General features: G+C 33.8%; 7 protein-coding genes, 2 long non-coding RNA genes and 1 pseudogene across 19 annotated transcripts; 5 read left to right on the forward strand and 5 right to left on the reverse strand.

Moving 5' to 3' along the window:
- The first annotated feature begins 5,949 nt into the window (after positions 1 to 5,949).
- LOC118031815 (agamous-like MADS-box protein AGL62) lies at positions 5,950 to 6,999 on the forward strand. Its single transcript, XM_035036312.2, has 2 exons — positions 5,950 to 6,267; positions 6,440 to 6,999. The coding sequence occupies exons 1-2, from the start codon at positions 5,950 to 5,952 to the stop codon at positions 6,854 to 6,856; spliced, it is 735 nt and encodes a 244-aa protein (XP_034892203.1). The 3' UTR covers positions 6,857 to 6,999.
- Positions 7,000 to 20,355: 13,356 nt separating this feature from the next.
- On the forward strand, positions 20,356 to 42,807 carry LOC118031814 (transcription initiation factor TFIID subunit 1). 7 transcript variants are annotated; one of them, XM_035036309.2, is made up of 22 exons: positions 20,356 to 20,470; positions 21,181 to 21,242; positions 21,735 to 21,838; positions 22,506 to 22,568; positions 22,692 to 22,737; positions 25,097 to 25,345; positions 27,143 to 27,261; positions 28,269 to 28,437; positions 28,713 to 29,799; positions 30,682 to 30,884; positions 31,021 to 31,258; positions 32,860 to 33,196; positions 33,724 to 33,933; positions 34,037 to 34,171; positions 34,819 to 35,025; positions 36,424 to 36,630; positions 37,318 to 37,801; positions 38,274 to 38,449; positions 38,575 to 38,697; positions 40,120 to 40,176; positions 40,275 to 41,435; positions 42,152 to 42,807. In XM_035036309.2, the coding sequence occupies exons 2-22, from the start codon at positions 21,200 to 21,202 to the stop codon at positions 42,497 to 42,499; spliced, it is 5,766 nt and encodes a 1,921-aa protein (XP_034892200.1). In that variant the 5' UTR covers positions 20,356 to 20,470; positions 21,181 to 21,199; the 3' UTR covers positions 42,500 to 42,807. The 7 variants fall into 7 exon arrangements, with proteins under 7 accessions (XP_034892200.1, XP_034892201.1, XP_073262057.1 ...); XM_035036310.2 differs by having other exon boundaries at positions 34,079 to 34,171; XM_073405956.1 differs by lacking the exon at positions 20,356 to 20,470 and having other exon boundaries at positions 20,721 to 21,242.
- Positions 42,808 to 45,005: 2,198 nt separating this feature from the next.
- LOC118031787 (uncharacterized) lies at positions 45,006 to 46,223 on the reverse strand. Its single transcript, XM_035036281.1, has one exon. It carries the CDS (start codon positions 46,221 to 46,223, stop codon positions 45,006 to 45,008), a length of 1,218 nt encoding a protein of 405 aa, XP_034892172.1.
- Positions 46,224 to 49,160: 2,937 nt separating this feature from the next.
- LOC118031813 (mitochondrial uncoupling protein 5-like) lies at positions 49,161 to 52,133 on the forward strand (annotated as a pseudogene).
- Positions 52,134 to 59,395: 7,262 nt separating this feature from the next.
- LOC118031812 (transcription factor bHLH143-like) lies at positions 59,396 to 63,469 on the forward strand. The gene is given in 4 exon segments (XM_073405799.1): positions 59,396 to 59,558; positions 60,361 to 60,993; positions 61,470 to 61,778; positions 61,780 to 63,469. Coding segments are annotated over 3 exon segments (1,221 nt in total). The 5' UTR covers positions 59,396 to 59,558; positions 60,361 to 60,870; the 3' UTR covers positions 62,569 to 63,469.
- Positions 63,470 to 70,954: 7,485 nt separating this feature from the next.
- Positions 70,955 to 71,632, forward strand: LOC140954849 (uncharacterized). Its single transcript, XR_012168404.1, has 3 exons — positions 70,955 to 71,032; positions 71,136 to 71,301; positions 71,424 to 71,632. It is a non-coding gene; the product is annotated as an uncharacterized lncRNA (long non-coding RNA).
- Positions 71,633 to 73,296: 1,664 nt separating this feature from the next.
- On the reverse strand, positions 73,297 to 76,539 carry LOC140954848 (uncharacterized). Its single transcript, XR_012168402.1, has 3 exons — positions 76,434 to 76,539; positions 74,200 to 74,546; positions 73,297 to 73,521 (listed from the first exon to the last, which is right to left on the reverse strand). It is a non-coding gene; the product is annotated as an uncharacterized lncRNA (long non-coding RNA).
- Positions 76,540 to 78,510: 1,971 nt separating this feature from the next.
- On the reverse strand, positions 78,511 to 84,301 carry LOC118031811 (root phototropism protein 3). 4 transcript variants are annotated; one of them, XR_004684578.2, is made up of 6 exons: positions 83,716 to 84,290; positions 83,416 to 83,485; positions 81,998 to 83,281; positions 80,806 to 81,360; positions 79,995 to 80,135; positions 78,512 to 79,904 (listed from the first exon to the last, which is right to left on the reverse strand). XR_004684578.2 is itself a non-coding variant. In XM_035036305.2 (5 exons), the coding sequence occupies exons 1-4, from the start codon at positions 83,826 to 83,828 to the stop codon at positions 80,809 to 80,811; spliced, it is 2,019 nt and encodes a 672-aa protein (XP_034892196.1). In that variant the 5' UTR covers positions 83,829 to 84,290; the 3' UTR covers positions 78,511 to 80,135; positions 80,806 to 80,808. The 4 variants fall into 4 exon arrangements, 3 of the variants coding, with proteins under 3 accessions (XP_034892196.1, XP_034892195.1, XP_034892198.1); XM_035036305.2 differs by having other exon boundaries at positions 78,511 to 80,135; XM_035036307.2 differs by lacking the exons at positions 78,512 to 79,904; positions 79,995 to 80,135 and having other exon boundaries at positions 80,840 to 81,116; positions 81,214 to 81,360; positions 83,716 to 84,301.
- Positions 84,302 to 93,024: 8,723 nt separating this feature from the next.
- On the reverse strand, positions 93,025 to 95,864 carry LOC118031810 (uncharacterized). Its single transcript, XM_035036303.2, has 2 exons — positions 94,230 to 95,864; positions 93,025 to 93,607 (listed from the first exon to the last, which is right to left on the reverse strand). The coding sequence occupies exons 1-2, from the start codon at positions 95,304 to 95,306 to the stop codon at positions 93,215 to 93,217; spliced, it is 1,470 nt and encodes a 489-aa protein (XP_034892194.1). The 5' UTR covers positions 95,307 to 95,864; the 3' UTR covers positions 93,025 to 93,214.
- Positions 95,865 to 96,251: 387 nt separating this feature from the next.
- Positions 96,252 to 100,344, reverse strand: LOC118031808 (serine/threonine-protein kinase PEPKR2). Of its 2 annotated transcripts, XM_035036302.2 has the most exons (5): positions 100,186 to 100,344; positions 99,538 to 99,671; positions 98,522 to 99,437; positions 97,942 to 98,238; positions 96,252 to 97,005 (listed from the first exon to the last, which is right to left on the reverse strand). In XM_035036302.2, exons 3-5 carry the CDS (start codon positions 99,261 to 99,263, stop codon positions 96,641 to 96,643), a joined length of 1,404 nt encoding a protein of 467 aa, XP_034892193.1. In that variant the 5' UTR covers positions 99,264 to 99,437; positions 99,538 to 99,671; positions 100,186 to 100,344; the 3' UTR covers positions 96,252 to 96,640. The 2 variants fall into 2 exon arrangements, with proteins under 2 accessions (XP_034892193.1, XP_034892192.1); XM_035036301.2 differs by having other exon boundaries at positions 98,522 to 99,671.
- Between the last annotated feature and the right edge of the window lie 3,992 nt (positions 100,345 to 104,336).

Raw genomic sequence — 104,336 nt, forward strand, 5'->3', positions numbered from 1 at the left:
TTTTTTTTTTTTGACAACTGTATTTAAACTTGGCCTTCTCTTAAGACTTGAGCTACACTCTTATTTCTCATACTCATAGTTTGTGTGCTTGATGCCTAATAATAAAATAAAAATATTTTTTTATCAGCATAAACATAAAACATTAATCTCATGCTCTAACCACTAATAATTTGAGTTAAAAATCATATTTAACTCAGGCTAGAAATAAAATACATGTAACTTGGGAAAGAAGAGCTAGCCTCACAGTTACTTCATGGGCTTGTGGTCCAGAAGTCTCCTGAGGTATTGCTTTAATTACTTTACCAAGTTGATTATTGAAATTATTACCAACATGATTGTATTAGCCACAAACCCAATATTGCACACCCTTTTTTCTTACTTGTATTATTACTTTTAGGCTGTTAATATTATTATTGCTATTATTGAACTTTTTTTTTTTTATCTTTTTTTTTATCTTAAAAGTTGCCTAGAAAGAATTCTCAACAACTTATGCCTTAGCTTGAAAATTATATTTTTATTGTTATGAGGTACAATGTTTTTCATCCATCCTTAAAGTAACAAGCTATTCATTAAAAAAAAAAAAACAGTTTTTTTGTTTTTTGTTTTAATTCTCTAACAAAATCAGTCTAAGAATGTAGTTATTTTTTAATATGATGAAATAAAAATTATTTGAATAAGTTTTATTCCCTTAATTTTCATGTCCTAAATAATATTTTAAAACTCATGGATTTGATGAGAACACTTTTCTCATAAAACATTTGAAAATCAAGCCACTTTTCAACCCAATATCTTTTAAGATCTTCTTTTTTTTGTATCATATTTATATTCAACTGCTTTCCATACTTCTAAAATAATTTTAGTGTTACAAAAGATACATCATGATACAAAGCATTAAATTTTTACCATGACATGGAATATCTTTATTAGTAAAGTTATCTTTACTACCAAAGAAAAATGCATCACTTGAAAAAACAACTCCATTAGTCGGTTTTTTAGCACTTTTTATTTTATTATCATATAAAATCACAACAAAAAAAAAAAAACCTATTTCAGCAAGCTAAAATTTTATTTGTTGTTGCCAACAAATAGATTTTTTTCTATAAAATTTTTCATCTTTGCTATATAATGAATTTATGATGTCCATAGTCACAATCAAGGAAACAAATCAATATTTTTAGAAAAAATAAGGAAAGTAATCCGTGTTTTATCTCCAAGGTTGTTAGGAAATTAAATGGAAATAATTATGAAAACAAATGCAACCAGGATATTCTTTCTTTTTCTATTTTAAACTTAGCAACTAAAAGTAAATATTAAAAATAATTAGAACTAAAAGTAAATATGAGAAAAATAACGATTTAGGAGAATTATGAGATTGTAGTACACAATAACACTATTTTTCTAGAGAAAAACCCTCCCTTTATACAAAGACAATTTTAAATATGATACGTCTCTTCTAAGATAACATAACCCATTAGAATTTTTGGATGCAGCCAAAATTCCTCAAATCTTTTGATCACCTTTTTTGTTGACATGAGTTAATAAAGTGTAAAATGAAAGTGTAGTGAAATTTAAGATGACTATATTTTTAAGGAATGTCTTTAAATATGTGTAGAGATATAAAAGAGACTACGTAAAATGAAAATAGTATTTTTTATTTTTAAGAATTTCTCATGATGAGAATCACGTACTTGTCATTCGTGACAAGTCGTCTGTGTTGTTTTTTAATCACCTTTTTTTTTATTTTTTTTATAATCCTCCAATCACCTCATTCTAGGCTAATACATGACAAGTCGTCTATATTGTTTATTTTTTAAAAAAAAAAAAGTGAATGATGAATCGTTTGCCTCTAACATATATAATAAAAAAAGGTTTGGTGCGGGAGTCAAAATGTTTTTTTATACACCAGGTGTGCAGGTCTATGCGCCTGACCTATTTTGTTTTGTTTTTTATTTTAGTTTTTTTCCTATATTTTACATTTTAATCTATCAAATAGATTTGTTAAAAAAAATAATATAGAAATGTTTTTATTAAATGCCACTGAGTTTTTAAATTTTTTTATGATATCATAACTTTTTTTATTGTATTAGAAAATACTCTTTTTATACCACCCTTGATGATGTTTTTTCCTTTTAGAAAATATTTATTTGTTCACTCAATTTTATTGTGTTTGTTTGATTAAATACCATTTTAATTTTTTGTTTATTTTCAAGAAAGGTTATAGCATTATTTTTTATAACATTAGCGGGCACTTTTTTGCAGCTCTTAATCATTATTTTCCTTTAAAAAAAAATTTATGTTGTGGCTTTTCTATGCATGTCAAGTTTTATTGTCATATGGTTAGATAAGAAAATACAAAAAATAAGTTATTAGACCAATTTTTAACCATCATTTAGTCTGTGAATTTAGTGGGTTAACTTGAGTTGATTAATGTCAATAAAAACATCTTTATCTCAATATATAAAAAGAAAAAGGATAGAATGAAGTTATTATTATTATTTTTTTTTGAAATCAAATAGAGTTTTAACTGAGGCATATTAGGTTAGTTCTCACTTAATTTAATTTGAAATCTAAGTCATTCAAGGGCCCGGGTCAAGGTCGAGAGTCTTCATTTTTGCTCAGTTGGCCAGCTTGGATTTGGTGATATTATCAAAAAGTTACACACAACAACATACTAAAAGTTTATTGTTCTTATATTTTTAATATATCCGCATCAAAATTAGTTGGTTTTATATTAAAGAAGAAGAAGAAGAAATCTTGCAAAGAAAGGTAAGGCGAAAAAGGCAGCGTGTTGTTAAGATAAAAAGAGTTTTGATTGAAGAGATGTCTTTCTTACCCCTATTTTAAACCATCCATTTTTTTTTATTCTAATGTTTTTATTATTTTTATTGAAAGCAGAATATATATATATATATATATATATATATATATATAATTTTAGTTACTACTCTTCTTATAAAAAAGAATAATCACCATGTAATTAAATAAAAAAAAATTAAAAGAATCATCACAACATGAAATCAAATATCATAATTTACATCTATCATCAATAACTATTTTTAATATTTTATGATGCTTTTAATCCCTTATATTTTTATTAAATAAATGTATAAAATTTTTAGCTTGTAAGAAAAAAATTTCTTGAAGCTACATAATATAATGGTAATGACTATACTTTTTTTAATGTTATAATATTTTTATTCAACCTACAACAAAGTGTAGTATGATAGTCTAGTATTTTCTACAATATCTATAATCTATGAGCATCTGAAATTCTTCATAACACACAAAACATAAGGTGGTTGTTGATGATTTCATGTGAAAATCATCCTCTTGCTTTTCCTTTCCATACTGCAAGACACTCTTTTTTTTATATATAATTTTCTCCTTTTTAGTAAGTATTTTTTTTTTTTTGGAGTTTAATGAAATATTTGAGTTGTTGATGTGCCATTATAATACTTTAATTATTTCCTAAAAATAGAAAAATTTCTAATGCATAATTTTTTTTTTTATCATTTCTACTTTTTTTTTTTCTTGTTTTTCTTCATGTATTATTTATCATTAATTGATGTTTTTGCACCAAGACTCTTTTGGCTAAAATGCTCTCTGTTTTTTTTTTTTTTTTCACACTTTCAAGGACAATTTATTTATAATGGTGCAAGTGATTTTCAACTAAAATTATATTAAAATAATATTTATTTATATTTTATTTTGATTTTTATATCAAAATTATTCAAAAACATAAAAAAATTCATTAATTTAATGTTTTTTTAAACGATAAACAATTTAAAAAACTCTGTAAAAATCATATTGTAATGCAAAAATAAATGTTCCTATATCTCTAAATACTTGCCAACATTCTTTTAACAACAAAATTATACTAATATTAAACTTGATTACTGGTAAACAACCAATTAGCAAAAGATGGAGGATTGATAAGAAGAATTCCAATTTTTTTTTTTTGGCCAGCAAATAAAAATATAGACAGTGAGCAACAATCGACATGTGTTACTCTTTTACAATGTAAGTAGATAAGAAGATGAACTAACAAAAACTAAACCAAAATCAGTGTCCTGTTTTCTCATCTACACCAAACCGTTCAAGAGGGATCTCCCCTCTTCATCTCTGTGTATAAAAACTTCAAGAATAGGGCTGGTATGTATCACAGAATCTCATACAATTCTTTGTTTGCAATTGGTTTCTAGTTCATAATCTTGTAGGCCTTGAAATTTTGGCAAGATGACAAGATTCAACTGTTTTATCTTGGCCCTTTTCATTCTTTTGTCGTTGTCGGGTGGCCAAGCAGCTCGTCATCTTCTGCAATCGCCTAATTTGCCTAAACCAACATTGCCACCATTGCCTTCTATTCCTGCACTTCCACAGCCAACATTGCCGAGTTTGCCAACTTCGCAACCTTCAATGCCTAAGCCCACTTTGCCTCCGCTTCCTAGCATGCCAAAAATCCCCAAAGCCACCCTGCCTCCGCTTCCTAGCATGCCAACATTGCCTTCTGTCCCCAAGGTCACCTTGCCTCCACTTTCAAGCATGCCCTCAATCCCCACCATTCCAATCCCAACTGCAATTCCTTCTATTCCATTCCTCTCACCACCACCTGCTACCACAAAGCCTTGAATTTCTTCATTCTGTTCATGGCAGTGAGAACTTGTATGTACCATTAGTGTGGCTTTGGTATGGTATGGGAGCATATATACACTCTTGCAGTTTCCTGCTATCGGATGCCAGAGTTCTTCCTTCGTTGTGTCTTTAGAGTGTTACTGGGTTTGTTTCAGTTCTGTTTGTGTTTCTTTATACTGTATTTTGATGGAGTTTTGTATTTATGATTGCGCTTCGAGATATATGATCATTGTATTATGTTTCTTCAATTTTAGTTTGCCCCCAAAAGCCATATGTGTGTGCTTAATCATGTGATGCAATGAATCTGCATTTCCATAGTTATGGTAAAGAACATACCTTACCTTCAGTACAGCAAACATCAGTCAAACATATAACAGATTTCTTTTTGTGGATTCCCAATCCATGAAATCTAAAACCTTATGACACAACAGATGGATAAGGATGGTTTGTTGAATAGGAAAGCAAGATTATTCTAAACCATCAATAATATGTATGATGCAAGCAGTACATCTAGAATGATTTCATTATAGTCTTTAAAGAAAAATCCCATTCAATCCATTGAAAATTGCCCAGCAGGCTCCTTATTCTCATCTTGGCATATCTAATAAGTTTTCCAATTCTATATGAAACAACAAAAGAAAATGTATTAAAACAGCAAGCTTGAACAGAATGATGTTCATGATATATAGCAATTTCACATGTTGCTTTGAAGTTATATCAGACTTCCGGGTTCTGCTATACTCATGTAAGAAGAAACAAAGTCAATAGCAGCAAGTTTAGAATACAAAATCATAAATGGTGTAACATGTATAGAAATTATTCTTCCTGGCATCCCGTATCTCATATTGGACCATTTTTGTTACATTTCACAACTTGTAGTGATCGTATATCAGTAAGTCTGACTAAGGGATTTAGTCATCCGAGATCTTTCAGTTGCTGGCTAGTGGCTAGCCATTTCACCTACTCATCACTGGATGATAAAAGAGGCAGGCTGTGGAAATATCACAGGGGGTGAATTGGAGAATGGTATAACAATCTAGAGTGGCCCTGCAGATTATGACGCTGAATATGCATACCATATATGTCAGTCCTCGGTGATTCTGAACCCTCCAAAATTAGAAAGCTATTAAGTTCAAGAAAAGCACTGAATGATTACGACAAAGAATGCAGTGTATCTTGACCGCTTTTAGTCTCAACTTCAAGTCCTGAAACCTGTATAAATTGTGAACCATTTCCCCTCCATCCATACTGTTCTCAAGAGAGTTGTTGGTCTCTTCTTTCTTAGTGAGGTGGTTTCAATTCTTTTGTTGATTCACCATGGTCAGAAAGAGTAAGGGTCGCCAAAAGTTGGAGATGGTTAAAATACCAAATGAGAGCAATTTAATGGTAACCTTCTCCAAGCGTAGGTCTGGCCTTTTCAAGAAGGCTAGTGAACTCTGTACTCTTTGTGGTGCTGAAGTCAGCATGATTGTGTTCTCGCCTGGCAAGAAGGTTTTCTCTTTTGGCCACCCTTCTGTTGAAAAGGTCATGGAACGGTATGTCTCAGGAAATATTCCCCAAACTTCTGGTGCTTTTCATCTTATTGAGGCTCATCGCAATGCTAGGGTCCACGAACTCAACATGCAGCTAACTCAGGTACTAATTGGCAAGAATTTTCAAAGTATATTTAGTTTTTCCTCTTGTCCTTTTGTAAGAATTATCTGCAGAAGATACTGTGAGAACCATTTTCTAAAGAAATTTCTCAGGTGCATCAATTTGCTTCCATCAGAAAACCAAAATATTTTCTTACTAATAAATGATTCACCAGGCGGCCAACCAATTGGAAGTGGAGAAGAAAAGAGGGGAAGACCTAGACAGAATGCGGAAAGCAAGTCAGAGTCGGAACTGGTGGGAGAACCCTATTCAGGAACTTAGCTTGGAACAGCTTGAACAATTGAAGGCGTCCTTACTGGATCTCAAGCAGGATGTGACCAGGCACGCCAAACACATTCTGCTTCAAAGTTCAGCTCCTCAGCCTTTTATCGCAGCAAACCCTAGCACTAGTGGGAATCATCTTTTCGATACCAGGAATACTGGATTCATCTCAAACATGGCTGTGCCTCCTTTCAACACCAACATGAGTGGGACCCCTTTCAACACCAACATGAGCGGGACTCCTTTCAATGCAAGCTCAGCAATGCCTCCTTTTGGATACAGTCTTGGATATGGGACTGGTTTCTTCTAGTGCGTTAATAATTCCTTTGAAATAGATTGTCTTAACCATAACACAGTTCATTTATGTTTTGAATCTGTCAATACTTTCAGGTTGGAGTTGAGTATTGTGGATCAAGATATTCAAATGAAATGATAATAAATACCATTTTTATTTGTGAAGGATTGTCCTGATCTCCACACCAATACATACATCATGTCGAGCATGTTAATATTTTATATGCAAGGAAATGATTCAATTCAGGATTTTCAAAGGTTTCATGTTAAGATATTAATGACTTGTTTTCTCTTTTCATTTTGTTTTTGGAGAAAAAATGTCCTGTGACTAGAGGTTCTTGATGCATAAAGCATTCATCTAACTCTATGCATTACAAACCATTGCTACTAAACTATGTTCCTCCACTGCAATTTACTTGCTGATCAACTGGTTTTGTATGGATTCTTTGAGTTCCGACGAATAACGGTAATATACCGAGAAGTTCCCGCGAAAGAGAATGATTTTGTATCATTAATTGATTGTAGTTTATTTGGTAAGTTGATTCAAAATTTAAATTTGACGTCCGCAGTTGTGTCTTTTTCGCGGTCGCGTCTTTTAAAGAAAATCTCCACCATGTGCAACATTGCTTGAAATGGCTTGCAGTTTATGGTAAGTACATTAAGACTATATTTGACTCAGGTTAATGTAAATTACAATTGATCTATGAACAACCTCTTAACGATGCTTGATGAATTGCTGTATGATCTGTTACTATGTTAATCACCATTGCCTGAAACACAAACAACCTCTTATTAACATCCAGAAGATGTTGTGTTGATTATCTTCTTAGTTGCACCTTTAAGTTGTAGTTACAGAGATGATATCTTTTATATTGCAAACTTGGCTAGTGCCCTGCACTTGACCAGCATTAAATAATGTTTGCTGCAAAAACAGGTACAAGATGGTAATTTTATGTTTTTCAAGATGTAGATTGTTCTGTCATCACTTATGCTGTAACAAAACATTACTAGACTTTCCTTTTGTAGTGTGGAGGAATTAATTATGAATTATCAACTCATCAAATATCCCATCTTGCCAAATCATATTCCAATCTTCTAACCATCATCAACACCTGTAAGGAGCCCATGACATCTTTTCGAATAATTGCAGATGAGAAGATGAACTGCCAACAAGAAAACTCAAGGGTTCCAAGTCATGGTTGCTTGCTGAAAACTAACAACTTGACTTGTATAGTTGCGAATTTAGAGCAGAGAAGTCTGCTAGTTTATGAGCCTAGAACTTGACCAAGGATCAACGAAAGAATGACACTTACAACATTTGTTGTTTGGTCCAAGAACTCTAATTAGATAACCAAACAGATGATCCCAAAGAAGCAATAGTCAACTAATATGATATAGAACTAGGTGAGCTAACAAGCAATCTCAAAATTGTCTTTCAGATTTTTCCAACCAACTAGTAGTGCCCAAATCACCATACTGATCCCATGTCCTACTATAAATACTTAGAACAGCCTTAATTTTCCCATACAAGCCTGACAGAACAACTTATTTGAACATTTTCTACTCGTATATTTCTGGAGATCACAAGTATTGATTGTATCTTGAGTATCAGTGATGGCCTCTCGCAAAAGCTTTATCTTAGCTTTCTTCATTGCTCTGGCATTTTCAAGCATGACCGTCAGCCTGGCTGCCCGTCATCTCCTCCAGTTACCAACACTGCCACCGTTGCCTTCCATACCTAACCTGCCACAGCCTACATTGCCCACCTTACCTACAACTCAGCCATCACTACCAAAGCCAACACTACCTCCACTTCCTAGCATCCCTACAATCCCTACCATTCCTACAGTCCCAAAGGTCACTTTCCCTCCTCTTCCAAGCATGCCCTCAATCCCCACAATTCCAACTATGCCCTCTATTCCATTCCTTTCCCCTCCCCCTGCAACTACTAGCCCTTGATTTTCTCAATCTATCCTTCTCTTATAATAGTTTACCCTTTTGGAGTTCCTTTCTTGTGATGCAAGACGTGCAGAAGTATTTCATGTTTGTTTTTGAAGGAATTCTGTCTGTCTTCTCTGACTTGGGAAGTAATGGAGGCTTATAGTTGCCCTCGCATATGTGAGCTTAGTCGTGTTTTTCTTTTCTTCCTTTTGTGTGCTTTATTATTTTCTACTTTCTAGGAATTGGAGTTCCATAGACTTATGTGTGTATTTTAATTCATTATTACTGAATAAAAGGTTGTTTGCATACATTCCATGTTCATTTATGTACTTACCTCAAGCAAATTCTGAAGAAAATGCCATTTCACGTCAGGAATTTTTCGCAATTGAGCCTGTTATGGAAGCTTTATGTATGCATGCACGTTTGTGCTCACGTATATGTTCTCACTTATGGTAAAACAAAAATTCCCAGTTTATAAACAGAACTACATGTTCAAGATTTCAATTTCATCACCTTCATCTCCATCATTTCTAACAACAGAACCTTTATTTCTTCAGAGAAAAAGTCCTACAAAAATGAGTTCTGCTGAAAGCATTCCTGACCCTTCTTTATACCTGTTTTGCAATCCTTAAGCAAGATAAACTTTTCTATCTAAACACAAATCTTTTAGCCTTTTTGGCAACAGAGTTCAGTGCATAATTGCGAAATATACCGAAACACCATCATTAGACAAAGCATCAGAAAAGTAATCTATGAAGCAGAGTTGCACAAGCACGGTTACGAAACAGATTTTGCTTTTGCCTCCATCAGAACAAAGTAACCTGAGTTTCACTGGTTTCAGCATTACAGGAAAACTAGTTTTACCAGATAAGGATATCTGCAAAACCTTTGTAATACCAATTTTTTTATTCTGGCAGCATCCTCTGCTAATTAAGCAAGATAAAACCACATTAAGGCCTCAACCAGCATCATCGAACATAATCAGTTGTAGAAAGGATTTCCTACTCTTAAAATTTCTGACAGATATGGAAAAGAAATCAGCATCAGAATACTTTGTCTGACAATTCAGCCACATCTAAACCTTACCTTGATAAGCTTCCATTGATGCACTACTTCGCGATTCCTGAAACAGTGATTCGAAAAGTCATTATACTAAAGAAGGGCTATCATAGCTAATATAAACCAGGTTGGAGAATCAGAAAGGACTTAGTATAAGGAGAAATCATTAAGGACTTCATTGGTTTTCTTACAATCAAATAATGATCTGGTTTACATGGAACAAACTGAGCACTCTCCAACATAACAGATAGAAAACACATTAACTAATCCCCAAAACAGAATGTAATAGCCCCAAACAGAAGCTTACTACACAAATGTAAAAGAGTTGAGTAGAAGAAAGAAAAGATCAGTTGTGTAGTTTTATTGTTGTATCTGACTTTTGTCGCATATCTGAATCTATCAAACAATTTCGTTACTCATTGGCTGATGGTGTGAAAAACATTACCATTGCTTGTATTTTCTTATTTATGTTCACAAAAAAAAATTTGTCCAAGCCACAGCAGGGCACGGGACTAGTTACTAGCTGAACTTGCTAGCACAAAAGTTATTGACTCAGTTATCATCGGATAATCCTGCATTTATCTCAACGCCGCCGCAGATTCCTACAGTACGACTTCTTTAAGAGATTGCTTAGTGGCCATAAGTTTCAAAATTTATATATTGAACAATGAAATAATCAGTTGCTAATTCTGGAGATATTCATCAGCAATGAACACAGGTTGCTATCCCTTCTGGGCATTTTCCTCAGTGGTGCAAACTGAGTAGGTCATTCTACTTCTAAGATAAGATTTTAATAAAAAAATCCAGTCCGTCAATCAACCGAATGTTGGATTTTTCGTGTTAGAGGAGAGTAGCCATGTCTCCAAGAGCCCTTGCCCGCAATGCAGTACAAGGGTTTCAGGTTGTCCAAGATCACCTGTCCTGACGGGATTGAATGTTGCACACTATTGTAGGTAACCATTTACAGCATATTAATGAGTTGGCATTAGTAGTTGTTGTATCTCAGATTCAGCTATGAACATCAAGAAGCTGTAAGAAACTTGCGTGCAGAATTTTAGTTTTGATCTCAATCTTAGATAACAAAGTAACTCACAAAAGCAGCAGATCATTTCCAAGGCATTTCTGTAGCAGGACTTTTCAAGAAAGCCAATTAATTAGCGAAAGCGTTTCGAAAATGGAGTTTCTAAACATGAAAAATCAAGAATGTTTTGGAAAATGATCGTTAGAGATGAATTATAAAAAGAAATAAACGATGTTTGATGTTTGAGCGACAGCTGCAGTAGCCCAAGAACAGCATCCAAAACACTGTAATGATCTGCAGCCAAAAGCAGTTGTGCCTCTTCTTTTATGGACTTGATGCACAATCATAAATCCAAACAGATTCTAAGAAAATTGTTTAGCACAAATTCTTTCTCAACCTGCAAGTTTGAAGGTTTTTTTTTTTTTTTCCCTGCCATAAACAGGCCTTAATTCTTGTCCACAACAACAACAATTCGACACTATTGATTACAATAAGTGTGGACCTGCACCAGCTCATGAAATCTAACCATCATCAACACCTGTAAGGAGCCCATGACATCTTTTCGAATAATTGCAGATGAGAAGATGAACTGCCAACAAGAAAACTCAAGGGTTCCAAGTCATGGTTGCTTGCTGAAAACTAACAACTTGACTTGTATAGTTGTGAATTTAGAGCAGAGAAGTCTGCTAGTTTATGAGCCTAGAACTTGACCAAGGATCAACGAAAGAATGACACTTGCAACATTTGTTGTTTGGTCCAAGAACTCTAATTAGATAACCAAACAGATTATCCCAAAGAAGCAATAGTCAACTAATATGATATAGAAGTAGGTGAGCTAACAAGCAATCTCAAAATTGTCTTTCAGATTTTTCCAACCAGCTAGTAGTGCCCAAATCACCATACTGATCCCATGTCCTACTATAAATACTTAGAACAGCCTTAATTTTCCCATACAAGCCTGACAGAACAACTTATTTGAACATTTTCTACTCGTATATTTCTGGTGATCACAAGTATTGATTGTATCTTGAGTATCAGTGATGGCCTCTCGCAAAAGCTTTATCTTAGCTTTCTTCATTGCTCTGGCATTTTCAAGCATGACCGTCAACCTGGCTGCCCGTCATCTCCTCCAGTTACCAACACTGCCACCGTTGCCTTCCATACCTAACCTGCCACAGCCTACATTGCCCACCTTACCTACAACTCAGCCATCACTACCAAAGCCAACACTACCTCCACTTCCTAGCATCCCTACAATCCCTACCATTCCTACAGTCCCAATGGTCACTTTCCCTCCTCTTCCAAGCATGCCCTCAATCCCCACAATTCCAACTATGCCCTCTATTCCATTCCTTTCCCCTCCCCCTGCAACTACTAGCCCTTGATTTTCTCAATCTATCCTTCTCTTATAATAGTTTACCCTTTTGCAGTTCCTTTCTTGTGATGCAAGACGTGCAGAAGTATTTCATGTTTGTTTTTGAAGGAATTCTGTCTGTCTTCTCTGACTTGGGAAGTAATGGAAGCTTATAGTTGTATGCAGTTATAGTTGCCCTCGCATATGTGAGCTTAGTCGTGTTTTTCTTTTCTTCCTCTTGTGTGCTTTATTATTTTATACTTTCTAGGAATTGGAGTTCCATAGACTTATGTGTGTATTTTAATTCATTATTACTGAATAAAAGGTTGTTTGCATACATTCCATGTTCATTTATGTACTTACCTCAAGCAAATTCTGAAGAAAATGCCATTTCACGTCAGGAATTTTTCGCGATTGAGCCTGTTATGGAAGCTTTATGTATGCATGCACGTTTGTGCTCACGTATATGTTCTCACTTATGGTAAAACAAAAATTCCCAGTTTATAAACAGAACTACATGTTCAAGATTTCAATTTCATCACCTTCATCTCCATCATTTCTAACAACAGAACCTTTATTTCTTCAGAGAAAAAGTCCTACAAAAATGAGTTCTGCAGAAAGCATTCCTGACCCTCCTTTATACCTGTTTTGCAATCCTTAAGCAAGATAAACTAGATAAACTTTTCTATCTAAACACAAATCTTTTAGCCTTTTTGGCAACAGAGTTCAGTGCATAATTGCGAAATACGCTGAAACACCATCATTAGACAAAGTATCGGAAAAGTAATCTATGAAGCAGAATTGCACAAGCACGGTTACGAAACAGATTTTGCTTTTGCCTCCATCAGAACAAAGTAACCTGAGTTTCACTGGTTTCAGCATTACAGGAAAACTAGTTTTACCAGATAAGGATATCTGCAAAACCTTTGTAATACCAAAAATTTTTTTCTGGCAGCATCCTCTGCTAATTAAGCAAGATAAAACCACATTAAGGCCTCAACCAGCATCATTGAACATAATCAGCTGTAGAAAAGATTTCCTACTCTTAAAATTTCTGACCGATATGGAAACGAAATCAGCATCAGAATTCTTTGTCTGACAATTCAGCAACATCTAAACCTTACCTTGATAAGCTTCCATTGATGCACTACTTCACGATTCCTGAAACAGTGATTCGGAAAGTCATTATGCTAAAGTAGGGCTATCATAGCTAGTATAAACCTGGTTGGAGAATCAGAAAGGACTTAGTATAAGGAGAAATCATTAAGGACTTCATTGGTTTTCTTACAATCAAATAATGATCTGGTTTACATGGAACAAACTGATCACTCTCCAACATAACAGATAGAAAACACATTAACTAATCCCCAAAACAGAATGTAATAGCCCCAAACAGAAGCTAACTACACAAATGTAAAAGAGCTGAGTAGAAGAAAGAAAAGATTAGTTCTGTAGTTTTATTGTTGTATCTGACTTTTGTCGCATATCTGAATCTATCAAACAATTTCGTTACTCATTGGCTGATGGTGTGAAAAACATTACCATTGCTTGTACTTTCTTATTTATGTTCACAAAAAATAATTTGTCCAAGCCGCAGTAGGGCACGGGACTAGTTACTAGCTGAACTTGCTAGCACAAAAGTTATTGACTCAGTTACGCTGCAGATTCCTACAGTACGACTTCTTTAAGAGATTGCTTAGTGGCCATAAGTTTCAAAATTTATATATTGAACAATGAAATAATCAGTTGCTAATTCTGGAGATATTCATCAGCAATGAACACAGGTTGCTATCCCTTCTGGGCATTTTCCTCAGTGGTGCAAACTGAGTAGGTCATTCTACTTCTAAGATAAGATTTTAATAAAAAATCCGTTCCGTCAATCAACCGAATGTGGGATTTTTCGTGTTAGAGGAGAGTAGCCATGGTCTCCAAGAGCCCTTGCCCGCAATGCAGTATAAGGGTTTCAGGTTGTTCAAGATCATAGTTCCTAACAGACGTAGCGTGGTGGTAAAGAGCTTGAGATCTACATAGCAGGTCTCGAGTTCAAGTCAGGGTATGCACTTCTTGTAAGAGCCTGTGACAGTTAAGATTTTACTAACTCACCTGAGCCAACAAAATGCGCTTTCCAGGAGTGGGTATCCTCGAATCCAAAAAAATAAAAATTGCACACTATTGTAGGTAACCCAATGTTTATAGCATATTAATGAGTTGACATAAGTAGTTGCTGTATCTCAGATTCAGCTATGAACATCAAGAAGCAGTAAGAAACTTGCACTCACGAAAGCAGCAGATCATTTCCAAGGCATTTCTGCAGCAGGACTTTTCAAGAAAGCTAATTAATTAGCGAAAGCGTTTTGAAAATGGAGTTTGTAAACATGGAAAATCAAGAATGTTTTGGAAAATGATCGGTAGTGTTAGAGAATAATATAAATCATATCTTGAGACCTCATCTATAAATTATATTTTGGGATCTCATCTAATAACTTAAGCTTTTGAGTTGAGATGGTTTTTTAACATGGTATCAGAGCTTTAATGATCAAGTGGTCACGAGTTCGAATCCCACCATTTCTTTGATAGTTAGAGATGAAATATGAAAAAAAAAAAAAAAAAAACAATGTTTGATGTTCGAGCGATAGCTGCAGTAGCCCAAGAACAGCATGCAAAACACTGTAATGATATGCAACCAAAAGCAGTTGTGCCTCTTTTTTTATGAACTTGATAAACAATCATATATCCAAACATATTCTAAGAAAATTGCTTAGCACAAATTTTTTTTTCTCAACTTGCAAGTTTGAAGGGTTTTTTTTTTTTTTTTTCCTGCCATAAACAGGGCTTAATTTTTGTCCACAACAGCAACAATTCGACACTATTGATTACAATAACTGTGGACCTGCACCAGCTCATGAAATCTAACCACATCTGAAAGAAAATTACTCAATGAATCCAGTTAGTCAAGTCCCCTGCTCATTAAGAACCCTAGTTAACTCCAATTTTGGGCTTGATTTCACTTCCTTTTCTATGTTTAGTTCATGTATATAGTAAGCTTACACCCCCACTCCTCCCCTATATATACAAAAGCAAATTGTCAAAATCAAATAGTTCTCTGCTCCGTCATGGCTTCTGTTCATCACCTATTGATCATAGCTTTCTTCATATCGATTCCACTTTCATGCACTAATGTTGCCTTAGCAACTCGGTATCTTCTTCACAGTGCTAAGAATGTTCCTCCGTTGCCTAGGCCTAAATTGCCTCCTTTGCCACCCAACTTGACTTCCACACCAACAACACCAGTACCAACGCTGCCATCCCCAGCTGAGACATTCGGACCGCCCACTTTATCATTAGTTCCTCCTAGCATCTCTGTGTTAACACCACCAAATCCACCAAAAACACCTACAGTTACAGTAGAACTCCCAACATTGCCACCACCAACCTCCATAACACCACCAAAGGATGAAACGCCGCCGCCTCCAGCCTCCATGCCACCACCAAAGGATGAAACGCCACCATCGACTAGCTCCAAGTCACCTCCTCTGCCTTACCCTATATCGCATAAATGGCCCACCTTACCCAAATTCCCACCGGTCAAGTCCTGGCCTATGCCAAACCCAAAATCATTGCCTACCATACCCAAATTCCCACATCTCAAGTGGCCTTCCTTGCCACCTTTCCATTGGATACCAAAGATCCCAAGTGCAAGTCCTTCAAACCAAATCCATAACTAGACCTTGAGGGTCTGTACCTATCACCATGTTTCCGGTCAGCGCTGGAGGCAGCAGCCACCTGCTGTGATTACTCTATCTAGACTAGCCACGGTCCACATGTACCAATAGAGCCTACCAGTGTATATGGACCATCGATGGACCAAATCAGTCGTGACAATGATATTACTCCATGTTTGTTGTCGACGATTTTAGCATTGTTCTACGTAGTGCTCAGAAATGTAAGGCAAGTCGGTGCTCTTAGTGCTCCTTGTTTGCAGTCGTCGGTCAGACCATGCAATAAAGTGGTTTTTTACTTCGGTATTTTTGGGTCAAACTGAACTGAGTCCTTAAAAAGGTTACAAGAATGTAAGAAGTCAGGATTTTAAAAATGTGTATGCTGTTAATAAAATGAAGGAAAATTTATTATTGAAAAGAAAGAAAATATTTGTAATGATAGAGAGAAAATTTAAATTGAAATATAATAATTTAAATTTCATTAAAATATAATAATTCAAAGAAAGAAAATAAAATAATGTGGTTTCTTTTTTCGAAGAGTAATAATTTAAATTTTATTGAAATATAATAATTTAATAAGAGGTAATGTTAGATATTATGATAGTGGATACTTTTTAAAGTATTTTTTAAATTAAAAATAATATTTTTTAATTTATTTTTGACAACAATATATTAAAATAATATAAAAATGTATAATTATTTTAAAAAAATAAAGCACAGTTTTACAGAAAAAAACAAATATTAACCCAGAGGTTAACTTAGTGATTAGAAAAGTTTACTTGCTTTCCTTTCTTTTGAGGTTTAAATCTTAAAAGCATTATCTTAAAATCATCTTAGATAAAATTTAGTTTCAAATAATTCACATAGTACAAAAATACTCATAATTATTAAATAAAAAATACAATTAATTTTTCAAATAATATAAACCATTAATAATATCTTATTTATTTTTGCATTTCAAAAATACTTTTAAAAAAATTAATTTCTTTTACTTTAAATTAATATATTTTTTAATATTTTCAGATCATTTTGATAAGCTGATATTAAAAATAATTTTAAAAAAATAAAATAATATGCATTTATAAATAAAATATACTTTACAAAATAACATTTAACTATTCTTTACAAACATGTTATAAATATGAAACTAGCTTTGATACCCGCGCGATGCCGCGGGTTATTTTTTTTTTATAAAAAATATTTAAAAAAATAAAAATAAAAAAATCTTGGGTTTTTTTGCAAAGTTATACTCAAGAATATTGGGTTTGGCTGCAACGCCTGATCTAAAAGTAATATTTATAATATTAATAATAAAATTAAACTTGCATGACCCAAGTTTAAGTGAGCCTAGTTGTAACACCAGACTCAAAAATATTGGATGTGAGTCTGGCTATAAGGTCGTGTCATAAAAGTGTGATAATTAAATAGATTAATTAAAAAAACAAAGAAAAAAATCAACATAAAGGAAAAAACTAATGAATAAAAAGAAAAGGAAGTTGAATTAATTGGGTTAACCCTTTAAACCAAGTTATCCCGTAAAACCTGGAATTTGCGTCATGAAAGTTTGATAACTAAATAGAAAAAAAAATAACGGGTTTACCCAGAATTAACCGGGTTAACCCATCAAATCAAGTTAACTCGTCAAGCCCAAGATACGTGTCATGAAAATCTGATAATTAAATAGAAAGAAAATTAACTTTAACAAACTAAACTAAATGAAAAAAATAACTCGTCAAATCAAGTTAACCCATCAAACCTGAGATTTATATCATGAAAATATGATAACTAAATAAAAATAAATTTAACATTAACAAAATAAATCAAACAAAAAAAATTCATTAAAAAAATTTAAAAAGAAAAAACAAAAGAAAAAAACAGTCATATAATATAATACAATATAATGATTATTATAATGAAAAAACATGGGGAAAGCTAAAGCTAAAGCTAAATTCTCAACCAACTCAATATTAAAAAAATAAATTTAACAAAGATAATTTAAAAAATAAACATGTGGGGGAAACACTACAGCCAAACAAAAATCATGCAAGGGAAGCACTGTAGTAATCCATAGTGTTTTTTCTTTTCTTTTTGAAAAAAGCTATAAAGCTAAGTTCTCAACCAGCTTAATATAGAAAAAAATAAATTAAGATCCGTGTAATGAAAGTATGATAACTAAATTAAAAAAAAATTTCACATCAACAAACTAAATTAAACAAAACAAATTCATTAAAAGAAAAAAAATACAAAGAAAAAGAAAAAAAAAAAACCCATGGGCAAAACAAAAAAAAAAGTCAAGTGTTTCACTGTGTGCACAGTGATACATTATACATAAAAAATAGAAGAAACAAAAGCGAGGGAAAAAAAAAAAAACAAAGATGCTACAATGAAAAAAACATTTTAAAAAAAAAAAACAAAAGCAAAAGAAAAAAAAGGAAATACAGACAAAAAAAACCAAAAAAAAAAGCCACAGAAGAAAAAACAAAACAAAAAACTACAAAAAAAAAAAACAGCTTTAGCTACAGTGAAAAAACATGACCCGCGCGATGCCTTAGGTTTTTTTACAAAGTTATATTTAAGAGTCTTAGATTTGACTACAATGCCTAACCCAAACGTAATATTTATAATAACATTAAACTTGAAAGATCCAAGTTTAAGTGGGTTTGACTGCAATACAAAACCCAATAGTCTTGGATATGAGTCTAGCTGCAAAGTTGTGTCATAAAAGTGTAATACTTAAATTGATTAATTAAAAAGAAAAAAAAAACCAACATGAAAAAAAAATCTGAATTAACTGGGTTAACCCGTAAAACCTGAGATTCGTGTTATGAAAGTTTGATAACTAAATAGAAAAAAATTTAATATCAACAAACTAAATAAAAAAAATTAATTAAAAAAAATAAAGGCATCAACATTTTCACCGTGGATTGTACTGTGCAGTCCATAGTGAAAGGCATAAAAAGAAAAAAAAAGCAAAAAATAATAATTAAAGACATCAATCTTTTTACCATGGACTACATACAATATTAAAAGATTAAATCGAAAGAACAAAACTAATGAGGAAAAAGAAAAACAATCTGAATCAACTGGGTTAACCCGTCAAACCTGGGATCCGTGTCATGAAAGTCTAATAATCAAACACAAAAAAATTAATATTAAAAAAACTAAATTAAAAGAATAATTACAAAAAAGAAGAAGAAAAAAAGATAAATAATAATAATAATAATAATAATAATAATAATAATAATAATAATAATAATAATAATAATAAAGGCATCAGCTTTTTCATTGTGGACTGCACTGCGCAGTCCACAGTAAAGAGCTTAAAAAGGAAAAGGAAAAATAAAAAAACAAAACAAAGGCATCCATCACAGGTTATTTTTTTTTCTTGCATAAAAAATATCAAAAAATGCTAAGATCTAAGAGTGTTATGTCTTTCTGTAAAGATATACCCAAAAGCCTTTGGTCTAGCTATAACGCTTGACCCAAAAGTAATATTTATAATAATATTAAACTTACATGACTCAAGTTTAAGTGAGTCTGGTTGTAACACCAAACCCAAGAGCCTTGAATGTAGGTCTAGTTGCAAGGTCGTGTCATAAAAGTGTGATAATTAAATAGATTAATTAAAAAAAAAAAAACAAAGAAAGAAACCTACATGAAGAAAAAGAAAAAAAATCTGAATTAACTGGGTTAACCTTTCAAACCAGGATAACCCGTCAAACCTTAGATTCACGTCTTGAAAGTTTAATAACTAAATAGAAGAAAAAAAATTGACGGATTAACCTGTCAAGCTTGGAATACATGTCATGAAAGTCTGATAATTAAATAGAAAGAAATTTAACATTTACAAACTAAACTGAATGAAAAAATTAATTAAAAAGAAAAAAGCAAAAAAAATAAAATGTTTAATTAACTCGTCAAATCAGGTTAACCCGTTAAACTCGAGATCAATTAACAAACTAAATTAAATATAAAAAAAAATTAAAAGGAAAAAAAAATAAGAAAGAAGCAAAAAAAAACAACCCATAAAGGCATAAAAAACTAAAAAATATACAGAAAAAAAATGAAAACGAAAAATAATATATATTATAATATAATAATATAATTATAATTATAATTATAATAATAATAATTATTATTATTATATATAAGTATAATTAAAAGGCATGGGGAAGCTACAATGCTTTCCCATGCTATTTAGAGTTCTTTAATATATAAAACAGTCCAACAAGTAAAAAAACCCCTTAAATAAATCAAATAAATAATAACAAGTGTATTTAAAGAATTCAAATCTAAAAACTGTTTAAAGATTAAACACTTACTTTTATACGGGCTTAGATTCAACTCCACGAATCCAAAGTCCAGGCCCATATCCAATCTCAAAAACCCGACCCGACCCGACTCCTGCCCAACACTACATTGGTCATTCGTTCTCTGCTTTCTCTCAAGCGCTAAGGCACGAGGAAAGCTAGCTATCCCGGTCGGAGATTATCGTTATCACCTTTGGGATATAAGTCAATCCTTTTAAATTACTAGGTAACATCTCAATCCATTCACTCCTATTTCTTTTCTTTTTTTAACATCACCGTTGCTTCCAAATTCAAACTTTTCTTTCTTTCCTCTTAGAAATTTATGTTTTCTTCGTTTATATATTTTCCAAGCAAGAATTAAAGTACGGTTTGTTTAGTGCTTATTATTTCAACGAATTTATGTTTCCTTTTTAGTATTTTTGGCTTTATTTTTTAATTTAATTTCTCTTCGATTTGTGGTTTTTATTTTCGATTTTTTTTTATTTTTGCTTTATTCAGTATTTTATAGGTCTCTGCTAGGGTTTGATTTTTGGTTACTTACACAAACTTCCTTTTCAATTGGGAATTGAAAATTTAGGAGAATTTTTATTTTTTTTTAATTTATTTCATGGAGAGTTCGAGTGCGGTTTACTGCTCACTGTTTCAACGAACTTAAATTTCTAAATTTGTAGTATTTTTGGATTAAATTTCTTATTTTCTCTTCTTTTTTGTGTTTTTTTTTTTTTCATAAGTTAATCTGTGGTTTCCATTTTCGAATTTCGATGATGTAGTTTTTTTTAGCTCCCTTTTTGAAACTTCTTCTCATTTGTTTCTGTTTTCCACGTGGATTTTTATGAAATGAAGTAAATAAAAAACTGAATTTTAAATAGTTATTCAGCTTTTTTTTCCTTAGTTTAATAGCTGAAAGCTGGAGTTTTTCCATTTTGATGATTATAGGCAAAACTGTCTTTAAATCATGAGTGGAGGTGGCTATGACTCCGGAAGTGCTTCTGACGATGGTAAGTAGGTTATTTGACGCAATAGTATGACGAGATTTGATTGTTTTATGCTCATTGTTATAATAATCATTGGTTGAATTCTGTATATAAATGCGGCTTTTGAAGGCTTTCTGGAGTTGTGTGTCTTCTTTGTTATGGACGGTGAAGGGCATTGTTGTTTTGTACTCGGACACGGTGTTGTAATAGATATAGGTAGAATTATGATGGCCCTGGTGTATTGACTGCTTGTGTAATTAAAGTCTGTAGTCTTTGGTTTTAATGGCTGTCGTTTAAGTTGATTTTGTTCCCGTAGTTAGACAACCTTGTGAAACACAAAACTGTGAAAATCAAATTGGTAAAAAAGGAAGAAGAAAGAAAAGAAAGAATTGGGATGTGTTTCTTATATGTATTCAAAATTAGTTGCTTTTCTTTTTCATCTGTATGTTTTTTTTTTTTTTTTTTATAACTCTTATGTGGTCATCCTATCCTAATGTTTGGATGACTTTTGGACAGATGATGACGAGGAATATGAGGAAGTTGGTGGTAACCGATTTTTGGGTTTTATGTTTGGGAATGTTGATAATTCTGGTGATCTTGATGCTGATTACCTTGATGAGGTGAGCTTATGTCTCTTTTATATTTGATCTTTTATTTCTTGTATTACTTGCTGTAAAAGGTTTCATAAACGTGCACATGTATTGCAAGTGACAGTTGGCATCCCTTTGAAACTGAGATTGTGTGAAAGCAGTACTTTTTATTTGAGACAGGAAAAAAAACAAAAACCATAAGAGGCTTAGGCTGGTGAAATGAAGAAATAACAGTGTCTTAAGAATTCAAAGATGTAAAATAAACTAAACTTCATTGGCAATGGTCATTTGTTGTGGCTTGGTTCTTGGGAGGTGAGATTGAGTGAAAAAGTTTTCAAATCTCAATATGAAAACCTCTGGTAGCCCCAGATTGTTAAGTGGATGAAATTTGATCTTTTCCTAAATTCTTTTTTTTTTCCTTTTTTTTTAATCTGGTAAATGTGTGTTGTTCAGCCATGAGCAGTACAGACAAAGTCAGTTTATGACATCTTAGAAATTTCAAGTCATGTTCAGGCATGCAGTAGCTTTGTTTTGCAGCAACTTCTATGTTCTCATTCCATAATGCAACTGAGTTGTGGGCTTGCTGCGTTTAACATACATTCTTCTTTTGCTTTTAACAAGGAACATCCTTGTTTGTTATTATGGTAGTTTTTCAGTTCGATATTCTCACTTGTGGTGCTAAACTATATAATTTCAGGATGCAAAGGAGCATCTTGCCGCATTAGCTGACAAGTTGGGTTCGTCGCTAACAGAAATTGATGTATGGAAAATTTGTATCATGTGTTATGTTTTTTAGCTTTCCGTTCTCAATTATGCTTGGGCAGATTTCTTCCCTTTTTTTCTTTTGGCTTGACACTATAATCTCATGCTATTCTATTTTCAGTTGTCAGTGAAGTCACACCAAACATCCACTGATGCTGCAGAACAAGGTGATGTTGTCTGCCAGGAAAAACTCTGTCATGCAGTTTTTGATGTTGTGTTAGTATCTTTGGTTCTTTAACTAAACAATCGCTCTCTCTCTCTCTCTCTGTTGTTTTTTATTTGTCTTGACTTGCATTTACTGGTAACACTTTAAGAAGCTCTGTTTGGATTCTTCTACTAATTTGGCATACTGGTTAATGAAACATAAATTGTCATGCCTAAGATGCTTTGCAAGTTATGAACTCTTGTTTTATTTCTATTATTGTATGTCAAGTATGCGGGGAAGCTTTCCAATTTGATCATATGGCTCTCTCTTACGATGACACTTCTGTTTAAAAGATAAAACTTACTTAAAGGAACATAATCAGTAATCTCAAGTTTTGAGGCATGCATAGTCACCAGAGCAATACCTGGATTAACATGAAGAAACAATTGGTTGAATCCCATGAAACCATTTCATAGAAGTAAATTGACTTTGATTCTTGAGAAATAATTTTTTAGGGTATCTTTAGCTTTTTGAATAATAATAATGAGACTTAGAAAATAATGAAAGATTAGGTTGTCATGAATATGCTGAAAGATATTTGTTAAGTGGATGAAAGTATGCCGGAATGCACATGCAACCTCCCAGCAAAGACATCAAGGATCTGAATAATGAAGGAATCCTGTAGAACTCTCAGGAAACACCTTAAAACCACCCAAAGCATGATACCATAGGAATGCAAACAAACTATCTGATCTGACAACATTTGTCCTTGGTGGCAAAGCCCATAATGTTATTTCTTTTTTCCTTTTATTGTTGATTTTTTTTTTTTGGTGGGAGGTGTGGAAAATACATCCTTTTCTGTTGTATATAACTATTATCAATATGAATATATTGGGGAATTGGGGAAACATAGTTCTTCATAAATAATGTTATCCCAATTTCCAAATACATTCAGAATAATAATAGTCACATGCTATTGCGGAAACTAATGCATGTCCAGCTCTTTAAATAAGTTAAATAGAATTTCTTGAACCAACATTTAAATGAAAGAAGAAAAGGAGCATTAACTGAATCTAAGACTATGCTTGATGTTTTTTCAAACGCTGGAAATTATCAGTGGTTGGAGTTGAGACTAAATTTTCAGAATGGGAAGAATTTTTCAAGTAACTCATATCTTTGCTCTTATTCTCAGTGATAATTGATAAAAAATTGGGAGTATCATTAGTTTGTGATTAGGAGAATCTAACAGTCTGGTTTTTTCTGTACATCTAGTAGAAGTCAGTGTGAAGCTAATCAGGTTTGCAAGTCATGTTATGTTAATATTTGGTCTGGCCTAGCCAAATGAAAGGTTCTAGTTAAATATACTTGGTTTTACTAAAAATACTCACTAATGAATTTATTTCTGAAAATGGTCATGTTTTCATTTTCAGGGTTGGATAGGTTGTCTTTTTGGGTGTCTCAAAATATTTTTTTGTCAAGTTCAAGCCATGTCAGAAATTTCCAACCATTCCTCTGGCAACATGTTCTATGCTGCAAGAACAAATTATACACCTTTTGGAATGGACTTGTGAATAAGAGCTCAAACAAACAGTCAAAAGTTTGTTTTAATGATTTTGCTGCCCACTGTTTGAATACACTTTAGGTTGTAAGCTACTATAGTCTGATTTGTTCAACCTAATGTTTGCAAGCATTGGACTTGTTAGATAAGCTGCTTCATTTCTTGTCCTCTTACTAGAATTTGACTTCAAATACTTCTATGTATTAGAGATTAATATAAAACCATACTTGGAGCTTCACTTAACAACTTAAGCTTTTGAGTTGAATTAGTTCTTTTGATATGGTATCAGAACCTTGATGACTAAACGGTTATGAATTTGAATTTCACCACTCTCATTCTGACTAATTAAATTAGCAACATTAAGCACGAGGTATTGATGGATCTGTCCAAGTTTCATACTCAAAAGACTTTCAATTAAGGAGGCGTATTAAAGAGTAATATAAAACCATTCTTGGAACTTCACTTAACAACTGAAGTTGTTAAGCTTTTGGATTAAATTGGTTCTTTGACATTGTGTTCGTCTAGTTGGGGTTAATTTGACTCCTTTTCTTGGTATTGGGACTCTTCTTATGAATACTTCTTGGATTTGAGATTAATGCCTGGATGCATATTTTGATGGTGTCCAATGATATTCTTTCTTGCATATGTACATACGCATGCATCCATAAAATGTTGTGCATTTATGTGTGTGTCAAAATATGTAGATTCCACACCATCATACTCATACATATTGCTGTTTGTGTTTAGGTAACTTGTAGTTTCTCTTGTGGCTTACCCCATTCAACCTTCTGATTATAAGTTTACTTTGTATTTGTGCTGCTAGATTATGATGCAAAGGCTGAAGATGCCGTTGATTACGAAGACTTTGATGAACAATACGAAGGGCCTGAGACTCAAGGTGTCAGTGAGGAGGACTACTTGTTGTCAAAAAAGAATTATATTTTGTCTGAATCCTCATTGCAGCCTCCTACATCCGACAATGAAGATTATGATGAGGATGTGGAAGAGGAACTTGAAAAGGAACCTGTCGTTTCGGATAAAATTCTTGAATTTCAAACTGCCTCTCTATCAGGTTTGCTTTTGGGTGATTCACATTGGTTCATATATATATATATATATATATATATATATATATAAACGTTTGATCTGGAATATATGTAATCATTTTCCATGTAAGATATTGAATGCCGTTGCTCTCATCTCTTAAGGTTTTATTACTCATAGCCTATTCTGTGGTTTTAGTGGTTCAGATACATTCTTTCCTTAACCCCTCTCAAGCTTTTATATTGAAATCTGGTACTATTCTCTTTAATTAAAAGATTGGAATTCTGAATTTTGATGTTTTGGTGTTTCTCATTTTCGCTGCTGGTCAGATCAGAACTTGGTTTCTCTGAAAAATGCTGGCATTTATATTCTCATTTGTGTTTGTTTTCATTCATTTGATCCATTTTTCCTTCGGTTACATTATTTTTAGGTTATGGTGATTCTCTAAAGTTTGTGGGGCTTGTTCTAGTGTTAAACAAATGTTGGATATCTTTTTGCGTTTTTCTCATCAATAATTGTAGCCAAGGGATATTATTCTGATCGATCAGGTTCTATCTGGGATTTTAGGAGAGTGTGCTGTATTTTTGTAGCATGCACATTATGCTTCCTCTGTCAACACTTGGTTTAAGAGGTTTGCTGGTGATGCCACTTCTTGGCCTTTGTTTTTCTTTTTTCTTATTTTTTTCCTGTTTTATATGATTATATCTCTCTTTCAAAGAAGTAGCTGTCTTTTTCTCATGTTGTACATACATTTATATCCATATGTCATCCAAAAAATCTTATATTTTTTGCTCTTTGTTTGGGGTTTGCAAAAACATAGGATGCCATCAGTTCTGTTATGGCAATTTCTTGGCATTAGAATTGACTTTTACCTGACTGGACCCACCTTTTGGATAATATCAATTGTGAGGAATGGACTTTGTTTATGTCAAATACAGCTTGGATTATCTAAGACACCAAGTCACCAATGTGTGACTGTCAGATAAACCGAAATATGTTTTCGGAGCAAATCTTTGGGTATATGATGTGCATTAACTCAGACATGTTGGGCTTGCTGGTCTGGTTCAGTCAACTCCATCTCTGGGCATTAATTTGCCCTACTAGCTGTCTTGGATCAGAATGTTAGGTAGTGCATTTTTGCCTCAACCTAGCAAATCCTCATTTCAAGGGCTCAGATTCAGCAGCTCTAATTCATTAAACATATATATATTTTTATCCCATTTTCCTTTTTGTCTTTATTCGTTCTATAGCCCACAAATGTTTCTTGGTGGATCACACCCATTTTGTTGGAACCTGGAAGAGTTTTTGGTATGACGTACAAATGTAGTATCAGCTGTTTGGGTGGACTTTCTGTGTTAGATTTCAGCAATGTCTGGATTCATTTTGCCCTACATTCAGTTTTGTGCTCTCAGACAGCTGAATGTGTGTTTGCTTGAAGTAATTCAAATTGTAGCATCCACCTAGGAGTTTTTGCAGTACAATTGAACCTGATGATTTCTACCAAGCTTTTCTCCAAATTTGAACTTTCTGAGTAGCTCTATTGTCTCTGAGATTTTGCTTAACTGACACAAGAAAAGGCTATAGAATCAAGGAAATTCTTGGAGATAAGTGATAACTCATCTGACTATGTGACCTCACATATATCCTTTTTTTTTTCTCTTAATAAAATTGTCACAAATATTTTATTTCAATTTGAGGTTATTATCCTTGGCTATGGAATAGTCATTTGTTTTTTACCATGAATATCCCCACTCGCACACACACAAGCTTTTCAATTTTCTAAATTGTGCTAGCAAGATTATTTAGTTTAGAATCTCCTTTTCAGGTCAGCAAGATGTTGGAGTAGTTTCAGGAGTAGGAGTAGAGAAGTCTTCTCAGGATGATGTAGAACTTGGTTCCATGGATTCTGAAAGTTCTGATGCTAAATCAGAAGATATTCATGAGGTCATTTTACCATATTCTTCAATTTTCTGTAGGTGTTACATATTATTGCATTTGCATTCTAAATGCTGTTGGATGATGTTGTCATCAGCAAATGTTTAGTCTCATTTAAGAAACCACTGTATATGGACATGTTTAAAAGATGAGTGCAAGCCTTTGGATTGTAAAAACATTTGTGCATGTTTGATTATGATGTCAATATAGATGAATGCTAGCAAGTTACTCAAACTTCTATCTGGTATTCACTGTGTGCCAATTCTCTGGAAAGGAACAAAGCTCAAAATAAAAATAAAAAATGCTCCAATTCTGTTGAGTGTCAGCTAGGGAAACATTCTAAAAGCCCCCAAAGCATTGCATCACAAGGATGCAAAATCTTGATTGAAACAGTTCCCGTGGTTTGTTTAGATCCGGACATCCTCTTAGTTTGCTTACCCCTTGTTTGCACTATCCCATATATTCTGGTGTTATTAGAATATACCTTGGGAGACTATGTTGTTCCACAACTATCTTCTCGATGGGAAGTGATCCTTGAAAAGTTTTACTGGTTCTTTCCATCTAGAAAAACCAGATAGTTGCCAATTAAGACACGTGTTGTTGAAGTATTGGAACATTTCCTCTTTCCTAAACCCAGAAAGGCAGCTGCCAAGAATTCTGCCTTCCTCATCAAAGAACTCAACATCACCCATGGCACAACTCTAATAGCAAATAATCACATCCCACACTTTTTTGAGGAATGGAGGAAAGAAGATGGTACAGAGACGGAAAACATGTTTATGCTTCAAACCTGGGAGTTAATTTGCTGCTTGCACTTCTGAAATGTTAACCTGATAAATCTTGATTGTCTGTTAATCAAAGACATACAATGTTTTCTGTGTGACATGGTCAATAAAATATGGCAAGGTGTAAGTGTGCAACATCTTTGACCCGAGATTCTGAATAATTCTTTTGCATCCTTTTGCAATAGTTATCTTGTTGTTCTGTGTCTTATTGAGGTCTTTATGCTGAAGCAGGAGGAAGTTGATCATGTCGAGGGGCCTCTAGATGGTAAAGGTCCCAGTCCACTTCCTATTTTGTTTATAGAAGATGGGATGGAGATCTTAAAGTTTTCTGAAATATTTTCTATCCATGAACCTTCGAAGAAAGGAAAAAAAAGAGATCACAGATATTCCATTTTCAAAGGTCTGCTCTCTTGCTTTCTGTATTTTCTTTCAGGCGTGATGTTTCCATCTCATAATCATTTAACTTGCTCTAGCAATGTCACAGTGAATATAACCTGTGCACCACATGTGCAATTTGCATTGTACACTCTTCTTTTCATTTCTTTTTAGTTTCTAGTTTCTTGGGTTTGCTCTTCAATAATGAGGAAGCATTGTCTATTAATTAGGTGCCTGTCATCTTATGGTTTGCTTTTTTCTTGATTTCTGTTTTAACTTTCTTGTTTAACTCATTTTCAGAGAAGTATACATCTATGGATGCTTCTGATATTGTTGAAGAGGATGAAGAGGTGTTTTTAAAGGACTCTGGTCAACTGTTTCCATCACATTTGCTTGTAAATCAACATGACATCTCAATCTTGAGCGAAGATGCTGCAGAATTAGCAAGATTTGGAACTGTTCATGGAGCTATTAAAACGTCTGTTCAAATTGAGGAACAAAGAAAGAACTCTTATCTTAGTGCTGAACCAATGAACAAGGAAGTGGAATGGAAGTCTCCAGTGCATTCAAAATTCTACCCCCTTGATCAGCAAGACTGGCAAGAGAGAATTCTTTGGGACAATTCCCCAGCTATCAGTGACAACTCTGTAGAGAGTTTTGATCTCTCGGGACCTGACACTGGATCTTCATTTATTAGGGAAAGTGAACAAGTGACTAGTCCACAAAATCGTTGTTCGGAGCTCCCAGTGGAGTTAAATGAGAACACCAGTAACTTTCTTTGGAACAGGTCTTCTGTTCTCTTGGAGTCCTTTGGCTCAGAAGACTCTTCAGAACCTGGAAATCTTCCATTCTCAGAAAGCAGATGCCATCCACAACTTCTGAGATTGGAATCTCAGATGGAAGTGGATAGCTCTAGTCATGTTGATGATAGAAGAGAGAATAATAGTGCTGAGCTTCATGAAAGTGATGCTGTAAGGCGTTTCAGCAAGCTCACATTGCAAAATAGAGATTTGATGGAAGGATCTTGGTTAGATAATATAATATGGGAACCAAATGAAACTAACATAAATCCTAAGCTGATTCTTGATCTTCAAGATAAGCAGATGCTCTTCGAAATTTTGGATCACAGGGATAGTAAGCATCTTCAACTTCACGCGGGGGCAATGATCATAACTCGAACCCTAAAGCAAAGGGTTTCTCATGAGCTGCTAGGCCATGGAAATCGATCTGGTTGGCAATTCAACATTGCTAATGACAAATTCTACATGAACAGGAAAATTTCTCAGCAATTGCAATCAAATTCTAATAAACGAACTGCATATGGCATTAAAATACATCACTCTGCGCCTGCGATAAAGCTTCAGACAATGAAATTGAAGTTGAGCAAGTAAGTTTTAGTGGCCTACCATGTAGTAGGTTTTTTTTTTAAGCTATCTCATTTCTGTGGTCTTATTGACAGTTATTCTTCAATTATTGAGAAGGTTAGATGGGGCTGGGTTTCCCCTTTGAAAAGCTATGTTTGATCAATTTAGCATATTTAAAGCTTTTTTCAATTCATAATTTTCAATATTTTAATATAAGATAGCCTATCCAAACTCACAGTGAGGGATAGAATCGCTTAAGAGGGAAAACATCTTATGAGTAGAAGTGATGTACTTCTGTGAGTTAAAGGTATTATTTTTTGCAGGGTAAAAGGAAAAGGGGCCAGAATAATACTAATGGATGACCTTGGATGATAATGTAGTGATTTTTGATGAAGGCAAGAAATCAATCATGAATTTTTTATTTGAGTTACTCGATATGAGTGCCTTGTTACTTACCAAAAAAGGAAAAGGGTGTTGTGATAGCTCGGCATTTGTGCTATTGACTTGGATTTTCTTATTGATCATTTACATATATGAATTTGATATTGATATTTTGATTAGAAGCCATTTGTTTGGTGATTCTTTGCCTGTTTGTTTTCTTTTATTTGAAATATTTATTCTTCTTAAGTTTGCATCTTATGTTACTGGAGCAAGAACCTATAATAGTGCTAGGCACCTCAGGCAAGAGGAAGCCTAATCACCTTAAGGCTCCATGCTCTTTAGTATAATTGATTCTGGTGTTTTTCTTGTTTTCTTTTCAGCAAGCTTTATTGCTTCTAATATATGTCATGTTTTCTTGACTTGAATGTAATTCAAGTCTGGGTTCATGATATATATTTTACCTATCAATTCTATGTCCTGCTTTTTCTATATATTCCTTTTGAATATAATCCACTGTTTTGCAGTAAAGATTTAGCTAATTTTCATCGACCTAAAGCTTTATGGTATCCCCATGACCATGAGGTGGCTGTCAAAGAACGAGGGAAGCTACCTACAGTAGGACCAATGAAAATTATATTAAAGAGCTTAGGGGGCAAAGGAAGTAAGGTACATGTGGATGCTGAGGAAACTGTCTCTTCTGTCAAAGCAAAAGCTTCAAAAAAGCTAGGTTGTAATCACTTTTCTGGTTGCAATATGCCCAATTTATGTTTTAATTTTCTTGTATTGTGAATCCACTTTTACGATGTGTTATTTCTAAATTATTTAAGAAGACTAAGAACTTACTTGAAATATTCTTTTTATAGATTTCAAGCCGTCAGAAACTGTGAAGATATTTTATTTGGGGAAGGAGCTTGAAGACCACATGTCTCTTGCTGCTCAAAATGTTCAGCCAAACTCCTTGCTTCATCTAGTTCGTACAAAAATTCATTTGTGGCCAAGGGCACAAAAGATTCCAGGTGAAAACAAGTCTCTGCGCCCTCCAGGGGCATTTAAGAAGAAATCTGACCTTTCTGTAAAAGATGGTCACATTTTCCTAATGGAGTAAGTGAAAGAAAAATCTTTCTTCTTTACCTGTTTACTTCTTTACAAGATTTGTCTAATCTCCCTTGAAGGCATTTAAAAAGTTGTTTTCATGCTCATAGACAATTTGCTTTTTTACATACATGATACATGCTCAAATTGGCAAGCAGAGACTTGCACGCTCCAGTTAATCCAGTTTTATTCCCTTTGATATTCTTCCCTTCATTTTCTTTCGGTAGCCTTCATATTCTTCCCTACATAATTTTGGAACCAACAGAAGCAATTTTAGATCGAAGGTTTTTATTATTAACTCATAGATATTCCTGAGATGCTTATCTGAAGTAGCTAGTTTGTTTTCATGAATTTCGTTTGAAAATGTGATATAAAATAGACAGCTTCTTATGTGCATCAAACTGTCAGTGCATCATTGTCCTAGTGAAACTGAGGAATTTCGTAATTTGATCATTGATTTGCTACCACCGATCATTTTCATGTGTTGCTGTGTTACATGCTCTCTGTTTTGCTCTACTTTCTCCTTTGTTTACTCCCTCTTGCTATTGCATATCCTTTATTTATCTTATCTTCACTGTTTTTTTTTATATATATTTTTTGTAATTCTAAATTCTCTAGTTTTCTTTGTTCCTTTTTCGTATGTTCATATCTTATTTAAAAACGATCATCATTCTTGCAAAATCTGTATACAAGACATTTTTAAAATCCTTCTTCCAAAACAAATTTTCCACTACTGCCTCAAGTAAATGAGTTCTAAAACATCCTCTGCTCATCCTTTCTCTGATAACATGTTGTGGGCAGCACATAGTAGGGAGGGATGATCTAACAATTTAGTCATTACTTTTGAATTTTAGCCATTAGACTGGATATTGATTAATCACGTCACTAATATCTGGTATAATTGACCTTTATTTATAAAACCTCCATTTTAGTTGATGAAATTTATGGGCCTCAAAAATTTAGGTAGTAGTTTTGATTCTCTCTATGTTGTATGCTTGTTCATCATAATGTGTCCTGCAATTCTTTGACAAACCTCCTATGGTATCAAATTAATAAATAATTGCAAAGCTCTAATCTTATTATCAATACAGACTTCATTAATTTTTTTTCTTTTTTTGTTGAAATCTATATCCCAGTTGTTTTTTACTGGGGCTAGTTGTGGTTTTCTATCAACATGGCAGTCAATCTTAAAAAAGAAACCTGGATAGTTGTTTCAATGTGTTCCATTTAAATTTTTTTAATCATGCTTTTGGTAATTCTACCTTTATGAGAAAGGAATCTTCCAGCATACTTTTATATATATATATATATATATATCTATATTGTTCATTTAGAAAACCAGTTTTACTGTACCTATGTAACCATTTTTATCTGATCTTTCACATATTTAGTTTTTGGGCATGTAGAAATACTTCATTTGTACCTTATTAAAATCTTAATTTCCAAAATGTAATTGCTGAGGCATCAAATAATTCATTTAAACTTCCTCAGTTTTTTGAAAAAAAGGTGCATCCTACACACTTTTTTTTTCTTAATTTTTGAATTTCCTCTTGCCCTCATGCATATGAAGATGGTATTTTGACAGGGGTACATCTGCTCTCTCACTGCAGGTATTGTGAGGAAAGACCTTTGTTGTTAAGCAATGTTGGTATGGGTGCTAATCTCCGTACTTACTATCAGAAGTCAAGCCCAGGTGATCAAGCTGGCATCTCATTGCGTAATGAAAAAAGAAGCTTGGGTAATGTTGTGATACTGGAGCAGACTGATAAATCCCCTTTCCTTGGAGACATCAAAGCTGGCTGCAGTCAGTCATCTCTTGAAACAAACATGTATAAAGCACCCATATTTCCCCACAAGGTGCCACCTACTGACTATTTGTTGGTTCGTTCTGCAAAAGGAAAGCTTTGTTTAAGACGCATTGACAGGGTTGCTGTCATTGGACAACAGGTTTGATTCAGCTTTCTTTTATGCTATTCGAGGTTGCCTTGAATTAGACTCTGTTTAGAATCTCTAGTTTTATTTTCTTCTTGTAGTTTTATTGTGATTGGCAATTCATGCTGCCTTTTTGGAACACCTAAGAGTTATTTCTATCTTCCTTCATGTAATGACTACCTAATATTGCTCCACACCCTAGGCTCTTATCACTAGATCAGGATGTGAATTTTTTTTTTGCTAAAGTGCTCGCTCCATAGTGACAGCCATTATAGGGAAAGTTGTTTGAAGTTGGGAGAGGAAAGGATAGGAGTTGGGACATTTAACTGATAGTGCTTTTATTCATATTACACAATGCGATGTTCAGACTTAGACTGGAAGCTCATATACAATACTCCTCCCCATCTCCTGGGTGCCTTTTCTCCCATCCCACTATTGGAAATTTAAACGCCGTGGTGTTCTAAGATAGAAATGCAAGAATTAATCATTATTTGGTTCAAGGGTGTACAAATGAATTTGGATTATTTGATCTGTCATTGCAGGAGCCCCTGATGGAGGTTTTAGCTCCTGCTTCTAAGAATCTTCAGGCATATTTCATAAATAGGCTATTGCTGTATCTTTATCGTGAGTTCCGAGCTGCTGAAAAGTGTGGCACACTTCCTTGGATACGTGCAGATGAGCTATCTGCTCATTTTCCAAGCATTCCAGAGACCATCTTACGAAAGAAGCTCAAGGAGTGTGCTGTTTTACGGGTATAATTCTTGCTTTATAATTTACTTTAGATTTGGAGTTACTGATAAATAATAAGTGTTCGGATGATTGTTGGTTTTGCACTTTGATCGATGAATCTTTCAGTTTGCCCAATGTATTGCTTTACATGGAATGTTCAACATGCAGAAGGATGCAAATGGACACTTGTTTTGGGCCAAGAAGCGTGATTTCATCATTCCATCTGAAGAGGAATTGAAAAAGATGGTCTTACCAGAGAATGTGAGTTTCAGACTTCATATCTCATTCTCTTTCTAATTTTTATTTTTTTTTCATCTTCTATGATTCTACTATGGCAATAAATTTGGATAGCCGTGGTTTTAGTTTGATTTGAGGTCATTTTGTATTGCATTTTTGCAGTTCTGTAAGCTTGTAATATTGCAAAGATGCTGTAAGCTCTTTTTTGGAAATTGCTAGTCATTTTATTTGCAATTTGATTGTCTGACGAGCAAGTGTCATTGGATGAAAATTCATGCATTCTAAATGCGAATGAGATCACATGACTACATTTAACTTGCATTGTTAGAGTTAAGGAACTGTCAGATTTATAATTAGCACAAGGTAATGATACACTTTGTATTGAAAAATTAGTTCATAATATCACTTGAGAATACATTGTTAATCTAAAATGATCGGTATCTGCTACCTTGTGGATCCATAAACTCTCAGCTTCAGCTAAAGGTGAACCAAATGAATTTGGTGGTTTAATAGAGTTTGCTGTGGAAATAATAATGATCATATAGATTTTCTTGAATCTGGTGCTGCGGTGGTTCCTTAGTACGCTGAAAATTCTTGTAATTAGTTGTCCATGCACTTCTCCCTGTTCTTTTAAATAAATATAGGAGTTATCCCCTTATTTTGGGTGTTAGGTCTGTGCTTATGAAAGCATGCAAGCTGGTCTGTATCGTCTTAAACATTTGGGGATTACGAAGCTAACGCTTCCTGCTAGTGTTTCGACTGCAATGAGTCAGCTCCCTGACGAAGCGATAGCTCTGGCTGCTGCGTCGCATATTGAGAGGGAACTGCAGATAACTCCATGGAGCCTGAGCAGTAATTTTGTTGCTTGTACAAACCAGGTAAAATATTCTTTTTCTGATTTATGAGACTTTCTAGCTATCTCTGATTCTAATGAACTTCAAGTCAGCATTACCTTTGAAAGTGTTGTGGATGCAGCTACCATTTACTGTGTGAATATCTGCCCTCTGTAAGAGCTTATATAATGAAATAGCATTTCCATTGTGAGAGTGTTATTCTTTTTGTTTCCTTCACTGTTCTCAATAAATTGATTCTTTTGGATTTAGATTCTCAGTTCTCGGGGATTGACCTGAACATTCATTGAGAAATTGACTTCGTTGTTTCCTAAATAAAATTTTATATGATCATGTTTGGTTCAGTCAGAGATTGGGAATCTCATTCTGTTCCTTGCTTAATTTTGTTTGGTTTGCTAGTAATAAGGACTGAAATAGTGCAAGATCTGGGTTGTATTTTAAGTGAAATAGTTTACTCGATATCTAGTAGAATTAGGACCCTACTACAAGTACATTTAATTTCATATAAATTGAATGTGAATCCCAATCGGAATTGGAACTAGAATCCTGGCCACATTCTATTCCCAGCACCTGCAGGAACTGAATATAACTTGTATTAGTGTATGGATCTGTCTATCACTCCTGGAGTATGATTGCAAAGTTGAATGCTTGAAGGGTGGGAAACTTGTGTAGGAAAAGAGCTCTAAAGTTGTAATCTAGTAGTACCAACTTCTCGGTTGCTGAGATGAATGCAACAAAAGTGTGTTAGAAGGAAAAGAATTATTGTTATTTTTGGACATAAAATCTCATAGAAATGCAGATGATGGGATAATTTTTGCAGATTCTTCATTTTGTAAAAGGTTGTCAACTCATTGACATATTTTTGTAAGATATTTTTTGATTCTTGTTAAAAGAAAACAAATAAATAAAAGGAAAAAAAAAAAAGAAAAGGAAAATTGGGTACTGATATGTCATCGCAATATGCCTGCCAACTGCCCTGTATTGTTTTTTTCTTCTCTTTTTTCTTGGAGTGATTGTCATTTTGCTTTCTATTTTACTTTGTCCATTATCAGTGGTTTATCCTATCTACTTCCAGTGTTTGTTCTCCGTTAACTTGAGTATCTATCAAACAAAATGGCAGACACTCCTGAATTTTCACCTTTTGTGTTGTGTTATAATGACAATCTAGCAATTTCTGCTGGGATAATGTTGTAATTGATTTTCTCACTTTCTAAAATGATATAGAGGTAATATGGTTAGTGGTTCTCTAATCCATACAGCTCTAGTTATTGTATCTTGCTGTACTTAAGTAGTTTCTTTTGCCTCTCTTTGCTGGTTATTTTCTATTCCATATTCTTGAGATTTTCCAGGGCTATGTAATATTTTACAATTATCCCTTTTTATCTTTTTGAATGTCAAATCTCAATTTTAATTTTTTGTATTCAGGATAGGGCAAACATTGAGCGTCTTGAAATTACTGGTGTTGGTGATCCTTCTGGCCGGGGCTTAGGATTTAGCTATGTTCGTGCTGCTCCAAAGGCACCAATGTCAAATGCAATGATGAAGAAAAAGGCAGGTGCTGGTCGAGGAGGTTCCACTGTTACAGGGACAGATGCAGACCTACGTAGATTGAGCATGGAGGCTGCAAGAGAGGTGTGTTAGTGTTTTTCTTCAGAGGAATTTTCTATTATTGACTCAATAATCGTTATTGGATTGTATCTTGGAGATAAATAGCTTGAAATTACCGTCTAGGAAACTGCATAGAACTTGTTGGTTTTCTGAAACATGTATTATTACATCATGTTGAACTGAAAGAAAGGGAAGCATTGGGGTAGATTTAATCAGATATCTAGCATACATAATCATTATAACATGACATGGAGATTGGGGTAATAAAGATGGTTCTTGCCCTCCTTACACTGAAACCCCATACCTGGGATATCATGTTTCATATTATACCACAAGCATTCTTTTATTTAATTTGGTGATACTACATATTGAATTATCTACTGACATTCAAAGATTAAACAGAATTCGCACATGGTAACAGAAAAACCACACTAAAGCCATTACAAAAAGGAAGGACTGTTACATTTTTAATAAATGCAAGGGCTGAGGCACAAAATTGCTGTGCCTCAATGGGTGCCACTGAAAAATCTAGCGATAGTCCTCTTTTTTATGTCTTAACTAGGGTCATCTCTAATTTTATTGACTCCCAATAAACAACATGACTGGTAAATAACAGCCTTAAAGTAATCTAACGTATCCTTAGAGAGTAAAATTGATTGTGATGAACAAGAAAGATGTAAATGATTGATTCAGTTATTCTCTGGTTTCCAGGTGCTTCTGAAGTTCAATGTACCTGACGAGCAGATTGCAAAACAGACAAGGTGGCATCGTATTGCCATGATACGCAAGCTATCAAGTGAACAAGCTTCATGTGGGGTCAAGGTGGATCCAACAACTATCAGCAAGTATGCACGTGGCCAACGAATGTCCTTTCTTCAGCTACAACAACAGACAAGAGAAAAGTGCCAAGAAATTTGGGATCGCCAAGTTCAATCTCTTTCAGCATTGGATGGTGATGAAATTGAAAGCGATTCTGAAGCAAATAGTGATCTGGATTCCTTTGCCGGAGACCTAGAAAACTTGCTTGATGCAGAGGAATTTGAAGGGGACGAAAGTAATTATGAGTCTAAGCATGACAAAGGAGATTGTGTAAAGGGGATAAAAATGAGAAGACGCCCATCACAAGCTCAGGCAGAAGAAGAATTTGAAGATGAAGCTGCTGAGGCTGCTGAACTATGCAGATTGCTTATGGATGGTATGGTTTATTTGCTTGCTTCATATGGACATATCTGATAAACTATTGCTTGCATGCTTCCGTGGACTTCTAGATGGGTGGAACTTAAATCTTCATGTAAAAATCTCCTGCTACTGGATTATGGCAGTTAAGTGCTGCCACATACTGGGGAGCATGAACCACTTATAAATCGTGGTTATTAAAATCACTTTTACTACCTTAACATACTGAAACATTAGTAACATGGCACCTTTTTTTCTTTTCATCGTGTTTGTGTTTCTTTAATCTTGTAGTTCGGTTGACTTTCATGATAGGTTCTTTTCTACTTCGTTTACATGTGATTTCCTGTCACAATGTTGATTAGTTTTTGCTAATGTGGCATAACCCTTGAACTTAAGGAACTAACTTAGGTGGCACACTTATGGTAGATGGATCATAGATTGCATGTTGTTTATTTATAATTTAGCTATTTTAGTGACTTGCTGTGCTGCAGATGATGAGGCTGAGCAGAAAAAGAAAAGGAAAATAAAAACTGGTTGTGTTAATGCAGTATTGGCACCTAAAAAACCAAGTTTTGTTGACAATGTTCACCGGGGTAAGAAAATGAACAAAACCCAACCCAGTGGATCATATACACCTAAAGAGAACAGCATCAGAGACTCAAAGGAGGTAATACATTCCACCTTATCCATGTTGTTCATTGTTTTGAAACCTGCAGTTTCCTTGGCCAGTTCACTTCCAGTAGATAATTTCTTCCTGCTTGTGAAAGTGTATACTGGTGACTGTGCTGGCAGGTAGAAACACTGTTTATGAAAGGGAAAGCATCTGAGAAGGTGAATACAGTGAAAAAGAATGTCAGCGTCTCTAACACTCCTCCATTGAAAGCAAAAGTAATAATGGCTGATGGACTTAATCACGTGAGCCTCTTCATCTTTTCTTCATTTCATATGGAGCTTTATCATTGTTTTTGGAAATTCTCTTTTAGGAACATTTAACTAAAGATACAGATTCTGATGGATATAATGCATGGGTATATTCGCTTTTGTTTTCAAGGTTTAATGTCTTTCAATTTTATTTTTATGTGTAATTGCACAAAAGAAGTTCCTTTCACACTGAGTATACCTTGTACATATAACAAACTTATACTAAATCTGTCAGGTCTTACTGTACACCTGGATATGTGATTGTGGGAGCATGGAAAAAATAAAAGATATGAAAGAGAAGCATAGGATAATCATTTTTTGTGTTTTGACTAATTAGTATTTTGGCAATGTTCTATTATTGTTATTGATTGAATCGGGGTGGATCCACAATTCATTGGTAAATGAAAATTCAACCTATTTTTACACTCAGAAAAAAAAAAAAAAATAAAAAATAAAAAACAACAGCAACAACAGCAAGAAAAGGCAAGGCAAGGGGATCTCCATCTCTTGGAAGATTGTTTCCAGGATAATCTAATAAATAAATAAGTGCAGTATTTCATTATTCTCTGAACTTTAAAGCATCAAGAAAGTCTACTTTCTTTTCAAGGTAATCTTCTGACCTTACAATGCAGTTATCCGTCTTCTTAAGTTTCAGTCCTTTGCTATGGTCAAGCGTAGATTCTTTATAAATCAATTACCATTCAAGAGTGCATTGCCCTGCTCGGAAGTTACTCAAGCAAAGAATGAAAATAGGACACAATTAGCAACTAGAGGCTTCTTTTTAATTCAAGGAGACAACCAGTAAATGGTGCTATTGTGATGCATTTTGTAACTCACTGAACCCAAATGCATGTTCTTCGTCTTCCCTGACTATAGTGTAGAAAGAATATAAAGAGAACAAGTGTTCCAAACAGTTTACCTAAAATTTGCCTGGCTCATTTATATCTCCTTCCAATGAATATTATTTTTACATTGTCTTGATGCTTTGTTCGTCAACTTCCAATCTTAGGAGTTACTTTTAAATTTAAAAAAGAAATCAAGTTCTCCACATACCCTAAAAAGGTTGCACAGAATTCATTTCTTGGCTTAAGTGTATCATATTGGCTTGTCCTCTGGTTTCCATCGGTGATAACATACAAGAACTCTCATACCAAGTGTTGTGCAGTGATATAGATGCAACCTAAGGTTATTTTAGATTTTATATTTCTATTCTGGACAGCCATCATGCTTTGTAATCATGTTTTGCACTGTTAGTTGTTCAAGCAATGGCTAGTATTTCAATAGCCTGCCATGCTATATTTTATAGCTGCATTTACTTCAGATTTTTAACATGTGAAACATCACACCCATTTTAACTTTGGAAATCTAGCTTTTCCACTTTTTGCCCTGAACATTCTTAATTTGTTTTTAACCCAGATTTTCAAGGAAAAGAAATCAGCAAGAGAGAAATTCGTATGTGGAGCATGTGGACAGGTGTGTAACTTACCAAGCTGTTTTTTTTTTTTTTTTTTTTTTTTTTTATGCTTCGGAAGAATTTATCAGTTGTAGTTGCTTCACCTTTTATTTTTCAGCTAGGACACATGAAGACCAATAAAAACTGCCCTAAGTATGGAAAGGAGCCTGAAACACCGGTAGAAACTACAGATTTGGAAAAGGCTTCCCGAAAATCCACTTCTCAGGATCTCTTGAATGTGTCCCAGCATAAGTTGCAGAAGAAAAGGATGGTCTCCAAAAGTGCAACCAAAGTTGAAGTTTCCGAGGGTGAGAAATCTAGTTTAGCAAAATCTCTTCCAGTGAAGTTCAAGTGTGGTTCCACGGAGAAATTCTCTGATAAACCTGCTGATGGAGCTGCAGATCATTCTGATCAACCTACAACTTCCGATGTCCGACCAGTCAGTTCTGATATTGATACTGGGAGTAGGTCTACTGCTAAGGTTAATAAAATCAAAATTTTTAACAAGGCAAAACCTGAAAACATACAGGTTGAATCACATAAGCCCTCTATTGTGATACGACCTCCAATGGATATAGAGAGAAGCCAAATTGAATCACATAAGCCCTCTATTGTTATACGACCGCCAACATACACAGACAGAAATCATGTTGATCCTCATAAACCCTCCATTGTGATACGTCCGCCAGCTGAGAAAGATAGAGAAAAGAGTCAAAAGAAAATTGTTATCAGACAGTCCAAAGAGATTTTTGATCCGGACAGGGTCAGTCAGGATGGAAGAACTGGTCGTGAGCATCGGAAGACTAAAAAAATTGCTGAACTATCCAGTTTTGAGAAGCATGGTAAAACCATGCATTTTTCCAGAGAGTCAGCTAAGAGAAAAGCTGAGGACAGAAGATGGTGGGAAGAGGAGGAGAAGAGGAGAACTGCTGAGAGACTGAGAGAAGAGAGAGAAAGGAGGATTCATGCAGAAGAAATGAGGTCACTTGAAGAACAGGAAAAATTAGCTGACATTAAAAGATACACTGAAACCATCAGATGGGATTGGGATGAAGAAGAACGCCAAAAAGCTAAGAAGAAGAAGAAGAAGAAGATGAAGATGAAGATGAAGATGAAAAAGCCTGAAATCAGTGATGATTACTTGGATGACTACAGGGGAGCTAGAAATGGCAGAAGAATGCCAGAAAGAGATCGGGGTGCAAAAAGACGACCTGTTGTTGATGTGGGGACATCTGGTGCTGATTATACTCCAGCAACAAAGCGTCGTAGAGTTGGAGAGGTACTAATTAGCTCCAACCTTATTACTTCCATATGTTGTCTGTTATACAGTCATCCATAGCTCCTTTATGCAATGGGTTGGAAGACCTTTATTGGTCAAATTGTCTTTTGTGAAATTGTGCTAGCTTGGCTTTTATTTCCACCTCCACTTTTTTTTTTTAAGTGAAGGGAACGAAAGAAGAAATATCTTTGGTGCAAAGCCCCATAATTTAAAAGTCATAGTTCAGAGCTCTTCATTGCTTTTATTTCTGAAAAGCTTGTCAGCAACCATTTATTATTCTCCTGTTCACTCCTGACTGGTTTTGAGGAGTCTCTTTCAGTGTAATGACTTAGGGGTTGCTCAATTTAGTGGTAACTGAGAATGACTTGAATTTACCTACGTCTCGGCCCTTTCTTTTCACTTTCTTATGTAATGTATTTGATAGTATCGTCTCTGTGGTCATTATTTAGCTTTGCCTCTTAACTTATCCTGAGCAATATTTTTTTATTAACTTGGGAATTATTAACAGCTAAAATAGAATCTTCTTGCCTAAATGGACGTGGAAATCCAGCTCTAGTATCATATCCCTTAAGAAACAGCAAATTGCAGCATCAGTGCATTTGTACCATTAATTAGATATTAAAGAGAGACTATCAATGTACCTGCAAATTTTAGTTTCACTGCTTTTGTATGAAACCTGAACTAAGTTTTATCAATTTTTCTCAACTTCCATACAGGTTGGCTTGGCAAACATCTTGGAAGGTATTGTGGATGCTCTTAAAGATAGGGTGGAAGTGTCCTATCTTTTCTTGAAACCTGTCCCCAAGAAGGAGGCTCCTGATTACTTGGACATCGTAAAACGCCCCATGGATCTTTCAACTATTAGGGACAAGGCGAGGAAGATGGAATACAAGGATCGAAATGAGTTCAGACACGATATGTGGCAGATTGCCTACAATGCCCATGTATACAACGACGGGCGGAACCCTGGTATTCCTCCTCTTGCAGACCAGCTTTTGGAACTTTGTGATTACCTGTTGATGGAGAAACAGGAGAGCTTATCTGAAGCTGAAGCTGGTATTTGAATCAGGGTTCCTAATCTCATTATTTATATATTCATAGCTGAAGCTGAAGCTGAAGCTGAAGCTGATGGAGAAACAAATGCCCCATTGTTTTCTTAATCTCATTATTTTTCCCAAATCCCCAGATGGCAAAAGCAATTTTTAAATCTCTCTCTTTCCTGGGGTTTGGAGGAGGGTTAGTAACAGAGTAAGTTGAGCTTTGGGCAGAAGCCTGCATGGCAATTGTGCCCTTGTAAAATAACGAGTCATATATCTTGTAAATTATATATATATTTTGAAATGCAGGAATCAAAGACTGTTGTGAAACAGAATCTCTCCTTTCCTTTGTCGCAGAAAGAGACGTTTGCACTTTGCAGTCAAGTTCTACTGCGTGGAATTGATAGTTGAATATATATATATATATATATATATATATATTGATTTTTTATATTTTTTAATAAATTCAAAAAAAATATAAACTTAATTTATAAATACTTAGCTTTACATGTTATAGTATATATATTTATATAAATTATTTCTTAACTTTTCAATATTATAATTTTTATTATTATTACTTTTATAACTTATATCCAGATGCATTCTTTTTATATTTTTTAATGTGTTATAACTATATATGGTTAGATTTACATAGATTATTTTTTAATTTTTTAATGTACACTTTATATTTTTTTTTTTTATAGTATACATCCACATGAATTATTTTTTAAATTTTTTTTATGTAAGATAATTATATTACACTTTATTTTTTATTTTATTTTATATAGTTTTCATTATATGGATTGTTTCTTAATTTTTTGATGTGAAATAATTATATATAATATATACTAAACTTTATATATTATTTTATAGTTTGCATTCATATGCATTGTTTGAAAACTTTTTCATGTTGCATATTAAAACCTCATATATATATATATATATATATTCTCAAATTGACATCAAAGCCAGCTCCTTGACCAATAATATACATAGTGCATGCATTTTGTTTGTCCATAGTGCACCTCGAAAAAAAAATGATTATCATCTTTTTTACTCACACATTGCTGATCTTTGAAGTTGGTGTGTTGATATTATTAGTGTATAGTTCTGAGTAATTTTTGTTTGTCATCTTAAAATATTTTAGTTTGTATATTTTAAAAGTTGTACTTTAAAAATAAAATTTTGAAGAAATAACATGTTTTGAGGAGTCACCTGGACTTTAATGTTGTTTGTTTCATTTATAACTCTAATCAATCTAAAATCATGATATTTACGAGTCACGTCAAATTAAAATGCTAGAATCCTTTCCTTCCCCCTTTCTTTCCTTATTTTTCTCTTCATCTTTTGAAACACCTTTTTTTTTCTTCTCATTTCTTTTCTTATTTCTCTCTTCCTCTTATCCTTCCTCAATTTCTCTCTCAATCTCTCCACCATGATTTTTATTGTGCTAATTTGAAAAACAAAATCTAAATTTTAAAATTCAAAAAAAGCATCAAACTTTACCATGAAAGAAGAAACAAGGAAAGCCAAACAAACCACGAGCAAGTTTCTTATAACCTAATTAGGCATGGTGTCCGCGCTTTGTTGCTGGTTTTTTTTTGTTAATTGAGTTAGTTCTTGGAGGGAAATTGCTTAGGAGAAAGAAATTAAGGAGTGATTATCAAACATAAACTTAATAGAATAGCAAGCGAAATGGTAGTTCTACGAAAATGGCTTGATTGTTGTAGGTCCAAAATCTACATGGAAGAGCTAGTTAGACATTCTTAGAATAAACAAAAAGCAAATAGTTATATGTTGAATTAAGGAGCTATGCTTGCAGGGCTTAGTTGGCAATGGTGGCGTAAGTGATGATGTTGTGAAGTAGCAACACATTGAAGAAATGCAAAAAAAGAGATAATAAGTCGTCTTGAGCCCTTGGAAAAAGATGGTGGAGCAGTTTCATAGCATAACCTGGTGTACTTAAATGCAGATGTAAGCAATTAAGTGGAATATAGTAGAGAATTATAAACTGCAATGAGATTGCTTTGAATAAATTAAACTCTAATTTTCCAACCCATTTGTTAAAAAACCATTTCAATCTAATAGTTTAAGCTATTAAATAAAATTTCATGATATAATTTATATTATTTTTTAAATATAATATAGATCCTTAAACAAAGAAGACAGGGCAACTATTAAAGAATAATACAAGGATGAAATGAATTAATAAGAGACTAATATAATGTCATTAACAGAAATTAGCAAAACAGCAGAGCAGATACAATGGTTGTATTAATCATATACTACGAATTGACATCAACAACAGTCAAAGAGAAAGGAGAAAGGAGAATTATCAATTCGTGTCCCTCTCAGCAGCAAAACAGATGCCGTGCTTCTTCATACAACGCATCACCAAGAAATCCCACTGCTTATGTTCTTTATTGAATCTAGTGGATTCATATGAAAGGTTTAACGACTGAAATCATTCAAACATGGCAGAATAATCACAAAACACACAGAGAACTATGAAGGTCTGTCTTCGTCTCCCTTTTCAATCCCACCATTGATGCACAGCAACTCCCTCGTCTCTCAGTCTTCCATACAGTGCTACACATTCCCAATAAGCCCTCCTGCTCTTCTTCCTTTGCCCTTTCTGCCATTGGTTGTTGCACTCTAGAAACAATTCATCCACCAGACCAATTGTCTTCCTCTTCATCATCTCCTCTGCTACTTCTGCTTCTGCTTTCATCACAACGAACTCATCTTCCCTCACATTCTTCATCAACCAATTTGAAACATCTGCGGGTGATGCCACCCTCCCAGGTACTCCCTCGGACAACATGTTTATGCTGTGAAACTCGAAGTCTTGATTTCTAGTTGGATAGTTTTCATTAAACCATAGCATTGCACCATTCTCCTCCTCCTGTGAGCCCGCATCAATGAAAAATCGACGCGAGAAATCTTCTAAAGAATCTCCCAGCAAGTCAGGAAGATATTTGAATCCCCTCAAGTACATTCTAGATTTTTCCCGAGTCTTTCGTGGTGGCTCAAGCAGAATATCTTCCAAGCCTTGCAATGCTTCTTTCTTAGCATCTAATGCTAGCTGCAAAGTCCGCCTCTTTGCCAAAGAACTCACTGTCTGATTCACCAAACTCGTTTTCCTCATTGCCACGATGGTTGAGTCATATCGCCGAAGATACACAACTCTATAATTTGACATCTTTTGGAAAGCATTTGAAGGGTCATTGCTCAATTGAGCAACCAGAATGCCTCCAACTTTCACAATGCGATCTAAAAACTTTGCATCTTTAATGTGCAATGTCAACGCAAAATCAAATGTTGCATTCGGGAACAAGCTTTCTTCCTCCAAATCAGATTCTGATACGAAATCAATACCATTGACATTCAAGAATCTTGAACTATCAACTACAGCCCCGACGCCGGAGAAAACAATGAGAGCTTTATCGCCCTTCTTGATAAGGCCCTCCTTGGCCAAATCTTGCAACAACAAAACGAAGAATTCAAGATCAATTGAAGCAGAGCCAGAGACGTCAAGATAACTTGAATTCAGTTCCCTTAAAATGGACCCCATAAATGGCAATGCAAGAATAATCATAACGAAAAACAACGAGCGAGACACAACACGCATTACTCGGGAATCAGGAAGCTTAATCACCAAAATGATATCTGAATTTAAGCCAATCCCTCCATTGTGCAAATGCTTGATCTCATTTAGATCCTTGGTAGAAAACCCACTGGCTGATTCCATCCCTTTTCACCTTTCCACCTTAGTTTCTCACTCAAAACAATGAATTTAAATCCACAATGGAGTAAAATCTCGAGCTTTCTTCCTAAGTAGCAAAAGCCAACAACTTTGAATAACACAAAGATTGATTCTTTGAAGGAAATGAAACCAGCACAACAAGAAAAGAATGATCATTAGCGAGTACAAAACCTGGAAGCTGTATGGTTTCCACCCACGAGGGCCACACGGTTACTTATAATTCTACACCAAAGGAGCAACAACTCCCTAATTCTCTCAATTTCCATGCTCTCTCTCTCTCTTATTTTCTCTTTCTTTTTCTTTTTTGTCTCACCAAACCCAGATCAGATCAGAACCAACCACTCGCATTTCAGATTTCTAAAACTCACCCAAATGTCGTTCAGAAATCTGAAATGTGAGATTACAAGGAGAGGGAAAGAGAGAGAGGTGTCAAATGTGAACAAGCTTTTGTCCTGTTGTTGGTGTGGCGTTAAGAGTGATGGGGACAAAGGTGGTTGTGGTGGTTTTAGAGGGTTCGGGACGCAGAAATGATAGGCAAATGTGTGATTGATGAGTTGTAGGATTTGATTTTCTTTGCTTCCATTAGTTTTTTTCAGAATGCCGTGTGAGAAAAGTGTCTTCATTGAGGAATCTTGGAATTAGGACTTGAATCTTGCTAGCTTACGTGTGTTTTGATAATTATGAGTAATCATCCATTACTATATTTGTGTATTTGCATGGGTTTTGGACTGTTCATTTTATAGTTTGCAGTTTGCACATCTCATGGTTTGCTCTTTATTTTTTCTCCAACTGATACGTGCTATGGAGACTCCATGGGGGATGTGCTTGCATCGGAATTTAATAAAATTTAAAATTTTTATTTAAAATTTTTTATATGTTTTTTTAAATTATTTTGACATATTAATGTAAAAAATAATTTAATAAAAATAAATAAATATTATTTTAATATATTTTTTGAAAATTACTTTTAAAAACAACTTGGATCTTAATTAATGCGCTGAAGGGCTATTTTGTTTGCTTGTCTTTTATAATTAATAAATTTGGCACGATCTGGTAAGTTGATCCAAAGACTTGTCTAGATTCAGTTTTAATTTAAACTAGTTTTAATATTGACATGGTTAAACTCGAATAACCTAACAGGCTGGCCCATGACCTGGTTAACTTAGCTAAAACCTGATCAAAACTGATAGACCATGTATGAGGTTTGTTTTTCATTGGAGTTCAACAAAATTTAATTTTTTTAATTTAAATTTTTTATATATTTTTGAATTGTTTTGATGTATTAACGTCAAAAATTATTTAAAGAAAAAAAAAAATATTATTTTGATGTATTTTTTAGCGAAAAATACTTTAAAAAATAATCATTACTACACTCTCAAACACCGCCTGGAAAAGACTTTAATTAGAGTGCTAGAGGGTTATTTTGCTTTTTGTCTTTTATAATTATTAAACTCAGCATGACTTGGTAAGTTAATTCTTACCAAAACCCGATCCAAAGACTTATCTAGATTGAGTTTTAATTTAAACATGTTATAAAATTTTTAAAATTGACTTGAGTTAACTCGGTTAAAATTTGTTCAAGGCTTATCTAGATTAAAACTAATAAATTTTTAAAATAAATCTAAAACAAAACCTTTTTGGACACAAAAAAAGATAGACCTAGATTGATTGGGTAACTTGTAAGTTGACTATTGTAAGCTATGAAGGCAACCAAGAGGGGGGATGAGGTGGTTGAAAATCATAGGTAATCCAATCCTCGAGGATGAACGTGAGAGTTTTTACTGCTTGCTTGCTTGATTTCTTTTTGTAACCATACAAACCTTTTGTCCTTGTAGTCTTTTGCAAGATCAACCTTTTCTATGCTTGATCATATAACCCTAGTTTTTCTAGAGAAAGTAACTATTTAATAGCTCTATCTGTTAATTTTTTGTTGGGTTATTTTGACAAACACCTGGTGTGCTTTATATACACCAGTTTCTAGCCATTAGTTCTCTTCCATGAATCTTGCCTTGATGACCTACAATTCTCAATCAGCTTACCAATTCAATCCTTCACAATCTCTGGATAAACTACTAATTTTCCTCATCTCCAATGTTAGCTCCGAGACTTTCCTTTTTAGTTGGTTTTGATCTTATAGTTGTTGGCGTGTGTAATCTTCTTGTTTCCTTTTTCTCCTTATTTTGTTCTTTGTTGTTGATCCAAACCTTGAATATGTCCAGTTTGTTAGCATGCCTTCAGTGGCTTGATTAGGTTGAAAGAAAAACAAATTTCTAGAATTTTTTTTATATCAGTGACATGTCGCGGTCGGGTTACGTTTTTCTTGAAGGTAAAAAAACATGTTCAGAATTTCAGATATTGCTATGTCTTTTTTAATGGAAGAAGATTTTAACCGAAAGGGGTTAATTTGATGTGATTTGGTTAATTGTGCATGTTCAAAAACAACTCCAATAACAACTAAAAATAAATTTCAAGATAATATATTTTTTTTAATATTAAGATAATAATAAATTGGATTGACTTGACCAACCCGGATTAACATATCAAATATATGACTTCAGGTTATGAGACTCAAAATAAATTATAAAACTCAATTTTCAGTTAACATAATGTTGAAGAATAAAACTGAAAAAAAAAATCAACTGAAAAAAAAGCGATCCGAATTAACCTATCAAACTCGCGACTCGGGTTATAAGACCGAAATAACTCATAAAAAAATTAAAATAAATTATGAAGTTCAATTCTCAATCAATCTAGTGTTGAAAGATGAGAAAAAAATAAGTTAAAAAAAACATAAAAAAACTCTTGACTCGCGACTCGGGTTATAAGACCGAAATAACCTCATAAAAAAATTAAAATAAATTATGAAATTCAATTCTCAATCAATTTATTGTTGAAAGATGAGGAAAAAATCAGTTAAAAAAAACATAAAAACAAATAACTCAAGTTAATCTGCTAAACTCATGACTTAGGTCATGAGACTGAAATAATCTCATAAAAAAATAAAAATAACATGATTTAACTCAGATTAACTTGTCAAATTTATAACCCTGATCATAAGACCGAGATAATCCTATAAAAAACATGTGCATGGTGAGGTGAGATAGCGGCGTGAAGCTCTCAAGAAGGACTCCATGTTCCTTCCCTCTCAATAATTGAACTCTTAGTTAATTTGATCATCAGGTTTTGTAAATTCCATATAATTCAACAAGTGACCGCTTGTAAAGTTGAATGGTATTATAACGTTCGAAGCGCCAGTATGCAGAGGCTGCCATTAACAGTCACACCTTTGAACTGGAAAACACACGAACCTAGTCCTTCTACCAGCACTAACCCAAGTCAACATGTGAACGGAGATTGCCGCGCCCAGCTTTCAAGAAGGTCTCTGTGTTCTTTCCCAGCGTCTAGTCTCTGTATAAATATGGATGGATTATGGTCTTAACACTCATCAACACACCATTTTTTATCTCTCCTTCCTCTCTTGTATATTCACTCTGTTCATTTCTCCATCGATCTCGATTGTTAATTCCACTCTTTCTTTGATCAATATCAGCTTTTGAAAGTCCCATTAGAAACTATATCATGGGTTTGAAAGGTTTTGCTGAGGGTGGTATTGCCTCCATCATTGCCGGTGCTTCCACTCACCCTTTGGATTTAATCAAGGTCCGTATGCAACTTCAAGGTGAATCCCACGTCCCAAATCCATCTTCCGTGCAATCCTATCGCCCTGCTTTTGCATTGAGCTCTACGGCCAACATCTCCTTACCGACCACCTTAGAACCCCCTCCTCCACCCCGTCTGGGACCCCTTTATAGCCACTTGTGATTTTTGGGTTGAGAAGAAGCTGCACAATTTGCAAAGAAATCAGAACCAGACATTTTTGGGCATTGTTTAGCGGTATGACCCAGTTGATCACACAACTGACATTTCAGTTTAAACCTCCTATGACCCGAATTGAAATATCCATTTTGGTGAGCCCCATTATGTCCACATGGAGTAGAAGAAGAAACCGGAGGACACCATTTGAACTGTCTAGAATTGGAAGAAAACTGAGGGCTCCAGCGATTGGAATAATTAGCAGTGGGAACAAATGAATTTGCATATTGTTGCTCCAGCCGCCGAAGATAATTCACATGATTGACAAGAAGATCATGAATTTCTTCAAATGTCAGAGACGTTTCACGGGCACGAATAGGTGCTGCAATTTCTCTGAATTCAATACCCAATCCATTGAGTATGTATAGAGTTAGGTCATCGTTTGAAACAAGATGATCGATGACAACGAGCTCATCAGCAATTACTTTAATGCCTTGAAGAAATTCAGTAACTAAACGAGACCCACGAGTGCTCAAGATTAAGTCTTCCTTAAGCTACATCACACGCGTTCTGGATTTGCCGACATACAACCGGGTAAGTGCTGTCCAGGCCTCATTTGATGTTTTTTAGGCAGAGAGAAGGGGGGTAATAGTGGTGGAGGTGGAGGCGAGAATAGCATGTAGAATAAGTTTATCTTGGCGAATCCAGTGGGAATTCGCAGCTTTAGATGCAGTGAGGTTTTGTGCATCAATAGCAGGACATTTGAGTGTACCTGTTACAAAATCAATAAGGTCATAGCTAATGAGCAGGGCTTCAAATTGAGCACGCCACTAAGGAAAGGTAGAGGGAATGAGTTTTTCATTGATGGTTGTGGCAGCATTGATTGTGAAATAGGTGAGAGTGTTGAATCGGTGGAAGGTGCAGTGCAAGTTGCCATTTGCAGGAAGCAGTATAAGGACAGTGAAAGGGATGAATACTCGTTAGAGATTTTTTAGCTCTAATAACATATAGGAACTTTACACTGCAATATTTAAGTAATGCAATACTATATTTCTTATTCATTTGTTGTAATATATACAGTCTAGAACCTTAATTGCAGGATTCAAAATATGTGTAAAGAAAAGATAATTACAATCAGAATTCATAACAATATTTCAAACTAATTCTATGATTATGAAGAGCACAAAATCTGGCACTTATCATGGTAACAACTGCGGTTGACTTGGCAAGGTGTTAATTGCATCAGATTCCTTGATACCCTTTCCATTGGTGTCCGTATCATCCAATCCGAGGGTACTGCCGCTCTTTTTTCTGGTGTCTCCGCTACCATCCTCCGCCAAACCTTATACTCCACCACCCGTATGGGCCTTTATGATGTCCTCAAACATAAATGGATGGATCCAGATACTAATACCATGCCACTTGTACGTAAGATCGTGGCTGGGCTAATCTTCGGTGCTGTTGGTAACCCTCCTGATGTAGCCATGGTCCGCATGCAGGCTGATGGACGTCTCCCAATTGAACAGCGTAGAAACTACAAGAGTGTTGTCGATGCCTTAAGTCAAATGTCAAAAGCAGGAGGGTGTCGCTAGCCTGTGGCGGGGTTCGAGTCTTACAGTCAACCGAGCGATGATTGTGATGGCGTCACAGCTTGCATCATATGATCAAGCCAAGGAGATGATCTTGGAGAAGGGTTTGATGAGTGATGGGATCGGCACCCATGTTTCAGCAATTTTTTGGCTGGTTTTGTGGCTTCCGTTGCTTCAAACCCAATTGATGTGATCAAGACTAGAATTATGAACATGAAGGTTGAGCCCGGGGTTGAACCACCTTACAAGGACGCATTAGATTGTGCAATGAAGACTGTCAAGGCAGAGGGTCCTATGGCCTTGTATAAGGGCTTTATCCCTACAATTTCTAGACAAGGACCTTTTACTGTTGTGCTATTTGTCACATTAGAACAAGTTCGGAAATTACTTAAAGATTTCTAATCAATTATTACGATGAAGAAGATAGCTAAAGATTGATCTAAACTGAAGGAAGGCAGTAGAACAAGCACTCAAGCTTGATTTATTTGTTCAACTTTGATTACATGTTGGTAGCAATATAATTTCCCCCCTTCATTATTTGTTTAAGAGTGTGGTTGAACATTCATGGATGAACAATGGCCACTACAGTTATCCAATAATATTAATTAATTCCTCATGTGGTGATGATCAGTGGTGAAATATACTGCAAAATTACAGAAAGCTAGTCTGATTTCGAGATCATACTCTCAAGTATGAAAATCTTTCCAGATTTTAAAGACAGAAATGTACAACGTCAAATGTTCTTCTTCCTGGTTTGAAAACCTCTCCCCTCTTCCTAAGCCTCCTGAGTCCTGGGCTCTTGGCGGAAAACTTGCTGGACCTTGGCAGGCACAAGCCCTAGCATCCATTGGAGCAAAATCGAGCCTCAACAGCTTTCGAATCGAGGGTGCTAGGGCTTGAAAACCAAGCTCCAAGTTGGGCCATAACAGTAACACATGGAAGTTCATCATAGCTGAGGATGTAAGGAGAGAAATAAATGATAAACCCAGATGGGATCATAATTAGATCTTAGGATCATAATACAGCTCGCCGGAAATGATGTCCCAGCAAGCTCAATCATTCGTTTTCACCCTCCAATGCAGACGTGATATGCCCAGATGCCGTGTGTTCTTGATGGTTTGAGCCTCTCATCAGCCATTTTGGTGGACCAAACTCCCTTCTACAGCAAGTTTTCATTAGCAGCAGGAGCTTGAAAAACTCAACCACCATGGTTTGAACAATGATGCTGCATTATATCTTTGCTGCACGTGAATCAATATGCCAAAGCGCTCATTATTGGTGGGGTGATTCTACAGCCACAATCACATTTCTTTTCTGTTAGTTTTCAAACCAAAACTCAGAATTATCTTGCGGATGTGGCCACTAATCCTATAGTATTAAAAAGTAAATGCAATCTTAAGTAATATTATGTTTTTTTTTTTTTTGGAAGGATTAAGTAATATCATGTTACCATACATTACTTTCAATTCATGAGATGCAAGTGATATTGAAACTGCTTGTAATAAGTTAATTTGAGAAATACAAAGCTAGAAATCTAACTCAAATTAATTTTTTAAATGGAGATGAAAAAAAAAAAATTGATCTAAATTGTTGATTATATCATGTTTTAATAATCCAATTGATATAATCAAATCCAATCAGATAAATATATATATAAAAATAAAACAGTATTATTTTAATACAAATAATTAATCTAATTTAATAACATAAATTTTTATTTAAGTCGAATTTCAAGTAAAGTCTCACAACTTTTACATTTAATACAAAAAATTTAAATGTTTATTTATTAAAAAGTCAGTATTTGTAAACTTTATTATTCTATTTCTTACCATCTTTATATCTAGTCTTGTAATGACGAAACATGATATCATGGAAAGGATCACCCACCAAATAGGAGATCAAAACCTTTAATCATAGAAAATGTTGATTTTTATTTTTAAAAAAAAAAACATCAAAATATTTTTTTATTTTTTTAACATCAATACATTAAAAATATTAAAAAAAAAACAATATAAAAAACACCAATTTAAAACTTTTTCACATCAAACACGGTTTTAAAACCTAGCTAAACATAATTTTAACCCCAAAAAAAAAAAACAAATGGCCTCGAAACCCAGTTGTTGATGATTACTGTCCTCAATAGATGAGGTTGGACAACAATAATTTCTATTGAAAAATCCCCTTCAAACTCCTGCAACTTCTGGCAGCCATGAAATCTGCAGCTCATCTTGCTAGGCCTCTTGACACAGCGCCTGCTGCCTAGCCATGAACCTATTCTCTTCTCAGATGAGCTGATTGCCTCTCACCGACGAGAGTTGAGAAATCCGACCATGCTTGGTCAAGTTACTTTATTTCTCCTCCGCCAATTATCACGGCAGCTAAAGTTTTCAAGGCCTGCGGTGGAAAAAAGGTTTCCTCTCACAGTCGAATGCTAAATTATTCCGTTTGTCGGACACTTAACAATGAAGACTCAAGGTGAAAGGAGGCAGGGTGGGCTGCAAAGCACTAGATTTATGTATAATATAATCTTTATTTTCTTTCAAGATTAACCTTTCTTTTTTTAACTTTTTTTCTATTATCTTTATCAAGGCTTTTTCCTTCAAAAAATCTATATTTTATGTGTGTAGAACTTCTTTATCGTCCACTAGAAAACATCAATATCATACACAGCCCGTGCCCGTTTTATCTCCACTAATCATCACTTTCAAAAGCCACATTTGCCTCTAATTACATCACTAAAGTTACTCGGTTTTGCTTTAATTTTAGGTAAATACATGAATCAAGTGCATTACAACATTGTATTGACTCATTACAACATTTTATATGCACACACGCGTACAATGTTTACTCAAATCAACGATTGCCTGGTTGTAGTGTGGTGAAGATTGCTTTTTAGAGTGTTTTTCACTTGAAAATATATTAAAATAATATTTTTTTTATTTTTAAAAATTTATTTTTGATATCAATATATCAAAATAATCTAAAAAACTAATTTAAAAGTAAAAAAAAATCAAAAAATTTTAAAAATACGACTGAATCGTAAAACCAAAAGTATCTAAAAAGTACTTTTAAAAAGCAAATTTCAACTATTACTTGAGCGATCAATGTTTACTTGAATTAAGGAGTGTATATTTAGAACGTAATAGAGGTTATTTTTCAGAATATTTTTTGCTTGAAAATATATCAAAATAATATATATTTTTTAAAAAATTTATTTTTGATATCAGCACTTCAAAACGATCTAAAAAAATTAATTTAAAACTAAAAATTTTTTTTAAAAATACAATCAAATCATAGTACCAAACTGGATCTTAAAATAAAACTTTTAGAAAGTAAATTGCCAAAAACTCAGGGATGCGTGGGACCATATTTTAATATTAGGGCCTAAAGTTGATACTACTTTTTTTCCCCATGAGGGTGGGGGAACAAGGAAAGGTATGATCAATACTTGAAATATAAACCATTGGGACTGTGTTTGTTTCTTTAGGTCATAAACAAATAGACTCCAAAAAGAGTATAACTTTACAAAATTATATGTTTAAATTGGTTTAATAGCATATTTTATCCGTAAATTATTAGAATTATGGTAAAATAAAATCCAGACTATTACTTTGACTATCAACTAAAATGCTTTATACGATGTCATATAGAGCATTTTTTTACGATAAAAGCTGATAAAAGACTTTAATTTACTCAAGAAATAATAGTTTAAAAACACAATTTATCAAATTAATAATTCATGTTTTATTACAATTCCTTATAAATACACCAGACGAGATATAAGGTTGAAATTGATCCATATATCTTGATAATTTTAAAAAAAATAGACCGATATAGTTTATTTAACTTATATAATAAGGCCTTGTGACAATGTATAGTTTAATTTAAAAGGAGAAAAATGCATATAGAAATTATTATCTTGACAATTTTTACGTGATTAACATGGATTTACGCACTCCTGAAACATGAAAGATTATCAATATGATGAATTCTTTTTATTAATATGTTTGTTTTTATATTTTAAAATTTTTTAAAAAAATTAATTTTTTATTATTTTAAATTAATTTTTTTTTGTTTTCAAATTGTGTTGACGTGTTGATGTAAAAAAAATTAAAAATATTTTTTCGATCTATTTTTAAGTAAAAATCACTTTAAAAAATAATCATTGCTACAACATTAAAGCGAGCTATAAAAAATTATGTGAAAAAAAAGGTGTAATACAAGCAATTGATTTAATTATTATTATAGAATTTAGAGGCAAAATTAAGATGAGTGGAATCCCCTTATATCCTGGCACCATCTGATGAAAAATTTGGAGCATATATGATTGCCTCAAAAAGGGAAGGCCTTATGATGATTTGATTAAATATAAGTTATCCCTATGATTCTTGTTCCCTCCACTCTAAGCAACATTGTACCAAGCCATGGGTTTTACTATCCATAAATTATAAAATAATTCATAGATTATTGATTTTTGTTATTATATAGGCTTTCTTTTTACATGGGTGCTCTCTACTATTAAAAACTAATAATTATTTTTTATATTTTTATGAGATCAATGTGCATGTAGATCTTTTTTACTTTTAGATTATAGTTTTAAAACCCAACTTGATAAATCCGAAGCTGGAATAAGACCAGGTTAAAAAAATAAAAAAAACTCAGTGTGACCTGATTGACCCCATGACCTGGTTTCAATCTGTTATTTTTTTTTTTTTTACTAAAACGATGTTGTTTTGATTAAAAAAAAATTGACTCGACAACCGGGTCAAAACCTAAAATCCGAATCTTAAACCAAACCGGAACTAAAAACTATGCTTTAAAGGTTAATGAGAATTTTAATTATTTTATTAGCCATCAGTAGGGATGATAATTATGAGGAAGGGCACATGTTAATGTCTACATGATTCAAGGTTGTTTATTATCATTATTGGAATAAAAGCAATCATTTCAGCAAGGAAGGCACCAGGGTAAGGCCTGGTGTGGCCCAGCCCAAATTTGGCCTACCTTTCTATTGAAGGGCCCATGATAAAAGTCCATTCCATGCTCTGACTAGGGGCCCATGATTCCTTGGAAAAATAAAAATCTAAGAAACAAAATAACAAGGAGACAATATAATAAAAAAAGTAAAGAGATATTTCCACTTGCAAGAAACTGATCACGGTAGCTTTCCATGAATGCCTATTATTATTGCTGTTTTTGTTGGAAGAGGGCCCTATGCCTAAGAGTGTGCTGCGCGTGGCTTGTAATTGAGTTATGGTAACTCTGTTTTTGTTTTTACGTTTAAAAAAATATTTTTAAATTTTTTTATTTTGAATTAATTTTTTTATGATTCTAAATTGTTTTTGATATTTTTATATTAAAATCAAATTTTAAAAAAAATATATATAATATCGATGCATATATATATATATGTGTGTGTGTGTGTGTGTTTATGTGTATTGATGTATTTACAATTAAAAAATGGTTTGAAAAATAACCACTTTCATATTTTTAAAAACAAACATTATATACTGTTGTTTGATATTGTGGTATTTTTTTTAATTTTTAAGGTATTTTTTATTTAAAAAATTATTAAATTGATATTTTAAGTGTTTTTAATAATTTTAATACACTGATATTAAAAATAAAAAAACATTATTTTTATAAAATTTCAATTAAAAACACTATTAAAAAATATCACAAACAATAATATTGTCCACAAAAGGTATAAAAGAGATGAAATCAATCAATCTCACAAAATATAAAGTTACACCTTGGAATTTTGCCTATTTGTTAAGTCCCATTCTCCACTTCTAAATTTATTTGTAACATCCCATAAATCTACAATTCATGTAATAATTCACAATATAAATTGGTTAATTTTCTTTCAATGTTGAAATGTCATTAATTCAACATAAAATATATATAGTTAGTTAACTATCAAAGAACATAAAGAAATTACATTATCTAAATGAAAAGATTATAGATTACAGATCTAGAAATGAAATGTCATATTTGAAAAAAAGTTTCATGACCGATATATACGATAGGTTAATTCATATAAAAAAAAATTAGTACTCAAAGCAGGATCTAGACTAGAGTTTTAATTAAATTGATTAAATTTTGACTGGATAAAAATTGACCGACTTAGTCAAGTTTTTAATAATTTAATTAACTTAGCCAAAATATTTAGCAAAATATGAATAATCTAATCAGGAGTTTTATCAGTCATGAAAATATTTTTGATGAAGAGTGAAAAAAATAAACTAGCCTTTTATTATACTTTTTAATGACAACACCACATATGAAGTCATGAAAAAACACTATATAAAAATTAGATTTTCATGGCTGGGTTGATGACTTGACTATCCTAAAAATATAAGTCTATTAAGGAACAAAACATTCTCTAATGCTTAAGTTAATATATATAAGAAAAGAAAAAAAAAATCAAGGGCTAAGGTGGGCGTATCCAACTTGACTTTCAGTTGTTTTGCATGGTTTTTATAAAACTTGGGTGGCTTTTCTTATTAGAATTTGCTTTTTAATTGTGTTTATGATGATATTAAAACTAGCTAAAATTACTCTTTGCATGGAAGATTGAATGTATCTATACATTCATGCATTGAAATTTCTTCAAGGAGAAAAGATTGTATAATTGGTTGAAAAATTAGGGTTGTATTGGTTTGGCTTACCATGGTGACTCTTAGTTAATGTGTTATGCTATAATTGTTGTGTCATATATGTTGTCGATGAAAAATATTAATAATGGTTTTTCTATTAAAAAAAAACAAAAAAAGGAATCTTCTTCTCTAGAAACTTGTATGATCGAGTCATGAAAACTCAAAAAAATATATAAAAAAGTGTGTTAATTAAGACTAATTAGATCAAAACAAGACCGGGACAACACTGAGTTTAAGTGGATCTTTGCTGAAAAATTCAATTTGTATAGGTAGAAATGCTGGAAAATCCTAGCCATTTGGAAAAAAGGTTTATTTTAGACAAATCCCATTTATTTTCTTTTCTTATGTTCTTTTTATTATCACCATATATAATTTCCGTAAATGACACGGGATTCAAGTCCAAAATTTGGACCTCCTAGCAATATAAAATGCTCCTATTTAAATTATATAAATCACCCACACAATTCTTTCCCCTAGCTTTATACTTATTTGGCATTTTATGATCAAATATATTTGAGAGTTTAGTTGTGGTTATTTTTTAAAATATTTTTTTTATATCAAAATGCATTAAAATGATATTTTTTCATTTAAAAAAATTTATTTTTGAGATCAAGCGCATTAAAATAATCTAAAATATATAAAAAAAATTAATTTTTAACCAAAAAAATTAAAATGTTTTAGAAACACGGGTATAACTATATTTCCAAACACTCACTATACTTCACTTAAATAATCTCTTAAGACTAAAAATCAATTGCCTTCTAAATTATTTCACATTTATTACATTTATAGAAAAAAGAACATTTTTTCTGTAACTCAATCTATTTTACATGATAAAAATCATTTCAAAAAATTATCTTAAAGAAAAAAAAAAGGTCCAACGAGAGAGAGAGAGAGAGAGAGAGAGGTGGGGGGAGGGGGGGCGCTAGCGTTCCTCCATCAACGGTAAATAAATAACTAATGTTAGGTTAGCTTAACCAAGGACACAGGTCAACTACTATTCTATAAGAGTAAAGGGGCAAAATGGTCATGCAAAGCTCTATAAAATCTTAACATCTCTTAGCACGCTCAATTCTTTAGACATAACCTTCATCTTGTACTTCCACTTTTTACTGTTCCCTCTCTCTCTCTCTCTCTCTCTCTCTCTCTCTCTCTCTGTAATCTTTCAGTGTTTTTAAGATTTCCTTTTGAGTCAACTCAACTCTTTGTGCATTTGGATCTGAGCAAGCAAAGATCCTACCGGTACTATATTTTTCACTGTAAGTGATTCAGCTATAGATTTCTTAATTTTCTCTTTCTGGGTTCTTTTTCTTGCTGTGTTCTTTTTTGCTTGATATGTTTGTTGGATTGCTGTTTAATTTGTCATTTTTTTTCAGCTGTTTTTTTGGTTTTATCTTCATTTTTTCTTGATGGGTCTTTGTTTTTCTGTTTGGTGCTTTTGGTTTATTTTATGTAAAAAATTCCAGATTTTACCACATGGGGTTTGGTTAATTCAGGAGAGAACTTGGATTTGCCTGCTTTCTTGTTGAGATTAATTGATAGCGAGGAGAAAAGAGAGAGTGGTTGAATTTAACTTGCGTCAATATTTATCTGAGTTACGATTTTCTTGGTTGCTTTAGCTTGGTGGGAAGATAGGATGTCGTGATAGATGCCAATTTTAGGATTTTGTTCGCCTGGTATATTGAACATTGAAAGACTTCAATCATGTTCATGTGCATGCCCTTTTGTTTTGTAAAGAAAACCTGGAAGTTCAGTTTCGCCGGCTTGTTTTTGTCATCGTTGTTATCTTTATGGGATCTTAAGTTGGTCGAAAATGGTAGAACAAGAAAGCAGAATATGATGATTAAATCTTGTTTCTTGGTGTTGACGAGGGGAGTTTATGAAGCACAGTTATTTAGCTGTAGTTTCATGGTGACATCAAATTTGATTGCGATTGTTTAAATTTGTATAGAATTTTTACGAGTCAGTTCCACATGTTTTATCATCTTAATGCATTTCTATCGCGATTGTATCATCTACCGTCTAGCTCTCATCTTTTTCTTTTAATTTTATCCTTTGCAGGAAATCTGGCCATATATAAAGAGTAGATATCTGAGTATTACTCACTATTGAACTGAAGGAAAACAATATGCCTTGGTTGAGTCCACCAGTTGACGTGTTCCGCAAAGTCATGCGCTTGAACTTGTATTGCAGGGTTATTCTGTAAATCACTTTTCTAGTGAACTTGAATTTTTAGACTCTTGCCCTGTCATTCTTCACAAAAACTGTTGATGGGATTGAATCAGTTTTTCATTTTTTATTGTGACATTTATAGGATTATCTGAAAAGATAACTAGAAAACAATTTAACTTTCCTCAGTTTCTCTTTCTGTCTGATTCCCGTTCTGTTTTTTTCCAATTCAAGTTTTCTGTCTCTGAAACGTCTCCTGCTCCTTTTGCTGTCATTCCAAGGCCAGCACATCTTAGATCTTTGTAACAAGGTTTCCTTTGTCCTGCTTTGAATTATTAGGTAATTGTTTTGTGTTGTAACCTACATCTGGATAGTTTGAGTTTTAAGTGGTCGAAAGAAGTTATGGTGTGCCAAGCAGCAAGTCAATCAAGATTTCGGGCCCTGAAATACGAGAATGGAATTGCTGGAAAACCAACAATTATAGTTAGAGTTATTGCATGCTATCGACCATTACAGGATTGCCAGGTTAGTACAAAACATTCAATGATTCTTTTAATAGCTAACTGTTTGCGTGATGCAATTAATTGGCACTTCCAGGAAAGTATGCTTGTCAAAGAGTTAACTTCGTATATATTTTGTCTGTAAGAGTCCTTGGATTTATTTTTGCTCAGTGTTTGGGAACGATAATAATTCATTCCTTGTTTCTGTGCTTTTTCCAGGCTGAATACTTCCGTCATTTGCTCAAACCTGTCACGTAGTTTGACTCCGCGTTTTTGTTATATTATCAAGCTGCAATTTGTAGTTTTTCCTTTTCTCTTTCTTATTCCTAAAAGAAGCAGAAATTAATCGCACATTGCAGATCAAAGCGTAACTCTCGGTATGTTTGTGATTTCATACAACTGGGTCTGGAGCTAAAATGGTAACGGATTCTTCTCCAGAGACTAATTTATTTGTCTTTTCTAATTTCACCAGCAGGTAATTCTTTTGGTTGGATGGTTAAGGCTGAAGGTTCCTGGCTTTCTCCACCACATTCTACTCGGAAATTGCCTAATTTCGATTGCATGACCACATCATTGGATCCTGCGCAACTACAATGTTTGCCAGAATGTATGAACCCTGGCACGCGCATGACTTCTGCAAATATGGCAATGCCAGGGCTGGCAGTTTCAAGCACTCCAAATTTCATGACACAACAAGGCAATGAAGCCTACGGGTTGCCTCAGTGTTTACCCTCTAACTTCCAGAATTTTCTTCTCGCTACAAATCCATATGTCAGAGAAAATTTGTCTCTGTTTTCTTATGGGTTTGGTTAGGGAGGGTGTGCGAAATCCAATCCCTGGATGCCAGAGAAGGTTCCTTGTTTTCGATCAGTCTGGTAATGAACAAAGGTTGATCTATAGTTCCTTTGGCCCTCCTGTCCCAAAACCAACTGCAACTGATGCAAAGCCAATTCCGGGTTATTTTGACCACAACGAATATGCTGCAAGAATGGACCAGACAAAGCTGATGAAGTTGCCTGAAGTATCAGACGAGAATCACTTTACTAGTGAAGAGAGTGAGATGCATGAGGACACTGAAGAAATTAATGCCCTGCTATACTCAGATGATGACTACTATGATGAAAATGGTGGTGGCAGTGATGATGATGGTGATGATAGTGACGACGATGAGGTAAGGAGTACTGGCCACTCTCCCATTCTGATTAAAAGTCACGGGACACAAGAACAGGCAGAGAAAATAATAGAGGAGGAAGGTACTAGTTCTGATGGCCCAAACAAACGGCAGAAATTGATGGATGGCGGGTACAAAAAATCATCACTAGTAGACTCTGCTAGTTCAGTAAAAGTGGAAAGATTTCATGGATACGACGATGATATGGAATCGAACTATGCTAAACGGCAAAGCCAAGATGGGGAAATGATTTCCATTTTGAGCAGCAAGCAATTTAGAAAGGACAAGATTCGTGCAACGTTGAAAATTCTGGAGAGCATAATCCCTGGTGCAAAGGATAAAGAACCATTGTTGGTCCTTGATGAAGCTATAGATTACTTGAAGTCTTTGAAGCTCAAGGCCAAAACTGTAGGAGTGAGCTACCTTTAAGTGTTTTTCCTCCTTCCATGTTATCATGTTAGCTAAAAAGTGGAAGGAAGGAAGGAAGGATGAAAGAGGTAGAACCTCAAGAATTCTTGGTTTGAATGATTGATGGGTTTGAAATCACTATATTAGCTTTTCTCATGTGGGGGCTCCTTTTCCTGCTTTTGTTCCCCAACAGCTTGTATATAATGGGCCAATAAAAGGAGAGTAGTGGTGGGATGATATGGCTGTTTTGCTCGCAAAGGTGAAGAAAATTTGCGTTTGTTTGTTGACCGTAAATGATTATCTTTTAGCCTTATTGTGGATTAAAGGTTAACAAAAGTCACAAAGGACTTGAACGCATGGGTTGTTTGTAGAGGTGGGCTGTGCTGTAAATGAAGACTTCCTTTTCTTCAGTGTTGAGAACCCCCATGGATTTAGTGCATGCGCGTTAGGTAATCCGGGTCCCACTATCCACCCTTCTCTTTTTCTTTGATTTCATTGCTCTTGTCTCTGTCTCTTTACCCCCACACAAATCATGCCGGCATCGAACTCCTATTAGAAAGTAGTTCAAAGAAAACTCCTGGTGCGAGAGAAAACTCCTTTTGCTGGGGTCCGCTCTTTGTTCAGATGATCTCAATAAAGGCTTGTTTGTTTTCACTCATTCTACCCTGGCTGGCTCCGGTACCCGCACAGTGTCGAGACATGTGACCATAGCTGTGCTGTGAAGTCAGTCCCTAAGACGGTCTTGTCAGGTTCATCTGCATCAATACTTGAAGAGTGTGGAGGTGTGTTCGTAGCAGTAGTGGAGTGCTTGAGTTGAGTGTGTTTATCTTTGCTGTTGTGGTCTTGTTCCTCTTGTCCTATGTATCAAAGTTTTTTATGTGTCTGTAATGGATAAAGTGAATAAGATTCTGTTGTTGTGTGATCTTGTGAGCTGTGGCTGATGAGTAGTGTGGGGACTGGTGGATCATGAAGCTGATTTCATGGACAAACGTCTATGGCTTCGCACTGCCACTGCAATAACATGCACTTATGATAGCTGCTAAAACTTGTTGAAACGTGACTGGACACCATGTTAAAAGAGAAAAGCTGGTTCACCACTTGCCAGACTCTTGCAAGGAATGGGAAAGAAGAAATGGGAATTTTTTATGCTTTCTATTGTTTTGTCGTTGTTACCTTGCATGATAGCCCGTGTACACGAAAGAAAGATTCTCCATAAAAAAGAAAATCTAAAAAACCGCCATGGATGGTGAATAATTGTATGCAAGTACTAGAATGATAAATCGGAAGGGGCAGTGTCATCACATCATAAGCTATTTCATTACCCTCTTGACCTCCATGTCCTGTGACTCTCTCCCGCCTGCTGCTGCAAATTTGTTTTTATTCCTTCGATGATAGAGCAGAGTGCTCAGATGTATGATATTTCCCCCTCCTTTTTCTCTGCTGTTCTTTCCCGATCGCCTCAGCGCTTTCTAGACCTCCATTTTGGAGGAGATAAGGTCAGTCGGATGATCATGGACCACCTGCGGGTCTTGGACCAGTGAGTAGTTTTTATGACTTTCTTCTTCTTTAACTTTATTGATGGAGTGTGTAAACGATTCCCAGTTCCTTGAAACGATGCTAAATGGGATGAAGAAAGCGTTGCGGACCAAGATATTAGCAGAAACAATAAATAGCGTCTGTAGATATCAGTATGCACGCGGACACCTAAGACTATTTGATTTAATTACACTTCTGTTCTTTGAAGAAAAGATGGGAATGGCTGGCAATTTGGTTTTTTTTTTAAATCATCCTTAAAGTTTTTCTATTATTATTTGATTTAATAAATAAATAAATTCAGTGAATATATCTAGCTAAATTTTTCATATTACAGATTAATTTTGTTTTTTAGTTATTATTAACAATTTTTTTTTTTTGTTTATGTACACAAATATCTATCAAGTTATTTAATTAAATCTCTGCATAAATTTTTTGATTTATATTTAGAACTTTACGTTAAAAAACACGTTGAAAAAACTTCTATATCCAGAAAAAAACGTGTGAATCGTAATGGAGCGCGGATTAGCTAATATAAATACAAACACGTCGAAAGTTCTGGAAGTGTTCACTTTGCCTAACCTCACTCTAATGGAGTTGTCAAGGTGGAGGATCAAGATCTCTCACAGGAAGTTGTCCCTTCCACCAAACATATATATATATATATATATCTTCATGGAGAGGAGAGTGTCGATCTGTCCAGCCTCAACTCACGTACGTAATTGGTTCATGTGGAGTGCTGTATTACTTTTAAGAGCTAGGAAGAAGAACAGCACTATCTTTTGAGAGAAAAAGGAAGAGAACGCCCTCTGTTCTAGCTAGGGCCTCTAGGCACAAGAAGGCTATAGCTTCAAGAATGTGACAGAAGTCCACTCCCGACTCCATCTCTGTTGCAAAAGCTTAGCAGCTGAAAACACCTAATCAGGCCAGATGCATGCTAGCAGAAACAAAACCAGTCAATAATCCCAGCAATCCATTGAACTTGCAGCCACTTCTTGCCTCAAATCATGCGTCATGTAGATGCAGATAGTCCTTCGCGTAGGGTTTGGTCCTTTGCCTACGGCTAGCTATGCATAGCGCATGCTCGATGCTGTCTGCATTGTGTGGTTCAGGTTGTAAAAGACGTGTCACTGTCAAGCGATCAAAGTCCTCTGTGGGATTCATTAGGGCGAAGGACATTCAATTTCTGTTGCCTATACAGTGAGTTCGCTCAGCAATCTAAGCATCCAATTAAGGAGGTAGACGTTAGGGCTCGGGAGGAAGAAGTACTTTTACCATAACTTGAACTTATGGATGATTTCTCACCTTTTGTTTTGGGAAACTAATTCCTCTGTTTAGATAACTCAAATTACATCAAAATGATTCAACTTATAAGTAAAACTTAGTGCTTTATTTCAGATTTATTAAAGAGGGTATGCTTAATGACCTCGAGTCATGATAGAAAATCCTGGTGACAATCAAAAAAACAAGAACCATATTAAAACAAATAAAAAAAGATATTTATATTTTTGAATAGAAGGATGCATTTGAAAAGAAAACTTAATTTCATAAAAGGAATAAAAAGTAAAAATAGAAATTATAAAAATGAGGACTAAATTTAAAAAATAAAATTAAAGAATAAGTTGTAATTTTTTATTGAAGGATCAAATTGAAAACAATTTTAAATTTTAGAAAAGATCCATAACAAAAATTTAGTAATAAAAAAAATAAGGATTAAATTTGAAATGACAATAAAATAAAAAGGAAACTCTGGAATTTTGTAAAACTAGTATAAATTTCGAGAAGAAAAAAGACAAAAGAGAAAAAGAAAAAAGAAAAGGTTGTTAAAAATCACATATAAATGTCACTTCACCACGAAGAGCACTCCAAGACGCATCAATTGTAGGGGATGTTGGATGCTCTATTAGAGCACCGCGACCTTCTTTACTCTCTAACATGTGCAATGCACGCATTATACTTTTAACCTTGTTTGTTAACTTTAGTTCTCTATATTTGTTACACAATCAAATTGGGCACTTAAGCCCTAATTGCTATTTATCAATATAATTTAAATATATTTTGACAAACTGAGTATTAAAACTTTTTTTTGATACTGTAAGATCCTTATATCTAGGCAATAAGAATAAACTATAAAGTTAGTTTGAAAAAAAAAATAACCAAAAATTAAAAAAATATATATATAAATATTTGTTCTGCCCAAGCAAACCAGTCCTAGATGGGATAAAATTAAAGGTGCTAAAAAAGTTTTCAAAGCCTCAAATTTGATCCTCCAAGTCTTAATTGCTCTAAATCAATAAAATATAAATTTTATTTTGCAAATTGAGCATAAAAATAAGCAACGAAATATTTACTCAACACCTCAAGTTCTCTATTCATAGGTATATAAAACAACCCAAGAAGTCGAAACCTAGACTATTGCAATGTTAAAGGAAAAAAAATTGAAGGATCAAAATATAAATTCTAAGAAAAAACAAACAAACACAGTAGATTATTATTGTAATTCATAAAAAATAAAAATTATTTTTTTACTTGAAAATATTAATCATCGCAATCGCAACGAATATTTATTTGAACTACCATAAAATTGTATAAAAATAAGTTTTGATCATAGAGTGGTTTCTTTTATTAGTTTCTTTTAAATGTAATTTTTAGTTAATATCATCTCTTTTATTTTTCTAAAATATCTAGTTTAACTATTTTCTAAAAAAGTAAATTTTTTTAATGGTTTCTATAATTTTATATACCTCCAAGAAATTTTTGTAATCTATTTTTAATTATTTTATTAAATTAGTTTAAAGTAGTTGTATTTTTACTATGAATTTATAAAAATGAAAATTATATGTACTTAATAATCATAATGAATCTCCAAGATAAATAAAGAAAATACATAAAAATAAAAGGTGGATATTAGAGGTACAATATTTGCATTTATATCCATCTTTTACTCCTTATTGAAAAAAAAAAATGTTTTCCCACTTTAGTCTTTAATTAGCTTCCCATGATTTTTTATTTATTTATCATTTAATATATATTTTTTCATTTATTGTATTAACCACATGCATCATCTTTCTATCCCTTGTTTAACATATTATATGATAATGCTTCTTTCATTGATTTTTTAGATTCAAATCTTAAAATCACTCTTTAAAAAAAATATTTAATTTATTTGAATATACTAAAATATATAAAAATGTATGTTCAAGATCTTCTATAGTTTTATTTTTTTTTTATTTCAATTAATGTATGAGTTGTTCAAAAAATATTTTTAATGCCTAACAAACTTAATTTAATTTATAACAGGGCAAAATCAATTGTGGTGGTAGATAGTTATGTATATAATGATAACAATTAACATTCACAAGGTATTTTTTTTCCCATGAAAAGCCATTTGTATAGAACTAAGTTTCCATTAAACTTTCTCCAAAAGATCATTTTCATTTTCCAAATTCTCTTCTTAGTAATAGTAATAAGAAAAAACATATGTTATTGCTCTTTTTACTCATTTTCTTCCCTTGATGTATATAAAAAAAAACTTCAAATAAGATCTAGACTTTTTATAGTTGTATTTATGAGTTGATGTACCTTTAAAATGAGTTTTTTTTTATTGAACAGAGGACTCTTCAATATTTAAATTAGTAAATATAAGAGGGGTAAAATCTATGTGTGGAAAAAAAAAAGTGTGGCAAGAAGAACATTGTTGTACATAAAATATGAGAATAATAAAGTCAAATGAAGTTTGAATAAACCTTTCTTTTTATTTGTTGACATGTGATATTTATAAATACTTGAGGTAACCTAAGCTTACACGTAGTAAAGAGAGAGAAATGATGAGAAATATTTGTTTTCTTATATAGTTGAGTCATTAATTGATTTGGCACGCTTGATATTGATGGATAAATTTGTATTTGAAAGTAAGTCATCATTGAAAAGGATAATCATGTTAGGAAAATGATAGCTATTAATGAAAAAAGTAGCTAGCTTGAGAGAATATAATTCAAGAGAAGTTGTTTACCAATGAAAGGTGGACTCAGTATAGGGGTTCGGTTGAATGCAATTTGTCATGAGTTTTGAAAAAAATACATTTTGGTCCTCCAACTTAAAAAATCATGAAAATTATACAATTTCAGTCCCTTGAAATTTTTTCAATTCTATTTTGATACAAAATTTTATTTTTGTTATTTTTTTATCCTTGATTGAGAGAGAAAATAGAAAGAAATCGTTAGATTTCAACAGTAGAGAAAGAAATGTACTGTTGTCACCTATTTAGACCACTAAAATAGAAGATATTTGCGTCATATTGTTGCATTTGATAAGAGAATTCATATTTGGTGTTTTTGTAAATTAAATCACCTAGTTTATATTATACTTTTTTTTAAGGAAAAAACAAACTATTGAACCACAATTAACAATTAATAATTATAACTCACAACCTAACAGGGATGACCTCTAACAGCTTGCCTCCTTTGACAAAGGAAAACTGTAGTTTTGTCCAAAAACTCACCAAGTTGCATCACCAGATTCAACCTTGTACTGTATCATTGCAAGAACAGTGCCTCACTCATTTCCAGGTCTGAAGCCTGTTAGTTTAACAGTCGATCATAGTAAAACCATGTCAAGCTCTCAGTGTTTAGAGAGAATCCACCAGACCTGGCCCCAGGTTATAGAGAAGGGATAGTCCAAGAAACTGGTGGCCTGGAAACCTGTGTTGCTGGCCCTTCAGACGCCGACCTTGCCATCCTTCTCATTTCTGATGTTCTTGGTAAGAGCCCATCAAACCATCTTTTTTTTTTTTTTTTTTCCAATTTATTGATTTCCATTTTGTTGGCTTGCGGTGGGTTTGGTTTTGAGATTACCTATAATCTAATGGGTGTGGGTTTTTAACTTTGCATTTTTTTAACGTTTATTTTCATATATTTTACTATTGTGTAAAATTTTGTATTTTTTCAATTTGATTCTCGAATTTTTTTTTGGTGATTTAATTGTAATTAAAGAATAACTAATTCTAGAAGAAGAGGGACTAAAATGAAAGCACGAAAAATATGGGTAGTATGTCATAAGTCTAAAAAAAAATATACTTTGGTCCTCCAACTTAAAAAATCACAAAAATTATATAATTTCAATCCCTCAAAAATTTTCTAATTTTATTTTGGTACAGATGTTTTTTGTTGTCTTTAGTTAAGATAAAAGAGAGAAATCGCTAATTTCTAGCGATACAGAAAGAAATATATCGTAATACTGATTTAAGCTATCAAAATAAATGATATTTATGTTAAATTATTTCATTTTGATGAAAAAAATTTCATATTAGGTGTTTTTTGTATTTTAAAGGTTCATGGAAAAACATATATAAGCTTGGATAAATTTTTGATTTCATGTTAGAGTTCAATTTTTTAGGCCTTTTTGTATGGCCATGAATAGATTTATAATGGTTTCTGATTGTTTTGGGTTAAAAATGTGTTGAAAAGCAAGTGTTTGGGTTAAAAGAACATAAATCTTAATTTTTTGTCCACCACAATGGCTAGGGAACACAAACAACACATCATCTATTTTTTTTTCAAAAAACATTAGGGCGGACAACATGGTACAATTAAAAAAAGAGCTCGATATGCGGGCATGCTCCGATAGGCCCGCTTGGGCCTCGATGAAATGAGCCAGGTGAGCTGGCCTGGCTTGACATGCTAGGCCTAGCAGCGTTTGACTCTCTCTTTTTTAAAAAAAAAAAAATTAATGCTGTTTTTTTCTTAAAAAAAATTAATTATATTTATATTAATACCCCTTTTTTCTTTAATTTTGTTTAGAGAGCCTCTTTTAAATGATGATGCTTTTTTTTTTGTTATGCGTTTAATTTTTTAAAGAGGTTTTTCTGATTCATCTATGATTTTTTTTTGTATAGATGAACTATATTTTTTAAAATAAAAAATATTTATTTTTAGATAATATTTCTAATATATGTAGTCTTGTATACATATTTTTTTTGTTTTATTTTTATTCAATCATTTTAATATGTTTGTCATGTGAAATTAAATATCTTGATTTATATTTATCTTTTGGTTTTTTATGATTATATGTATGCATGAACTTTTTGATATCTACTTAAATTTTTTTAATTATAAAAATACATTAAAAAAACTTGAATATATAATATTTTTTTACCCACAGTGGAGCGCGGGTAACAAAATTAGTGTTTTCTATTTGATGTAAAGAGTGTGTTTGCAGGTTGTGTTTTATTTACAAAGTTGGTATTTGATAGCTTTTTATCATCAAACATCTTTTCCAAGTTATGAAGCTCCAAATTTGAGGTCTGATCCATTAGATTTTTGCAGTTTTCATTGTATGATGAACTTAGACGATGGTGTTAGGGTCTGGAAAGCTAATAGAATTCTCTCCTGTGCTACCTAGAGTGAAGCTAGATAATCTCCAATGGCTCTTGACTTTGTTGTTTAACAGAGAATCATCATCAAACAAAATAATAATGTTGAAAAAAGGAAAAAGAGGAAATCCTTGACCATTTTTAAGACTCAATTCAAAATGGGGAAAAGAAAACAATGACATCAGAAGATCCAATAAGCAGTAACCTTTGTTTTTGAACCATTTCTCAATGTGAAATCTTTTGTGGGGTGTGAACTTGCTTCTTCATCCCTACAGGTAAATTTGTGGAGGCTGAATTTGAATTTGACTGTTAAAAGTTAAAACTCGTTACTGTTTTGCCCCTTGATTAATGCCAAAAAAAAGAAATCTGGGATTTGGAAACCTTCAAGAACACTTGCCCTGATATAGACAGCTCTTAGCTTAATCAATATTAACAATTATCACAGATCTCATCAAAATATTTATGTAATTTCATTGTTCTTCCTGGAAAGGAAGCTCGCAGCTGCTGGATTCTCTGTGGTGGTCCCTGATTTTTTATATGGTGATCCAGTTGATCTAAGCAAGCCTGATTTTGATAGCCACGGTGAGTTTCTAGAGCAATGGACATCACCATTTGTGGGATGTCATAGTAGTGAAATCCATGAGTTCGAGAAAAAGACTAAGTGACAGTGTTCTTACATCTGTAGGACAAAAAGGACATGAAGATGCGAAATTGTTAATTGCTGCTCTAAGAAGTAAAGGCATGGATTCCATTGGTGCTGCAGGTTCTTGCTGGGGAGTTGAGTCATTCTCCCCCATAGCCACGAACTTGCTCAAGTTGGAACAAGCTCAAATCTAAGACAGAATTTAACGGTAAGATTCCCTTTGTTTCTTCTTAATCGAAAAAGCTGAAGAGGACTCTCCTGCTTCCCTTGCTGTTGAGGCTCTAAATTTCATGCTCACAACGCATCAAACCTGATTTCTATATTTTGCAGTTTGATAGCCATGTGAAAATACTCCCTGGCGTCAGCCATGGATGGACAGTTCGTTACAATGTTGAGGATGAAACGGCTGCCGGGAGTGCTGCAGAAGATCACGGTGACATGATACACTCGTTTACCAAGTGAAAGAACCTGTAATAGTTATATGGATGTTCATGGATCTCTTCCAAGTTATATGGATGTTCATGGCATGATTATTCCAATGTTCCTTGAAAATGATCACATGTTGTTGGTTAACTCTAAATAGTTTTTTCCCCTTCTCATCTTATGAACACTAATTAGATCATTTTGAGCTTGCAAGGTGGGTTCCTTGTGTTCTTCGTCTTCCCTAACACTGTCAAATCCTCTGTAAAGATGATGCATTTGTGTTGTTAAACTTTGTTAGACAATTGACATTTTGTTTCATGTTGTTTAATCAAGTATTGTCTGTTTTTTTTTCTTTCATTTCTGTTTTGATTTTGTTAAAGTAAATCCCTTGTTTTTCTGATGTTGTTGCTGAGATTAGTGGCAGCATATTCTCCACTATAGTTAGTGGCTAGTGACAGCATATTATCCACTACAGTTAGTGGCTGATAACTAGGGATGTTTGTTAAGCTTTCTCATGTATTTAAAGACATGCAGTTAATGAAATACTTACTGAGACATTTTATCAAACACCTTGTGTGTAATTCGTGTTCTTCAATACCAGCATTGTTGTTCTTGATTGTGCATCCCTTCACCTGCACAAAACACAGCAACACAATTCTCAACAGTGGTATCAGAGCATCTCAGATCTTACAGGACCAAAACACCTTTTTTTTTTTCAAAATCTCAAAAATGACATCCAACAACTTACTTTTAAACTCCCCTATTATTTTTACTGGTGAAAACTACCATATTTGGTCAGTGAAGATGCAAGCTTTTCTTGAAGCTTATGATCTTTGGGAAATTGTTTCCGAAGACAAACCAGTAGCTCCCTTACCAACAAATCCCACCATGGCTCAAATCAAGTTCAACAGTGAGGAAAAGACAAAGAAATCCAAGGCAAAATCAATCATCCAAAATGCTGTGGCAGAAAGCATTTTCTACAGAATTATGGCATGCAATTCAGCCAAAGAGGCTTGGAACAAACTAAAAGAAGAATACCAAGGCAGTGACAGAACAAGGCAAATGCAAGTGCTGAATTTGAAGAGAGATTTTGAGGCACTTAACATGCAAGAAGATGAAACAATCTCTAAGTATTCTGATCGAATTTCACTAATTATCAACAACATCAGATTACTGGAGAAGACTTTCCTGACAGTAGGATTGTGGAGAAGGTTCTTGTGACTCTTCCTGAGAGGTTTGAATCCAAAATCTCCTCTCTAGAAGAATCAAAGGACCTCAGTAAAATCTCATTAGGTGAACTAATGAGTGCTCTTCAAGCACAGGAGCAACGAAGAACAATCAGCCAAGACAGATTGACTGAAGGAGCCTTTTATGTGCAAAAACAACAAGCTGGAAAAGGAAAGAAGTTGCCTAATCTGAGATTCAAAGGCAGAAATGAAAGGGGCAGCACTAGTGAAGCTTCAAAACAAAAGAAGTTTCCTCCTTGCACTCACTGCAAAAAAAACACACATTCAGAAAAATATTGTTGGTGGAGGCCAGATGCAATTTGTGGAAATTGCAAGCAGTCAGGGCACATCACAAAGGTCTGCAAGTTCAAAAAATCAGATCCAAAACCTCAACAAGCTCACCTAGCAGATGAAGTTGATACACAGGAGGAGCAATTCTTTGCTGTCACTTGTTTCTCAACAAATGATCCAACTGATACTTGGCTTATTGACAGTGGATGCACACATCATTTGTGCAATGATGCTGGAATGTTCAAAACCCTTGATGAATCTTACAAATCCAGAGTAAAGGTTGGTAATGGAGAATTTCTGGAGGTCAAAGGCAGAGGGTCAGTAAATGTTCAAACAAGTTCAGGTATCAAAATCATTCCTGATGTGTTATTTATACCTGAAATCAGTCAAAATTTGTTGAGTGTTGGACAAATGATGGAGAAAAACTATTCTCTTCAGTTTAAGGATCATAAATGCATTATCTTTGATCCTTCTGGAGAACAAATGTTCTGTGTAAAGATGAAAAACAGAAGCTTTGTTGTTGACTGGGATAAAGTATCCAATCATGCATATGTGAGTGCTACTCAGGATGTTTCAAATCTTTGGCATAAAAGATTTGGACATTTCAATCAAAAGGGCTTGTCAATTTTGAAACAAAAGGAAATGGTTGCAGCATTGCCCATATTGAATGGTGAGATTCAATTGTGTGAAACATGTCAACTTGGCAAGCAATCAAGGCCACCATTTCCTAAAAGGCAAGCATGGAGAGCCAGCCAAAAACTTCAGCTCATCCACACTGACGAGTGTGGACCTATGAAGACAGCCTCATTATGTGGTAACAAGTATTTCATTCTCTTTATTGATGATTATACTAGGATGTGTTGGGTGTATTTCATCAAATTTAAGAGTGAAGTATTTACAATCTTTCAAACATTCAAAGCTTTAGTTGAGAATCAAAGTGACATGCTAATTAAATGCTTAAGATCTGACAATGGTACTGAATATACTTCAAATCAGTTTCTTGAGTTTTGCAACAGCAGAGGCATTGTGCACCAGTACACTACACCATACACACCACAACAAAATGGTGTATGTGAGAGGAAGAACATGACAGTAATGGAGATGGCTAGATGTCTCTTACTTGAAAAGAAAATGCCAAACAAATTATGGGCAGAGGCAGTCAATACCTCTGTTTACTTGCTGAACCGACTTCCAACCAAAGCACTGGAGGACAAGACACCATACGAAGGCTGGAATGGTGTTAAACCTGCTGTAGATCATCTTCGAATCTTTGGCAGCATATGCTATTATCATATAGCTGAGCCAAAGAGGAGCAAACTTGACAACAAAGCTCAAAAGGGAGTTCTTGTGGGTTATGGAATAACAACCAAAGGATACAGAATTCTTTGCTTACAAACAGAGAAGGTAATTCTCAGCAGAGATGTGAAGGTTGATGAAGCAATCACATGGGATTGGGAACATCAGAAAAATATGATTTCTGATCAACCATTCACCATTCAGCCCCAGCCAGTAGCTGATGAATCAGTGGATGATTTTCCAGTTAGAGGCACAAGATCATTGGAAGATATTCACCTAAGATGCAACATGGCAATCCTAGAACCAACCAGCTATACTGAAGCTCAAGAATTTCCAGCATGGAGGAGAGCAATGGAGGCAGAAATGGAAATTGATCAAACAAAAATGCAACATGGCAGCTGATTGAAAGGCCTAAGCATCGCAAGGTGATAGGTGTAAGATGGGTTTTCAAAACAAAACTCAATTCAGATGGGTCAGTATGCAAACACAAGGCTAGATTGGTGGTAAAGGGCTATGCTCAACAATATGGTGTGGACTACCTAGAGACCTTTGCTCCAGTAGCAAGGTATGATACTATTAGACTTCTCATTACACTTGCAGCACATAACTCTTGGCAGATTCACCAACTTGATGTCAAGTCTGCCTTCTTGAATGGATTTCTTGCTGAAGAAATCTTGTAGAGCAACCCGATGGGTATGCTGTTAAAGATAAAGAAGATCATGTGTATCTACTTAAGAAGGCCTTGTATGGGTTGAAACAAGCTCCCCGAGCTTGGTATGACAGAATGGACACACATCTGCTTCAACTTGGGTTCAGCAGAAGCCAAAATGAAGCAACTTTGTATGTGAAATCATGTGGTAACCATTTTCTAATTGTATCTATTTACGTAGATGATATGCTTATCACAGGAAGTGAACTTGGAATGATCCAAGAATTCAAAGATGAAATGAAGAAGATGTTTGAGATGTCTGACCTTGGAATGATGAATTACTTCCTTGGAATGGAAGTGATGCAATCCAGCAATGACATTTTTACATGCCAAAAGAAGTATGCTTCAGACATCCTAAAAAGATTCAAAATGGAGGATTGTAAACCAGTGGGGACTCCTATGACAACAAGTATCAAGCTTAGCAAGGATGATGAATCTGAAAAAGTGGATGAAAGTTTGTATAGAGGCTTAATTGGCAGCCTTCAATATCTTACAGCAAGTAGACCTGACATATTATTTGCTGTGAGTATTCTTTCAAGGTTCATGCATTCTCCAAGGGAGACTCATTTCATTGCAGCAAAAAGGATACTTAGATACATCAAAGGTACCATTGATCTTGGTATTTTCTGTCCAAGATCATCAGAAGGGGCTGTGGAACTAAGAGGCTATACTGACAGTGACTGGGGAGGCTGTGTTGATGATTCAAGAAGCACTTCAGGGTATTTATTCTCACTCAATTCAGGTGTCTTCACCTGGAGTTCAAAGAAGCAAGAGACAACAGCTCAATCCACTGCAGAAGCAGAGTACATTGCTGCTGCCGCTGCTGTCAACCAAGCAATTTGGTTGAGAAAAATGTTAAAGGATTTGGGACATGAACAGGTTGAAGCTACTAAAATCATGTGTGATAACAGTTCTGCAGTATCAATTTCAAAGAATCCAGTCTTTCATGGACGTACAAAGCATATCAAAATCAAGTTTCATTTTATTAGAGAAGTTCAACAATCTAATGAAGTGATGTTGATTCATTGTTCTTCCGAAGAACAACTTGCAGATATATTTACTAAACCACTACCTAAAGAGAGATTTGAGACATTAAGACAAATGATTGGAATTTGTCGTCAAAATGTCAAGGAGGAGTGTTAGACAATTGACATTTTGTTTCATGTTGTTTAATCAAGTATTGTCTGTTTTCTTTTCTTTCATTTCTGTTTTGATTTTGTTAAAGTAAATCCCTTGTTTTTCTGATGTTGTTGCTGAGATTAGTGGCAGCATATTCTCCACTATAGTTAGTGGCTAGTGACAGCATATTATCCACTACAGTTAGTGGCTGATAACTAGGGATGTTTGTTAAGCTTTCTCATGTATTTAAAGACATGCAGTTAATGAAATACTTACTGAGACATTTTATCAAACACCTTGTGTGTAATTCGTGTTCTTCAATACCAGCATTGTTGTTCTTGATTGTGCATCCCTTCACCTGCACAAAACACAGCAACACAATTCTCAACAAACTTGAACAGAATTTAAGTCGATGAATAGAATTTTATGCAAGGACAAAAGAACTCTAAATAATCTTTTTTCTTTTTTTTTGAAAAACATAAGAGATTAATTTGACCATCACAATAAACAAAAAAGAGGGATAAGTTTCCTTTTTTATAAATAATTTCTATTTTTAACATTAGTTAAGAATTAAACTCGTAATTTCATAATTAAATGGGTTAGTTAAATTATTTTAACTCAAATTAATTTAGGTTTTAAGTTGATTAAGTTTCGGCTTGTTATACCAATTCAAATTTTAAAATTATAATTTTACTCTTATTTTATTATAGTTTTGTTATCTCATATATTGTCAAAGATCTTTATATGGTTTTAATTTTCAATTTAAATCATTTATTAAATATTTTCCTTTAATGACAAGAAATTCCAACTAGAATTATATTTAGCACAAGAATAAATGATATATAAATTAGTATTATTAAACTCAAGTTAGTGATTCGTAATTTAAAACCTTATTTAGGTAGTATTGCATGTCAAACCATGTTAAAACCTGATTTAATCAAAATTTAGATAAGATTCAATTTTTTTTTTCAATACAACATTATTTTATTTTAAAAAATAAATTAAAATTATAACATTTTGCATTGATACACCTAACTTTTGACATGAATTTTGAGTTGGTTTATGAACTAGACCGGGACTATGGTATATAAAAAAATTTAAATAATAACATTTTGGATTGATTAGAATGAAAAGTCAAGATTATAAGCATATGCACACTTGCACAATATATATATATATATATAAAGTCAAGAGTTATTTTTTTTGTGTGGAAGAAGCTGTTACATGATTTTAACCAAACTAATCAGTTCCTAATTTATTAATTACTTCAACCAGTTTGATTGTATTGTCCAATTAAAATTATTTTGGTATAATAAATCCTCCCCCTGCAATAATTTGTCGTATTTTGCTATATATGCTAAGAAAAAGTTGAGTGGCAAAGATTCTATGCTCGAGGTGCCCCAATTGCAAGACAATGGTGCTCTTTTCCTATAGTGGATAAGAACAGTTCATGCAAGTGCTTCATGTTATACAGTAAGAGCACCCAGTTTTGTCTCCTTGATAAGCACTTCAAGGTGCCCCCCCACCTTGAGTTTCATGTCTCCTCCTATTGACATTTTGCTTGCGTGAGGAGGGTCGAGAAATTCTGTCAAGTATGCTACTGGGTTCCACTTCGGTGACGATATAGTGCAGTACTCTGAAGCTAACTACATTCATTGAAAAGATTCAAACAAGTTTTAAGTGTTCAAAGAGATGAATAATTGTTCTTTTAAGCACAAACTGATGGCTTTTTACTTGTGTTATTGATTAGTTTGTGTGTTTCCTATGAGCTTGTAGCTCAATCAGCATCCATATATGCCCCCCTCTCCCTTCAGAGGTCTCTGGCTCGACCCTCTCCTTTGTAACCAAACCAAAATCTTTTGCAGATCTTTGAATACTGTGGCATTTGAACTTCAGATTGTTAAAATATTAAATCAGAGAATGGTCAAGAGAACAGTACAGTGTCCTGTAGAATCAGTAGAGGTTTCAAATAGGAGGCTAAAAATCAGAGTTGTTTTGTGTAGATTCTTGAAGCAAATATCACAGTGAAATGCAATAAGATTCAGGGAATTTCATTTTCTTTTTAGGATTCTTGAGATGGACTGAGACCCTAATAACCAACCCCCTCCTTAAGCATGAGAAAGGACATCAGGCTAAATTCCTTCTTGTCAAGAATTACAGTTTTTATTTTAACTACTTCGCCTGTGGACTGATAACCCGAGAAGAACATCAGCTTACAGAATTCATTATCAGGATATCCATGTCGGTTACTGAAAGATAGTAGCTACAGTGTTGTTGATCTTGAAAGATAGCAGCCAAAGTGTTTTCCATTGATGGTGATTTCTTTCTATGGACTTGCATGGATATTTCCATGTTGAAATGATCGAATATTTCAAACAACTTGCTATGTTTATTGATTTGCTTGCGTTTCAGATGATTAATCGCCTTGATTGTCTGTGGTCAATACCCGAGGAACATGTGGGCTGTGCTGCTGTGAGATTGAGATAGTCCTCTGTCAAAAAGTTGATCTGTTCTTTCTGACCAACAGGCCCGGATAGATTGATAGCCAAAAGAAGTACTACAGCCATCTCCACTATCGGGGGCAGGTTTGAATTTCTCATCTTTTCTTAGAATCTTTACACCTTCTTGTATCTTACCTATAACATCAATTCTACTGTTTAGCTATGATTGGCGGCTTGGTGCCTTTGTACGATATTGAATTCTCTGGCAGTGCATATCTTCCATCCTCCTGTTGAGATCATTTGTTCAGTAGATGGTGACTAAACCATTCTGTGGGAACAATTCCATACTGGTGATGTTGTCACATAGCTAGCTAGTGGTGTCACTTGAAAAGCAATTGCTTCGGTAAATGGTCACGCTAGGGCACGTAATCTTGTCTCCCAGCTATGCTGTTAGAGGCACTTTCAAGGTATCACTGCCTTCAGCTTCTTCTGAAAGTAGATGTTGGCATCTGAATTAAGGATAGAAATAGAACAACCTGGATTGCTGGAAAGGATTTTGTATGCTTGAGCTGATTTCTTATTTAACTGATTATTTGTAATGAGTCTCTGAAGAAATACTAGAGGTTTTCTATGTTCTTCTTGTCAATTTGCTACTTGATTATGCACTCTTCATTTCTGAGATTGTCACTCTGCATCTGCATAGTTTCAACAATGATTGGAAGTTTTGGTGGGCTATATATGAACTGGGTTTATTCGGGGATTTGTCATAATAGATGGAATAATGGTAATCAGTGCCTATAATGTCCAAGATCAGCAACATATTTGCTCCTGTGTTGAAAATAATGTAACACCATCATTAATCACTGTCGCTCTTCCTACATGATTAAGGTACCATGGGACCTACTGCTTTCCCCCATAAACAATTCTGAATTGGAAGTTGAAGGCAACTCTTCAGGACCATATCTCAGAGATGCCTGCCATTATTTCCCTATGGATATCAATGTCAATAGCACTGCTCACACCTGTTAGGTGAGTGCGGAGAGCGAATGATCTTCCGTATCTAGGGTTGTCTGATAATTGAATTCTGTCATCTGCAGTCTCTTGCCGCGACACATTACATCAGTAACACCTTTTTCATTGAAATATGATTTAAAGCATGGATTGTCTTTTTGTGTTTGTTTCTTACTGTTTCCAATATAATCTATGTCAGCTTGGAGCTGTGGACCCATAGAATCACAGTTGTGAATTCTATTATCACCACTCGTTGCCTCTTTCATGCTTCAGGATTTCATGTCGAACATAGGGCCTTTCAATCAAAGACACTAACTAAGAACATACTTTATAATCAGCAGTTCAAATCCTTTGCAGTTGAACCACAGAACGTTGGAAACCATACCAGTGTGGGTTAAGTTCATGTCCTTTTATCATGGCCATTCTAGGAAACTTGGAGCAACTCCTTCCGATAGAGGATCTTGAGAAGATTCCCTTCTTTTGGATGCTATAAATGTTCCCTGCAAGTACATTCATAGCATGGTCTCTGGCGGATGCCAGTCCAGTACATCAGAGGGCCATGTTTGGTGGTTAGCACTTGGCATCCAAAATCATCTTGTCAGGAAATTTCTAATTATGGAACACAAATTTTAGCAGATGATATATTCATCTTGTAATTAACAGCATCAAAATCTTGTTCTTTGCTATCTCGATGGTGAAATGCTTGATTTCTACAGGCACAAATATGATGCATCAAAAAACTATGCTGCCCACTTTTTTTATGGTGATCAAAGGAAATATCTCATCATGTTCTTTCAGTGTCCATCCAAAAATCATTTTATGTTTTTCCTTTCCATGGATCAATTCTATACATTTTATGTTCTTTCAATTTTATTTTGGTTTTCCCTAAGTTTGATCTCTTTGGAGTTGGGGGAGGTACATAAATGTAGTGACACTACGTAGTTCACCCAGTGTATCGCAATTAGGAGTCTTCCTTCGAAAACCAAGTACACTTTAATGGAGAATTAACAAACTCATTGATGACACAAAAGCAGATTTTGGTAACAAATTGGACTTGCACTAGTTTTCTTAAGGTAATTTCTGAAAATTGAATAAAAATAGAAAGAACGAAAACCCTGCACTTCCAAAGAAACAAAGAAGTAGAAGGAAAATAAAAGTAAACAATAGGAACACAGAATCAAAATGAACTATATCACCTTTCAGGAAATAGAATTTCTCCACCTTCTAGTTGTCTTCCTAGTATGTTCTCCAGGAGCTGTATCAACCTGAGGATCGATATCATGGTTTTCCAAAGTTGTCATCTTGGTGAATTTGCTTAGTTTCTTCCACCCTGTGATCCATGCTGACGCCTGTTTCTTATTTGTCAATTTATCAAACTGTCTCTGCAAAATGTCCATGTCATTTTGTAGCTCATGATACTTAGCCTTGACGGTTTCGAGTTCAAACTTGAGTGAGTTAATGTCCTTCTTGGCCGCTGCCCATCCTTCCTGGAATGATTGTGGCGTCCCTTCAAGTAGAGATTTTCGGTTTGATATCATAGGTTGGTACTGAGTTTCACCAGTTTCTTTCAGGGAATTGTTTGCTAATGCATTGCTTATTTTTACCTGTTCAGAAAAGAGTACTTGGACTACAACTCTAAGTGGTAGTCTTTCATTTTGAGCAGCATGCATACAGGCATCAATTGAGAGTTTTTGACAGTCCATCACACGACAGAGGCGCTTCCTTTCATGCTCAGACAGTGTTGGGTGAGCCTGTTGAGTAATAATACAGAGATTTCTTAACATGTGGGCGTTTGTTCTGATAATATTGCTGAAGTATAGAATACTTGAACATCCTCAAAATGATTTCAAGTCTATCTACATCTTTCCTTCCAAGCTTTCTTCGAGCAACTAGGCTTCCATTTCTACTCATTCCTAATCACATTTTAGTTTCTTAATTAGAAACAGCTTACTATTTGCTCTTCAAGATTATATATACATTTTTGACATTGTTACTCCTTTCACCATCCTGATGAGCTATTTCTGATAATGATGGAAAGAATTGTCTGCCTGTGGCCATGGTTTTACAAGGGGGGCATTATATATGATGATATGTCTTCTTCCTTTTTGATCCGCAGGTATGAATTTTTCAGATTTATAATTTATTTCCAATTATCATATCCTCTATGTCATCATTTATGCATCGATATGCCTACTTATTAACAGCTGCACAACCTGGTTCTGTGTAGAGAACTCTGGTAAGCACTCTCTATTTCAAGTTACTATACTTCAAATGTTACTGCGTAAGGTTAGAACTAGTACATAAGGCTCAAATTTGTATGCAGCTCCATTCTTGCAGAGTGATAAAAATAAATGCTGTAAATAATAAAAAGGGAAAGGATGGAATTACCTTAAGATAGGAATCAACTGCTCTATATAGTCCATCGTCGCAGGTCCTTGCAGAATCAGGCAAAGCTTCTGCCAGCACCTGGAATTTTGTTAGCGAAAGGTTTCTATCTCTGGACACCTCTGTAAGATAACTGTCAACAAGCCTTGCTACTCTGATCTTGGCACTTGGATTGGCACCCCTTTGAGCTCCGTCGTACATATGTTTGTCAGAAAATGATTGCGTGGTAGGACTTGAACTTTCTATCTGCTCTTGAACCAGAAAATGCTCGAGAAGTCTCTGAACCAGATCCACATCATACGAGGTTTCATTTTTATTGTAAGAGGGAATTAGAAGATCTCCCAATGTAGCCTGTTCGAATTGCATTCCTACGCGCTTCTCCAATTCAGTTACCAGAGCAGGTGCCACTTTCAACATGTTTGCCATTCTCAGCAGGCGAAGAAGGAAGCTGCAAGAGACACTATCCTTCTGTGGTGGAATTATGCTGATCAGGCTCTCGACGATCATCCGTTGATCTTTGGTTTCAGCTGCTGGGGTGTCATCTTTAGTTACTGCCACAATCATATGGAGTCCACCTTGCCAACCACTGCCACCACTACTATTGCTGCTATTGCTTGCTTCATCTACAGAACCTCCCCCATCTTTAATCAAACCTGGAAGCCACTTCCCTGCATAATGCATTATAGCAGCTCCAATCACTTCAAACCTCATCCCCTTTACCTTGATTGCAGTAATGACTCTAACAAAGTGATCAATCCTAAGGATTGAAACATCTTCAAACCACCAATCAGGAGGAACTTGCGAGTTTCTACCAGGACTTGAATCCTTCATCTCATTCCATTTTGGACTCGAAACTTTTGGGGGTTTTCCAGTGTATGCCCACCTTATTCCTTTAGGATTTGCGCAAGCCTTCCAAGCGATGGACTCACTACATCTTCGAACAATCTGAAGATTCTCTGCCCATGGTGAGAGGTTCTCACAGCTTTTCAATACCACTATAGAATCTCTCCACGAGGATAGCACCACATAACTGAGAAATGCTTCGGTCTTGAAAGTAAGATTGCCTTCTTCCAAGTCCTCTGTCATTTCAAGGTACTCTGCAGCACATCTTAGGCCAGAGATATTGGCAGCTGTTAGATCAACGGCTATGCCATAGCAGAATTTTGCTGCAAGCTCGAAGGCCTCTGGTCCACCCGGAAGATCATCCAATGCCACCTTGCTGAGGCCCAGGTCACGCGATTCATATATTAGTCTATTCATCTTTCCACTTCTTGAAAGCAATGGATACTTTCACGGCAAAAGAAATAACAAAGGAGGGTTAGTAAACACAATTCTTAAAAACTATCTGTTAGTTGTTGAATTCTGAAATTTAAAGGCTTAAACGGAGTGAAATTCAAGCATCACGGGAGGAGAACAAGTACCTTATGCAAGTGGAAATTTACATCTCCAACCTGAACTAGAAAATCACTTGGAATATCAGTCGCAACATACCTGCATATTAATCACATCCCATCTAAGTTTTCAGAAGTTCAAGTGCAAAACAAGCTAAACTATTTGCTGAAGAAGAACCGTTTCAAACTCTTATCCATGCTCAAACTTTGTCATGATACTATAGACAAGAAATTAAAAAAAGAAAGAACAACAACCAACGAAAAGTTGAAGAATTTCACAGTTTATAGAGCATGAAAGCTTCCTAAAGTTACCATCTTTCACATACATACCACGAGTGATCTCTTAGCTCAAATCCATCATTCTTGACACCATGCTTGCTCGAGGAAAGGATTCCATTTTCATAATCTCTACCAGTAACAGATTCACTCTCAGAGTCCCACATGATGATGCTGGGCCAAGAAAATCCAAGAAAGCCCGAGCAGGGATTTTCTCAGCAAAAGGGCTCCTCTAAATCAGAGTTAAAGCAGAGAAAACGAGTAGGAGAAGCAGGCAAAACAACAAGTGAAGCACAGGGAGTTGATGAACAAGAAAAGGAGAAGAATCCCACATGGGGTGCTCGGGATTATCTTTTATATTACAGGCTGTGAAGTAATGGGCATGGATTTGAGCACTGTTTTTGGATCATTTTGAACGAGTCCTGTCTTGGATTTTCTTGGACACTTTTCTACCTAGCTGTGTGCATAAAAGACAGAGAGATTCAGCTTCTGATCTTTCATATCATGCTTTTTATGATTTATTTTCTCTCTGTGTTTTCTTTTTAAATCATAATTTTTTGCTACTATTTATTACACAATCCCAAAACAGACATTCATTCCTGTGTGGACAAGGGAGAATGAGAAGTTGATTTTTGCGTATATTTATGGAGGGGGGACCATCACTCTTAATGATCTTGGCTCCTTCCCAATCGCCTGCAAACACCTCAACTAAAAGCCTTCACTTCTCCTATATTCAAAGCATATTTTTCAGCAAAAAAGTTGATTAGCAAGTGAATGGTTTCCTAGTTCACGCTAATCACATAATTCATCGTTAATTACAGTCAATTTAGATCAATTTTCCAAGTCAATGAGACTAAACATGTCGGAAAAGTCCTTTTCTGTTAACTGAATTGATAAAGCCCATTACGTGGGTCTCTCATAACAGGAGTTGTCTCGCTAGTTTTTAAACTATTTGTTTTTGCTGTGATAAAATACTTTTAAAAAACAATTTCCGTGTTTTAAATTAGATTTTTTTAGATGTTTTTAGTTTTTTTTTTAATGTATTGATATTAAAAATAAATTTAAAAACTTATTTTTATGTATTTACAAATAAAAAGTACTTTAAAAAATGTATTGTTTTATTTAAGATATTTTTTAAAATTATATTTTTTTTTTACAATTTCATCTTTCTTCAATTTTTTTCTATTAGATTTAATCATCATTCTTTTGATTATTATTTTTTATTTTAACAAATTTTTTCAAGTAATATTGTTTTTCTCAATTTCATCACTTAATAGTAAGTTGGTTGGAATTGAGTTTCTTCAACGAGCCCGGGTCTAGAATTTCACGAGTTGCAAATCTAAGAGATTAACTCAGGTTTAGACGCTCGGGTTTGTTTGGTTTTTTTTTTTAACTCATGTCTGTTCAGTTTCATCTTTCAACATTTACTTAATCGAAAATTGCACTTCTTTATTTTTTTTATAGGATTTCTTTCTTTAAAAAAAATGATTTAATATACGAAGAAGAAGGTGAAATCTAAAATTAGAAATCAAACCAACACTTTTTTAAACTAAATCTAAAATGAGAGAGTAAAATCAGTTTAGCTTAGCACGAAAAACAATCTCATTTCGTGAGCGGACAAGAGAGAATGAAAGGCTAATTTTGAGGCAGCAAGAACTATATATTTGTGGGGGATGAACAATCACTTTTAATGATTTTGGCTCCTTCCCAACCCCATGAAAATACCTCAAATAGTAAAATTTAGATAAATATGAGTGTCTAGACATGAACATATTGGTCGTTACTTCAGGCATACAAAAGTTAAACTAAAAAAAAAAAAAAGGCGATCAATTTTCAATTTGCTGTGGCATAAATGGTAGGTCCATTATTTTATGTGTTTTTCCTGCAGTACTGCCAGCAAGAAATAACAAGCATGCCCCCCTATCCATTTATTAGACTGGCTAGCTGATAAGTTTTTTTTTTAATTTTTTTAATCGTGGATGTCTATGCTATTACGTGCATCCATTATTCTCTTAAGACCTTGAAGTTAATGATTATATAAAGTTCTAGTGACCCTGAAATTTGTGGCACTCAAACAGGTAGGGGTGAGCAAAAAAACGATTAAATCGAGAAAATCATAAAAAAAAAAATCGATTAAAAAAACCGACCGGTTTGGTTCAATTTTGATTTATAAGCCTAAAACCAAAAAAACCGAACTAAACCGAACCTTAATCGAAAAAACCAGAGTTAAACCAGAAAAAACCAAATCAAAACCAAGCCAAACCAGTTTTAACTGTTTTTTTTTCCAAAAAATTGAACAGAAATCAGTTGATTTATTTTTTTAAATAATTCGGTTTGGTTACCTTTTGTATATAAAAATCAAACTGGACGGAAAATAATCACCCTTATGAATGGGTGACTTCTGGGGAGCAACTCCGAAGGCTTAACCGGTGATGATGATGTCTCTTGGATGTAGTCTATATTAATATTTTTAGTAATGATGTAAAAGATATTTTTTAAAAAAATATATTAAAATAATTTTTTTTTTAGATTTTATTAGTATTAATACATAAAAAAAACATTAAAAAATATTTAAGAAATAACAATTTTATATTTTTTCAGACAAGATATAATTTTAAAAACAAGCTGAAAGACAATATGACTTCATATATTCTTCCTGTTTGATCCTGGCCCTACCTTCCACTATTTATTTTCTCCTTTTTCTACGTGACCTATTTGTGTCTTCTTTCTTCTTTTTTCCCCTAGTTTTACAGCAATTTTTTACTTTAGAGGAAACAAAGTTCCATCAGATAATACATTGTTTTCCTAATTTTAAAACTTAAACCTGATTAGACGAGTGTCCGCTCATTTAAAGAAATAGGTGTGAACTTGGGCTTTTTTTTAAGCTAGGCCCGTGGGCCTTTCCTTTCTAGGCCTAGACACACCTGACTATTTTTATAGTTAAATTATCATGAACAAAAAAAACACTAAGATTGATATTAAAAATTATAGTTTTGATTCTTTATATTTGGTATAATTTTGAAGTTTTTTTTATTTTCCTAGGGAAAAAATCTTCAATTATTTTCCATAAATAAACACAGCTTGTGATTTTTTTTATTAAAAAAAGAAAATTAAAAATGGAGATGAAGATGAAGATGAAGATGAAGATGTAAAATAATTTATGTTTCTAAATTTTTCATCAACGCAGGCATATATTAAGCTAGAACGAAAGTATTTACAACTAACATAAATAATTAGATTGCTTCACAACCAGTCAATGCTCTTTTTTTTTTTAATATTTATAATTCATCCATTTCTACAAAATTAAAAATAAAAAACAAAAAAAACACCACCAAAAAAATATTTCATGTGAAAAGTTTTCATCAGTAATTTCAAATAAAATAGTGAAAAAATAAAAAAAAATATTAATTTATTTTTCAGTTGTCCCTGCGTTTCCAAAAAAATTATTTTTTAACTAAAAATTATTTTTTATATATATTTTGGATTATTTTAATACGTTAATCTTAAAAATAATTTTTTTAAAAAAAAAAAAAATATTATTTTAATATATTTTGATAAAAAAAATATTTTAAAAAGTAACTACAATCACGCATTTTTCAAACAGACAAAACCCTAAATAAAAAAACCAAAAAAAAATTAATTCTGTTTATCTTGTGTTTGCTAGAAGACCTAGATTTATTTTGACGATGAAAAGAAAAATAAAAGATTGTTCTAGAGAGAGAGAGAGAGGAAGCGAGGAGATTTTTAGAGGGAGAAAAGAGATGCATAAATGGGTTCGGTTTATTTTTTAATATATATATATAAGGATAATTTATTTATTTTTTGTCGGATTTAAAAATTTATGCTAATCTAAAATAATATAATTTTTAAAAAATATATATTTAGTAAGTGAAAAATAAATTAAACTACACGTCGATCCTCAATTTGCGCGAGAGAATCAATTGACACCAACATAATAATTGGGCGATGGCCATGTGGGGATTCTCCCATCTTCTTCCGACAAATAGTCACGACAAGCTAGGAAAAAATTATAAAAAAAAATTAATTTAACTTGATATTTTTTAAAATAAGAATTATTTTAAAATATATTTTAAAAAACATACCTAAAAAACATATAAGCTTTCAAATCAACTACACAAATATAGTATATAAAAAAATAAATTATGTCCTCGCACCTCCAGTACAGTAAAGGAATATTATGAAAAATTATCAATAGTTTTTAAATAGTTAGGATTTTTTGAGTGATTTAAAATCTACTATAAATACATATCATATATTTTTATTTTTAACATAATGAAAATAATTTTTTTTTTTTGTTTCCATGAATGTAAACATATTAATTTTTGTAACATGATCAGGGAGGCCCAAACCAAACTTAGGTGTGACTTCTATCTTATCAATGGACTTATTTATTTGATCTAGATGGAAAATTCATGTGTTTTTGCTCAGGTAGTAGCTAGTTACTCCTTCCCCCAAAAAATTTCGGGTTACTTTATAATCCAGAAAAAAAAAAAGAGTGATTTGGAAGTATAATTGGTATTTTTGTAATCATTTTTAAGTGTTATTATGGGTACTATAATTATAATTTTTTTGCATATATGTTATTGAAATGATATTTGTCCAACTTGTTCATAGATCGACTCAGAAAGGGGTGTTACATCAGGTTAATTTATTGATAATTAAATCAATTCAAGTTGATTATTTCGGTAAGTTTTGGATCGAGTTTAACAAATTCCCTGAAATCAATTTAAAAAAATCGAGCGTTCCCAAATCAATATCTTATCTAATTTTATAAACTAATTTTATGGATGATAAATGGGAATTCCAACCTTTTATATGAAATGTGTCTCCCCGTTCATATATTTGTATCATTGGAGAGCTTGTCAATTTTTACTAATCTCGTTTAAAAGGTTAATAGCTTTATATTCAGATAATAATATAAATTATTTTCTAGAATCTTATCTAATAGTTTAAATTATTAGATTATGATAGTTTTTTGATATAGTTTCATAGCTTTAATAATCAAGTAGTCATGAGTTCGAATCTCACCATTCCTATTTATTTGATAAAAATTAATTAAGCACAAAGTAGTGTATGCATGTGTAAGTTTTAAGCCTAAATAACTTTCATTTAAGGGGATGTTTTAGGAAATAATATAATTTATATCCTAGGACCTTACCTAACAACTTAATTTATTGGGTTAAGATGGTTTTTTGGCACACCTTTTGAGTGTGTATATATGACATTGATTTTATTTACGTATGTGTGTGTATTTAATTTTAATAAAAAAAATTATTTTTTAATATTTATCAAATATTTAATTAATGAATAAATATAAAGTTTTTGAAATAAATATTTTTCTTTTAAAAAAAAACCACTAGTATTTATCCTGTTAAGTTTTGAATAAAGTTTAGCAAAACCATAAAAAATCCATTCAAATCAACCGAGCTCCACCAAATTAATATCTTATTCAATTCAATTAAAAACTCTATTTAAATCAAGCTTCGGGTTGTATATTTTTGAAGCTGATTGATCGAGTCTGGCTTGAAATACAGGGCATGCAGCTAGGGTTTGAAGGGTGGTGGTGAGAAATGAGCCACGTTACCATCCAATTCCATTCCCCCCCACATCACATGCATGTCCCCATCAGTTGTTGGGGTTCGGCGAGACATGATCCATATATATATATATATATATATACATATATACATACATACACACACATACATAAACTAGCAAAGGCTACACAGCGATGTGGTCTCCTCCATTTCTTTCCCTTTTTTTCTTGATACACAAAGAAAACAAGCACTCCAATAATGAATTCCATTTTCTCAGGGTGTTGTTTAAGTCCCAGTAGCACAATACTTTTGTGGAACGTTTTGCGGTTTTGGACAGCAAATTTTTTTATATATTATTATTAATATGGATATTCGGATCAGCTTGTGTGTATTTTGATTAATTTCACGAGTCTTGAAGTTAACAATCATATGAGCTTCTAGTGACTATCATATTAACAACTACAAAACTCAAAATTTAAAATCATAGAAAAAATAAATTTTTTAATCTTAAACTTTTATCATTTTATAATTAATTTCATTTTGAGTGTGTTGTTTACTTTAACTAAGTCCCATTTGCACAATACTTTTGTGGAATGTTTTGCGGTTATGGGCAGCAAAGTTTATTTATTTATTATTATTAATATAAATATTCAGGCTAACTTGTATATATATTTTTTGATTAATTTTACAAGCCTAGAAATTAATAATTATATAAGTTTTTAGTTATTATTATATTAATAATTACAAAACTTAAACTTCAAAATACAGGAAAAAAAAAACCCATTTTATAATTAATTCCATTTTTGAGTGTGTTGTTTACTTTTAAGTACAACTTGCACAATACTTTTGTGGAACGTTTTGCAATTTTGGGCGGCAAAGCTTTTGTTTCATAAAGTGGTGTTCGATGAGGAGACAAGATTGAAAGACGACGTGACTATATTTCCCTGCCAAAGGATGGCTAGCCATCTTCCACATGCCGTCCACGTATTAGCATTATCCAGAAGTATATAGAGGAGATTGGTGTTTTACTGTTTATCAATACGTAAATCATTATAATGGACTAGAGGAATGTAATTATGTTATTATAGTCGCTAAAGAAAATTATTAAGTATATAATTGAGAATGAGATTATCATTTTCATCAAATATATCTGGTATTGAAATGATAGTCTAGGATGGAATGATCCATTTGAGTTTTTTAGACCGAGTATATATTTTGATTAGCTCTTTGAGATATAAAATTTTAACATTTAGAATAAAGATTTTTTTGTCTTTTTAAGAAAAATAAATAGTGAAGATACACTTATACTCTAGAGGAAGGAAAAATATATGTCTGTGTTGAGGGGCTTCACCGTCTTTTTATTTTTTAAAATAGTTCAAATACGAATTTAACCTTGAGAATTTCAACAAAAACAAAGATATGTATAAGGGTGTTTTCATCGTTTTTATATGGTTGTCCCATCCAAATGCCTTAGGTTAGTAGCAAGCATCGAGGCATGACAAGGCTTACAGCCCCTAGACACCAGGGCATGATATGATTGTTAGACCCTAGGTGGTGGGGAATGGTATGACAGCAAGACACTTGGCACTAGAATTAAGCATGATTGTTAAACTTTAGGCACTCGAGTTTAGCAAAGCAATCAAATTCTAATCTCTCAGGTCAGACATGATTGCCAGACCCCGACACCTTGGATCTGAAAAGGTTGTCAGATCCAGGTGCCATAGGTATGACAGGGGTGCCAGACCCATGTTAATTGGGTTTGGCAAGGAATGTTATACCCAAAAAATTTAGGTTTGGCACCAATAAACCCAAATAACTTGGGTCTGAAAGGTGATATTATACCCAAGAAACTTGGGTGTGACAGGACCAAACTTTAGGAGTTAAAATCTGGTTAGAATATCAAACCCAAGTTACTTGAGTTTGGAAGAGGATGCATACCCTAGGAACGTGAATCTTATTATTATTATGATTATTATTATTATTAAATTTGAAAAAAAAAATATTATTACTATTAAAGAAAAGCCATAAATTTGATTTGAAAGGTAAAATTAAAAATTATAAGAACTTATCCTAGATATGTTTAATAATAATAATATTATTATTATTATTTTCATTATTATTAATATAATTATTAATAAATTTGAAAAAAAAATATTATTACTATTGAGAAAAACCATAAATTTAATTGAAGGGTAAAATTAAAAATTATTAATATTATTGTTGTTCTTTTTATTGTTGTTAATATTATTTATATAATTATTAATAATTAAAAAAATATTATTATTATTTTAAAAAAATAATAATAATAAGATCACACTTGGATTTGGCAAGATGGTCACACCCTAGGAACTAGGGTCTGGCAGGGTTGCATACACCCAAGTTACTTGGGTCTGGAATAGGGGATGTCATATACCAGGAAACATGAATTTTATTATTATTGTTGTTATTATTTTCATTATTGTTAATATTATTTATATAATTATTAATATATATTTTTTTAAAAATATATTATTACTGTTGTAAGAAAATAGTAAAAAGATCATGTCATTTGAATTTGACACAACCATAACCTATGAAATTATTGGGAACGACCCAAGTAACTTGGGCTTGACATTTTCTGCTAAGCTCAAGTTTCTTGGATCTGACATGAGATTATTCAAACCCAAAAAATTTAAAATATTTTTTATATTTTTAATAATTATTTTCAAAAAAATTTATATTAACCCGTTATGAAACACCAACATTATACTACTATAAAATTACCATGTTGAGTGGTCCAGTTGAAGCACCAAAAGCTACCCGGCTGCATAGATTTTTCAAATATGGAAAGCCCAACCAGATATATATTTTGCCCACTGTATTTTAGAGCTGCGTCCATTCTTGGATTGAATGGTTTCATTGTGAACTATTCTGGAGACATGGCCGAACGAAAACCATGCCGTTTTCCCTCAAGGAAAAGAGTGGAGGGCTGATCTGTGGCTTTGTAGCGCCCTTCAATTGGTGTCGATGTGGAGGCACTGTAGCGGGAAAAGAAAAGAGTGGAGGGCTGATCTGTCGCAAGCCTAGGGCTGCGATCCGCCGTTGTTGTAGCGGTTCTGTGTACGGAGGAGGTAAAGTTGTTTCAGTTCCAGCTTATGGTTCATAGATAAGATTGGTATTTGTGGTGGTTTTGCACGCAATGAAACAGTAGATAGACATGGCTAATGAGTTTCGAAATGGAAAAGGAGAGACATTTTGCATTAAGGATATGGGACATCTTTATTGAGATGGAAAGAGAGATTTTGCATTAAGGATATTGGCTAATGGGATTTAGAAATTAAAATGTAATTTATATATGGAATTATAATTCTAGATTTTAAAAAATCAAGCAGGGAGTTGATTGAATAAACTTTTACATTATCTTGAAATAATATATATGATATTATTAATGGAGCAAATTGATATTTTATTATTTATAAGATTTTCAGGTTTTTCTATAAATAAAATATCATATCTTTATTTTTTTGTATTATTGAACAAAAAAGAAAAACTATATAAGTTATAAAACACTTAAAAAACATGAAAGAAAAGAGTTGGCACTCAAAAGCATAATAATTATTTTCTTTTTAAAAGAGTTTAGGAAATTTTTTATTAGTAAAAAATATTTGATCTTAAGGTAATATTCGTATAAATTCTAAACAACTTTAGATCTTTTTATATAATGGGATCCATGAAATTTCTAAAATAATTTTAAATTTATTATTTTTTATATATATTGTGTTTTGACCAGGATTCTAGAGAAGAGGTCACAATATTAATTCAATATTAATGAATTAAGGGAATGTATGTGAAAATAGTGGGGAAATTAAAAACTCAAAGCTTAGTACAAATTAATTCTAAGGTAGAACTTGCTACACCAGCTGCTTTGATATTGTTGTCCCATGAAAAAGTATACATTAATTGAAAAGGAAAAAGATGAAACCAAGAAATTGCCTTGGAGGGGAACAGGTTACCAGCTAGCCACAAGCACAAGCAGAAGTTGAAGCAATGGTTTTACTTGCTGCCTCCTCCAACTTCCTTATTTTGACTTCATCAAGAACATCTCTAGCCCACTCGGAAAAGTAAGTTTCATTGAATCCAATCTTGCCGCTCTTGTAAATTGACATGCACCGGCGGTCATCTTCGGCGTAGGGGCATTCATCGCCGTTAGGGTCCCGCCATGCGCCTTGGTGTCGCATCCCGGACCAGCTAGCAATCCAATGATAAACATATTGGCCTACGCCGGCAAGTTTTAACCATCCCTTGGGGAAGAACTCCATGACACTGCTGTTTTTGTCCATGAGAAACATGTTGGTTAATTGAGCACCATGAGGAGATACCAGAATATCTGTCAAGCTCATCATCTTCACCTGAAAATAATCACCGATTGCATTGGATTCATTATATGCCAGTAATTTAATTAAAGTATATTTGGTTAGCAATGAAACTGAACCAAGTATTTCATGAGAGAAGGTAAGATAGAATCCTAGCCAATATAAATGAACTTTTTTTTACATTTCAAAAACATTTTTAAAGAAATTTGTAATTTTTTTATTTGGTGTTATCGTATTGTTTTGACCTGTTGATGTAAGAAATAATTATTTTAATATTTTTTCAAAGTAAAAAACATTTTGAAAATAAAAACATGATCTCTAATTATCTATCAAAATGCTACCTTAATAACCAATAATCTACTTAGAGGTGACTTGGTTGAACAAAGAAGGTTGAATAAGTGCTAGCATGACCTCCACTATCTCTCAAAGAAAACAATGCACGCATGATCATCAGCCACTTTATGAGCACAAATGTGTCTATGCAAACATCTTCAAATCAATAGTCCTGAGTGCTCTGCTAAAACCCTTTTCCCCTTGAGGTTGTCAATGGCATTCTCTTAAGTGGGATTAGCACATATCCCACTAACTAATTAATCTACTTAATGTGTTTTAGGCTATGAAAGAGAGGAAATAAATAAACATATAGAATCTCACTAACCTGCTCACAAAATGTTAGATTGTTGGAGTATGCCACCATCAACCTGCATCCATCTACCTTCGCGCACTCCTTTTCGAAGATTCCAATCACTGCGGACTCATTCGTGAATGATCTTGGACCTGTCCTCATGAACAAGGTCATCCCAATCACCGGCAAACCTTGCTTGTTTACTTCAGGAATACGGCCCTCTGAGCTTACATTACAATACATCCTAGCTTTGCATCTCATCAAATCGTAAGTCTCAGTCCTCCGGTCCCTTGACATGCCTCCTTCATTGTGCCTCATCACCACAGCCTTTTCAAAGCAAAGTGGTTGGCCATCGTCAACCCCTTCAAAGGTTTCAGTGTATGGGGCTCCACCGAATGTAGCCTCTGTTAGGGTCCTTAGCCATGGACCCATTTCGAACCTTAGCTCACCCCAGTGGTACAGAATCCATCTACTAGGCGATTCACACCCATTTCTTATATGCCAGGCAACAAATGGTACCATAGCTGATAACCCATGCCAGATGTTGTCGTAGTTGTAATGGTTATACGATACAAAAGTTAGGCCTTTCAGAATTGTGGCATTGAAAGGCAAGGCTTCTGGCCATGCAAGTGCATAGGAGTTCCAAGAACCATCATGTGTCTCCTTTCCTTTCAAGCAAAGTAGCCTACGTTTTGATGATGCTGAAGGAAACTGCTGATATTGCACCTCACCCTCTTCATGAGTATCGTACATGGAGCTCATGAACCACGTGTGACCTTGAAGAGCTTTATCCGCATAACGTAAATCCTTGAGTGGGAGAAATGTAACCGACTGCCGGAGTTTTTCGGCCTTGGATTCATGTTCTTGAGTGCAATTGGTGACTCTTTCCCATTGGTGCACGAAAGACCATGGAGGTGAAGATGTCGTCCCGGCATGGAGGGACTGGATGTGGTAGAGGGTGAAGAGAGAAACACAAAGGGCTAGAAGGAAGATAGAGAGCTTAGGGGAGTATAAACAAAAGACTGACATGGTCCTGCGTTTTTTAGGAAATGAAGGTTTTTTGAGAGTGGGATTTGCGTGTCTGCCTAGTTCTACAGTTGATTTAGCCATGAATGTAATGGGACTCTCTCTCTCTCTCTATCTCGAAAGTGAGAAATCGTGACAAGGAGATTAGATCATCAGATCCCCGCCATATCATGCATAAATTCTCTAGCATAAAAACTATAGAGTTGAGGCGGCAAGAAGCCTCCCAATTGCAGGTTAAAAAGGAATCGAATGGAAACAAGATAATCAAAAGAAGAAAACAAAACAAAAGATTAAAAAAGGGACAGGATAGACTCAAACATGTGAATGCAAGTCTGTAACTTGCGTAGCTTTATAAAAATTGAAGTAACTTGCATAACTTGCATTTGCAGTTTCTGCACGTATCCTAAACTAGCCCCAACTTATAAGAATGAAGAAGGGTACTGTCCATGGTAAATTTAACATTTTCGTTCAATTGTTCATCTGTTTGTGTTGAAACATATGGTATTTGACTTGAAAATCTAATTTCATGGATAATTATCAACCATGCAATATTTTACTGTTTTCTTGACTTCTAAAAGCAGATTTTGCCAGTACAAAAGTCCACACAGTTGTGAATTATGATCGCTCACTTACTTTATTCATTGGTTATTTCGGGTTTTTTTTTTTTTTTGTTAAGAAAACAACATATGTAAAGTGCTCTATTTTTGGCAACCCAGTTATAATAAAGAAGTTTCAGCCCCTTGGTAACTTGAAAGCCAAGGAAGAAGAAATACAAGCAATTGACAGGGTGAGAGAGCAAGATATGCCGAATGAGAAGATCCAAAGGCACTAACAAAAACTGAAACCTGAAGTTACTTCTAATGATTTCCGTGTTTAATGTTCTTTCAAGTTGATACAATAATGCTTTGGGACCCCCCACCCACCACTTTTTGGAGTCTACTCAAAATCAACTACTAGATCCCAAGAATTCCACCCAAAAAAGTACATGTAGTTAAAGAACCAAAATCAATTCAGACAAAGACATAGTAGTTCTGCAACTCGAAATCGCACACAGCTTTTATGTTAGGCTTTATTTGTTGAAAAAATTAACATTGAACAGCTTCAGGTAAGCATAACAAGTAGTAAGAAATGCTATTTACAGAGGAAGCTTAGAAGCCACATTTTCCTAGCATTCCAGGTCAGACTAGATACGGAGAGGTGTCAAAACAGGAGCTCGTCGATAAAATACCACTTTCTTACAGATAAAGGAAAAAAAACGAGTTACCACTTCCTTTCACCTGAAAGGTCGTTTTATTGTTGTGGTCTTTAGTTCCTTCTCTAAGTTGCAAGAAATCTCCAGCCACAGTTGTCTTCGAATTCCAGTTACAACTAACAATGGCAATGCCTGGCAGCTGAGTCAGCATTTTTACACTGGAGGGTCAAAATGCTGTACAGAGGTTGTTAATCTTAATGTTAGAGGAACACTCTTGCCGGATAGGGCTTGTAGGCCAACACAACCTGCTTCTCTTTGGCTCAGATATCCTCACTCGTGATATTGCCGCTGTGAGAGCATCAATCAATCCACAGTCATGCTCTTCCAACCTTGACTTTGAACAGTCAGATGATAAAAGTGGGCTACAGTCATCACTGAGAAAGCCATTGGCTGTTATCTTGGATCGATCCGACTCCAATTCAGTTGCGAGAGTTAGTTGTTGAGAAGTCAGTGTTACATGGTCTTGAAACTTTGATTTTGGGGTAAGTTCCTTTTGTGTTGGTTCTGTATAGAACACGATCCATGGATGTCCTGCAAAATCATGCATTCAATCATACACACTCGTACTGTAATAAAATTACACATGGAGATAGAGCACTTGGATTTCATTCAGTCTTGAAAGAAATAAAAGCTGAAGGAGCATCAAATAGTTGGATGTTAGCAAATTAATGACATGTGAATTGCTCCATTTGGAAGTTGAATTAAGATTTATGAAATACAGCACAGGTCCAAATCAAACTAGTAGCGAGGCAGTTGTTCTTTACATATGTCCACATTATAATATTGTGTACGCACATATTCAGACATCGTCATATTGCATGACTATCAAAATAAATGAATGCCTGGAAATATCATCAGAAACATGTCACCATCCAGGTTGAACTCAGACTTGCAGGCATTGATGCAACTGGACAAGATAATTGAGGAAATTTGACTAATTCCACTGAGGTCCTAAAAATTGGTCATGTACTGAAGGGGGGAAAAAACAAAAACTAACATTTTCTTGTCTAAATAGCAGCAAAAGGGGCTTCAAACCCATAACATGGCCTGATGGTTCTCCTCTTCTGATAAACCCCATATCTTATATAACAATACAGTGCACACAATTTATTTTTACTCTTGGCTTTTGGTTCCACCTCAGCTGGTAAATCAGCTTAACTTAATGCTCTCTTAACTTTGATGATCTGATTCTTAGTTTTATCCTCTTAAGCACTAAAACTAGATTGGCCTGTAAAAGATTGAGAATTCAAACAGAGAAAAACAAAAAAAACAGGGAGCATTTACTGGAACATGGTAAATGGTGAGATGCAGCTAGGCTATCTTCAAGGGAATTTGATTCAAAAAAGTGAATATTCTTTCAGCTGATAATGTTCCTTGAATCAAGTGTCATTCTGATAATTGAAGTTAGAGAGACAGGCCTAGAACCATTTCTTTAATCAAGTTTGCTAGAGTGGCGAAGACGCTTACCAAGTATTTCATCAGCAGTTAGTCTTGCTGAAACATCCCTCGTCAACATATGAGCAATCAAATCCCGTGCAGGTTGAGATACTGATTCCCATAATTCACTTTTGAAGTCAAGGTTGACCTTCTTAATGGCCTCAAATACAGCTTCCAACGAATCACCTTGAAATGGAAGCACACCAACCAACAGAGCATGAAGCAGGACACCAGCACTCCAGATATCAACCTTTTCAGAATAATCACCAGCTAAAACTTCTGGGGCAACATAAGCAGGACTTCCAACTGCACCTCTGAGGCTCTGACCTGCAGGAAAGAAACACAAGTTTACTTATCAAAGCACACAACACATAATCAAGTCTGCAGAGAAACATAAAAGCGGAAATGACACCAGTATTGAAGAAGTGAAGAATGCGGAAGATATTGGAAAACCTTTGTACATACAGTAAACAGTAAAAATAAAAGGAATTTGAGAAATTAAAAAAAAGATCTGAAAGGTATAGAATACATACACTCGTATATCCGGGTATGTGTGAATGTGCTTGGATGTAGCGAAATACAACAGAAATATTAACAAAATCATTATTACCATTTGACATCCTCACAGCTAGACCAAAGTCAGCTAGCTTCATCTGCCCAGAGGTTGCAAGGAGGATATTTTCTGGCTTTATGTCCCGATGAACAACGCCCATGTCATGGCAATATTTGATAACTGAAACAACTTCCTTGAGTATATTAGCAGCTCTGTGCTCTGGATACTGCCTTTCCTTAGCCATCTTGTCCAGCAACCGTCCCTCGGGGCAGAGCTCCATCACAAGATAAAAAGATTCTATATCCTCATACACTGCCTTCAATGTCACAACACCAGGATGACCTGAGAGGTGCTGCATAATTTCCACTTCCCGATGCACAAGTTCTTCTCCCTTGCGCAGCATTTTGCACGCAAACACTTCTCCAGTCACTTTACTTCTACACAGAACCACTGACCCAAACTTTCCTCGCCCAATATATGCACCCAAGTCATACTCTTCCTCAATTTTTTTCTTCCTGCCCAATTGAGTCGCTGCATCAATACAGCCAATTTTCCTCTTAAGACCCCTACAAGATGGATCTGCAGAGACACTCCTACAGGGTGGAACAGTGAAAACACCTTTAACTACACTTCTACTAGAACCTACAACTTCTTTATCCTCACCTTCCTTGCACTTCTTCCTCTGCCTTGAATAATCTCCCAATGAAAAGTGCGACAAAATAACTGTTAATGGAGGGAGGGACTTGCCAGATGAAGGCAAAATTTCTAGGCCCTTTCTCTTCCTCCTTAAGGATTCCATCAAGCGTTATCAAGCAATTCCAAAACACTCCAAAACCATATGCAACCCAGAAGATTGCTGCATCCTTAAACTAATAAAACTGCTCCAACAGTTTAAAAAGGCAACCTAAAACTCTCTTCAAGTGAAATCAAAGCAATAAGAACTCTATCACAAGACTGGATCTTTGCATACATTCTGCATTTACAGCAAATGGGCATCAATCAAAACACTCTTTTACTCTGCTTAATACTAAAAAAATCTCAACCATGGTTCAAAAATCATTTCAAAACCACACCAATTTTTTTTTAAGTATTAAACAAGGAAGTTTGGACATTTGAACACCAGATGCCTCTTGTTCTTCTTCCAATCCATATTCGTCATAGATTCACAGACTTCAGACATTGATTGACTTTGATTCATAACCAAAATCTGCAAACATTAAAATCATCCCATCATGAGAATGAGAAAGTTAAGCAAAACATAAAGGGCCAATACTTGCTCAAGCAGTTTCACATAAAGGAATATACCGACAGATCCCATAATCAAATATGAACTTTTACTTCTTTAGTACCTAACAGAACTACACTCTCCACTTCAACAAACCAAACACAAGTCACTAACACCACAACCAACATAAGAAAGATTAAACAAAACTAAAAGCAAAGCAGACAAAACCCATCTTGTTTGCTTGAGTGTTATTAAACCCATCTTCTTTAGTATACTGGCGAAAAAGGAACTAAAAATGAAAAAAACAAATAAAAGTTCACATGAAGCTAAGATATAAGCGGGTTTCGTCTAGTTAATGCCATTCATTCTCTCAAGCCCAAAAAAAGAAAAAGAAAATAAAAGGAACCCACTTTCCTTGTGTTCTTATTTTCCCAAGAAACAAACAGAAACTGGACAAAGAGAAATGCCATGGGAGGATGTGAAAGTAACACCGTACCTTCATAGAGCAGAAAATGAGAAAAAAATTGGAACTTTATGGTTTTTAAGGAGGATTGAAGGAAAGGGAAAGTTTCATTCTATTAGTAAACTATTTTGTTGATTATAAATGATAATTGGGGAAAAAATTAGAGTGCCAGGCTATAAACCTTTATCAATGCCTTCATGATTTTAGTGATGGCATGTTGCAAAAATTACTTATATGGTCCAGATACTTTCTATAATCATATGCCGAATAACACACAAGTATTTCCTAAATTGTGTAATTATTATATTACCCCCAATTGAAAAAGAAAAAAAATAATGTGGAGAAGACCGCAATCATTTATGGCAATGGTCAATCCCAATCCGATCATTACATCAGTCAAAACTACTATTAAACAAAACAAAAGAGTTTACAACGACAAAGAATTTAGAGACATTATTATATTATATTATTATACTCTATAGTCCATGCCAAAAAATATCAGCCTTTGAACATGGTTTTGCACAATAAAAAGGTGTTTTTTTTTTAATATGGTTGTTCGGATCAGGTTATATATATTTTGACTAACATGAATCCTAAAATTAACGATCATATAAATCTTTAGTGGTCCTAAAATTTATGGATTTTGAACTGGTAACTTCTAAGAAGTAAACTTAATTACTGCCAGTTGAGTTACACTTTTTTTTTAGGATTATAAAAAAAATAGTTTTACTAAGCAAAATAGTATGTTTGGAATCCAAAGAAATGATACTTTTTTTCGTAAGATATTTTAGTCATTACATAAAATTGAGGGGTTGGATATTATTTTTGTATTTTCTTTGCCCATTATAATTATTTAATTGCTATTGAAAGATATATATATATATATATATATATATATATAAGCACAAAGCACTTGGATCAAGGGTTTTTTAAGTCTTTAACTTGATTTTTAAACATCAAGTTACTTCGTTGCCTTTAGAAATTAAAAACAATTATCTTTGATATAGAGGCTTTTTTGTCATTTAAATGTGGTTATTTGGTAGTTATTGGATGTCATGGGACAATAAGATAATTTGATAAATAAAAAATAATGTTTTTTAAAAAAGAATTAGGTGAACAGTGTCGATCATCTTTGGACGAAGTATACGGCGCCATCCGGTGGCCAAAACCATGATTCTAGGGCGGCTTTCAAAGCATCTCAGTATCCCCTTCACGGATTAGCGACGCGTGTAGCACTATGGCAACCAATGTGGCATGTGTGGCCCCCCTTGCTATGCCATCCAATTGGCCAAAACCATGATTCTAGAGCGGCTTCCAAAGCATCTTAGTATCCCCTTCACGGATTAGCAACGCGTGCAACACGATGACAACCAATGTGGCGCTTGTGGCTTTTCTTCCCCTCTCTCCTACTCGATTTTCTTGCTGGAATTAGAGGAAAAAAATCAAATTAACCCCTAAAGTTTATTATAATTAAGATTTCATCACAGTTTTCTGTATTGCAATTTTTAATTTTAGAACACTTTATGAAATTAAGGGGTTTTTTCAATTTCATCCATGTTCTCTTTGTTGCAATTTTTTCTAGAATTATTTATTAAATTAAGAATTGTTTTCAATTTTATCCTCCAATAATTATTTTTTTAGGTGTTGACGGATTGCGGGTTTGAGAGTTTAACTTGGATTTACAATGTTTACTCATGCTTACTTGGTTTTTTTTCTCTTTTTTTAAGCTTTTGTTTTTCATATTCCATCCTCTAACATTCTTTTTTACTCTCTTTTTATAGGATTTATCTTTTTTTTTTTTAAAATAACAAGGGCTACCTCGAGGTTTTTTTTTCCAGACTTTGTTAAATTTTGCTTCTATAAAAGGAATTTTATTTTTTAATTAAATTAAATTTATTGATTTCATCCCGTGGATTTCAGTTTGAGGCAATACCTGAAGGAACTTTTTTTAATTAATGTCTTTTGAAAATTGGTATTCTTTGTTTTTTGTTTTTCCTTTTCTTTCTATAAGAGTTATATTGATATCATATTTAGGTCATGGATTCAACTGGTTTGCTAGGTTTGACTAGAGCTTTTAGTTTTAGTTTTTTTTTTTTTTTTTTATCTCGAGTCAATGACCAAAATCTTAGATTTTTTTTAAAAAAGCATAAATTTGCATTGTCTTGATATCTTTTCTATGATAAAAAATAAAATAAAAATGATAGGCATGCGACTTCACGTAAGCCACCTATCTAGTACAATATACTTAAATAGATCATCCTTTTTATTTATTGTTCACCCTCTCGCAAAAAATTATGGAATGGAGAAGTTTTTTTTTTATATATATAATTTTTACTTGGATCCTTAAACTTTTATTTTGCATGATTTGACCTTTTTTTAGCCTAAATTAGCCTCCAAATGCATATTTTTTAGGAGGAAGGGTTGAAATGAAAGATAGGGAATTGAAATGAAAATCTCGGGTAACAAAGGGGTGATTTTAAAATTTTATTAAAACATATATTTTAGTCCCTCATCTTTTTTATATATTAGGTGACCAGTCCCTTGAATTTCAAGAAAATATATTTTGGTATCTTATTTTATTTTTTGATTTTTTTTCAATTCTTTTTTGGTGGGAAGAGAGAGAGGAAATCGCCAGATTCTGGTTTAGAGATAAAAAGTGGTCATTGGAGTAGATTTTAACCACCAAAATAATTGATTTTATGTCAAAGGTTCCCTATGATGAAGAGGGTTACGATTAGGTTTTATATCTTTAAAACACCCAAAACAATAGACCTGGGCTCATGAATAGTTTTTATTTCTAGTGGATTTTGGGGTGGTTTTTTAGGTTTTGGTGACTATGGATTGGTTTAACAAGATTTGTAAGGTGTTTTCTAAAGATTTTGAGTCAAAATGGATTAAAATATGTTTTTTGGCTAAAAAATTAAGGATCCTATTTTTCCAGTCATCATAGTGACTGAGTTCTGGGTTGCCCATAAGACTTGTCGCCTGTTGATGCAGGTGACGCATTATTTTTTTTTAAATGCCCTATTAAACTTAAAAAAATAAAACTCACGCGTGGGTAGTTGCTTTATTAGGCCAAGCGTTAGGCATGGCTTACCACGCCGGGTAGCGCCTAAACTAGGTTTATTTTTAAAATTTTAATTTTTTTTAAAAAATAAGCATTATTTGAATGTATTTTTTCAAATAAATTTTGGTTTTATATTTTAATTAGATGATGATTATTTTTAAATGATATTTGGTATGTTTAATTTTTAAAGAGGTTGGTATGATTCATCTATGATTTTTTTTTAATTTTATATAGATTAAATTTGTTTTTTTTTTAATATTGATTTTTTTATAAGATTTTTCATATATGTATCCTTGAATTGTTTGTTTTTTTTTTTTTTAATTCAATAAATTTTATGTGTTTTGTTGGTTTCTATTACAAATTTTATATGTTTTCTATTACAAATTTTATGTGTTTTTCCCTTTGATTTTTTTTATTTCAATTGTAACCCTCATTATTTTTATTGTGGACTTTTTTTTTGTTGTTTTTTTTGTGTAATTTTAACCCTCATGATTTTTTCATGTATAGTACTTTTGATTTTATAACCTGAGTCACGGTTTAAGAGGTTAACATGAAGTGACCCTTTTTTTATCTTAATTTTTTTTTAGATTCATATTTTTTTTCTTTCTATACAATTATCATATTCTCATTTAATTTTTACTTTGTTAACAAATAAGATCAATGATATATTTTGAGAATATTGTGAAGATATATTTATATAATATTGACAAGTGTTCATCTTTTCCATTGAATTGTTATTTTTTTCACTTTATTTATTATCAATATCTTATTTTGTAATGATATTATTAAATTAATTGAGTTTATTAAACTTATTCAAGCCAATTACATGAATATTATATTTTCTTCCTTTTTAAGAAATGTTTACATTGTTTTGATATTTTTTTTACAATGAAAAAAAAAAAAAGAGATTGTGCCACTTAACTAAGTAAAGCTAAAAGGAATTTATGTTTTACTATGGATTGTGAACAATGCAATCTATAGTAAAACTATTGTTTTGCCCTTTAAAAACCAAAGAACTGAACACACAATGGTAAAATCATATTTTTTATATATGTATTGCACAATGTAATTACGCCCATGCTTTGGAAAAAAAAATAACATAGCTAATGTCTAATGG

This window comes from Populus alba, chromosome 17 (assembly GCF_005239225.2).
Source record: "Populus alba chromosome 17, ASM523922v2, whole genome shotgun sequence".
In the NCBI taxonomy this organism is placed as follows: domain Eukaryota; kingdom Viridiplantae; phylum Streptophyta; class Magnoliopsida; order Malpighiales; family Salicaceae; genus Populus; species Populus alba.

What these genes read in the sequence shown, in the direction of transcription:
- LOC118031814 (XM_073405955.1), top strand. Translation starts at nt 21,377, where the DNA reads ATGGACGGTGAAGGGCATTGTTGTTTTGTACTCGGACACGGTGTTGTA. An exon ending in CAGATATTCCATTTTCAAAG is followed by an intron (nt 28,438 to 28,712) that starts GTCTGCTCTCTT and finishes ACTCATTTTCAG; the next exon opens with AGAAGTATACATCTATGGAT. An exon ending in TGGCTGATGGACTTAATCAC is followed by an intron (nt 38,698 to 40,119) that starts GTGAGCCTCTTC and finishes TTTTTAACCCAG; the next exon opens with ATTTTCAAGGAAAAGAAATC.
- LOC118031815 (XM_035036312.2), top strand. Translation starts at nt 5,950, where the DNA reads ATGGTCAGAAAGAGTAAGGGTCGCCAAAAGTTGGAGATGGTTAAAATA. An exon ending in TCAACATGCAGCTAACTCAG is followed by an intron (nt 6,268 to 6,439) that starts GTACTAATTGGC and finishes ATGATTCACCAG; the next exon opens with GCGGCCAACCAATTGGAAGT.
- LOC118031810 (XM_035036303.2), bottom strand. Translation starts at nt 95,306, where the DNA reads ATGGCTAAATCAACTGTAGAACTAGGCAGACACGCAAATCCCACTCTC. An exon ending in ATCTAACATTTTGTGAGCAG is followed by an intron (nt 93,608 to 94,229) that starts GTTAGTGAGATT and finishes GATTATTTTCAG; the next exon opens with GTGAAGATGATGAGCTTGAC.
- LOC118031787 (XM_035036281.1), bottom strand. Translation starts at nt 46,223, where the DNA reads ATGGAATCAGCCAGTGGGTTTTCTACCAAGGATCTAAATGAGATCAAG.
- LOC118031808 (XM_035036302.2), bottom strand. Translation starts at nt 99,263, where the DNA reads ATGGAATCCTTAAGGAGGAAGAGAAAGGGCCTAGAAATTTTGCCTTCA. An exon ending in AGCTGTGAGGATGTCAAATG is followed by an intron (nt 98,239 to 98,521) that starts GTAATAATGATT and finishes TCTTTCCTGCAG; the next exon opens with GTCAGAGCCTCAGAGGTGCA. An exon ending in AACTGCTGATGAAATACTTG is followed by an intron (nt 97,006 to 97,941) that starts GTAAGCGTCTTC and finishes ATGATTTTGCAG; the next exon opens with GACATCCATGGATCGTGTTC.
- LOC118031811 (XM_035036305.2), bottom strand. Translation starts at nt 83,828, where the DNA reads ATGTGGGACTCTGAGAGTGAATCTGTTACTGGTAGAGATTATGAAAAT. An exon ending in GAGCTAAGAGATCACTCGTG is followed by an intron (nt 83,486 to 83,715) that starts GTATGTATGTGA and finishes ATTAATATGCAG; the next exon opens with GTATGTTGCGACTGATATTC. An exon ending in TAAATTTCCACTTGCATAAG is followed by an intron (nt 83,282 to 83,415) that starts GTACTTGTTCTC and finishes TTGCCGTGAAAG; the next exon opens with TATCCATTGCTTTCAAGAAG.